Source organism: Artemia sp. Qi Xiang Cuo, chromosome 2 (assembly GCF_049724085.1).
Source record: "Artemia sp. Qi Xiang Cuo chromosome 2, ASM4972408v1, whole genome shotgun sequence".
In the NCBI taxonomy this organism is placed as follows: domain Eukaryota; kingdom Metazoa; phylum Arthropoda; class Branchiopoda; order Anostraca; family Artemiidae; genus Artemia; species Artemia sp. Qi Xiang Cuo.
The window spans coordinates 71,111,559-71,255,737 of NC_142795.1; the positions used below are offsets into that span (position 1 = coordinate 71,111,559).

The following is a 144,179-nucleotide window of genomic DNA, read 5'->3' on the forward strand; positions in this document are numbered from 1 at the left end:
ATAGAACTACGTTTTATTAAGAAAATGTTTAAGATATAGTACAAATGGTTTGCAAAAAACATGAAAATAGAAATACTACTAGCAACTTGCTAAAACATAAAGCCACCTGAGGTCAAAACAGATACGTTTTATCGTGAAAATATCTGTAAATGTTGAAGGTATAGTAAGAAAAACTTCATTTTTAAGGTTAATTTAGACTATTTTACGTGCGCGCACGTAGCCTAGTCTAAACTAATTTTAAAAAATGGAATAAAGCAAGCTAACTTTTTTTATTTTTTTACAGAACACTCAAAAGAGAACTTGAACATTTTTGCACTTCTTTGAGTATACTCAGAATTAAAGTGGAAATATTTACAGCCAAAGTATGACTTTCTTCTATCTTCAACAAGAACATTTAGATTAGAACTTTAATTTTTTTCACCTCTGAGAAAAATCTAACCTGAAGTGGAAGCTTTTTTTTATTTTCTTTTGATTAAATTAGAATTAATCAACAGCTTTTTTCTTTTCGTTGAGAAAATTCTTGAATATAAATTGCATATTTTTCCATTTTTTGAGAAAACTCGGAATTAAAGTGGAACTCTTTATTTTAATGGCGAATATTCTCAATGAAAATATAAATTTTTTCTATCTTTTACGAGAAATTTAGAACAGAACTTTAAATGTTTTCACCTCTTTGAGAAAAAAACACAACTGAAGGGGAACCTTTTTACTTTCTCTAGAAAAAATTAGAATTGATCTGTAGGTTATTTCTTTCTTTGTGAAAATTCAAGAGATAACTTGAACTTTTCTTCACTTTATTGAGAAAACTCAGAATTAAAGTGGAACTTTTTATCTTCAGGAGAGAACTTGAACTTTTCTTCACTTCTTTGAGAATACTCAGAATTAAAGTGGAACTCGTTATCTTCATGTCGAATATTCGTAATCATAGTATAACTTTTTTATTATTTTCTTTGTTAAAATTCAAAAGAGAACTTGAAATTTTCTGCACTGTATTGAGAAAACTCATAATTGGCGTGGAAATTTTTTATCTTCAAAAGAGTAGTTGAAATTTTCTTTGCATCTTTGAGAAAACTCAGCATTAAATTTGAATTTTTTATATTCATTTCGAATATTCGCAATGAAAGTATAAATTTTTCAATCTTTTACGAGAAATTTAGAACAGAACTTTAAATTATTTTCTTTCATCTCTTTGAGAAAATTCAGAACTGAATTGGAATCTTTTTATTTTCTCTTATTTTATCTTTATTTTCTCTTGAAAAAAAAATAGAAAAAAAATATCATGAGGTATTTTCATGATAAAACACATCTGTTTTGACCTCAGGTGGCTTTATGTTGCAGCAAGTTGCTAGTAGTAGTTCTAGCTTCATGTTGTTTGCAAATCATTTGCACTATATCTTAAACATTTTCAGATATTTTCTTAATAAAACGTAGTTGTATTGGCTTCTTGTGTCCTTATGTTGCAGTGAGTTGCTAGTAGTAGCCATCAGGATAAGGGTTGTAATTGATGCCCTGGGGCCATATAAGGTGTTTATAGAAAGTGTTGTCGTGGAAACTCAAAAAGGGCTCATTCGATTGGAAATCGAATGCCCTAGTGCCTTTTTTAATAGTCGAAAGTGATTGGAAGGCTTGACATTTTTATAGTAAAGATTGATGTGGGTGTAATTCCACATGTTATTGTTTAGACCAGGGCACTTCATATCGAAGGAGTTGTCGTAGGAACTTCGAAAAGGACTCATTCGATTGGAAATAGAAAGGGCTGATGCCCTTTTTAATAGTCAAAGTGATTGGATGGAAACTGATCCCCCTCCCACGCCCACCCTCCCATTTGCCTTCATGTTTAAAAACTAAATGTTGCCTTAAGATTAAATCAAAATGCACTTTATTAATGCTAATTCCCAATAAAACATCTCAGCAGTATCCCAAGAACGACTGAGGGCATTATGTTCAATCTTTTGGGGTTACTTCTGCTCTTAAAATTTAACCAAAGTAAAATAGCGTAAGTGTATCCAAGTTATCAAAGAAAGTAAACAGATTTTTTTTCGAATGGTATCAAGTTTTCCATTTCAGGTCAACTAGAGGATTATGAAACTAAATTAAACGCTACTATTTGTGTCCAGATTTTTAAGTTGGTCTATGTTGTTAAAAATTGCTGAAATTTTTTTTCCAGCATACAAATAGCAGGCCAAACTATAAATTCTTAAAAAAATGAAAAGATTTCAAGCATTATTTTCTTTTTCCCTGAAAAAACTATGTCAATATAAAACGAACAGAAATTAATTTAAAAAACTTTGCCCACAAAATAATTTTTTCAAAGAAAAGTAAAGAACTCTATTAAATAAAAAATGAGCAAAAATAAAATTAAATAATCGACCAAGCGTGAAACTGCCACAAATCAGCATCGATTAATAAATGAAACCCAAAACGAACAGAAATTACAATAAATAGCCGAGTGAAGCTCAAAACGAGCAGAAATTAACATAAGTTGGGCTCAAAACCACTATGCCTTCCAAAGGCCAAAACATAATTTGCACTTTACTGACAAAAAATGCAAATGAATGAGCATTGTCAGTTTAATATACATATACTGATATTTAGTAATCAAAATGTTAATATTATCTGATTTATTAAAGGTATAAAAGTAAAAACATTTATATTTTTTCAGGAAAGTGCAAATTATGTTCTGGCCTTGGGAAGGCATAGGGGTTCTGAGCCCAAGTCAGATACTTATACAAGTGTCTGACTTGTATACAGTGTTTTTTTTATGTTGTTATTTGTTTTTTTCACTTCCTTTTCGTATGTATTTGATGAACAGGAGATGTTTGAACTTCAAACTTTGAAGGTTATACACACATTAGCCCAAATCATTAACAAGAAGAAAATGACTAAACACCGGATTTTCTAAGAACAATGCGATATTAAACATATACACCACATAGGTTTCCGTGGGTCTAGTGGCTAAGAATGAGAAGTTTACTTGGTCTGATAGACGGTGAACATTAACACTTTCTGCACGGCCCAACAAATTCTTGTTTTGTCATATTATTCTTGTATGTTTTCAGCCAACCATTTTTAGTAAAATCCTTACTAAAATCAAGTTGAGGTTGAACGTGCTTGGTGAAGTGGAATTTTTATCATTACTTTTAATCAGAAAAATCGGCGTACCGTGACGTGCTGCTGGTCAGAAACCGCTGGAACGCCACCACCGATACTAAATCACACATTTGCCGCCGTCTTGTCGGCGTGGCGCGGCTTCGGGTACTAGTCTGGAATTCCGGTTTTAGGTATAAATTCTCTTCCTTCTTGAGCAGTTGACGGCCTTTGAAAAACATAATGTCTTAGCTCAGGATGCCCAACCTGTCTTTTTGGTGTAAAACTTATCATTATTGACCACAAATTTCTGGTGATTTTTTTGGTGATATTTGTGAAATACTGCTTATTTCTGGTGATTTTCTTGGTGAAAATCTGGTGATTTTCTTGGTGAAAAACTAGTGATTTTTATTTGATTGTTGCGGCAACCCTGCTCAGAAGCAAAAATAGAAAGACATTTAACTTAACCTAAATCATTCTTCAATTTGTTAATTTACAAGTCAAGCCTAAATAGTGAAAAAATGGGGTAAGGCCAACTCTTAAAAACACCTTGTTTAGGCTAATTGACCTTTTTACAATCTTAGGAAAGGATAGCCTAGGCCTAATTTCAGAAGTAGGCTAAATCTAGCCTAGACTACTGCTCAAATGAGGCATAAGAAAAGTATTGAGCCTCATGCCTTATATCAATCCTGATTTATAAGGTTTTTAAATTTATTTTTTTATTTTAAACAAAAAAATGGATTAAGCCATAGGCTTGTTCTGTTACAAAATGACAATAAACAAAAAGACAACAAACAACAATTGGACCCCTGGGTAATGATTGATAACACAATAACAAATAAGCTTGATAGGATCAAGAGATTAAAAAAATAAGCAAACACACCAGAATACACAAAGAGATAAATTTAAGGGTAAAATTTCAGTTTAGCTAAGCTACTTTTTGCTAACTTGGAATTTGGTTATGTTATGAAAATGAGACTTTCAGAGATGGGTCTACAGACCAAAGTTGGTAAAATTATACTTTAGCTACTTTTGGCTATCTTGAAATGGGGTTAGGTTAGGAAAATGAAACTTTCAGGGATGGGTCTACAGGCTAAAGTAGGCCTATGTCCCGGGAAGATATTTTGAAGTACCTACCTCTACTCCTCCCTCTAGAGGGTCCTGAAATGGTAAAAATTTAGAATTGTGGCCCCTGATAAGGAGACATGTTAAGAAAAAAATTCTTACTTTAAAATATGTATAATGATCCTATCTTATTTATTATCCAAGGGGAGAACCTTTATCATCAAGTCTTTTCTCATTTTCCCTTCCTTTTCCAGCTTCATTATAATGCGTAAATCTTTTGAAATTGCTGCTATAAAAATTGTTTATTATAGATAGCTTTTTTTCCTGGTCATTGTTAATTCTGTTTTTTTAATGATAGATAAAGCAGTGGCAAAAAAATAATAATATTGCTATAAACACACATATACATACAGAGTATATACCCCCACCCCCCTATTGTGCAAATAAACAACCAAAATTGCATTCTGATTCTAAATATAACCTTCATTGACATCACAAATAAATTGTTGATGCCCCCTTGATTTGCTCACATTAAGATTAGCCAGTTTTTGTGCTGTCACTGAGGTTTTATTATTTGAACCAGTTGGGGAAATATTAAGTGTGAGTAGTAAAATTTACAAAATCTTGCCCTCTACATAACTTTTTCACCTATTCAGAAAAACTGATTTTTGTTTATTAAACTATGTAATTTTTAAGCTTATTCAGACTATATGGTGAGATCAGTTTTCTAATGTTTTTTATAAGCTTCACATGGGCACCAGAAAGGGGGTGGGGTGGCCCCTTGGAAATTTGGGACTACATAGTAATTATAAGGAAACCAAAGGACAAAAAGCAGAATAGGGAAAAATCATGGAAAAATGTTTGTTGCCCCATTGTTGGCTGCCTGCCAATAGATTTTGACCCTTAATAAGGAAAATATAAGTTCTAATTTGTGACTGAGTGACCCCTAACAAGTTTTCCACATAAAATTTTTCTATATGATTTGGTTAGAGCAAAAAAATGAAAAAAAAAATTCTTCATATTAATGAATGACAAGTAAATAACAATCCTTGTCAATAACAAAAGTATAAGAGCCTACCTATTGATATCATTCAGTCAAAGAATCAGCTTTTTATGGTGATCCATAAAAGCTTTTTATGGTGATCCATAATATGTATTTGTTTATTAGTAATTAGTGCAGTTATTAGAACACAAGAAAGTTCATATAATAATAGAAAACACAAGGAAAATAACTTAATAAGGGGCAATTTTGGTAAGAATATGCTGTCAACTTTTATTTGCACTTCAAGAGTACCCATGAGCTGATATATGAAGCCACTGTAATCAGAAATGTTTCCCTTGGACAGAATGCTGGGAGTTTCTGTATTTTCCCCCTGAATGGATTTGTTTTATGTGTTTTATTATTAATTTTTTTTTGTTTCTTAGAGTGATTGTTTTTATCTATTTTTCACTTTGAAAAAGATTTATTTTTTTACAGTTATGAAGTATAAAGGTGTCAAATATACTGGCTTTTGGCATTCAAAATTAAATTAAAAATATTTATTTTCTTAATCTTAGTTTTGATGTTTTACTTTGAGCAAACTACTTTGATAATGTGTTACTTTTTATAAACACTGAGTCTAAAGGCATTAAGTATTTTGGTGTTTGATAACCAAGTTCATAACTGTCAATATTGTTAAAAAATATCCATCCAACACTTCAGCATTGCTCAACAGAACTTAATGTTGGGAGTTTGTATCTTAGTTTTTGTAAGTAGCCTATTGCTTTCTGTATTTTTTGTAACTAATTATTTTTTTCATTTTTAAATCCTTTTACTTTAATTGACATATTTCTTCCATTGCCTTTAAAAAGTTGTTTGTCTCTAATCTTCATTAAATAAAGAAAATTAAACAAGTTTTTTAAACTGAAACTGCATATGAGGGGGCCAACCCCCCACATATGCATAATAATTTCTGTTTGTTTTAAGTTTTAATGTTGATCCTTACTTCCAGTTGAAAAAACTTGTTTTTTTTTATTTCTGATTGTTGTTTAAATAACACCAGGATACCTGGCTCCACCTCTAAAGAAAAATCCCCCTCCTCATAGAAATATCCTCTGTACAATTGAATCCTGGCAAAGATTTACCCTGGACAATTACCCTTAAAATCTCCATGTGTAAAATTAAATCAGCAAAGAAAAAGCAAGACATATAAAGAAATTTTGTTTATGAATTCTTGCAAATTCATCCAGTGTAAAATTTCTTATTAAAATTTCACCCCTCCCCCCTGGAAACTATTGAAAATTCTCACAGGAGAAAATTTGTCCTCCCCTCCCCAACAAAAAAATGTATGCATGCTTCCCAATGACAAATAAACAAAGGACAATTTTTATAATTTAAAAGCCTTTCCCCAGGGGCTGTAGGGGGTCATTTTATCTCTAAAGACATAGTTATCAGGCCTTTCAAAACTATGCTGAAGAAAAAAGCTATCTCAAAATTTTGATTGTGCAATTTTGAGAAAAAAGTGATGTGGGAGGGTGCATAGTTGCCCTCCAATTTTTTTGGTCACTTAAAAAGAACCCAAGAACTTTTCATTTCCATGAAAATGAGCCCTATCCCAATGTTTTAGGCCTACTGTGTAGATACTATCACCCTTGGAAAAAAAACAACAAATAAACACAGATCCATGATTTATCTTCTGGTAAAAATTCTACATTTTTGCAGATATGAGCTTGAAAGATCTACAGTAGGGCTCTTTGATATGCTCAATCTGATGGTATTATTTTCATTAAAATTATATGACTTTGGGGGTCTTTCCCCCTTTTTCTGAAAATCCAACAAATTTTCTCAGGCTTTTAGATTTTTATGGGTAAGACTAAACTTAATGAAACTAATATATTTGGAATCAGCATTATAACCCAATTCTTTTGATATTTCTATTGGTATCAAAATTCTATTTTTTAGAGTTTTGCTTAATATTGAGCCATGTCACACAGTTTCATGAAATGTAATTAAACAAATAGAAAAGGTTTTTCAACTAAAGTAAGGAGCAAGTTTGAAACTTAAAACAAATATAAATCACTCTGTATGTAAGGGAGACTGCCCCCTTTTCAACACCTTGCTTTTTAGTGCTTTGAAATTTTTTTTTCCAATTGCAAATTTTCTTAAAAAATTTGGAAAAAAGCCAAACTTCACAGTAAAGAGTAAGGAGCTAAGGAGGAGACAGTCCCCTTCATACAAAGAATAATCTGTTCAAATAAGTTTCAAATCTGTTCCTTGCTTTTTGTTGAAAAGCTCATTTTTTATTTAATTTCTGATTCTTTTCCTATTCATAGGCTACCCAGGTCTAACCAAGATATAATTTGAGGTACTGGTCCCTTAAATCCCTGGTGAATTGCTTTTAAAATTTGTAAATCAATAATTGTACATTGATTTGTACCATTTTACATTTAAGTTTGCAATTTCAATTTTGGATAAAATCTGAATATACTTAAAGTACCAAGGACGCCTGAAATGAAAACTAATTCATTAAATTGGTCAAGTGCAAACTTACACAGCCATATACGTCTTAAAATAGTGTGAAAAACCGGTAATTCATTTTTTAAGGAGAAAGATCGCCAGTTTACATAATGTATTCCAATAGGAAAGTTCGTGGCCAATTTCAAAAATAAAGAACGTGTGCTGTTATACAGCAGAAAATGACCAAAAAATAAATAAATCAGCATATAGCCTTAGAAAGTGTTGTTTTCATGTATGTTCTGGTACAACAGAAATCGGAACCTAGTTCAGCAAAGCTCTTTTCTTTGAAAAATACTTTTAAGGAATGCTTCTTGAAAAGAGCTTGGCTAGACTAGGCCTAGTCTTGACGTTACTAGGATTTTTGGCATTCCAGGATCTTTTAACCATGAAGCAGTTTAAAGGTAAACATTAATGATTCTAAAAGAAAGTATCAATATTTAGGCTACCCTATTGGTAGTTTTGCAGACTTAATGACTTCCACTGATAGCCTACCTTATGTAGGCTAAGGTAAGACACCTAGTAGGCTGTGTGATTTGCTTGAATATTTTGATATAAATCTACATCATAGTTATTATATAATAATAGTATATACCTTTTATGCTTTTTTTATATTAGAAATACAAATTGCTTGGGTGAGCACTGTTTGACTATTAAAGTCATTGGTTCTCTAAGCAACTCTAAGCATTGTTGCTCTAAGCAACAAATATTGTCATTTACTCTTATATAGAAAGCACAATAAAGTCAACCAATAGACAATATTGTGTTTCCTCTAAACATGGAGAATGATATAAAGTCTTCTGTATGACTTTTTAAGCATCAAATTATTATAGAGATACATGAATAAAGTTATACAGAATACTTTTTGGTTTTCTTATTTAATATATGATCCATTAAAATGTCATACTAAAGAAATTACATTAATACACTGATACATAGAGAAAACATCAAAGTCATACAGATGACTTTTAATAGTTCCAATTGTAGTCCTGGCAGCTTGGTGGTCACATGTCAATCCTAAAACTTAGTCAATCTACCTGAGACTTTATGTGGCCAGGAAAATTAGGCTTAGGATGCTTCTTCATCAGCAAGTTCAGTAGAGATTGTCTGTTATGAGTCAACCCAAAAATCTTAGTCATCTCTATTGTAATTCAAGTAGACTTTCCAAGTAGGCCTGTCCGCCCAGAGTCTAAGTCAGTTTGACCAAGTTTTAGGATTAACATGACCACTAAGTCACATGGACTTGCAGTCCTCAGTCAGACAACCCAATTTGTAAGCCAAGACAGTTACACTAAAACAGAATTAATTGAAAATTGGTTGACTGAAAAGTTGCCTGGCCTTGTGTGCAAACAAGTGGCATAGGGTCCTCCCACCTAAAGTCTTAGACAGGCAACCCAGTTTATAAGCTCAGACAGTTACACTAACACAAAATTCATTCAAAATTGATTGACCCAACAAGTTGCCTGGATTTGCAGGTGAACAAGTGACATAGGTCTAACTGCCTAGTCTCAGGCAAGGGCAGCTGAGTTTCAGGATTAACATATGAACATCAAATTGCTTGGACTCACAGGCAAACCAGCAACCATAATAATAATAGATTGAATTTTCAGAATATATATCCTATAGGCCTTCTAAAAATTATGGGTATTTACTAGTGAAAAGGATGTCACACTGTTATACTAAAGCAATGCAAGAAAAAAAGGTACTGTTCTAATATCTGGGGAACATAAGAGAAGTGAAGTTTGGTTAATGCTAGTTAAATAAAACAAAATAGGATAAAAATATAATAGTTTAGAAACAAATTTTGGCTGTATATTTGCACATTAGGTGGGTGGGGGTAAAGCTTAGCATACAATAAATACATAATCTAAACTAACCTGGGTGCCTTCTTCCCTCCTAAACTCCAAAAAACTATAGCTTGAATATAGTTTGCGGGGTAATAGACCCCCTGTTTATACAGCGTAAAATATGAAACTACTAGGCAATATTATCTGATTTTTGCTTTTCCCGAATTGCATTCTTGCAAGTTGCTCAAATATTAGAACAGTAAAAAAAAATTAATGGAACAAAAACTTGAATTACATTAAGAACAAAATCTGAGAGTTGTGGCTTCTCTGAATGACAAATGTTGATAAAACAAAGCAATACTATTAGATCATTATCTCTCATTGTTTATTATGTAACATATATCATTGTATTATGAATCGTATAGAATATATTATTCTATTGTTTGTACTTGGCAATGTAAGCTGTTTATTCTAATTCAGCATTAGGCCATATAATTTTTGGGTGCCAATTAGGTGAGGGGGGAGCAGTTGCTTCAATTAGACTTTGAAAAATACCTTCTTCTTTATATTTTGCAACTTTTTATTTTATCATGACTAACTGGTTATTTTTTCGCCATTACATTTTGAGAATTGGAATCACTAACATAATTACTAGATACAAATCATCAGCACAACTAGGTTATATTTTGTTTAGCGAGGAGCCTGAATTAAAGACTCATACTTAGTTACTTCATAATATATAAATTATTATAGTTAATAGACTTTGAAGTTGATACCACGAGCCTATACTTTACTCCCCCCCTAATATGGAAGCATATAGCCTAAGTCAGCTTGAATGATTAGTCAGCTACAAATGACCTATTTTTCTCCCAAGCAAGTTATTTAAAGACGCAAATTTTTGAGCATAGGGTTACTAGGTTTCTATGGGCTGTTCTGAGCCTTCTAGCCCCTTCAGGGCTCAAAATTAATACTCCCTGTCAAGTGATTATTTAATTATAAAAGAGCATGAAAAATACTCATTATTTTGAGTTGTGCTGAAATGCTAAATTTTGTTGAAAACTGCAGTCTAGGCTATGTACCAAAAATATGGTGTTGATTTATAATTCAGGGTATATTTTTCACCATTATGGAGGGGGGGTCTTAATAAATTTAGTTATATATGGATTCACAATGGAATTCTGATTATACGTGTGTCTATTTTTTACGCCAGACCACCTTAATATTAAATTAGGCTAATCAGAAAATTTATCTCTTTTGAAGTGGCCTAGTCTAAAGAATTTTAGAGCGTTTCTTTATAAAGGGTGATAGAACAAAACTAATACAAAGGTGTTCGAAAACTATATGCTTTCCTTTGTAAGCTAATGAGCCTAATTGTGAAATAGGCCTTGGTTAACTACATTTCTTTAGGCTAGGCATAGGCTAATATACATGAAATGAAGCATTTTTTATTCTATTGCTTACCATGATGATGAATCTTCAAATGAACTTCTCGGCTCCTTGGGAATTGTGCTATGATCTTGGACAACAAGAGAAGCTACATTGGGTGTCACAAGAGGCTGGAACTAGACCCCAGCACCGGGCCGATGAAGGAAGACTGGTGGCGGCGGGGTCAAAAACAGCAGAACGCGCCGCCGGCGCGATCATTGTTGACCACAAGCATTAATGTTTTCATCAGTCTTTCTCAAATCACAGCTTAAATTTACAACAGATTCGAGCCTATTCATGAGTTCAAAAATTCGCAAGTTGCTGGCTGGAAACTGGTCGTTATTCATCAAGAAAAATAGAAATCTGGTAGAAACGAAATGCCTGTGGCGTTTCAGAACCCTTGCATAATACTAGTAGTTGAAGTATCTATTAGCTATGTATTCTTAACATAAATAGTTACCAAAATTAGTAGTTTTTTTCATTGAGTATTACTGCACACAAAACTTCAAATACTGTATCACAAAATTCGTCAGTTATCTGGGTAAAAACTTTGAATATAGCTTTGAACTTAGGAGCCTAATTTTGTCATAATGCCCTTTGCCTATTACCTTTGAAACAGTTGAAATGGGTGACTTTGATTGTTTTTTTTTTGCTCTTTTGGATTCTTGAAAAGACATCTTGTAGCCCATTAAAAACTGGTTTTTAATAACAATTTTTAAAAAAAAATGCATTTTAAAGTTTTGTTTTGGCTTCTTTATAGAATATATGTCATGTAGGCTAAGGCTGAACTGCTGCTTTTTTATTGCTTTTGGCTGCTCTTTTGGATATGATTCGTTTTTTCTTTTGGGGATTCATTCCAAATTATAAATTTATAAATATCTAATATCAGTCAAATTACAAACTGCATCTAAAAGGAGTAAATTTATCAAATTGAAAAATACATAATGAACACTTCACATGAGAACACTTCAATTACAATGAAACAAAAAACACTTAATAGTTTATTTGGTATGAAGAAAAATTAAGTGCCAGCTATTTTCTGGTAAAAAAAATGAAAAGTTCATTGGTTTTAAATGTAACTAAATGAAATAATATGCAGACTGAAGTAGCTCCAGGAAGATGTTGAGATTTTCATCCTAGTCTGTCACTTTTAATCCAAGCAAAATGATAGGATACTTAGTATTAGTTATTGAGTTAAGCTTTGATTTCCAAATGCTCACAAAAATTACCAAATTTAAGAAAGTCGCAACAATAAGTCACCTGTGGTCATAATACTCAAAGACTCCTCTTTGATTCCCACCCTGGCTCAAAGTTTCTGCTATGGTCATTTCCACAGAAATCTCCAAAGAGTTTCTTTTTAAAATAGCTTTCAAGCGTAGTTAGGGGTATTTATAGCCTCTTTTGCTTTTCTTTAAAGCTTTGAAAAAAGTGTTATAATATTCCAAATGTTATATTTGTTGTATTTGTGCATATTTTTGGTAATCATTTGTGGGGTGATCGAATTTTTTAAACCACTGTAGATACGTAAGAACGTTGCAACATTTAGTACCCTGAGGTCATAAGACTGTCAAAGACTCCTCCTTGAACCTCCCTAATTGAAAGCTTTTATTTAAACCTGGCCTTTTAATGTAACTTCGGTACTGGAACAAGGGTGCCATTGTCACTCGAGCGCAACGTTAGATGGGGATGTTGATATTGCTTTCGTCACACCAATTCGTTTTAGTGTGAATCTGCCTGGTACTTATGAATGAATGTTTTCAAATTAAACCCGTTTCATCAATAAGAAAAAAACGAGTAGGACGCATATGTCCCTTTCCCTTTGGGCGATAAAACCATGCAAGGGCTGTATCAAGTATAACTCACGAAAATCTTGTTAATTTTTGTCAACTTTTCAACTTTTTGGCATCCCTGCTTTCAATAAAAAAAAAAATCAAGGTACTATTACTTAAATATAATAGCTCCCTATGTCCCCCCCCCTCTGGATACTATCTTTATAGGATACCGTATGTGCTTTAAATAAAAACAATATTTAACTTATTGGCACCCCTGCTTTAAAAAAAATCAGGGTATTATGATTTAAATATTATAGCTCACTACCCCCCCCCCCCCACCCTCTGGATACCACTTTGATAAAATGCCGTCTCTGCTTTAAATAAACAAAAAATATATTTTTGGGATCCCTGCTTTCAATAAAAAAAAATTCGAGATATTATTATTTAAATGTAATACTTCCCCCCCCCCCCTCTGGATGCCGCACTGACATGATACCGTCTCGTCTTCCATCAGCACAACAAGTTAGTTAATATTTAACTAAATCACAATATAGTTCAAACAAATACGCAAAATAGCGGTAAAAAGCTTTGTGTTCATTGAAAAAAATTGTGTGTATGAGTAAGCGAGTACAAAGACAACAACAAAAATGTCGAAAAGATGTCGAAAGTAACAAAAGAGACGAAAATTAATGAACAAAAGAGTAGTGAAGAATTATGGTATGCCAAGTAATATTTGGCAGGGAAAGTCACTGGTGATAAATCGCTAGGGGTGGCACCGTGATTGCGTGGATTTTCGGGGAAATACCCGAAAATTCGGGGATAGTGCAAGCCCTGCTTGATTTCTAATCAGGAAAATCGAAATACAAAACCACACGAGAAGGAAAAGCTCCGAATTTGCGGTTGACGCAATAAAGAATTGCCGCAAAATTAATTTAAAGTCGACCGAACGCCGCCACCTCTGTCGGCGGCGGCGTACCTGCGGCGCGCCGGCGGCGTTACGACACTTCAATGGAATTCAACCGGGCCTCTTGTTGGCGGTGTTTGGTCGGTCCTTCGGGGCGGCGTCGGGGTCTAGCTGGAACAAGTATCCTGAAATGGTATCTTGCATACCTTCTAGTGCTTGGTCATCATCAAAAATATTTTCTGACACATAAGAATAGTCACTTTCTGAACTTGAGGTCATATTTTTTCACGAAATATATTTTCACTAATATGTATAACAATCAACAGATTTTTTAAATTTGAATTTTCACAAATGAAAAACTGTTTCGGATTCACAGGAAATAGTTTCCGCTAATATTTTTCAGCTCTGCAGTTTATGATTGTTTTATTATTGATAGCACTGTTTTGCGAATTTAATCAATCTTACAATGCTTATAAGAGTTAAACAAAAACTCGTAGGCAACCCGGATTTTCAGGTATGAGTAGACCTAAAATAGATTAAGAGGGCTAAATATGTTTTCATTTCGGTGTCCTTGGTACTTTAAAAAATTGGCGATGAATAGTAATTTTGGTGAAAAGTCCTTGTTAATATTATTACTAAAGAATTTTGGTTGGATGAAAAGGAGGATTATTGTTTGGATGGATGAAAATTCTGTGAGAATTTTGATCTTGTACATAACTGATTCACAACCTCTACAATAGGATTTTCATATTGATAAATACATTACATATATATATTTTTTTTAAATACATTTAAATACTTCATATAAATGAAAAAGAAACATATTACCATTGAAAATTGCTGAAAACTAAGTTCCTAGCAGAATTTGCCAACCCACAGAAATTTCATGGTGGGGCCGAGGATGACCAGCATTGCCTTTTTCACCTCTGTGCTGGTAGATATGGGAATGTAAAACATTAGCTGTATAGAGAAACATTTTAATTAATTCCTACTCCCCCTTCCTCTCTCAATATTTACCTGGAGCCTCATGAAGAGTAAGCAGTTCGTCCATTAAAATGTACTTTTGGAGGAATCTACCCTACCCCCACCTAAACAATGACTCACACCCCCTCATTATAGCTGATATGCAATTACAGATCACCCATCATAGCATAATTTCATTACAAACAAAGTGAATCAACTTGGTTAAATCCACTACTGCCACCTTGTGGCATTACTTCTTTTGCAACTGGAAAGCCGAAAATACAGTTATTGATACTTTTAAATCAATTAGCTTCTCAGGATTTTAAATTGATTGCAAATTCGTCCTCTTCGGGGTAAATTCGTATTTTGGTGCCGTAAACCATCTAAACTGTCACTCAACCACCACTGCTGTTTTGGCATCTGCCCCCCCCCTGGAAAATTTTCTGCTGGTGCCCTTGAAGCTTCATAGCAAATTTTGTTAGTTATGGCATATGAAAATGCTGAATATGGCTATTTTATGATTTTACCTGTTTGTTCCCATATCCAGGGGCAAATCCCCAGCATTTGTTTTGGGGGGGGGGGGGCAAGAGAGGTCCATATCCAGATAGTTAAGGGGCATGGGATATATAGTAATTTTTTCTCTGCATTATTGGAGGGGTGCAACTCCTCCCTCCCACTTATGTGGAGAAAAATTGAGGCAACTGCCTCAACTTTGCAGCATTTGATCAGACTCAATATCAGTCAAACAACAGAGGTGACAGGTGAAATAAGTTTAATGACATTTGTAGAAGGGAAAAGAGCAACACATAGCCTTTTGTCCAGCATGCATTTGTTGAATGACTACCAGTTTCCTGCTTAATACACTATTTGGAGATCTGTTTTTGATAATTTACACTCACTTTTAAAATGTACTTTTATGATGAGTTTTAGAAGTCAATGTTTCTTTAAGTAGTAATTTTTTACAAAAGCTTAGAGTTGTCCCAAGAATTGTCAACTCAACCCAGAGAGAAGAGGGGCAAATGATCTAATTTTCAGGACCCATACCTCAATTTTCTACAGTTGATTGAACCATTGTTCAATTTGTCAATTTACAAGTCCAGCCTAAATAGTGAACAAATAGGGTAAGGCCAACTCTTAGAAATACCTTATTTAGGCTAATTGACCTTTTAGAATCTTACTAAATGATAGCCTAGGCCTACCTCCAGAAGTAAATCTAGCCTAGGCTACTGCTGAAATGAGGCACAAGAAAAGTATTGTGTGCTTCATGCCTTATATCAATCCTGCTTTATAAGGTTTGTAAATTTATTTATTTTATTTAAAAAAAAATTGGAATAAGTTGTAGGCTTGTCCTGGTACAAAATGACAATAAACAAAAAGACAACAAACAAAATTGGACCCCTGGGTATTGATTGGTACCACTATAACAAATAAACTCCATAGGATGAACAAATTTCAAAAATAAGCAAATACACCAGAATACACAAAGAGATAAATTTGAGGGTAAAATTCTAGTTTAGCTAGGTAACTTTTTGCTATCTTGGAAAGGGGTTAGGCTAGGAACAGATGCAACTTTCAGAGATGGGTCTACAAACTAAAGCTTGCCCTGGGAAGGTATTTTTAAGTACCTATCCCCACTCCTTCTCCCTCTAAAGAGCAGTGACATTTGATTACCTTTAGAAATCTTTGTGCTATAAAAGCGAAACCTTGCAAAATAGATCTTCTGCTTAAATAAAGGGTGTAAATTTAGGACCACTCCCCATCATAAGGACACATGTTGAAAAAAACAATTCTTACTTCATAATATCCAAAATTATCCTAGTTAACATATTTTGTGGGGGAGCACATTTATCCTCACTATTTTCCTTGTTTTTCCAGTTATTCAATATTTTGTCTTTTCTCCAAGTCCTGAAAATCATTTTTAAAACAAACACCCAAGAGCCATCTAGCTAATCTAACATATCCAAACATAACCTAAATTTTTTAATATTAGCCTATTTGTATCTTTTTGGTAGATGGCAGTGATGCTGTTTAATTTTCATATATAGAATATTTTTAAACAGATAAAGCAGTCAAATATCTTTATTTTTCACAATTTTGTTAAGAAAAATTGTACAACAGTGAAAATAGTGAGTTTACAGATGCTCCCCCTGGAAAATATGTTAATTAGGATTATTACACATATTATGAAGTAAGAACTGTTTTCTTATCATGTCTCATTATGACCAGGACTGGTCCTAAATTTATACCAAATAAAGTACAACAAAACTATTTCCAGCTTCATAACTTTGTTCAATCCTAATTTATGAGGTTTCAATTATCTACAAATACATATCCTAAATTTAGAAAAAGAACCATTGATATATGGCCAAAAATTCTACTCAAATAACAGGAATTGCAGTTTCAGAACTAAAACCATAGACAAAGAAAGTGATAACTGAAAATCAAGGTAAATTGTTGTTTTGTCAAAATTTGGTATTTACCTGTCAAGTAGGCAAATTTCTAAGGCTTAAAAATCAGAAGAGGGTTTACATAGAAGCTTGGCAATACCTTTCCAGAGTATTTTGCCCTGGATTCATTACTGAAAGTTTCATTTTCCTAACCTAACTCCTTTCCAAGATAGCAAAAAAGTAGCTAGACTAGAATTTTACCAAAAAAAAACTTTATATGGCTCAAAATTTTACTGAAATAATTGCATTGTTAAAGGTAAAATTCTACACGACAAGGTTTTGTCTACCCTGGAATGTGGACTAATTAAGTTAAGAAAATAAAACTGTCAGGAATGGATCTAAAGCCTCAATGGTCATCCCAGAATATATTTTAAAGTACCTACCATCACCTCATTCCACCCCAAAGAGTGCTGACCATTGCCATCCTTTTACAGTTATCATGTTAAAAGTGGAACATCAAAAGATGGATTTACTATTCAAATAAGGAGCAAGAAAAGTGTTTTGAGCGTCATACCTGAGCTTAATCCTGATTTATAAGGTTTTTATGCCCTTAGTACACAAGGTCCCAAAAAATCATTTTTTTTAAAATTGAAGATAACCAATATTTAGATTATTTGTAAATTGGCAGTTTTCAACATAATTTATCTACGGTAAAAATAAATACATCACTGGATGTCTTTTCATATGCTTGTTCATAGTTCAATAATTGTTTCTGGGGGAAATTCCATTTTGAGCCATTAAAGGGGAACCAAAAGGTACAGTCCATAGAAACCAAAAGTTTACAAATTTGTAAAAAAAAATCTCTCCAGTCAGAAAAAACTACCATTTGCAGCAGCTGATTTAGGAATGGTGATTAGCCTATTATTTTTCTTAGACTTAATAGTAAAACATATTGAAAACAAATTTGTCAGAAATTTTTAAAATGAGCCTAAAAACCCTTGAAAATGACTTAACAGCAAATTGACATCATTTATGAGAGGCTTCTTGCCCTTTTTAAAAATTTAGATTTTTTTTTTTTCAAAATAGCATTCTAAGGGAAATAATAATCACTATTTGTGAATCCGCTACAAGAGGCTATTTTTTCTCATTATTCGGTTTTTTTTTTAGGAACATATTTTAAAACTTTTGGTTATCACAGGCTGTTTTGATCTCTTTAGCCCTTTCAAGGGCTTACAATGTAATTTACCACAAAAGCAATTATTGAATTGTGAAAGAGCATGAAAAAGGCATCAAATGACAAATTCACTTTTATCCTTGCTAAATTGTGTTGTAACTGCAAATTTACCAGGTTGTTTAGCAAGGGATTTGCTCTGATATTTTACTGTATACTTAATTGAAGTGCATAGTAACTGCCCCAAAGGATCATCCACCTCCCACCACCAGGTACTTCATCTTGGAATGGCATGTGTGTTGCACAGTTCTGGCATGCACCACCTGGTGTACATGATTTTTAAGGAGAGGAAACCCCTCAAACTGCCTGTAGAGTTTTTCCATCTTTTGTAAGTAGGAGGGTTCAAAACAGAATGCAAAACTTGCAATAGATTTTGACATTTTTCACAATCATTTCAGTAAGAAAGGAAATATGCTTAACTGTAATTGGTTAGTATTTATTGTAACCTTGGTTCAGAAATCTATTTTTATATGAAAAAATATGAAGCAACAAACTGCACACAGCCCAATATTGCATTTGGAACAAAAAAAACATGTCTCCTTTCTAGTTGTTTTCCTGCTGTCATTCCTCTTTGTACAGCACACTGCACAATGCATATTTTTAAAAATACAAATGCAAAAAGGAAGGAACTCCGCTTTTAGTTATTCACAAAAAAGATAATTACAAACAATCATTCAAAACGGGAGTGTTTAAGCAACAACTTGTCAAAATCACAAAGCAGGAAGTTGGGCATATTAGTTGTTGTAACATCATCTTTTGAACACCCAAGTCAGACTTGGGCTTGCACAAAGTAGCCAGTTTTTGGAGCCCTAGTGTGACTTGGGCTTGTGTGTTAAGGGGTTAAAGATCTGTAAATCTATTTTTTAAATTCATCAAAATAGCCTTGATACCTTATGCCTTAAAGTCCTGCTGAAATAATTAGGATTACATTATCATAAACTTGAGTCAATGAAAAAGAGAATAATAACCCAAAATTAAGTTTGAATATTTTTTTTTTTTCAAATCTTAGATTGGTTTTACCAAATCTTAGATTTAGAGAATAATTGAAATCTCAGATCTTAAGGATCGTCTAGAGAGACCATGTCATGAACACCAAGATTCATACCCAGACATTGCCTCTGTTGTGAGACAGCAAAGATAATAATACTCTATATATATCCTCTGCATGCCTGATAATAGAGTTCCAGAAATGTTCATCCACCAGCAACCAGAAGACTCCTGTCACCAAGAAAGACCAAAAGAAGCACCAACATACAAATATAACTGAAGAACCTTTGGTAAAGCTCTAGCTAAACGGCTATTGAGAAGTAAGTATGTTAAGAAACAATTCTTACTTCATGAAATGCAGAATAATTGTACCTAACACATTTTGACTGCAGCTCCATTATACTTTACCCCCCTATGTGGTCAAATATATAGCCCAAATTACATATTTCGAAGGCATTCTGACACCCATCACTCTTGTTTTTCTGGTTCTTGTTTCATTGCTGTTGATTCAGTTTATTGGGTACACAGGTTGAAATAAGAGAGATGCACTTACAGAATGCATGGGAAATATATAATTTGGGCTATTTATTTGAACATTAGGGGAGGTTGGGGGTGAAGTATAATGGAGCTGCCATTAAACTGTGTTAGCTACAATTAATATGCATTTAATAAAGTAAGAATAGTTTCCTTAACAAGTTTTCTTCTCAATAGCCCCTAATTTAGACCTTCGCCAAACCTTTTAGACAAGTCTTGTCTCAGAGTGGGAGGAAATCTGTGCAGCAGTGCACTTGAGGCAGTATTGGAGGCTACTCACTCATTCCCTTTGTGGTCGTGGAAGCACTAGGAGAGTTATAGTCTAAGGCCTTAAATAGGTAAATGCCTTTATCTATACAGCTCTAGAAGTAAGGAAAGTGTAGAGATAGCAGCTTTATAATGCCTTCCCAGGGTGTAGTTTAGGCCCTAGATTCATTTATTGAAAGTTTAATTTCTTTAACTCAACTAATTCAAAGATAGTAAAAAGCCCCTCAACTAGAACTTTATTGTAAGCATTTATGATTGTTTTAAAGTAGTTTCCAGAATTTTTAGTAACCATTTGATACTGACAAATAATAAGGAACAAGGTGTTGCTTTAAGGGCTCAAAATATAGGCTAATTTGTAATGAAAGCAATTCACATATTAAAAAACAAAACAAAAAAAGATGCTTTGAGTAAAGTTTTCACATTCTGTCTAGCTTAGTAATAAAAAAAAACCCAAAGTTTGCCATTATAATTTATCAATGTCAAGCCTTGAGTTCCTATGTTTGGCCTCACAATATAAATTAGTCATAGATACCTTTCATTTCATTGTCTAACACTTACGAATACACTTGCTTCTAAGGGTGAAAACATGCATCTTTAACATATTCCTAGCCATTCTTGTATTATGGGTCACCATAATGCACATACAATTGCTGCAAATTTTCTAAATATTTTCAATGGCTAAGTAGGAAGCCCATCCCCCTAAGTGATGTCTCAATGAAGAGTTAAAAGCACAAGACAGTGGCTCTTCAGGAGGAAACTACATTATAAAAAAGATTAATATTATTAGATTCCCCATATTGACAATATTTAAAAATAAAAAAATCTACTCTGACAATGCACCCTACCCTCCTTAATGATCTTAGGTATAATAGAGGTGGAATTAATTTCACCATCCATTTATTGTTTCCTGGTAGTTCATCTTGAATTTTTAGAACAATATTCCAAAAGCTTCCTCCAGGTTTCTTGTTGCTCACCCGTTTTCTAGTGTTTTTCATTACAATTAAACCCGGAAGTCTCTCCAGCAACATGACTTAAATGAATCTTTTTGCTTCATTAAATTCAACAGCACTGTCAGCAAAAGGTATTTCTGTCTTGGTAGTCCTTTTGTGTATAACCTTTTTAAATAAATCTTTAACAGTGTCTTGGGTTTTGATCATACTATTAAGTAAAGGAATATTCTCCAGAGTTTGTTAGCGTTCAACTCTTAATCCTGATAGCTTAACTAAGGAAAGTTCTGAAGCTAGTTCAACATTCTCACTTGACAAAAGGTTGACATGACTTCTCAATTCCTTGGCTTCTTCTTAAACATCTCCTTCTTGAAGTTTATGTTCTCTGCAGCTATGCTTTTTCCCAGTTATCATAGCAAGGTTAGGTGAAATTTAGTTGATTGAAAATTTTACCAACAGTGAAATTTCACAATGTCAAACACATAGTGCAAGTGGGACTGATTTTGCCATTCATATATTGATTCCTGGCTGGTTAGATTGAATTTTAAAATCATAATTCTAAAGCTTCTTCCTGGTTTCTTGTGCAGTACGTGGTTTATAACTATTTTCATAGTGTTTTTCTGTATAGATAAACTTGGCAGTCTCTCTGATATTTCAACTTTAATGAAGCGACAAGCCTATGGCTTCCTCCTTTATTGAATAAAATAAATAATAAATAAATAAAATAATGATTATTTACCTACTTGAAGGAAGAAAGTTTGCATATAATGTTAATATAGCTACAACTGATAGCTATTATCCAAAACAACAATACTCCTTAATAAACTATGGGTATCTCAGGCCATGACACAAAATATGGGTAGCAGACACAAAAGTCATGCTACCCATACTAAAATGTGATTTTCCTTGTTTTTCAGGATGGTAAGCTGTAAACTTCTAATTAAAAGTTGTATATTGTTACACATTGATCAGATATCTGAGAATTTGTATTCTTTACCATCTTTACCCTGTTTGGGCCAAAACTTTTGTTTTAGCACAAAACTTGGCTTTTATGCAATCTATTTTATTCCTAAGAAGGGCACTATATATTCTCATTTTTGGTTAAATGAGCCTTTTCCTGATCTACTAGAACCACTGGTTTAACATGATCACATAATCATTTCAGTTTGGTGTCATTTTTGAGGAATCTCAGGCTCTTTCTTAAGTTTTCTAAACTTGTGTCTTGTTACTAAAAATACTGTTCAGCTTAATCTTAATAATAATTACTTCTTGAATAATAATATTACATGGTAAATACTTGTCACAAGACAGCTATATTTTAAAACCTATTTTTTAATTTTAGCTACTAATGGCAACAGTTTGCTCATTACTAGGTTGTAGCTACTGCTGCAACCATGAACAAGAGGAAAAAAGGTAATTTAACACCTTAAAAATGCCAAATGAAGCTATGAAGCTGTAATCTTATTAATTTCTAAGATTGAAATTTTTTTCCCATATAAATTTAGACAATTTGTGACTTTGGCAGTAAATTTACATGGTTTCAGTTGATGAAAAGATAGATATATATATATATATATATATATATATATATATATATATATATATATATATATATATATATATATATATATATATATATATATATATATATATATATATATATATATATAATGATGATGATGTCATTCCTAGGGTTGGAAATAAATCTGGGATTTCATTCAACTCTCATTTGTTAGATATCTTGAAAAGTATTTCATTAAACTCTAGAAAATTTATATTTATAATGAATGTGTTATCACTGTTCAGTCAAGAAGTAAATTATGCCTTGTCTGTTATACTTCATATAAATGCAAAGAGTAGGGAGGAGTGGATAAGAGAGAGATTTTTTGTTATAAGATAGACTTTTAATGAAATTAGAAAATTTTAAGTCTAAATCACACTTCTTGCTGGTGTTGAGGCTTGCCCTGAAAATTCTTTCGAAATTGCCATAAATATTCTTTCTTAAAAAATGGTCTTTGGATCTACGTCAACAGTAAATTTAATAGCAATATTGAAAATGACCAATAAATAATATATTCTACTTCCTTTTTTTCTTTCAGATCCAAGGTGACATTCAAGATTACCCTTACGTCTGACCCAAAACTACCTTTTAAAGTGTGAGTTGTGATTTTTGTTTACTATTAGTTCAGTATGAGTGAATTCTATCAGTTACTATTTGCTGCTGGACAATTTCCAAGTATTTTAGAGTCAGCCAAACATAAAGAATCATGGAATAGAGATTCCATTTCAAACGCATTCAAATATGCCCATGCCTCTTCAATTCTGCTTGTAAGTTTTGAGAAAGCAGGAAGGCTACATGACCTTGATGTTTGTATAAAACAAGCTAATATTAGCATATCAGCCTTGGAAAATTCTTACGAAATGCTGCTTGAAAGTTTTTTAACTAATTATTGGTTGACTGACAAAATCTTAAAACTGGTTTTACAAATTGCAAAGGATTATATCTTGGAAGATGATTTGTCAAAAATGGTCACAAAAATAAAACTTCGAATTAGTATGTTGGAATCTAATGCTTTGTATGCAAATGAAATGAAGTTGATGAGCTATATTATTTTGCAAAAACTCTTACAAAACCCAGAAACAACCATAGCAATTTTAGAAGAGTCAAAGGCGAATATAGAAATTAGACTGTATTTATTATTTAATAAGGATTATACATGCGAAAATATGCAAATAGTTCAAGCTAAATTACTTGAGTGGTTTCTAGACATCTGTTTGCCAAAGAAAGCAAAAGAACTCTTCACTGAAGTGGTTAAGCAGGAACCAGAAAACACTGTTTATTTTTGCAAGAATAGTTTGTACTTTTTTGAGGAGTTTATATCTTTTCTGAAAAATCTTCCAAATAGGAAATTTGACATTAAACAAATTATTTCTCATCTGGAGGCTATATTAGAACTTGGCAACCATGTCTATGCAGAAGCAGTTATGGAGCTGATTAGTGACTGTTCTAAAAAAAATGTATTGTGGAATTCTGTTGCATGTCATTTTAATACTTTTGATTAATTCACTTATCAAATCTTTAGAGGGATCAAAAGGTATCCTAAAGAAGTAGGGGTGCTGTGAGGTTCTAACTTGGGAAGGGTCCAGTTCATTTTGGACCTGGTAACTGGGGAGGGGTCAAACTATGAACAAAATTGTTTTAACAGCAATTATATAATAATAAGGAAATAATTTTGGAAAAACAATGTACATTTATATCTTTGGGAGATGGGGCCTAGCCTTGTGTAATAAGCCTTGTACAATGAGCCTAGCCTACGTAGTAAAAAGTGTAGTTTTGAAAAAAAGGAAAATGTACATTTCTATCTTTGGGAAACCTCTAATGTTATCAATAAAATTTCCCCTAAGATGTTTTCTTTGCATGTCTTTTCATTTAATTGGCTAAAGATGGCATGTTTCTTGCTTTTTTCCTTATATCTTAAAAGACTATTTGAAATATGAATTTCCAATGCAAATTTTGGCTGACATAATTTTCTTTGTCTGTAGTCTTTATAGTCCTTTATTTCTTAGCTTATTTTGTTTGCTTCAAAGTATTGGTTTTCTTTTTCTTTTGAAATTTTATGACTTTCTTTTTATTTTAAGAATTTAATCTGGCCTGTTTCTCTATTGTATTCAAATTAAGAAATCAAGATTTTAATATTTAGCCTCTTTTTTGGATTATAGCTTTTTTCCTTTTTTTTATTGTTTCTGAGGTTTTTTGCCTTTTGAATTTTCTTTTTTACAACTTGCTGTTTGATTTAGAAATTTAGGCTTATATGCATCTTTATCGGTTTGATATTTAATATAATTAAGATTTTAAATTATACTTTGTCACCTTTTATTATTTTTTTCTGCTGTTTGTTGAACACTAAAGTTTCTGGCTGGATGTTGTAGCATAAATAAACTCATAGTTTTAGTTAACCAACGATTTCCAACAATCTGTACACTTTTAGTTTGAGTGTTCCTGAGGCAACACCTTTCACTGCCGTCTTAAAATTTGCAGCAGAAGAGTTCAGGGTGCCTGCAGCAACATCTGCAATTATAACTGATGATGGCGCTGGAATCAATCCACAGCAAACGGCAGGTTAGCTTGCAAAATTTGTATTACTTATAATACAAATTTAAGTATAAGAGTGCCAATTTTTTTTAATTCATGTTTAACGTGATTGGCAGGATTAAAATAGATTAAGAAGCCAATGCACGAGGGTTATGCCCCCTCCCCTCACCCACATGGTTATGTCATGAATATTACGCTCTCCCCTGAAACCTTGAAATTTTAACAGCTTCTCCTATAATTTCTTGTATTGTCCTTTTAACCCCCTCTCCTAATTGGCCTGTCTTACACTCTTCCCAATCACCAGAATGTTTTTAGTTGTAGCTGTCTCTTGGCTACTCTTTTACTTTTGAAAACTTAGAAAGTTGGTTGATACGGTGATTCAGCTATTAATTTGTGATATATTTTAGATACAATGGGGAAAGCAGCTGAAATATGATAAAGTGTTTTGATACAGAAAGTGCACTCTGCAATCAACCCCCTCCCCTTCTGAGTACCAAGCAATACTGTATTGGTCAGAAAATGCTTGTATTATTATACTTTTATTGAGAAGGGTGAGATCTCTGTATCTCCCACATGATTACTTAGAAACTCATTATTCTGCTGGAATTTTGCTAAGATTCAAGAATGCTTTTCTTTTAAGTAATTAAAAAAAATTTTTCCACAAAATAAGTTTTTCAAAAAAAAGTAAAGAACTCCATTAAACAAAAAATGAGCAAAAATAAAATCAAATAATCTACCAAGCGTGAAACTACCACAAATCAGCATCGACAAATAAATGAAACCCAAAACGAACAGAAATTACAGTAAATAACCGATTCAAACTAAAAACGAGCAGAAATTAACATAAGTTGGGCTCAAAACCCCTGTGCCTTCCCAAGGTCAGAACATAATTTGCACTTTACTGAAAAAAATATAAATGTTAATACTTTTATGACTTTAGTAAATCAAATAATATTAACATTTTGATTACTAAACATCAGTATGTGTATGTTAAACTGACAATGCACATTTATTTGTGTTTTTTTTTCAGTAAAGTGCAAATTATGTTCTGGCCTTGGGAAGGCATAGGGGTTTATGCCCCCTATGAACATGAATATGCCATATGCCCAAATTATGCCCCGGGGTATAATTTAAAACCCTTGCCCTGAGGGTTGTGGGGGAGTGACCTCCTCAAAAACATATTCTCTATCTGGAAATCAACTACACTGAACAAAATGGCTATCGCAAAATTTTGATTGTGTTTGGGGGAATGATGGACATGGGGGGGGAGCTAGTTGCCCTCCAATAACTTTTGACTATTAAAAAGGGGACTAGCCACTCCAATTTCCAATCGAATGAGCCCGTTTCGAAGTTTCTACGACAACTCCTTCGATACGAAGTGCCCTGGTCTAAAAGCAAGAAAAAAAATAAAGTAAAAAAATAATACTTTGTGCCAACATCGTTCTTTACTTACGCAGCGCTATTGTGCTGCCTATGATAAACGTAGATTGTTGAGGGTTACTGGCTAAATAATAAGTATATATTTACAATTTTTCTTCTAAACATCTTATTAGTTAGATAATGGCCATTTCGTGTTTATAATATCCCGTTACGGGAATTCTCCTTTTAGCTGGCCTTTTCGAGGAGAAAGCAATAACTTTAGATTGTTTGACCATTACAATGAAACTTAGCAAAAGTAAGCTAAATATCTCTTTTTTTGTAACCATTGGACTCTTTAAAGTAATTTTTGAACAATTTAGCTTTCTCTTTAAAATAATTTCCCATCTTTTTGTGCTATATTTTTAAATAAACTCATAATTTTCACTTTTTCTTGAAGGTTATTGCCAATTTCAAATAAAAATTTGTGGGAAGCTCTATTTGCTTGGTGACTTTCCACTAGTCGAATTTTTTTCCTTATGTAAAATTTTAGTGTTACAGTTTTACTTTTGTTTTCGAAGGAATCAGAATCAAATACTAATCAAATTAGGGTAACTTTACTATTATTCTCCATGACCACTATATAATGCTGAATTTACAGGTGCTAAATTTATCATTTTATTCTTCTAATAGCAAATGAAATGTTGCTGATTCTGAAGTTGGTCTGTCATCCCCATATATACGACGTTACTATTATTCTCCATGACCACACTGCCTTTTCTATGACGAAATCAATAAGAATTCCAAATAGGGATAGGTCCTTTTATTAGACAGTGAAACGAAAATATAAAACAATAGGTCCTGGAAGAATATTCAACGCAGTATTACAAAACTTAAGAGCAGTTAGTGAACTTTCTAAGTCAATGGACCGGTAACCTGCTTTGACCTGCAATTTCGAAGATACTTGCACCACCTTTACTCAACGCAGTATTAAAAAATTCAAGAACAGTTAGTGAACTTTTGAAGTCAATGGACCGGTAACTTGCTTCGACCCGGAAGTGATTATTTTGTTTAGAATCAGCAACATTTCATTTGCTATTAGAAGAATAAAATGATAAATTTAGCACCTGTAAATTCAGCATTATTTCATTTTTAATTAGGAGAATATTCAACGCAGTATTACAAGATTCAATAACAGTTAGTGAACTTTCTAAGTCAATGGACCGGTAACCTGCTTTGACCTGCAATTTCGAAGAAACTTGTACCACCTTTACTCAACGCAGTATTAAAAAAATTCAAGAACAGTTAGTGAACTTTTTAAGTAAATGGACCAGTAACTTGCTTTGACCCAGAAGTGATTATTTTGTTTAGTATAAAAGCAGTTTGTTTTAATTTTGATAAGTTAGTAACTCTACTGATGATGATGACCGACTATGTCATCGAAATATTTAGAGTCTTTGTTTTATATTTTCGTTTCACTGTCTAATAAAAGGACATATCCCTATTTGGAATTTTTATTGATTAGGGTAACTTGTATGATATACCCCCACCGCTCAAGTTGTTCATGTATTGGCGCATTGTAAACCGGTTTCTTTCACTAGTTTCTTTCACCTTAGCGTGAGAAAATCCAAAGAGAAGTGACAGAATAGATGGGAAATATATAGTTTGGGCTATATATTTGCAAATTAGGGGGGGGGGTAAAGTATTTGGATATTGTGAAATCAGAAACAATTCTTACTTCATAATACGCAGAATAATTGTAGCTAACACATTTTGCATGCAGACCCGCTGTACTTCACCCCCCCCCCCCTAATATGCAAATATATAGCCTAAATTTGTTTCTAAAGTATTATATTTTTTTATCATTTAGCAAGTGCCTAAATTAGTTTATTGTTCTTTCTCTTCTTTTTTTTATTTTGCAACTTAGAAGTTAAAAAAAAAAGAAAGAAATGCACCATGCAAAACCACCATTAGCATAGAAAGCTGCTTCTCTGTATTTTCTTTTTTTTAGTTTATAGACTCTTTTTGTTTTTCAATTTTTCAACTTTAACATTCTCTTTGGTTTTATAGGAAATCAATTTAAAATACGTACTATTTGTTTCTCCCGTGAAATGTTGTCTATTTTAATAATGGTTTTTAAAATAGTCCTTATTTTTTAGGTAATGTCTTTCTGAAGCATGGATCAGAGCTAAGGCTCATTCCTCGTGATCGCGTTGGTTTTACAACTACCCACCATTCCTCCTTAAATGTCTGTTTGTTTTGATTGTTTCCTTTTTTAATAATTTGGAGTAAATGTTTTATGGATGCGGTTTACTTGCAAGGACTTTTTTTTGCTTTGTATGACAGCAGTGACTTTTTCTTCTTCTATTTAGCAAGGTAAGGATCACTGAAGGTTGTCGAAATTTAAGTTTAATAAAAAAAAAAAGAAACTAGAAATAGACTAGGCAAAAAGAGATAGAGAATATAAGTTTCTAACGTATCAATGGGCAGCTGTTTTATCTGTTAGTAGATCTTTCCCTCGTCTTCTACTTAAAGAAAAACAACACTTGAGATGTTTTAAAGGGCTCCTTTCAGGTTCAGGTTTTTCAATTTTTCTTCCTTCCTTTTGGTTTCTTTTTTCGACCACTAATGGGTTTAAATGTGGCATGCATAATTCTCTCTATACGGAGGAATTCTTTCTGTTCTGTTCTGTTCAATATGGGTTTTAATTCAAAAAAAAAAAGAAAAAAAATAATATAAAAATACACTTAACTCAATTCCTTGTGCATTGATGCACGTTTGGGTCCGTAATAATTGCACAATCTAAATACAGCGTGGTCTCCTGTCCTCTCCAATTTCCACCCCAAAACGCCATCAAATAACAATAAATTTAACACAACTTCTCCTCTGCTCACACTCCTTGAAGTATCAAACTAAAATATAATAAATAATAATAATATCAAAAAATTCTAAACATAATAATAATAAAATAAATCTAGTAAATAAATTTTTTATCTTTTAGATATTTTTTTGCATTCTTTTTAAAGGAGCCGAGAGACCTATATGACTTCAGCTCTTGCGGAAGTGCATTTCACTCTAGCACACGCAATTCTAGGAGAAAATTCCGACCTAGCTGTCGGTATCGGGGGTCTATAAATGTCTGATGAAGATCGTGTATTCAAACTATGGATTTGTGATGCTAGTGTAAATAAGCCTTTAAATGGTGATGAGAGTGTTCCTGAAAAATATATAAAACAAAAAATGGTGCAAGATAGTCTGTAAAGTGATGCCATTGATAGTCTGTTCGGTGCTGGGCCTAAAATTTGAAGTGCTTTGTTGTGAAGTGAGTTTAGTCTCTGTAAATGTGTCTTGAAATTAGATTCTGGTCTCTTGATAAGTCCACGAGAGGTTTCAATACCAATCACATCAGGAGCCAGCGAATCTATACGTGAAAAAATAAACACTCGATTTGTCAATGTTGATGACTAGACGATTTGCGTCCATCCACAGGTACGTTTCTTCAAGAATGTCTTGTAGCTTTGTTTTGGGAGACTTGATGTTCCATTCTTAGCTTGCCAAAAGTAAATCATCCGCAAATGCCGTTAGTTCGTCCTCGGCTTCTACTATAGACCCCGGCGTCGTTTGTGGGTGACATAGTTTGCAGCAATAAGGGCTACGACTTGCAGGAGTCAGTACTTAATGAAGATCATTTACGTGAACAAGAAACAATACCGGTCCCAATTTAGAGCCCTGTGGCACCCCGCAGCTAACTACGACATCATTTGTATGGTCATTTCCTGTGTAAATTCGATGATTTTCCAGGTAAGACTTAAACCAATCTAGGACTTGGCCACGAACTCCAGTATGATCCAGCTTTCCTAGCAGTATTTCGTGGTGCATGCTATCAAACGCTTTCTTAATATCTAGAAGGACTGCTGCAGGTAAAGCACCCGAATCTAAGATTCTGTTTACGAATAAACTTAGTGAAGTAAGGTCGTCTTCGGTTGAATGGCCAGCCCTAAACCCGAATTGGCGGCTATTAAAAAAGCCTTTGGCCTCTAAATATTGGTAAAGCTGGTTTTTCATTGTCGTTTCAAAGACTTTCGAGAAAACTGATAAGATTGAGATTGGTCTATAATTTTCTGTGTTTGTATGACTTCCACCTTTGTGAAGAGGTATTATCTTTGCCTTTTTTAACATTTCAGGAAAGACCCCTTTATCTAAGGAAAGATTTACAAGGTAAGTTAGAGGCTCAGCAATGGTCGTCACTACTGCTTTCAGTGCCTTTGTGTGGACCAGGTCGAAACCTGAAGCAGAAGAGCCCTTCAAATTTTTTACGAGTAATTCGAGCTCGCCTGGTCTTACAGGACTCACTGCCATTGATTTCATGCACTTCGGGCCAAGGTATTCTTTGCACGATTTAGCTGGAGTACTTACGGCATTTGCTGTGGTATGGCCAATATTTGCGAAAAATGTACTCAGCGATGCGGTAACCTGTGCAGGTTTGGTAATTTTTTCGTCATTCATGACTAATTTCGCTGGCAAAGTGGAAGACTTTATGATTGACCGTAGTACCGAGATGATAATTCGCCAGACTTTTCAACCATCCTTCCTGCTTTCCGTCAGCTTTTGGTGCAGGTAGCCACGCTTTGCTCTTCGTACCACAGTCCGAAGGACTTTCCTGTATTGCTCATACTCCTCTAGCCGCGCTAAGCTCGGAAAGCGTCTATACTCTCTTCAAAGGTGGTTTTTCTTATTCACACAGGCCAGAAGACCATCCGTCATCCAGGGGCTAATTGGCTGGTTTTTTGTCGTTTATTAGTTCTCAAGTTTCTCACGCAACATCTACTGTATACATCCAAGAAATTCGAGTGAAATGACCCAAATGCTTCGTTTACATCTTGAATCTCCATTACGGTGCCCCAGTTTAATTGTTCTAGCACCTTCTATCAATTTTTGAAGTTTTTATCTGTTAAGGGTGTGATGAGTAACAGAGGGTTGATTTATGACCTTATGTTAGCTAGTTCTGAAAGGGCGAGTGTTGCAGGAATGGGAAAGTGGTCTGATGTGTCACTAAAGAGGACTGCCACCGACTCTGGGAGCAAGGAGCTGAATATGTTGTCGAAAAGTGAATGCGTACTCTCAGTAACCCGTGTCGGAATCGTGACAGCAGGGTATAGGCCTGAACCTGCCATATTATTTAGCAAATCTGCTGCTTCGGTCGTTAGCGGAATACTGAGGTTAATATTAAAATCTTTCATGAGAATAAGCTATTTTTTTTACACTCTGCTAGCTCCAGAACTTGAGTCATATGATCAATAAACTGAGACATTGACCTTGACGGATATATATAGATTTTACCCAAAAAAGCTTTTTTATTTGAGAACAACCATGCTTCTAGGAACAGCGCCTCGAAAATTCCTTCAATATTTCGTGTAAGGTCATGCCTAGTTGGAACCGTGTGTGTGTTGCGGATATATTTTGCTATGCCACCCATTTTCATCTGTTTTCTGTAGAGAAAATGGCTAGTGTAACCTGGAATATCCAAAAGGCTTTCGGTTTGTTGTGTAATAAATGTTTCACATATGCCTATACAATCTGGTCTAAGCTCCCGACATGTCGACTCTAGATCAGAAAATGAGGAATACAGTCCTTGGCAATTCAAATGAATACCGAAAGCCAAGAATCAGAAGACCTCCCAGTAATTAAACTAGAAATTACATATTTACTTCTAGGAAAGTTTTTATCATCATACAAATGGAAATCATTTTCTTGACCAATTTCTTGATCAAAAATAAGCTTGAGATTTAAATAAGACTCTTCTAAATTCTTTAATCTATCTATATCAAAATCTCTGATACCTCTCGGGGATGAATAAATTCTTTGTTGCCTACCTGCAATTTATTCCGACGAAATAGGTGGTAGATAACTCAAGTGGCAGGTGAGCGACGGATAACACCGTCCCAGACCCAGAGAGCAAATTCAAAATTATTCCTTCTTTTCTGATTTCTTGTTCTTTCTTTTTCTTTTGTTCCCTTTCAAAACCATTACTTCGGCGCACATGTAATTTCTCCAACTTATCAATTGCCTTTCTATAAAATATTTTTTTTAATAGAGATCGACAAAGGTGCATCTGCAATCAGACTGATATCCGACGGGTTCAGTTTGTACATCTTGGATGTTTTTACTGTATCGTCGAAGAGAACGTGTTGTAAGCTTTCGTCAATCAGGTTAAAGAGCCTACAATTTGTATTGCTGTGTTGTTTCCATCTGTATTTTCTTCGTCTCAATGTTACTGCTATGCTTTTTGTTTTTAAAGGCCCCCAATTATATTTGAGCTCTTTGAATACTGGCACCAGATCTACGGGTGGCTTTTTAACCTGACCGACGGTTTCTTAATTGCATCTTGAATGTTTAGGGCAAGTGTTGCATCTGAAGCAAAAGTGTAGTTATATCCAAGACATCGAAACTTGAAAAAATTCTGACTCGAAAAAAAAAAATATAGAAATGCTGAGATATCCGTATATTGATTCAATTTGTCAAATCTAGATTATTCAACATGGTGATAAACAATTAAATCGAATATATGAAAAAGATTTAGGTGGATGAATTAGCCTACATAATAGAGAAAAATACAGGAATTATGAATTAAGAGATTATTCCACAACTAGTGGATAAACTAGCTTCCTTCATTAACTGATATTCAAATTTGAATACAAACTGGAGATAACTGGGGTGTCTCAATTGTACAGTTCTTTTCTTATAGATTTTTTCTATTACTTAGCAATTTATTTTAATTCTTGTATGTTTTGTTTTTTCAGTTAACTTCTGTTTCCTTTTCTTCTTGCAATTAGTACAGCTCGCAACTTTTGATGGGTAACATTAAACTTGCTGAATTTTATATATTGGGAATCAGCTCAAAACGCCAATTCTTTTGATGTATCTATTGTTATCAAATTCTATTTTTTACTGTTTCGGTTACTATTGGTGTGTCGCTCTTTACTTACAATTCGTTACCACGAACTGTTTGATAATTTCCCATAACGGATCGATGTATGGATTTTTTTTAACGGGAACAAAAATATCGCTTCACGGAGCATAATGAACTTGCATGATTATTAGTTTTTATGGCAAAAACATTGTTTGTTTTCAGGTAATCAAAAAGTACAAAAGAACCATTTGAAAACACACTAGTGGCTGAAATCTTGCCGGAGCAGAAAGACTACAGATACTGTTTGAATTCTATCATTTAATTTTTTTTTGAACTGAGAGCCAGTATTAAGTCAGTACGCGGTTGATGTCAAATTCATACCACCAACCGAAAATTTTGGTGTTCTGGTGTCGTGGCCAATTTTTTCATGAATTTTTTTTTAATCGTTTACAAAGATTCGCACGACACTTCAAAAAAGGCTACTAAAGAAATTAGTTGCGGATATAAGCTAAGTCCAAATATATGTTATATAGGCCAAAATTATGTAATGAATAATCAGAATTTTGACCGTTTCTTTCCAAGACTAGAAATGCTAGGCTTTTGAGTCAGCATTGACAATATGAGTTAGTACACTCCGTGGTTAGAGAATGTACCCTAATTCTGACTTGCAAATGCAGTATTGTTCTAGATAGATATCCATTGCTTAACGATTTGATATTAAGAAATAAAAACCAGATTTTGACACCTACGGTTTAGAATTTGGCGCTATTTCTTTAAAAGTTAAACCCATGTGAGTGTAACTTAAGAACTTACGGTCTAAGTAGCTCTGGGTTACATTGTAGTATAGATTAATGAATATACAGATACGGCACTTTCTATTTGTTTTTGTAGGAATCTGCATGCAATGCCAAAAAACTGATAGAATTAAATAAGCTTCGATTGACCTGATAACTGTTGACAGTATTGAAATTCAGTGACAAAATTTGCCGAAGCATGTGTTCGCTTAGATTAACCCAAAGAGTTGGTAACAGGTGTTGTCATGGGTGACGATTTTCAATGTGATCCAATGTTCCTGGTAAATAAACATATATTCTAACTGCCTTTCTACCATACAGTGTTTCAATACGCAGTAAAACGCAACAGTTTATGCATATACGCAATTACTGATCTACCAGTCACATCGACCATGTTTAGTCCAACAAAAAACTTAGGCACATTTTTCGTTGATTCGAACCATACAGCGAGTCGCTACTTTGGCCTAAACTGGGTGGGCCCAAAGGCCTTCACAAGTGTCAATATTAGATACACCCAAGGCTGTATCCAAGATTGTTTTCTCCGCGGTTACCAAAATACTTACTGTTCGCGGGGAGGGGGGGGGGAGGGGAGGGAGGCGACAGATTTTTTTTCGGAAAGGAGTTTACAAAAAAAAGAGCAATAAGTAGAGGTTAACCTCTCTTGGACTTTGTCAAACGGTCTCCAATGATTTTTTTGTTTCCTGCATTACGAACAATTTACGAGTCAACAAAATATTTCGGGGGTGAGGTTGGAGGAATGTTCAAAACGAGTACTCCTCCCCTTGAATACATCTTATGGTTTTGGCAAGACTACAAAGGAAAACATGGCTCAATAACCTGAAGTGCTTGATAATAAAATAGTAAAAGTTCATAGCACACATAAATTTATTACAAATGATTTAATACGAATAATAGTTGGACCCAAAAATGAAAGCTCATTCTGGAAAAATATTCCTGGAATAGAAAAAAAGAGATACACAGTTACAAGCACACACAAATGCAATATAATATGTTCTAAAAAATAAGTAAAACTCTGAAGCAATAAAATTGTGCGCAAAACAGAAAGCAGGAATAACTTTTCTGGAGCTTTAAACGCCATCACCGAATGTTACGAATAGTGGGGTATATTTATAATTAATGCAAACTAAATAAAACAATTATGAATAATTCGAATAAAAACGACAATGAAAAGTTTAGGCTTTAACTTCAAAATACAAAGGAGTTTAGCAGAGATTTTTCCCTATAGTCTATAAATTGAAAAAAAAGGAACGCCATAAGCTTAAAAAACAGTACTACGAGTATCCTGAAAGAAGAAAAATCGTTTATATAAATTGAGCCACTATCCTATAAGAGTAAATTCCACAAATATACTGTCAAACTTTGGGGTTTTCGTGATTAAAAAAAAAGAAAAAGAATGAGATGATATAGAGAGAGGGGAGAGAAATAATTAAATCTGCATGAAAAGTAAAAAAAACGAAAATGTAGGCTCTACTATAAACTTATATGAAATGTTCATATCAACTTGATCTAGAACACACAGCATTAAAACTATGACTTTGTTAGATCAAAATTATTAAATAATGAAATTTACACTGAGCTCTTTAGATATTGACACGAATAAAAGTGGCAAAGGATTCTTAAAAATGTCTCATTGTCATGCAGAAATCCTTGACGAGTCTAATTTTTTAAACAACATAGAGCATTTCAGAAGTGTTTTGCAATGACAAAGAGAAACTAATAATAATAATAATAATCTATTGCGTTTTGGATTTTTTTTTCTCTTCCATAGGTCTCATGAACTTATATTCTCTAGGCAAATATAATGTTGGTAATAGAATTATGCTTCGTAAAAAAACTTATTTATAAAAGAAGTCCGCCGAAAATGAAAAGGCGAGCAAAAACTTCTAGCAAGGTACGGTCAAGTTAAATAAGCAACAGACTAGGATGCTAAAATACTGACACAATAAAATTAGGAGATCAGAGCAATCACGTGCAACCGACAAACATGGATAATGACGGAACAGCCAAGAGTACATTGACTTTCCCGCCACTAAAAGTCGAATTTAAATATTTACAAACACTTAAGCATAAAAAAATGTGGTTGATTAAACCGTAATCCGAAAATAATTTTTATTTCGAAGTGGATATTGATTAGGTATGCCTCTGAAGAGATTAAAATACCAGCGATACAAGAAGTACAGCAGCCAAAATAAAATTAAAAACGTAAATACTGTGTCTGAGAGACAACCCACTTGAAAGTCAGTCAATGGCCTTCAAGAATTTATTTTGAGAGATCGGTGGTCTTCTGTCCTTCAGGCTTCCGTAAAAACTGGCTTAGCTGATGGTAAAAAATTACAATAGAGTGTAATAGAGATAAAGTGTCGTGGGTTGGTCTCAGGCCCTTCACCGCTAAGAGATTTCATCGTAAGAGTTTTTAGCCAATCAAATGAGAAAAACAGCATTGTGGGAAAAGGTCCCTTCAGTAGTAAAAGAACTTATTTAAGGGACGATAAATTTTTGTTTCGTCATAACCTTGCTACAAATGAATTTATATCACAAGGCATATTTACACTAAAGGAAAAAAGAAAGTATAAGTAGTTTCTGGCCAAATATGATAGATTCAACTTCAAGCATTTTGATTAAACGAGTGCAAAAGCTGTCAATTCCACAGAATAAACTTTGACAATTTTAACTTATCGATTAAGCTTTAAATTAACCAAATATATCGTGAATTTCCAAGTTTGTTCTTCGTAAATTATCCTGTGAGATGGGTGTCTTCGTATGCATTTTTGGGAAGGTAGAGGGTGATCGATATTTCCGTCCTCCCTATTGGTAATTGCAATAAAAAGAACAAATGCTAACAAGTTTTAGAAAAGTGAAGAAAAAAGTGGGATATAACCATAGATTTTTATTTTGCAATTTTATTCAGAACCTGTTATTTTTTTTGAAAATATCTGGGTTCAGGACAAAAAAGCGAAAAGTACCAGATCAAGTTTTCCTCGGGTTAGATGGTCCTAAACCATTCCTTGCCTGAAATCATCGAGAGCAATGAGTGCAAATCAGACAGAAAACCGGTGTATATACACATTCAAAACGTATCCTCTTCTTGGTAGACCCCACCCCCTCACAGAGTGTAGAAATTTTCAGTAAAAATAGCCTACTCGATTAAATGTGTGAAAAAAGGAAGTGTTTTTTTAAAGCCTAGAAAATATCACACTTTAAGAAGTTGCTAACTATAACGTCAAGTCATAAGTAACTTCCGATGCAGCCTGAGCCTCGACTATGTTTGATGAAAACATGAATCATAGTAATAATAACTTGCGATGCAGTTGGGTAGAATCTATTGTTCGTATTTACCACTTTAAGTCACCAAAACAAGCGAGTTTCCATTTTCACTGAATACAGATAAGAATTTATTTAAGTCTTCCGTCAACTGCTATATGTGGTGCACATTACATTCAACTGTTTTTTGCTTTATATTTAATATCTCGGAATTGGACAGTCGAAAAGTGCATATTCGACACGCAATGCTCTGGGGATTTAAACAAACCAATAGCGCCAAACATCCGCATCATTCCTCTTCAGAAGGTAACCACCCACCCATCAGCAACATCCACCTTTACTTTCTTGACCTTCCCCCACAGACTACCACCTGTTCCGTTCACTATAAAACTTTTCGAATGGAAAAACCTTCCGTTCTGAAAAGCAAGTCAGTCTAAAACTTCTTCCGGTCCCAATCAATCATATTTTGAAAGGATGGAACTGATGCAACGGCCATGATGATGGGAGAAGGCCATACATAACAGGGCGAATACATAACAAATTATTATGGTTTTGTTATTCAACGAAAGTAAATTCTATGTTAGATGAAAAGACAGAAGTCACTTATGAGTCGACCTTATAAGTAGAAATGAATACATAATGAGAATTAATGGATACAGAATATTGTTACAAAATTCGATTATACTTCTAACAAGATACATTCCGAAAATCCCATGCAAAACCCCTTTTTTCTGGAATCCCTCTGTTACTATTACTCTAACATCGATGACGAATAATCTCAACACAAATTATGCCGGACACAGATAAGACCGAAATGCATTTTATGCTAAACTTGCAATAATAAGCTAAAGTAAGCTATAGAACCACATAAAATAGAAATTTATACAGCATAAGGCAAAACTAAAAACACTAAAGTACATATACCTCTCGATCCTTTATAACAACAAAGGCCGCAGTTATCTGTACAATGATAAGTTCAGACACACTGGTTAAACAGTTTTGGCCTTTAATAACGGCTATGGATCCGCCCTATATTGACGGGGTATGTCAGGTGTTTTTACATAACAGGTTTGACTTCTAGCACCCTTAAAAAACAGCCCATTGTGTTTTAGGAGCTTTCTTTTTGTTCTTGATGTTTTTTTTTTTTAGAAATAAACGACTGTTGACTGAACTGAACATTTTCATGGAATTTATCGATATATTGAGACTATAAATAGTGTCTATCGTCGAAAATTCTTTAGGAATATCTCCTATAAAATTCATGAAATATCTCGGTAGATCTTCCCTTTTATTATTTTTTGCAGCTTGTATTTTAATGAAGTGTCATTGACTGATAAATGCATGTTACACAACATTTATGAATTCTAAAGTAGTGGCATAGTTTCGTCAAAATCCTGTGGGGGGGGGGAGGAGGGGTGAGAGCCAAATTTCCTAAATCAAGTGAAAATCACAGTGAAAAATGAGCCATATAGTCAAGGCCGTACCCAGGATTTTTTTTTTTCGTAGGGGGTTTTACACAAATATTTTGTTTTTCGGGGGGGGGGGGGGTTACGCGAAAAAAACTAAAAAACGCATACAAAATTTGTTTATATCCCTTTTTATTGCGTTTTTACGATTCATACCAATATTTTTTTCGGGGGGGGGGGGGTTCAAACCCCCGTGACTCCTCTCCCTCCCTCTGGGTACGGCCTTGCATATAGTACCATAAAGGTAAAGATATACAAAAGAAAACTGACCCGTTTCTGTGGATGCTTGAAGTATGCAAGCTTAGTTTTAGTAAGATTTTTGAAGAAACTAAATTTCAGCTGGGGGAAGGGGGGTCTGGGGGGGGGGGACCTTGGTCTGCGAGGGACAGCTGCACCCCGGCCCCGTAGCAAATTACGTCCCTGTTCTAGAGAAAATGGGCAACCGCGCATTTCTGGGACTTCTGTTTTGTTCTGTGGTGTTCTTATTTGTAATAATTAAAAAAAAAAAAAAAAACTTTTGTATAAATGCAAAAACAATGTTGAGTTGACACGTTCGATATTATAATACTTCAATTCTAAAAAGACAAAGAGTAAATTCTTTTCCAGGTTGAACAATCGTTTTTAATGGGCTGAAAGACTGGTTTCCAGTGTATCTGATTTCAATTTTGAGAAATTTAAAATTTAGATTTCCATTTAGCAAGCAAAATAAAAGCACGAAAACAGGCTATACGGTAAAAATGGACCTACTCATTGCAAAAGAAATGTTTTAAGAATCATACAGAAATTCCGATGCACACATTAAGACTCTTTTCCTTTTTGAAGCCAAACATGTAAAATAATAATAAAAAAAACACAAAGGGAATATAAAATGGGAAGCCTTTTCTAATAAAAAAAAACTTTGAAATAAAATTTTCATTCACAAAAATAATTTTTACTCCTCTGCCCACTCCGATTCCTCAACACCTTCCCTATTATCTTGCTCCAGTCGTAGATCAACAGCTAACCGATCACTTATCACACGTTGTATATCCTCTTCAGTTTTTTTGGGTTGTTCCTTCTGCCATCTATTCTCAATTTTTGGAGATGACATTAAGGCCTTGACTCCATTTTCAGGCAGTTTAGGCATGACTTCTTTCAATCCGTACACTGGAAAAAATTGTTTCAGGCAAATAATTTTAGAGAAAATTTAGTGTTAGTACAAAAGAATTGGCAAACTCTGCCATATATCATTAAGATTAACTTAAGCTTATCGAGCTTTTATAATTCAAATAGTAAGAGGGGATTTGAGACCGCCAAACTTGGCTACAACAATCTTTCCGATCAGGAGAGCTTAGCCGATTCCAAGTTAAGCAAAATTTCACCCTAGTCCAAAGTCACATTTTCCTTTAAAGAAGAATGATTTTCGATTTATATATATACTCATAGTATATTATATATATATATATATATATATATATATATATATATATATATATATATATATATATAGTTTAAATCAAAATACAGACAAAAGGATCAAGGTCTTTTATTGTAACTTAAAAGGTACAAACTCAAGGACTTTTGGCCCTTATAATCTCAAAATTTGTAGATAATCTTCAATAGTTTTACGTAATTCCCCAGGAATTTTCTTTTTTGAAAATGTGCTTCCCTCCCCTCGGAAAAACTTCACATATACATGGCTGAAACCCTCCGACTTTGAGATGTGTTACAGTTTACTGTATCGTATTTAATTACGGACAATTCTTGACTAACAGAATAATTCAAATCTGGATGTTTAGGTCACATTGCTTGTTACCTAAGAAGAAATGTAACACCTGGCTCAAAATAAGACTTTGACACCTTGAAATTATATAAAAAATGGATGCTATTATCGACAAAGCCATAAAAACCACAAGGTTTTCGAGATACATCAGAAATAAACAGAAATATACAATTCTAGTGTTGCAACACAAGAAAAAATTACACATCTAAATATTGAATAATTTGTTGGTAAAAGCCCCCTCAAACAAAACCCAAAAGTGTTATTTAGACTATTATATGTGCGTTGAGAGTTAGCAGTACGAATAGGTAGGCTCGATGTTTTAAACTAGGTTAATTTGATTTTTTAATCGATAGACCAAAATGAATCTAACCAAACAAAGCTCATCGACCGATGCCGTTTTCGCTTGGTCAAGTAATACATTTACAGCTTTAGAAGACAAGATACAACCATATCTCTAACCTATTTAATAATTTAATAAAATCCATCCCATGCAAACCCAAATAGCACTATTTCGACAAAAATAGATGATTTAAGAGCTAGCAGTCAACACAGGTTGACTTACTTGTTTCATGAGGACCTGAGGATTATTGAAATCCCCATAGTGGTTTTGTCTCAACTACTTGGGATCCATCTGGGATGGGCCGAACCTAACCAAATGAAGTTCATCTGACGATGCGTTTTTTGCTTGGTCGAGTAATTACAAATTTATATTACGAGGAAAAACGAACATCATTAAGAACGGCATTGAACTAAAATATCTGTTTTGCTAGCTCTTAAAGCATAGTATAATAGTTTGAAAAACACTATTGGAATGTATAACAGAGGGCTCATACTGACAAATTATTCGATAGATTTGAGATGTGGTTTTTCCTGGTAATATAAATCCTGGTAATATAATTTGAGATGGTAATAACATCTCGAATCTATCGAATAATTTGTCAGTATGAGCCCTCTGATATACATTCTAATAGTGTTTTTCAAACTATTATACTATGCTTTAAGAGCTAGCAAAACAAATATTTTAGTTCAATGCCGTTCTTAATGATGTTCGTGATGTTGATAATGTTTGAAAACTTGTGGTGCATCAATTAGTCTATTAAGATGAATAGAAGCATAAGGCTCACAGTCACGCTGGGGCAAAAAAATTAAGCAAATAGAAAGTTGAGAAATTTTTTAAAGAAATTTAAAAAAGCTAAGAAATTTAAGGTTGAAAGTTGAGGAGTAGCTGAAACTGAGGTTTATTGATTCGGAGTGTTTATTTTCACCACTTCCCACCCCTTGGTATACTCTTTATACTCGCGACAGCAAAGCTTAAATCTCAAACAATTTAAACTTCTCAGAAGAGTATTATTACCGAGCTACTCCACAGGACTATTTATTATTGTTGTGGTAAAACCCCAACTTTTACCGACGCATTTTTCCTCCTTATAAATAGGCTTAAGAGACAAAATCTTTAAAAGGAAGAGAAAACAAGAGAAGTTAAAAGGGTTGAGTCAAAGCCTTGTTATGGCAAACCGAGGGACGCATCTTTTTGTTTTTTCTTGTTCACTGAATTCTTTTTGATACTTGTATATAAATTTTTTTTTCCAGGTTCTCAACATTTGTATTTTATCTCTTTTGTGGAGAAGCCGAGATTTACTTACAGTGATACTCTGGAGTAGATAGGAGCACCAATCATGGAGAAGGGGGGGGTACAGGAGGGGTCATTAACCCTCCTATACCTCCTGATTAAAAAAAAACCTTTCTTGGTATTTCTATTTAACCACGAATTGACCCTCAACCTTGATTTTGAAAAAAATCCTCTTTATATCTTCATAAAAAAATGAATAAAATCAAAGCCCCCCTCTCAATCCCAGCACCATGGGGAGTAGGAGATCATTTCTTATATGATGATTAATTCTACCTATCTTTTACTCCTCAACTAAAACAAAAATTAAATCAAATTTTATTGTGATTAGTACATGCTGTCCCCACTAGTCATTATCTTTAAACCATGTTTTCTAGTTGTTATACATTTACTTTGTCTTACCACTATCTGACACTTTTACTCTAGCCGTAATAAGCTGCAGGTTCTTATATAGTCTTTAAATTCTTGATTTGTAACAAAATAACTTGTATGGCAAAGAGAGACAAAAAAAAAATAATTTAAATAAAAATAAAAAGTTAAGACAGGAACAAGCCAATACTGGATAAATGTGAGTTAAATTAAGAAAATTTTAGTTTTATGTAGTCTAAAGCTCTTCCTAATTCTTCAAATTTCAGGGGATTCCCCCTCTTCCATTCAAGGAGGTATAGGGGTAGTTCGAAATTTGAAACAGCGTCTCCTGAAAAAATATAAGAAAGTCGCAGTCTCAAGGAAAAAACGATTTTTTTTAAAGTTAGGGAGCCCCGCTGTTTTTTTGCCAAAATAAACTGCTCTTGTTTAGACCCTTAAACGCTTATACTTGTAATTCTAAGCATAAACTTTGTTTTTCTTTACCGATTCCAAACGCATTACATAAAGTGGGGGGCAATTTGGATATTCAAAGTTGCCAGCCTGATCCCCCTCCCGTCCACTCCAAAGGAGCCCCTCTTACCTACTGGAGAGTAAAAAATAGCTTCTTTGAGAACATACAAATAGCTTCTAATGAGTTTCGAACTTAATGAATATTTTGAGTTTAATAAACTTGCCACAGTTTGGCTGGGACACCACTAATCTCAGTTAAAACAGACGTTACTTTACTGTTATTTACTAAATGAAAACTTGGAATTACGTAATATATATATTCAAATCAAACACACATCAAGTTTATATAGACATGTAGATTTGGCTTAACAGCAAAAAAAAAAAAAAAAAAAAAAAAAAAAAAAAAAAAGTTACTCCTTATTCTTACCGTTGTAAAAATAAACTAGCTCTAGTTTCCTTGGCCCTAGATTTTACCTACCTTTTGCATTAACAATATTTTTTTCGCGTTTACCTGAAAATATTTTACACCTCAGATCCTCGTGTACCTCGAGAGGCACCAAGGGCATGGACAACGACTCTCAAGTCTTTGCGGTATCCAATAGCAATCAGCACATTTTCCCTCTCAACTTACAGGAGCATGCTTGGAGAGCGAAGATCTGACTGGTATATGCGGCACAGGATGTGCTTAGGAAGACCTCTTCTTCTTGATCCTGTCGGTTACCTTGGGAGTTAAAAGTTCCCTCATTCTTAAGCCGTGGCTTAAACATTGCCATCGGCATTCCCGAATAATATTTGTAATAAGAGGCTGGTTGATGATTTTTCGAACCTCAACATTTCAGGACTGGATCTATCCACTTTATCCTCAGGATTCTTCGGAGGTATTCTTTCAGGATTCTTCAGTTTTCAAAGACCAGGACCCGAAGCTTTTTCTTTGCATTAACATGCCGTCATTCAGCAGCGTACATCAGAATAAACAGAACATTAGTATAAAAACCTAAGCTAATTTAACAATAAAGTACATCATATTCTAATTCGACTTTGCTCCCAAATTAATTAATACATACAGTTAGGCATTCCCTCTGGCTGTAAGCTGACTCTTGGTGGCTCCTTATTTTTAGACGCAAACCATTCATCGGACGACATGGTTGGGCACCAAAGTTTTCTTGTTGGCGGGAAGAGGTCATCTTGGAAGTAGCCCATCTGAGAAAAAATATACAAAATTATTTTCTTGAGTAGCCGAGTAACCTTGATTTAATGTTTCTATAAATAAAAGCAATAGTGAATAAATAAAACAATAAAACGATAGTCAAATAGTCAATAAAACAATAAATAAACAATATAACAATAACAACAATAGTCAATTCTTATGAAATAATACCGAAAGTTGTGTGTTTAATCATGAATGTGAAGAAAAGGAGCACTACTAGCCGTCTTCCCAAGAGTTAGGGTAAATTTCCCACCTCTTCCTTAGTAAACACCCATCTTCTCCCACTTCTTCCCGTGGTGGATCCTCAGAAATACAGATTAAAAGTCAAGAGAACTTCGATATTTCTAACCAAGAGGGTTTTCATAAAGATTCTAACGAAGAGGTTTTCTTGAAAAGTTTTGTCTGGTATCTTTTGTTAGGATCTGATCTGGTACTATCTTTTCATCAAAATTAAATTATTTAGTTTTGAACAGCCTGTTTCATTCAGCAAGAAACACTGTTGTTGCCACAAGTTTTCTTGGAAAATATTTATAATATAAAAACAAATATATGAGATTATCAAGTGTGTTTCTAAATTGTTTTAATTTCTGTTTATAATGAGAAATAATCATTACAAATGGTAATATTTCGCTTTCCAGCTGCTTCATGAACTTAGTATAATTCGTTTAGTTAGAAAAGAGGCATATATAATGCACATATCCTCTGAATATTGGCTTAAAATGAGGTTCACAAGCCCGTTTGACTAAACTTCTAGGCATATACACAAAGAGCCCCATCAGGAAATTTACAAAGAAACTTTGTTTAAAAAAAGATTTAGGTGGTAACTTTTCTCAGTCTTCTAGTTTTATACGGTGTCCAGCTGATTCCAAAATATAGGTAGAATATATTGTTGTAAAATATAATATAGTATTTATTTTTGTATTTCTTCCCTTTAATTCCCTTTATCGTGTTGAAGGTTGGGGGTTGAGTCGTCATAGCAGGGTGAGATAAAGGTTAAAGACAATAATTTGCTTGCTTATTTGAAATAAGGAGTTCTGTCAATTTTAAATCTGCTTGGTTCATATTTGGAGTTTAACCCCTATGTTATTCAAATTAAATAATAATAATAAACACCCTTAAAAGTACTTCAGACGGTAAAACCTTCTGATGTACGCCAAGTGGCCTGTTCTCGATCGCAAGGGGTGGACTGGTATCATGTGCTGTAGATGTCGGTACCAGACCAAGTCCACGGGATGTAATTATTCGTACTTCTTAGTCCCAGTCTACATCTCCGTGCACTTTCATCATAGGCAACCCTTCCACAGTAACCAACTTATTTCATATTTCCAATTTATTTCCTTTAACTTTTATCTTACTCTGCTATGATAACTCGATCTCCCAAAACACGAAAAAAAGAATTAAAAGAAAAAGTATGAAAATAAATAATATAAGATATTGTGCGCTATATATTCCACCTATATTTTGGAATATAGATAGAATATTCTAAAATCCCTTCTCTTCTTCATTCTTATTCTGTGTCTTACTGTACCTTTGACTGTTCAATTTTACACGTTGAAGGAATTTCCCGAGGGGTAATTGTCTAGGAGGGGGATTTTCTGGAGGTAATCAGCCAAGAACCATTTTATACGTTCTTTTAAAAGAGAATCATCTAAACATGCTTGACAAATAAGAACTTTTTTTCACATTTTTGCATGTTTTGAAACCTTTTCACCGTGTTTTCTGATCTCAGTAAAAACGAAAGGAAATTTCAAAAATATAATTTGGTAGACGAATTTTAAAAAAGGTATAATATGCCAATTTTTCTCCTGGCCAATGGGAATACGCTTAGATATAAGTAGCAAACTGCCAGGAAAGTAGGAGCATATATGATTTAGATTTCGTCCAACAAATTCCCTCGCATCTCCTTGTCCTATTTATGTAAGGCAGTTTAAATTTTTTTTTTTTTTTTTTTTTAATCTAAATTAACGAAATCTGTTGTTTAAGAACACACGTCTTTTACGTCAAGGACGGGGCAAAATAGAACACCGTTTTTCGCCCAACAGACAGTCTCGTAAAACACTGAAAGGACCCACATTGATTTTAACTAAAAACGATGGAACAAGTCTGAACGAAACTATCAGTGAACATAAGGACAGAAAAAAGGCTTACCTTCAAACGTGGAACCCTGAATGAAAGCGGTTCTAATGTAGTGTTGATCAAGCGATAAGCTCGAGCAAATTCAACTTGTTTCACATCGCATGCCCTTTTCGGTAAGAAACAGATTGACCGATGTATATCGGTTGAACGATGTGGCTCCAATGGATGAATGTAGGGAGACTGGAGTGACAGAGCATAGCAGTAAATCGTTGAGTCCCCCTATAAAAACAGAAATGAATATTACAAACAGATATTACTAAATAAAAAGGAAACTATGAGATATAAAAAAAAACAGTGGTGAGGGTTAAAAACTTATTGAGTGGGAGTTAGATATAAATAGACATACAACTTTTGAATGTAAGGCAATGATATAATATTTAAGGAAACACGGCTCTTCAAAATCAAGACGTCAATCCCATTTCCAACTGTAATTTTACGCACTAGGAAATGCTCTTTCTGGAAAAAGAATGATGATTTTTGAAATTTTTTTTTTAGATAATATTAACGATAAATAAAAGTTCAAATAGGGATAAAATCCTTTTAATCGACAGTGTTTCACAAACAGTGATAGAAATTTACAAAAATACCAGATATTTCGGTCACATATGCAGTGACCGTCATCAGTAGTAAAACAGTTGCTGATGAATACTACTTTTCAGAATATTATACTGTTTCCTTTGGACTTAACTAGAACCATGAACAGAGGCATTACAGTGGTGAAAAAGAAGAAAATCATGGATACTCTTTTGTCGCATGCTCAAATTGAAAAGACATCTCTGGGATTCCATACCGGTTATTAGTGGCGTCCAGGACTTCTTGGCAGACGAAGAGAGTTACGAATAGCAGACGAAGGGAGTTACGACCTGCGCACAAAAATGTACCAGGGAAAACTTGATTTGCCAGTGGATTTTTGTATTTTTTCAATCATGTTACTCGAAGCAGATTCTGCATTATAATCTCCATTTTACACATCAATAGGTTTTGAAATTCCATTCTAAAATAATACAAATTCATGGTTTTGCCATGGCTTCCCAAGACAAAACCGGGAATGTTAGGTTTACTCCGCTACATTCACGGTGTTGCTCCACCATTCTTCAGAATTCCTCGGTAAGACCGTGAACGTGATTTCATGTTTTCTCAATTGCTAAATGTAGGAGTAAATTTTCACCATGGGACTAGAATTGAAAAATCGGGATGAAAAACACCAGCCAGATGATATAGCTTTTTCCCTTTAAATCCAATCAGGAAAAAAGATTTCGATTTGAAAAAGATTTTTTGATGTTTTGAGCTATTTTAATTCGTTTATGCTGACGCCATTTTAATGCTGTTCCAGCATTAAGCTTAATTGCAATCATACTCACCATTCCTACACGAGCTGCAAATGGTGATACTTCTTCACGTGACAAAATACAATTTCTAGATTCTGTTTTTTTTTTTATCTAAAGCGATACTATTGGCCACTTTTCATCAAAAATATGAACTATCTAAGAGTTTCTTCATGACACTTAAGTATAGCTGTGGGACACAAGTCGTCACAGCTACTTTTTCCTCAGAAAACTAGTATCTCACCCAGGAAAAACCGTCTTTCATTTATTGCCCATATTTCTTCACCAAATTCAACTTTGACACCAAATATCTCAAGACATCAACAGGCTGATGTCTGTAGAAAAATAAAGACGATATGCACTACAAACGAAGAAGTCCAGAATGATATGCGTTGACTGCATAACCTTCACGTCTACATTACTACTTTCCAGCTTTTCACAATATTTTTTTTTTACTTCCTTCGTTCATTTTTCAGATCTTTTGCATTATATAACTGATCTTTTCGTTATTGTCAAAATAGTTGGCTACGAAAAGCTTTCTGCACAAGCATTTGTATATCTCCCAAAGCGTTGTTTCTCGTGTCATAAAACTGGGCATCTGGCCTCGCAGTGCTCCAATCGGGCCCTCTGCTCTTGCTGCGGATCATGCGATCACAACTCTAACAGTGCCTCTCTGTGTTCGGAAAAAATGTTCTGTCTAGAATGTAAAGTTGCCGGCCATACTTGTTACAGTGTAAAGTGTCCCAATAACAACAGTCAACTAGCAAAGCCCATGGTTTGATATGGATCTGTCTACTACTACGCAAGCTGTACTTTCGTGGAATATTAATGATGGAGTTTTAGTCAAACTTCCTGTGATAAAAGGTTTGCTTTCGAACTGTGACGTATTGTGCTTGCAAGAACATTTTTTGACGAGTTATACGACATTTTTTGACGAGTCATAGTTTAGCCCTTCTGAAAATTGACAATAATTTTGCTAACTACTCAGTTCCCGCTAAACGATCCGCTTCCAGTCGCCGCTCCTTGTGTGGTATTGCGATGCTTGTTAGGACCTCGTGCCGGTTGAGTAATTTTGATTCATATGATTTTTTTTTCTTGCTGTCCGTGTAGAAGATTATGTTATTGTAAACGTCTCCCAACAGATCACCGCAATGACCGATCGGAATTTGTATTTACTTCTGCTTGTGAGAAACTAGGGTCTTGCCTAGATTCGCCAGTTAGAGAAGTGTTGTATTATTATGGGAGATTTTAACTGTAATTTAACTGACACCTTTTTATTGAGTAATTCTATTTTGTCTGGTATTTTTGACGATCAGCTTAGGATCTTGCCGAAGGATCTCGATTACACTTACACACACCATTCAAGTCATGTGTTGAACCTTGACCATACAGTTTCTTCTGCAAATCTCCAAGTGTCACCTGTTTACGCAGTTACTGACTTCCAACTATCAGACCACCTTCCAATATCTGACTTTACTTCTTGTCCTTCTGCTTAGTCTACTCCCACTCCACAACCACATCAGGCTCACAGGGATTACAGGGATTGGATTGGTTTACAGGGATTAGAAAAACATCCAAGGTGATCTTTTCGCAACAGTTCCTAATTTTCTCCTACACAAAATTTATGTTCCTCTTTAGCTGCGAAATTCACACGCTAATGCAAATGTAATACAGGTGTTGCTGGATATCTTGCACAAGTTTGTCACACCTTACGATACACAGAAAAAGCCGCTGTGCCTCTTAAATGTATACGTTGGGTTTTCACGAAGCACTGGTCCGGTAATCCGAGCCTAGTTGAAGCTTAGAGAAAATCCAAATTTTGGTACCATTTGTGGCTCCAGTGTGACCGTCCTCACTCTGGCTGGGTTTCTGAAATTCGACTTTCTACCAAAAGAAAGTTTGCAAAAGAAATATCTATCCAAATGAACCAGATAGTTGAAGAGACGTCCCAGCAAGCTTCTCTGTCCCAACCTTCCTTCTGGAGACATGTATCAAGAGATCTTCCTAGTGCCTGCCTATCTGCTCAAGCTATTCCGCTCAAGCTCCTGACTCCGAGTGGAATTCATACTTCTCTGCTGAATTCTCCCCGCCAGATGCCGCCCTACAGTCCGAATATGAAGATAAATTTCATAAATTTCTGTCTGGTTGTCTAACCGACAATTTTGTTGTTTCGGTCGATTCTGTACTGCAAGCAATTCAACGCCTTAAACGTGAGAAATCTTCTGGCATCGATAAAGTGAGCGCTCTTCACATTCTGCATGGAAGCAAGCTGCTGGTAAACCATATTGCTCTTTTGATGCAGATGATTGTTACCCAAGCTGTTGTACCTTCTTCTTTCTCGATTGGAGATCTGACTCCAAAAAAAGGCAAACTCGCCACCCAGTGCTCGTCTTTCCGACCTATAACGGTGGCTACTACCTTCTGTAAGCTTTTCGAACTTCTGTACATTGACCATCTGAACGCAAAATGCTATGTTCCACTTTACCAATTGGGATTTCAGCCACGTCTCGGTCGTGCCCGCGCTTTGTCGGTTGTTGCGAACGTATTGATCAATACTGATGCATCAGGTGAAACTTTCGTGTTAGCCAGGCACGATGTTTGTAAAGCGTTCAATTCTCTCATTCACGCCGCTATGCTACTCCATGCAGCAAAATATAGATTGACTTCATATATTAGAGCCTTCGAGATATGTATTCTCGTCTTAAAGTTTACCCAATACTTCACCCATTATCTAAAGCTGACAGCTCTCAAGTCTACGCACCAACCCCAGATATGTTTGTCAACGTCGAAAAAGGTACCCGTCAAGGAGCTTTTTTTCCCCTTCACTCTTCAATAATGGAGTTCTTAATGCAGAGTCAGCTGTTCCCACATCTCTTATCTTTGCCGGTCTTGATTTATCTCGCGTATCCTATGCAGACGACATTCTGAATTTAAGCCACACTATCCAGCGCATAAGCGAGATTCTCGCAACGCTTCAATCTGAGTATGCAAAACTAGATCTTCAATTCAATGCTGAAAAGTCCGAAGTTGCATCCTTCAACTGGAAGCAAGCGTCGCCTGGGGATATTCCTCTCGGAAGTAGTAGGATTAAGCCAGTAGATCACATCACCTACCCCAGTCTTCCCATTGGTTCGTCAATAATGCACAGGCGACAACTATTAATTGCTCCTATTGAACGCAGAGTTGGGTTATCATACGCTTCTTTTGTAACGATTAAGTTACGCTTCAACCACCGTCTTATTTCGAAAACTTTTCAACTCTGTCACTGTATCACATTATCTGTACATATCGACGTTTTGGAAAATGCTCACAAAATCTGACAAGTCAAAAATTCTTTAGTCTTCTTCCGGTTCGCAAAATATCTTTTACGTTTTCCCCCTTGGACCCACAACTCTTATGTAGTTAGAAAATTCAGCATTACCGACCCCATTATAGCTGTGGAAAAGCAAATTCATGCTTATAATTTCCGTTTGACAAAGTTGAACCATCCTTGGTCATTGGCATTGGCCCAGTAGTTAAGATGTACTTGTTGTGTTTTTTAAGTGTTTGTTTTCGCGCTTATTGTAATTGTTGCAATTTTAAACTATTGAGGATTTAGTCTCTTTTCGTATGAGTCCAAAATAAGTGACGCTGGTTATTCTCAATCTTGGTGTCAATTTTTCTCTGATAATTTATTGTGTATATTACTAATAATTTAACTGTTTATAAATTATGCATTCTCTTAAGCAAATTGTTTTAGGTGAAGAAGTAAAAATTCCGTGATTGAATAATTTCCTTGTTTCTGATATTTTTTGTATATCGGAGTAAATAATCATGTGCTGAGTGATCTGAATTCAAGACCAGCGGACGAAAGTGTCATTTAATTGTTTTACCACTTCTTGTCATATTTAGACTTTGATATGATTATCTTGACTGTATATTTTTGATTCACTGATGATTATTTGGGTTAATTTTTTTATTAGTTGCGGCTTGATGCAACGATTCTCATATTGTATATGTTCGTTCAATATTTAGGAGTTAGAAAAAAAAAAAATGTCGTTTACCTGCAGTGCGATCTATAATTGAGTTTTTCTTTCTCGTCTTTGTAATTTGTTCGAAGAGCTGATTTAGATCTTAGCTCCAGCCTTCGTCACTAAGTTTATTATCACTGCTAAGTCTATGTGTATTTCTTCTGTTTTCTCTTTTTTTTTCGTTTATTGCTCCGTCTTTCCCTTTTTGTACGACGGGTTTTCCAATCAATAAATAAATGAATAAATACTCAGGAACAGATAATGGAAAAAAAAATGTGAAAAAAAATCCAATGAGATTGAATGAAAACGAGCACTTTACAACGCCTAAATCTAGGTGCTGCATATATATGAGATATCCGTTCGTAATGAGATTTTGCTCATGTCAAGATTGGCACGGGAATTAGTTGAAAACTAATCAGTTCGCACTATATATTTAACTAGCGCCCAGAACTGGATCGAGTTAGAACCATAGTTCAACTGATTTGAACTTAGTTGAGGCCGAACCAATCTTCTTCTTATTTGGATTGTTATAGAGACGCTCTTCTATAAGAATTTTTCATAGAACATTCTGATCGGCTAATTCCCGAAACTTATCCGAATGGAGAAAAACTCAAAGCAATATATAAACAATGAGCTACTGGAGCTCGCCAGACCTCCAGAACCCTTGCAGGACAACAGAAACAAGGACTATGAGATAAGAATTTGATACATAGGATAATTCCCGCATTAGTTGATTTCAATGTGGCTCTAGCCGGTAATAGTAACACTTGCAGGACAACAGAAACAAGGACTATGAGATAAGGATTGATACATCGGATAATTCCCACAGAAGTTGATTTCAATGTAGCTCTAGTCGGTAGTAGTAACACTTGCAGGACAACAGAAACAAGGACTATGAGATAATGATTGATACATGGGATAATTCCCGCATTAGTTGATTTCAATGTGGTTCTAGCCGGTAATAGTAACACTTGCAGGACAACAGAAACAAGGACTATGAGATAAGGATTGATACATGGGATAATTCCCGGATTAGTTGATTTCAATGTGGCTCTAGCCGGTAATAGTAACACTTGCAGGACAACAGAAACAATGACTATGAGATAAGGATTGATACATTGGATAAGTCCCTCATAAGTTGATTTCAATGTGGCTCTAGTCGGTAATAGTAACACTTGCAGGACAACAGAAACAAGGACTATGAGATAAGAATTGATACATGGGATAATTCCCGCATAAGTTGATTTCAATGTGGCTCTAGTCGGTAATAGTAACACTTGCAGGACAACAGAAACAAGAACTATGAGATAATGATTGATACATAGGATAATTCCCGCATTAGTTGATTTCAATGTGGTTCTAGCCGGTAATAGTAACACTTGCAGGACAACAGAAACAAGGACTATGAGATAAGGATTGATACATGGGATAATTCCCGGATTAGTTGATTTCAATGTGGCTCTAGCCGGTAATAGTAACACTTGCAGGACATAAGAAACAAGGACTATGAGATAAGGATTGATACATGGGATAATTCCCGCATTAGTTGATTTCAATGTGGCTCTAGCCGGTAATAGTAACACTTGCAGGACAACAGAAACAAGGACTATGAGATAAGGATTGATACATAGGATAATTCCCACATTAGTTGATTTCAATGTGGCTCTAGCCGGTAATAGTAACACTTGCAGGACAACAGAAACAAGGACTATGAGATAAGGATTGATACATGGGATAATTCTGCATTAGTTGATTTCAATGTGGCTCTAGCCGGTAATAGTAACACTTGCAGGACAACAGAAACAAGGACTATGAGATAAGGATTGATACATGGGATAATTCCCGCATAAGTTGATTTCAATGTGGCTCTAGTCGGTAATAGTAACACTTGCAGGACAACAGAAACAAGGACTATGAGATAAGGATTGATACATAGGATAATTCCTGCATTAGTTGATTTCAATGTGGTTCTAGCCGGTAATAGTAACACTTGCAGGACAACAGAAACAAGGACTCTGAGATAAGGATTGATACATGGGATAATTCCCGCATTAGTTGATTTCAATGTGGCTCTAGCCGGTAATAGTAACACTTGCAGGACAACAGAAACAAGGACTTTGAGATAAGGATTGATACATAGGATAATTCCCGGATTAGTTGATTTCAATGTGGCTCTAGTCGGTAATAGTAACACTTGCAGGACAACAGAAACAAGGACTATGAGATAAGGATTGATACATGGGATAATTCCCGCATAAGTTGATTTCAATGTGGCTCTAGACGGTAATAGTAACACTTGAAGGACAACAGAAACAAGGACTATGAGATAAGGATTGATACATAGGATAATTCCTGCATTAGTTGATTTCAATGTGGTTCTAGCCGGTAATAGTAACACTTGCAGGACATACAGAAACAAGGACTATGAGATAAGGATTGATACATGGGATAATTCCCGCATAAGTTGATTTCAATGTGGCTTTAGCCGGTAATAGTAACACTTGCAGGACAACAGAAACAAGGACTATGAGATAAGGATTGATACATAGGATAATTCCCACATTAGTTGATTTCAATGTGGCTCTAGCCGGTAATAGTAACACTTGCAGGACAACAGAAACAAGGACTATGAGATAAGGATTGATACATGGGATAATTCCCACATTAGTTGATTTCAATGTGGCTCTAGCCGGTAATAGTAACACTTGCAGGACAACAGAAACAAGGACTATGAGATAAGGATTGATACATGGGATAATTCCCGCATAAGTTGATTTCAATGTGGCTCTAGTCGGTAGTAGTAACACTTGCAAGACAACAGAAACAAGGACTATGAGATAAGGATTGATACATGGGATAATTCCCGCATAAGTTCATTTCAATGTGGCTCTAGTCGGTAATAGTAACACTTGCAGGACAACAGAAACAAGGACTATGAGATAAGGATTGATACATAGGATAATTCCCACATTAGTTGATTTCAATGTGGCTCTAGCCGGTAATAGTAACACTTGCAGGACAACAGAAACAAGGACTATGAGATAAGGATTGATACATGGGATAATTCCCACATTAGTTGATTTCAATGTGGCTCTAGCCGGTAATAGTAACACTTGCAGGACAACAGAAACAAGGACTATGAGATAAGGATTGATACATGGGATAATTCCCACATTAGTTGATTTCAATGTGGCTCTAGCCGGTAATAGTAACACTTGCAGGACAACAGAACCAAGGACTATGAGATAAGTATTGATACATGGGATAATTCCCGCATAAGTTGATTTCAATGTAGCTCTAGGCGGTAATAGTAACACTTGCAGGACAACAGAAACAAGGACTATGAGATAAGAATTGATACATGGGATAATTCCCTCATAAGTTGATTTCAATGTGGTTCTAGCCGGTAATAGTAACACTTGCAGGACAACAGAAACAAGGACTATGAGATAAGGATTGATACATAGGATAATTCCCACATTCGTTGATTTCAATGTGGCTCTAGCCGGTAATAGTAACACTTGCAGGACAACAGAAACAAGGACTATGAGATAAGGATTGATACATGGGATAATTCCCACATAAGTTGATTTCAATGTGGCTCTAGTCGGTAATAGTAACACTTGCAGGACAACAGAAACAAGGACTATGAGATAAGGATTGATACATGGGATATTTCCCGCATAAGTTGATTTCAATGTGGCTCTAGTCGGTAATAGTAACACTTGCAGGACAACAGAAACAAGGACTATGAGATAAGGATTGATACATGAGATAATTCCCGCATAAGTTGATTTCAATGTGGCTCTAGTCGGTAATAGTAACACTTGCAGGACAAAAGAAACAAGGACTATGAGATAAGGATTGATACATAGGATAATTCCCACATTAGTTGATTTCAATGTGGCTCTAGCCGGTAATAGTAACACTTGCAGGACAACAGAAACAAGGACTATGAGATAAGGATTGATACATGGGATAATTCCCACATTAGTTGATTTCAATGTGGCTCTAGCCGGTAATAGTAACACTTGCAGGACAACAGAAACAAGGACTATGAGATAAGGATTGATACATGAGATAATTCCCGCATAAGTTGATTTCAATGTGGCTCTAGTCGGTAATAGTAACACTTGCAGGACAACAGAAACAAGGATTATGAGATAAGGATTGATACATAGGATAATTCCCGCATTAGTTGATTTCAATGTGGTTCTAGCCGGTAATAGTAACACTTGCAGGACAACAGAAACAAGGACTGTGAGATAAGGATTGATACATAGGATAATTCCCACATTAGTTGATTTCAATGTGGCTCTAGCCGGTAATAGTAACACTTGCAGGACAACAGAAACAAGGACTATGAGATAAGGATTGATACATGGGATAATTCCCTCATTAGTTGATTTCAATGTGGCTCTAGCCGGTAATAGTAACACTTACAGGACAACAGAAACAAGGACTATGAGATAAGGATTGATACATGGGATAATTCCCGCATTAGTTGATTTCAATGTGGCTCTAGTCGGTAATAGTAACACTTGCAGGACAACAGAAACAAGGACTATGAGATAAGGATTGATACATGGGATAATTCCCGCATAAGTTGATTTCAATGTGGCTCTAGTCGGTAATAGTAACACTTGCAGGACAACAGAAACAAGGACTATGAGATAAGAATTGATACATGGGATAATTCCCGCATAAGTTGATTTCAATGTGGCTCTAGTCGGTAATAGTAACACTTGCAGGACAACAGAAACAAGGACTATGAGATAAGGATTGATACATAGGATAATTCCTACATTAGTTGATTTCAATGTGGCTCTAGCCGGTAATAGTAACACTTGCAGGACAACAGAAACAAGGACTATGAGATAAGGATTGATACATGGGATAATTCCCACATTAGTTGATTTCAATGTGGCTCTAGCCGGTAATAGTAACACTTGCAGGACAACAGAAACAAGGACTATGAGATAAGGATTGATACATGGGATGATTCCCACATTAGTTGATTTCAATGTGGCTCTAGCCGGTAATAGTAACACTTACAGGACAACAGAAACAAGGACTATGAGATAAGGATTGATACATGGGATAATTCCCGCATAAGTTGATTTCAATGTGGCTCTAGTCGGTAATAGTAACACTTGCAGGACAACAGAACAAGGACTATGAGATAAGGATTGATACATAGGATAATTCCCGCATTAGTTGATTTCAATGTGGCTCTAGCCGGTAATAGTAACACTTGCAGGACAACAGAAACAAGGACTATGAGATAAGGATTGATACATGGGATAATTCCCGCATTAGTTGATTTCAATGTGGCTCTAGTCGGTAATAGTAACACTTGCAGGACAACAGAAACAAGGACTATGAGATAAGGATTGATACATGGGATAATTCCCGCATTAGTTGATTTCAATGTGGTTCTAGCCGGTAATAGTAACACTTGCAGGACAACAGAAACAAGGACTGTGAGATAAGGATTGATACATAGGATAATTCCCACATTAGTTGATTTCAATGTGGCTCTAGCCGGTAATAGTAACACTTGCAGGACAACAGAAACAAGGACTATGAGATAAGGATTGATACATGGGATAATTCCCACATTAGTTGATTTCAATGTGGCTCTAGCCGGTAATAGTAACACTTGCAGGACAACAGAAACAAGTACTATGAGATAAGGATTGATACATGGGATAATTCCCGCATAAGTTGATTTCGATGTGGCTCTAGTCGGTAATAGTAACACTTGCAGGACAACAGAAACAAGGACTATGAGATAAGGATTGATACATGGGATAATTCCCGCATAAGTTGATTTCAATGTGGCTCTGATCGGTAATAGTAACACTTGCAGGACAACAGAAACAAGGACTATGAGATAAGGATTGATACATGGGATAATTTCCGCATAAGTTGATTTCAATGTGGCTCTAGTCGGTAATAGTAACACTTGCAGGACAACAGAAACAAGGACTATGAGATAAGGATTGATACATAGGATAATTCCTACATTAGTTGATTTCAATGTGGCTCTAGCCGGTAATAGTAACACTTGCAGGACAACAGAAACAAGGACTATGAGATAAGGATTGATACATTGGATAATTCCCACATTAGTTGATTTCAATGTGGCTCTAGTCGGTAATAGTAACACTTACAGGACAACAGAAACAAGGACTATGAGATAAGGATTGATACATGGGATAATTCCCGCATAAGTTGATTTCAATGTGGCTCTGGTCGGTAATAGTAACACTTGCAGGACAACAGAAACAAGGACTATGAGATAAGGATTGATACATAGGATAATTCCCGCATTAGTTGATTTCAATGTGGATCTAGCCGGTAATAGTAACACTTGCAGGACAACAGAAACAAGGACTCTGAGATAAGGATTGATACATAGGATAATTCCCTCATTAGTTGATTTCAATGTGGCTCTAGCCGGTAATAGTAACACTTGCAGGACAACAGAAACAAGGACTATGAGATAAGGATTGATACATTGGATAATTCCCACATTAGTTGATTTCAATGTGGCTCTAGCCGGTAATAGTAACACTTGCAGGACAACAGAAACAAGGACTATGAGATAAGGATTGATACATGGGATAATTCCCACATTAGTTGATTTCAATGTGGCTCTAGCCGGTAATAGTAACACTTGCAGGACAACAGAAACAAGGACTATGAGATAAGGATTGATACATGGGATAATTCCCTCATTAGTTGATTTCAATGTGGCTCTAGTCGGTAATAGTAACACTTGCAGGACAACAGAAACAAGGACTATGAGATAAGGATTGATACATGGGATAATTTCCGCATAAGTTGATTTCAATGTGGCTCTAGTCGGTAATAGTAACACTTGCAGGACAACAGAAACAAGGACTATGAGATAAGGATTGATACATAGGATAATTCCCTCATTAGTTGATTTCAATGTGGCTCTAGACGGTAATAGTAACACTTGCAGGACAACAGAAACAAGGACTATGAGATAAGGATTGATACATGGGATAATTCCCACATTAGTTGATTTCAATGTGGCTCTAGCCGGTAATAGTAACACTTGCAGGACAACAGAAACAAGGACTATGAGATAAGGATTGATACATGGGATAATTCCCACATTAGTTGATTTCAATGTGGCTCTAGCCGGTAATAGTAACACTTTCAGGACAACAGAAACAAGGACTATGAGATAAGGATTGATACATGGGATAATTCACGCATAAGTTGATTTCAATGTAGCTCTAGTCGGTAATAGTAACACTTGCAGGACAACAGAAACAAGGACTATGAGATAAGGATTGATACATAGGATAATTCCCGCATTAGTTGATTTCAATGTGGTTCTAGCCGGTAATAGTAACACTTGCAGGACAACAGAAACAAGGACTATGAGATAAGGATTGATACATGGGATAATTGATACATGATACATGGGATACACAAAATCTCATTGTGAATGGGCATTGAGGAATTCTAGGACAAACATGCTTGGACAAACAGAAGTCTCCTAATTGAAAAATAATATACAATAACACATATGAGATTAGGGATAAGGAGAAATGCATGGGATAATTGCCGTATTAGTTGATTTCAGTGCTTAAATTATCCACTGCAAATGGTAAAATCTGAACACTACCATCAGTTAATACCAAGTTTTGGAACGGGCTGAAATTTGATACAGCAAAATCTCATTGTGAATGGGCATTGAGGAATTCTAGTATTATCCAAATTAGTCTGTTATCCTCCAACTCTAAATTTTTGGTTCACATTAGTCCAAATGATTGATACAGTGGATATTATAAGTTTACTGTGTCCCCAAGGCGAACAAGATAGTGGGAGCTGGATGCAGAATTCCTTTGTTTTCGGTACTTTTCTTGTGGTCTTTTTTTATTTTGTTACAGTTATTCCACCTTCCTATAAAAAAAGAAATAAAGATAAGAGAATTCACATTCGCATCAGAATATTTGTCTTACCTTTCCTGTAATGAATACTGTGGAGCTGTCTTCATCGTAGTATGGAATAAGCAGGACTGGGGATGTGTCAAAGGTTGTTGTTTGAAAAGGTGTGTTGAGATCATCACTTTTGTACACTGTTAAATGGCGTTCAGAAGACCTGAAGACAAAAATTAAGCTCCTTTCAATAGTGGCTACATAAAAAGGACACCTTTCTTTATTCTACAATTTCAAAGCGAAACTTTTTCAGAAAAAATCTAGCCTGTTACCACTTGCTAGTTTAGACTAATTACACTTGTTATTTTATACTTAGCTATGTTCCTTTTGTGAATGTCGTATGCATCATAAGACACAAAAACGATACGTTCAATCTTAAAGGGGGGGGGAAGATATAATTTATTCTTTTGAAATGTACTCATAAATATGACGTCAATCAAATAATTTTTCTTGTCAATCATTTGTTTCTTGTGTAATTTTGCCTGCATCATAGACACTGAAAACGATACAGGCACTACTGAGGCAAATAAAACGTATGTATGATTTCGAATGTATTCTTAAATGTGACGTCACTGATATGAATCTTTTTTCAAAAATTAAAACTCTTAACGAATTTTCTGAAAGCTCTGACCTATGTAGATCATTTTTTTAGGCCAGAAAATCCCAGTGTGTCATTTTTCCTGAACAAATATGGAGTCGTTTTTGAGACAAAAATATATACATAAATACGTACACAATTATTGCTCACTTATAAAGATAGAATTTATATATATATATATATATATATATATATATATATATATATATATATATATATATATTATATGTATATATATATATATATATATATATATATATATATATATATATGTATATATAGTATATATATATATATATATATATATATATATATATATATATATATATATATATATATATATATATATATATATATATATATATATATATATATATATATATATATATATATATATATATATATATATATATATATATATATATATATATATATATATATATATATATATATATATATATATATATATATATATATATATATATATATATATATATATATATATATATATAATATGATGAAAGAATGTTCTTTACTTTCATCCAAAACCATTTTTTGCTTTAAATTTATGGTTATCTCGAGAAAAATGGATCATTAAGGCGTATTTGCTTTTCAATACAAGCCGGAATTTCCCTAAATAAGAGGTAGCCTCTCGCCGTCTACTGCTCTTTACATTTAATTTCAACTTTTGATGAGAATACGTTGATGTTTAAAAACTACCATTTTCGATTGAAAGTACCATTTCGACAATAATACAGATGCTGTCATTCCTTTAGCACCTATATTACAGGCTTACTACAAATCTCTTTGTTCCAAGAAAACAGTTCCAAGAAAACAGGCTAGTGATTGATATCTCTAACGATGAAAGTTTAAAAAATTGGGCATGAGAATGCACTTTCATGGCTTTACCTTACCCCCCCCCCCACACACACACACACAACGAGGTCGTTATAAAAAGAAAACAAAAAAGGTAAGCACGCATTCATGGTCAGCGTCTTTATTTAAGGTTCGTTACAAAAAACTGTCCCTCTCAAATACAACTATAATTGATTGCTAGGACCATTTTCCATCAACAGAACTGAAAACATGATATATAATCATATAATTGTTCTACAACAGAGATACGATCAAAAAAGGGACAATCTGATACAGCCACATGTTCACCCTTTTTATGGCAGGTACTTCCCATGTTTCATAAAACATCGTTTTTGACTCTTGTCAATTCAAAACACATATACAAAAAACTTAATTTTATTTCGTTTTCGTGTTGAGTCCAGGAAGGGTAGCTTCATCGATAATGATTTTCTTTGTAAGTAAAAAAAATAGGTGGCTCCGAAAATGGAGGCTCAATTTTCCAGGGTTCACTAAAAACAGACAATTAGAATAGCCGTGGTTTATCTACTTTGGACACAACACCCTCAGCTATACGTTGGCTGTGCAGCTTGGGACGTTTTTCTTTTTCATTTGTTTCATAATTTTAACGATTTTGTCAGCTCTTTTGTCACAAGCATAAAAACAGGAAGAGTTTAAAACCCAGACTAATTCAGTTTTAACTTATCACAAAAAAAAGGTTGAAAATTTTTTCATACGTAGCTCATTAGAAACTGGAAAATGTGACTTGTTTGATAAATTATAACCTTATTCATTGCAGGTTTATCACTAAACAAAGATGAAATTAGCAATTTAATCATTAAAAAATCATTATCACATAAAAAAAGTACGAACCTAAAAAAAATGAAAATATTGCAGACCAAAGCGGCTGACCACTTTACAGTCTCTAAGAGCAACGTGAGGCTTAAAATCAAAGGACATTAAAATCGAAATCTTTATTTGGAAGTGGATTTAAAGTTTAAGATTTTATATTAACGTTAAAAGGTCTCAAAAATATAAAAAAAAGTATAAAAAGATATAACCAAGTAACAGGGATATAAACAGGTATATTTCTTTCGTTGAATCATGTTCTTAAAGTATGAGAAATTGGTCAATAGATAGTTGGATTGCATTTAGCGTCGTCTGATCCATTTTAACTAACAAATCAAAGACCGTCAGTCTATGGTTTTGGCTTCATTAAATATAACAAAATTTCATTGGATTAAACATAATTTAGCCAAACTAAATCTTTCTTAAAAAAATCCTTCATTTTAAGGCAGTCAAATTCACTTAGAACTCGAAGTTGGTTAAATCCTGTTTTTTTTTTTTTTCTCTTGTGCAAGTTCAATATCTTCAATATGCCAGAAATCACATTTAAAGTTTCAGACTTTATCCTCATAGATGAAAAAATGTAATAATAATAATAATAATAAAAAAACAAGTATCAAGAATATGACTATGCATATTTATATATTTATAAATATGCATATTTATATATTTACAAATGTGCATATTTATAACAGAAATTCAATAATGATCATGGAATCCCAATAAGGTTTTTAATATTTGGTTCGCCGATTTTCAGGTGTTGAAATTCCAAATTTGATGTTGATAAACATTACACACAAATTTTGTTGAATCTTAAACATTTTTTTTTTTACAGTGCAGTTTAAGACACATTCTGATATTTATTCCTTATAGTCTTAATACTCCTTTATTTAGTAAAGTCAAAAAAGTGAAAATGTTTAAGATGTTTAATGATTAAGAATAATAATAATTAGTATAACATACATATGTACCGTTGTTTTAAACTTGTATTACTGAAGTATGAGAAATGGACAAAAAAAAGAATTGGATTGGGACTTAATATATCTCTCAGTCCATTTTGAGCTATAAATGAAAGAAGACAGTCCAAAATTTAAGAAAATTAAATCCAAGACCTTTATTTTACAGAAGTTGCATTCTCATTCAACTCGATGATGGTCAGAACTATTATTTATGTCTAAAAAACTTTTCTCAGAACTTCAATGAGAATTAAGAAATTTATTATAAAAAGCCATTTTTGTCTTTACTTTGTCCTCACTATTTTGGAAAACGATACAAACAAAATGCAGATACAGAGGGGGGGGGGGGGGTAACGTCCCCTAATTATACAACAGGATGAGAAGATCCTAGATGACTAGTTTAGACTTACTAGAGTTAGATTATATTTTTTTCTTTTCGACCTATAATGCAATAGACTAGTATTTTAATTCCTTATATTTTTTCGACATACTAATAAAAAAATTCTTGCCTCACAAAACTAATACAGGTAGCCTACTGAAATGGGCGATATTCAATAGAAAAAACAACACATTTTAGCAAAACTTTCCATATTCAGGGGGTAGGGTGGGGAAAGAGAGATTTGGATGGTCTTAGCACCCAAATCTCAGCCCTAGCTATATCGATGCATTTTGATTTGAATTCTAAAGTATAGACGCTCTATTATTTTGAATTTAAAATAAATATGGCCAAACCAATAAAAATGTAAAAGCCAAGTATCTCCTTCCACAGAGCTATATGAATAAATCATAATTAATAAAACGTCAATAAAAGAGCTACTTATTTCCAATAGGTAAAACTAAAAAAATAAAAACTAAGAAATATGGATTAAAAGCCAACATACTTATCAAAGCCGGTTACACATACAAGTTCACCATCCAATGCCCAAAAGATACGGGCACCCTTTTTCCCAGTGGGACCAGGACCTTCTCTGATTGGTTTAGAACTGCAGATCCGAGGTTCAAAAATCCGCAAGAAACTATCCTTTGATACAGATGCAAGAAATTTTCCACACGGGGACCAGGCGATACTAAATATCTGTAAAGCAATAATGAAGAAGTTTGTACTGCAAGCAGGTTAACAGCAAATATGAGTCAACTGTTTATCTAAGTTACTAGTTATAAGCAGGTACACAAATGGTAAGGAGATTTAAGTTTTTAGAGCCCTTTCACTTAGCGCTAATAAGATTCTTTGATGAGCCCAAATTTTGGCTTTTCAAACAATTTTGGCTTTCCTGGAACCCCCCCCCCCTAAAAAAATTATTTTTTTCTGCAAAAAATGCCTCATGTTTGCTCTTTGCTGAATTTGTCACTCCCCCCCCCCCGAGAAAAAAAAACAAAAAAACCTGTGTATGTGCGTTGGAAAAGGAAAGGTTTTCTTCTGATTCCACATACTTTCCTCCGTTTCATACCATTACGTAAAGCTAAATTACGCTCGACAATTTTTTTTTTTTAGAGAATACTGGTTATCCAGAATCAAAATAACGTTATTCATATTTTCCATGGATTTGAGCCAGGTTTGTCATATATTTCTGCCAGCCTTCTGTGTCGACCGGCGAAGTATTAGAAGCCCATAGATACTCTTTTTTGATTCGTCTAAGTTTCAAAGCTCAAAAATGTGCATATTTTCCTGCATACCCAATAAATTTCGAAATACGACTAAATGTATCCAAAACTTGATTTTTTATATGTTACGATTTTTGACATTCAGCATAATATGGCCTGAAATTCTTGCATTTTTGTGGTGTAAGAAATGTCCTTCTAATTTTACAATTAATATCAGTTGCTATGAATTCGGCTTAAGCCAATGCCCTTTTCAGGGCATTGAACCCACTAAAGTTATCTTCCTAAACTTTCCCTGTCGCAAGAGGAACCTGTTCCTTAGAATATCTTAATTTTAAAATAGTAACCCGTTTTTAGAATTTCTAGAATTAGTTACGCTGTTTGAGAAAAAAGGGAAGATATCTTTTATATAGCGGGGGACTGACTATAGAAGTCAGTGGGTGTTTTGGCTTTGCTCAAGCTTGTTATGCATGTAAGTCTAATATGTTCCTTGCTCTTTCTTAATTTTTTTATGTTAAAATCTTAGTAAATGGATGTATATATATATATCCCATTCTTCAATATTATTATTAAATTCCTTTAAGCAGGAACATATTAGTCTTAATATACTAGTTATTATGCGTGCTTTCCTTAAATAATAATAAACTTACTTCAAGCAATTATAGAACAAGAATTGATCTTCGATTATGAATCATAATTATTGAAAATTGAATTATTATGAAATAACTATTAATTAAAAATTTCTCTTCTTCAATAATAAAATCATAGTTTTTCTTATACCTGTGTTGTCTTTTATATTTATTTTCTATGGTGAGAATTTTATCAAGATATCTCTCTCACTTGGTACATTTTTTCTATTGAGGCTTAATTAGGGGTACTCGGGTCTCATGGCTGAGTTGGGCATGGAGTCATCACCATGACAAGACCCTCCCCCTTTTACAGTGGACAATAGACTTTTCTTCCAGATGGACACTATTTAGGGGAGGGCTCACAAGGCCTGCCTCCTCCCTCCCCAAAGATTGAAAAATACGTAAAAGATGTATTAAACTGAAATTGGAGGGAAAAATACAGGCTCTTCAATAAGGAGTAAACCAAAGTACTCGGGCTATACCTATGTGCATATTTTATTGGTTTCTCACAATTCCATACTTAAGTAAAATAACTAAGCATCTGAATCACTCAAGCAAGAATTTTGAAAAAAAAGAATTCCAAAACTGCACCCAGGGGCTTTGATGAACCGAAATGCAGCTTCATCCATTTTTTGGCGAAATGTTCTACGTATTTGGAACATTTATCCGAGTTATACAAGTATCTCCTTGTGAAAACATGTAGCGTAAGTCGTAACGGAATGCAGAAGATTCAGCAATTTAAAATTTAAGTTTTGTCGGGCACATACTTAGTAAATAAAACTCAACATATGGAACAGATGGTTACAGAAAATTGAACTACTCACACCTTCCATCCCAAGACAGTCTCTTCTGTTAGCTCTCCTGATAAGAACTTAGAGACTCCCCTATCCTTCAGGGGCCCAATAGGGGGATTGGCATACCTTTTTTGGGTATTTTCGCTGAGAAAAAATCGAACAAGATTCCCCCCCCCCTAGAATTAGCAAAATACAGTATTTGTATATTCATTAAAAAAATCCTTGCTCCTCACCCTACATTTTAGTGAACTGGCACCCCTACCATCCTTCCATATCACTCTAGGCACTAACTCGTCCTTCCCACCAAGTTTAGTCAAAATTTGACAATCTTTCTGGTAGATGTCCTGATGACACGACTTTGGGGGTTTGATCACACATACTAATGTCTACTGCCATTTACAGTGAAAATGTTGATCAAGATCAATTGGTTGCATTAGCCACTTCGTTAGGTGGTTCTTGGTAGGCTGCTAATACCTTTGGTTGTGTTTTATTCTAGCGTCAATAGGCACAGCTGAGTCTGATTCCATTCAAGAGTAGAGTGTAGGTGATAAATTTTATCTGATAGCTACGATTGTTTGGCGCTGAAAGGTAGATAGTGATCTTTAATTGACTTTCGATTACAAGTAGCTTGTAAAATCCTTTAATTTCTCCAGTCATGAGGGGATCCTAGCCATCCGATCGGAGGCCGCCTTAGGTTTAGTATACAGGAGAAAGAGAAATGAGGCACTACCCCACCCCCTATAGCAAAAACATAGAGAGGGGGTTTTATATTATATGTAAGGAACACTATTTTATGACTTAAAATTGGTGCTTGGAATGTTACGACTCTGAAAAATAGCGTCAGACTGACTGGACGGGTTTTTGTTATTTAGATATTCCTCAATTTTTGGAGAGATATTTAACAGTAGTAGACTAGAAATGTCTGGGAGGTGTATATTTAGTTCTTTATATAGACAAGACAGTTTTTATAGACAAGCTGTAGACATTATGATAAGTTGGAGAACTAGATGCATTCTAAATATAGAAGAAGATACTCAACAGGTAAATGGTGGCAGAACTTCAAATAACTTATGATCCCAATGAGCCAATCAATGCAGATAAGAAAGGGGTTGGGGATTAATATGTACGAGTTTCAAGAAGCAGTGTTAAAAGTTTCTAATAGAAATATACTTTCTGGGCTAGGTTACAACCCGGGTAGGAACAAATTGGAGTAGGCTGTACTTTTCTTTAGAACCTTTTGAGGAAAGGTAAAGAAAACTTAAGTCTTACCATTAGTCAAGTGATTACCAATACGGTTTTCACATATAGGCTGTTACACAAATTAACGTGAATTTCTCATAATGGAAATCTTACAGATTATATATTAGTTAATCAGGGATCGACTTTTTAACGAGACAAAAATGTTTGTGATGTTTAAAACTTTACTTTGCATAATGCCCCACTGCCATCAATCTTTTCTGAAGAATTTAAATGTTATAATGTTGACGCCTCATGTCCAAACAGGTATCATAAAGTGGAGAAATAATCGGGGGGGGGGTCAACATGGGGGGTGGAATACCAGATACTCACGTAACAGCGCGGATATCTTTAAGTTTTTGGTCAGGGGTCTTTTTACGGAGCTGAACTGGAAGGTTCTGAGCCCAGGACAACTTTTCATCATCTTGAAGTTAATTCAATTAGAAGAGATATTGCATCCAACTTCTTTAGATATTCTCTCCTCCACTGACTATAGCTAACTCCAGCAACTATAGCTAAGTCAGTGTTTAACTACTAGCTCGGCAACATAATCCTGATCAATGATAAGGGGAAAAATTTTTTTTTGCGGCTACGTTCAAAATCTCAGTGAGTACATTTTGAAAAAGAGCTGCACAAAAGAGCCTAAGAACCTTTATCTTACGAGTCTTCTGTATATTAAATATATTTAATTTCAATTATTATCCAAAGTTCAAGGACAATGAAGAACGAAGTTACTATCCTGGTTAGATTTACTTTTAAATCGTAGAGTTAGTTTCGGTAATTTTAGGGTAATTTTGTTTTTCAGTAAGCAAGTACCTAGACTTAGCTTTGCTTCAAAAGCGTAAAGGTAATTTTGGTCGTTCTAGGGCAATTTTGATTGTAAGTAAGCTAACACCTAGACTTAGATTTACGCTAAAAGTAAAGGGTTTGTATACCTGATCACCGTGACTATTAATCACTATTTTGGGTTCTGTGGGTAATTTAAAATCCCAAATCCGAATTCGATGGTCGGAAGTAACTGCAGCGACAACATCTTTGGCTAATGGATGAAATTTGACTAGAGAGATTTTTCCGGCACTAGAATGGCTTTCTATAATTAAATCTGGCATGTTTGAAGAATCAGTTAAACCCATTTCTGGAATGCTCCAAATTCTTAGTCGACTATCTTCACACGCTGAAAGAAAAAGAGGTGAAAAGGCAAACAAAGAAAGCAAGAAATAAAAAACTGCTTCGACTCAGGTTATATATAAAGCACTTAGTGCTCGCGTGCACGTGTTATGTGTGCCAGTAACTTGAATACGCATGCCCAGTTTGGGGACCACAAGTGCATAATGTAGACTACCTAAACGATGAAATTAAAAACAGTACAAAAAACTACTACTAATAACTCACTGCAGCAACAATCTACCTGAGGCAAAAAAGGGCTTTAAAAATCATCCTAGGAACCAAGTATGTCACTTACGAATCTGCCATAGCAGTTTTACGAATTCCAACACTTAAAGAACTCAGGAGCCATCTAATGTGTGAGTTTGGACACTCCGTGCTCTTGAGTGATAAACACCATTCCCTACAACCACCCACCTCTACAGTCAACAGAAATGCACGCCACAGTAACAAGCTTGAATCAGTGTACTGCAGTACAAATCGGTTCAATAGCTCATTCGTTCCTTCTTTTTTTAAAAGTTTGATAAATCGTACTTAGTTTTTATTACGTTGTTAAAGGTAGCGTAAAATAATTGCAACACTAGCCATAACTGCAATAGCTATTTTTATTAAATGAATCTTGATTCTTAAAATTTATATACGATGCCTCTGTTTTAAATATGCTGTTTTCATAATTTAAAAGCCCTATCTCGAGGGCTGCAAATATAATATCACCCCTAGAAACAAATCGTTTGGATCTTTCGACCAATCCAATCGAAACAGTCGTCTAAAAGTTTGATACAATGCCATGTGGGGCTGTGGGGGCCTATAGGGCGTGGAAGGGGTCGTAGTCGGTCCAGTGATCAATTTCGACCCTGACTTAAAAAGGACACTAAAACTTTAAATTTCTGGTCAAATGAGCCTTCCCGAAATTTCTACGATCAACCGATTTCTACGATGAAACCAGAAAAACAAAAGAATACACGTGATACATTACTCTTTAATAAGTCAACGCCATTACCTTGAATAAAGCTATTACAATAACTAAAACAAACTAAAAATGACCACATTACTCAGCTGCAGAATGAAGCTACTCTTGGAGCTTCCAGATATTATTTTGCTTACCTGTGAGATAATGAAAATGTCAGTTTTAAGGAACAACAATTTGTTTGTTTTTGTAGATTCTCAAAAAGTGGAGGAATATCCTGACAGTTAACTAGAACCTCATCCAGGAGCTGACGCATAAACCCGAGTATAGATACGAACTGAGTACAAAGAGTCGTCCATATTCCTGTGATACTACATCTCCATCTGGACATACTAGGAGCACATCTTCTCACCTCCGACGTAGGCTACTCAATCACATTTCCTTTTCTTCTCTTATAAATTTTCTAAATGGTAAGTAGCCCTAACGGTTTTGAAACTTTTCATGATTCTCCAAAAGGAAAGATCTTTCTCCGTAGGGACGGATCATTTCAGTTTTTAACGTGAGCCTCTTCCCAAACTGGCAAACAAACCTCTCTGTTCGCATGAACTGATACATAGTTAACATTATTACTGTGACATTGTATCTCCACCTTGACGCACATGGGCATATTTTATTTTTTACTCCAAACGTACTTGATAACATATTTGTTGTTCCCTTGTAAATTTTTCTAGATGGCAGATATGTCCAACATTTTGGGTCTAATTATATGTTGGCATACTTAATGTAATTATTTTATAATTTTCAATAGTTTATTCTAAAAAATTTCAAATCTAAAATAACCAAGTATTATAATGAATATTAAACACAGTTTACACAACATAAATATGTTTTTTTAACGATATTGTTATTTTTTTAGACAGAGGGAATATTTATTTAAAACGAATAGAAAAAAATGGCTTGACCTTCTCCAAACTACAGAACAACCCATATATTAATTCAGAACATAGTTAAAAAAAATTTTAGTCAGTTTAATATTAAGTTTTCGCTTTACGTCTAGTTATTGTCTCATTAGACTGTAAGAATCAAATATAATCCTTACCGACAGCAATCCGAGAATCATCAAACGGATCCCAAGCTAAGTCCATAACTTTGTAACCTGAAACTAAGGCCGGAACAACACCACTGCCAATTTTGCCAGTGTTTTCAAGATCAAATATAGCTACTCTACCACCTGGCCCCGAAAGTGGAATGGCAATTCTTCGGGCGTTCACTTGAATACCATCACATTCAGCAGGCAAAGATTCGTCAATTCCTTTGATGTTTTTAATATGCTTTTCGCGTAGAACTTCACCTTTCAAATGCTTGTGCTTCGACGAAAGAGATAAAAATAACAAAATATTTCAGCATCTGTTGTTTACTTAAAAAATAGAACTTTTTCTATTTTAATGATATATAGTGTTAAATTAAACACTGCACAATTAAAAAATTAACGACTTCAAAAAGACAAATAAATTCAATTAATTGTTATCTATTCAAAAAGGTGCAAATGGTCTAAAGTAGAAAAAGAAAATGGAAGATGGAAGTAAAAGTGAAAAGGGGGGGGGGGGTTCTGATCCTTGAACAGAAGTACATTACGTCCTTCTGTTCTTCTTCTTCTTCTTCCAACATTTTGAAAAAGTACATTACAATTAATTTTTTCAAAATGAGACGTTGTTTTCAATTGAATTTTGATGGGAGGGGTGGGAGAGGGAACCGATCTTAAAAATAAAAAAAAGCTTTAAATTAAAACCAGTGCCAAAGCTAAGAAGTACTCTTTGCTTGTGCCACTGTAACAGCCGCGATGTAGAAAACCCTTGCTGGTTGCCCGTGAACGGCAAGCAAAATAGAGACAATATTGAAAACTTGACAGGAAGAAAAGAAGCATAAAAATCGCTTTAAATAAAGTAATTTAGTTTCTAGTAATACGAAATTTATTGTTTATCTTTTTTCAATTTTGTTGAGTAAATTTGTCAGGTAAAGAGCATAACTTTATGACCAAGATTCTTGTAAAGATCTCGGCTATAGATATTAAACGTGGACTTTACAAGGAGCTTTCTATATAATTCTCCTGCGTTTAATCTTTTTTAAAAGTTACTCAGATGCTAAGAATATAATAACATCAGCATAAATTCCGTAAGAGGAGAGAAATGCCCCCAAAAAGGGGATCAATCTTGATGAAAATTAAACCATTAATCAAATTTCAATAAACCAATTCAACCTGTTCGAAAATACTATAGTGGTGGTTTCAAGCCCTTATTTAGATGAATACGTAATTTTTTATTGAAGAAATATTATATGGACAGGTTCCTTCTTATTGCAAAAATCATTGATTAGAAATAAAACACTGCATTCATATGGTAACCCGACTTCCTCCCCTTTCTATATGAAAATAAATCAAAATTATAACCTGAAAAGTCATTTGGGGCATTTCTGTCCTAACCTCCTAATTTTGTTAAGAGTTGCAGATTTGTAGGGATGGCTTTCATTTCCGAAGCATTGTTATGCAAAAGATACACTTCTAAATAAAGGGTAGGAGGTTGAGAGGCGGCAGTCTTCCTCGCTTAGGATAACCCTGAATGATGTTAAACGGACATAAATTAAATTAAAACGAGGTTCTTGCTCAAAAAAGCAAACGTTAAAATTTGAAACATACAGACTTAATCTCTATGTATAAGAAGCTACCATCTCTTCATTCTCTCTCCTATTTACGTTAAGAATTAGTATTAAGAGCGGATAGGGGGGGGGGGAGTGGGACATGTACAGGATGATCCTGTTTTATGTTTTTTTTGTTGTTGTTGATGTAGTGTTTGTTGATGTTACTAACTACAACTCTATTAAGTAATGAGTACAGGAAGATAAGTCTGCGAACCAAGATTAGAATATTGTAAGCTAAAGTGATGACAGTGGCAAAGTGTGGTCCTCAAAGGTTAGCGCTTCAAAAGACGGAGGAGGATTTATTAGATGTTTTCCAGAGGAATTGTCTGTGGATTGTTTTGGGTATTCGTCTGACTGACCGTATTTCAAACAGTAGGTTGTATGAAAAATGTCGTTCTATCCTGCTTTCTAGGGCAATACTGAGAGAAAGGTTGAGATACACAGGACACGTTCTGTGGATAAAAATGACATATTGCCAAAGTTCGTCATTTTCAGCCGACCATCTAGGGCTAAACCAAAATCAGGTCGTCCGGAAGGTGTAAAGAGAGATGCTTTAAACAGAATAGGATGGAGCTGGAGCGTGCGTAGCTGTGATGGCCTCTTTGCGCAGGCGGTTTGGTGCTGCAGCGATCTGTTAGTAGCACTATTTGCATGTACTTACAAACACACACAAACCGTTGATTTTTGAATTAAAATCAAATTGGTGGAAGTGATGAAAGACTTGAGAGCCATGGCTAATTGGAGTATAGCCAAAATAGATAGTCTCAGTGAGAGGCAAGTCTGGCATAACACGTTCTCAGAATTGAATAAAAATGATGTCATTTTACCTGTTGATAGATAGTCTATCATCCATCCTAGGGCAGAACTAAGGTAGATAGGCATGGAATAAGGCTAATTCCAATGAGCTTTGCCTTACTGGAATTGCAATTGAGATGACTGAGATTTTTTGGGTTGACTCATGACAGACAATATATATATATATATATATATATATATATATATATATATATATATATATATATATATATATATATATATATATATATATATATATAATAAAAAATATGTATAAAAACTTACCAAACTTCCTTTGATCTTTCGAGTAAGTGTCATTGTTCGAAGACAAGCTATCTGATCGTTTTCGAAGACTATCAGACCTTCGTAACATGGGTACCGCATCTTTTTTATATTCAAAGGGGCCACTTGCTCGAAGTGAAAACGTTCTCTTGATAGATGGCACTCGTGGCTGGGGTACCGGAGCGGCATCAAGGGATGATCGTGGAGCTGACCAAATCTAGAAATGAAACGAATCAAATACTTTCATCTTCTCGCGCCATTTCTACATGTAGAAGCAAACACACTGAATACGCTCAACCAGATACAAACAACCATATATATAGAAGGTGTCTCACGTAGTTTTCGGTCATTCATTAACAATTTAAAGAATGATCTTGACAGTGTTAAACTCAATTTAAACATACCCAATAGCAGTTTCATGCTATTCTCCTTTAAAAAAAATATAAACCCTATAAATAATGACCTTTAAATACCAAATTTAAACACAGTTAAACTGTTTGGTGTGCAATTGGACAATGACCTTAAATGGAACTCCCACATTTCCCACTTATTTAAATCTGGTAGTTTTCTCCTTAAATCTTTCTCCATTCTCAAACGGTTCTCCATATCAATCCAGAACCTTAAAATAATTTATTGTTCTCATATAAGACCCTGTCTTGAATATGCTTGCCCTATCTGGTACCCTGGAATGATCAAAGATCAATGTTCTAAAATTGAAAGTATTCAAAAAAGAGCAATAAAAATTATACTGGGGACGTCCTATACTACATACGATGAAAGTTTAGCTTGACTTGAACTTACTAAATTGGAATCACGACATCACATCCTTACTCTGAACTTTGGTCACAAGTGCCTTAGTTCTGACTATCATCGACGCTTCGTACCTTTTTGTAACCTATTTTGTTTCCCATTTTAATAATTGATTTAACTTTTGTTTTATCTATATCCCCTAACACCTGTTTATCATTGTAATTGTTCTGACATGCTTATGCTAGCTTTTGTGCTATTTTAGCCAATAAATCGTTCAAAAATTAAAAATTTCAAAAAAGAACCATCTCTAAATGAGATATGTGGAATTCCAAAGGTTTCACTGGTGTCAAACGGAATTTTTTCGGAAAATTACTATCGAAAGTCCTTTGAACCCTGCTAAATATATATATATATATAAAAAAAAACAAAAAACATCGAACACGCACCTTACAAGCAAAAAGGTCCAAAAAGATATGCATTAATTAAAAAAACCGGTCAGTGAAAAAAAAGAAACTTAGTCAAAGCTCTTAAGGATTTTTCGACAACAGTGCCCACCCATCCCACCTTCAGAGAGAAACGAGGGGTGATTCAAAATGAAACCCTCTATAAAGTATTACTCTTTAAACATCTCACGACGAAAAGAAGCGAGCTAGTTAATTAGCTATCTATTTCCCCTAATTTGAAGTTTCCTGAAGCTGATATTGGTAATTTTGAAGAAAACACAACTACTCCCTCAAGAGTAAACATGGTCCGTAGATATATAAGATAAGCATTAGGATTTATCTAAAGAAAAAAAAAAAAAAAAAACTTGCAAGGGCGGAAGTTAAAATCACGACTTCCAACCAACAAGGCAGACACACCGCATATATTTTTCAAAATATTAATATATATTTTTTTGCAATTTTTGCTTTCTCGGTAAATCTTTGCTATATATTAAGTTTATTTCCATCTGTTAGAGATAAAATAATAGGAGGATTGGAGAGGCTTGAAAATGTTGGCTAAACAAATATGCGTCATTCGTTTGCGATCCTCCCCATTCCAGGAAAAACCCTGCAATACCCTCCCCTGGAATTGACCCAGTGTGCAACTATGAAGAGTGGACTCCATCCATTAATACCCTTTAATGAGCGCTTTGAATACATTCTTCCTAATAAAATTTACTTCTTCTTTTTTTTACAAAGGAACATTTTAACACTATTTATTAAAAAAGATCGAAATTGGGCAACCAGAAAACTTCAAGAACCATCAGGATAAACGCCTTAGAAACACAAGGACGGGAAACAAAAGCGCATTCATGATTTTTTCGCAGGGGGGGGGGGGGTTAACAAATAAAACTGAAAAATATCAAAAATTTGTTTAAATACATTTTTGTTACATTTTTACGAGTCGAGAAAATATATCGGGGAGGGGAGGGAGGGCGTTAAACTCCTTATTCCCTCCCCCCGGATGCGGCCTTGACGGGACGAATAACGAAACAACTTCTGGCTATTTTTTAAATTAGTGTTCAGATTTTTACTGCAGTGCATTTTGGAGTACTGGTAAGAGTGTTGTCTCGAAGGACTTTAAAATCAGACATTTAAACTTCTTATACTTACTTCTTCATATGCAAGGATTAGTTTTTCTTCGTTTCAATTTTTTCTCATTTTTTCTTTCGCCATTTCTTTGGGTTGACAAACTATTTATTTACCAGACCTTTTCATCTTTAGAATCAAGCATAGGTCAAACGGTACTAGACCTTTTCAAATACAAAGTAGTCCAGCAGAGGAATTTAAACGTTCCATAGTTTTGAACATTAGCTTTAGGATGTCAACTAAATAAAAAAAAATCAACTGAAAGCAAGGAGCAACATTTCAATCTTAAAACGAAAGAAAAATATAGCGTATATGAGGGGCTTGTCCCCTACTCAATTTCTCGCTCTTCAAGCTAAAGTTTTTAGATACTTTAAAAAAAAAGCTTCTTATCGTTCTAATACCTTTGTGTTTTAGGAGTCGTTCTTGAAAAATTGGGACAAAAGATCAAACTTTAGCGTATAGAGGGAGGTATTGATGAGGAGGCAACCCCCCTCATATACGTTATAATTTCTGTTCGTTTTAATGTTGCTCCTTACTCGGGTCCAAAAACTTGTTTTTTATATTTAGTTCTGATCGTTTTTTTTTAAATAACACCGGGAAATCCAGCTCCCCCTCCACGGAAAAATCCTCTAGACAATTCAATCCCGGTGAAAATTTACCTCGAACAATTATCATTAACATCTCAACATGTTAAATTGAGTTGACAAAGAGAAAGTAAGACAAATACAAAGAATTTCGTATAGGAAATCTGAGAAATTCCCCCAGTGTCCCATTCCCCCTGAAAAGTTCACCTCCCGGAAACTTCCATCCCCCTGTGAAACTATCCCCGCAGACAATTCACCCTGCTCCCTACCCGAAAAATGTATGCATACTTTCCAATAACAAATACTATGCGTAAACAAAAGGCAAATTTTATAGCTTAAAGACCTTTTCCCAGGGGCTGTGGGGGGTCATATTATTTCCAAAGGGACCATTCAACTATGTTGAACAATATGGCTATCTTAAAATTTTGACTGAACGACTTTGACGAAAAAAGGGGAGTGGAAGGGGGACTAGCTACCTTCCAATCTTTTCGGTTACTTGAAAAGAACACTAGAACTTTTAATTTCAATTTAAATGAGCCCTCTCCTGATATTTTAGGACCAATGGTTCGATAAGATCAACTTTGGAAAAAAAATAATAAATACGCATCCGTAATCTTCTTTTGGCAAAAAATTTAAAATTCCACATTTTTGAAGATGCGATCTTGAAAAATAGCGCTCTCTGATACACTGAATCTGATGGTCTGATTTTCATTAAGACTCCTTGACTTTTAGTTGATGTTTCCCCCTTTGTTCAAAAACCAGACAAACTTTTCTCAAGCATGTAGCCTTTGATCGATAAAACTATACTTAATGAGCCTTATATATTTGGAATCAGCGTAGTAAGCCAATTCTTTTGACGCATCTATTGATATCAAAATTTAGTTTGTTAGAGTTTCGGTTACTATTGAGCCGCGTCACTCCTTACTTACAGGTCGTTACCACGACCTGTTTAATTGAATAGTTGTTTGATAAGTTGTAGCTTCTCTATATTTTCCCTTAGTATCTGTATATTTGGTCTAAAATAGAAAGTGTTAAATTTCCACAATATGTTCAGATTAGGATTTTCCCATAGGGGCCAAAAGTTTCAGAATAAAAAACAAAATATTTGAACTTTCGTATTTATTAGTAGTCCAAAGAATTTCTTTTTGGATGTATACAATAAATAAATAGGTTTTATTAATTGTACCATAACCACTTAAAGAAAGATTCGCCACGGTGAACCCATGTATATTTTCTGGACATTTCCAAGAATTTTTTATACCACAAACTGTTTTCGAAGTCAATAACGGTTACAAATTCAGAATGAAAAAAAAAATCTCTTCCAATTATTAGAAAAAAAAAACTACATTAATTTAGCAAAAAATCGTGATTTTGCAGTCAATTGAAGAAACATTCCAATTAAACCTACATATTTCTAAATTCATTGATTTTTTTTCTTTCAAACGTAAATAAATACCTAAAAAAATTATTATAAAATTGGGGTTAGAAACCCAGTTTTTTAATATCTTCCAACACTAAAAAAAGAAGAGCTTTCATTGCACAACCCTAAATGTTTTAATACCCTAGAATCCATTCTGATAATCAACTGATTCTACATAATGATTAGGTTTCTTGTATATTTTCTGCCATTTAGCCGATTAAACAATTGAAACATCTTTGAAGGTTCTTTTCACAATTTTTATAAGTGTTTTTCTATATTGTTCAACTGAGTGCAGTAAGTAATCTTTCTGCGTCCAAAGGCCTTTTCGTATTTCGCTTTTGGCCAAATTTGGGAAGGATCCTGACAAAAAAGAAGAAAAAAGAGGAGGGGCAACTTGGACTCAGACAGATGACCAGAATAAACTATTGTACAAAGCAAAGCAATGTACAACAAACTGACATCAAATTGTAAATGCTGCAAATACTCATGAAATGACTTGTAAGTCGCTAGATATGCTAAACACAGCTAAACATAACATGATTGTGACAAAAGATTGCCGTATAATAAAATATTATAGGTACAATATTCGAGTATAATAAAAATTTGGGTGTTGCCTTTAGACGAAACTTTGGGTCTCAGCTCTCTGAGATGCTTTATGCTTTAACATGCTTTAACATGTCCCGGGAAGATTTTTTTAACAAAAAAAAGCCTCTCGGTTATTTTTCTGTTCTTTTGTGTTCCAAGCAAAAGGTTTGCCTGGTTAGATTTCCCTTGGGGGGAGGGGGAGAGTTTCATTTCCCCCACATAGATTTTGAAAATACCTTTTTGAAAAATGCCTTTTGTCTGTTATTTCCAATTGGAAAAGAACGACGAATCTCCTCACCTAAATTTTCTTGAATTGATGCCGTTGAGGTGTAGAAGAAAGTTTCTCTGCATCGATTCTGACATTATGAATTTTCATTAAAGAAAAAAATCTTTTCTCGAATTTTTAAAATCTTTTTTAAACTTGCCTAAAGAAAGAAAAATTCTTTCTGATTTTAAAAATACTTATATTAACATCAGTGCTACCATAATATAACAATTGGCGCTAGATAATATCTTTTTAAAAGAAAAAGTTTCCCGATAAATGACGTTTGTGTCCACTGGCTGATATTACCCAGGGTTTCTCGGTTATATTTTTTTTAATTATATATATTTTTCGTTCATTTTGTCAAACGTCATACATAGCCAGTTTGGTCTTAGAATGTATTTACTGAAACAGTGAGAACTGACTTGACTCCCTTTTTCATTTTTGATCTTTTTTTGTTTGAGTACAATTTTACTCCTGCTCTATAGCAGGTATCTACGTCGGAAGTCAATCGCTCCTCATGAATTAAAAATAGAATTGTTGGCTAAAAGCTACAAAATTCTGTTGCAGGTTAAACCGAATATAGATATAGGACAGTACTGGGACAGATATGTGACAGTACTGGGACAGATATGGATACTATCTACAAAACAGTGAGGTATAGACATGTCCACCACAAGCAGTGCTTACAATAACTAGCTTATAATTACTGTTCCGATTTTCAAAAAGTAAATGTCTTGTGAAAGAGAAATGAACTGTGGAAGGAGTGTAAATATTGCCATTTAATTTGCTTTTTCTATATGCTTCTTCAAACTTTGAGACGGACGCACCAGGGTTCAGAATAGGGGAGAAGCTTGTTGCGTTTCCTAATAAACGAGGGCTGATTTGCATTTCGGTAAGCTCTTGGTGCATTGCATCATGGTGTATTTGGTGTGAAAAAGAAGCACGGCCTTGTTCTTTACTATACACACCAAAAAATTCTTGATATATACTCTTAAGAAAAAAAGAAGTAAAACTCACTCTTGGCTTGGGTTTGGGCATCAAATTCTCATTCTTTTGTTGAGATGATTTTACAGGTACTGACTCTTTACCATCAGTCATACTGGTTCCAGACGATACGACCCCGTTCTTCACTTCAAGTGGATCTCCTCTTCTTTGCATAAGGGAACCTCGAACCATCTACAATCAACACAGAAACAAAGCTTATAAGAGTGATCGTAAAAATCCATCAGGAAAAGCAAAATGTATCTAGTAGAAAATGACAGTGCGATAAAACAGAAAAGAAAATAATCTAATAAAGTTTATCACTGGAAAATAAGTCCAAAAAAGGGAAATAACTACTTCTTATTTTGAAACCTAATGTATATATATATATATGAATATAAATTCTGTGTTTTTTAGAAAGTTAAAACTAAAATAAACCAAATTGTTAGCAAACATCGGATAACATATCTATCGCCTTATTTTCCAAAAGAACACATTGTGCTGCTTTGCAAGAACATTTTGTTTGCACTAAATTAAAATTTAAAGGATATTTTCCAAAAAATTTTGATTCGAATATAGAAGAAGAAAAATCAATGGGTAGCTAAATATTACCAAATAGGAGATATGTCAGAAAAAAATTAACTGTCCATTTAAAATAAAAAATAAAACAAGAAACACAGAGACCAGATTAAAACTTCAATCACAAAATACTCAGTAATCTCATCGGTAATTGCTAATTAAGCGGAACACACTCAAGGATTACGCTTAGGTTAGATCTCAGAAAACCGGTTTAATAGTAACAAAGACAATGGTCAGTTTATCGCATGCAGGTTCATGTTATAAGGGGCCCCGTAGGGGGGGGGGGGGCGACTTTAAGTTAGGTTATATTAATTTAGATTATGTTAGGGGCGCTGTCCAAATACCTCGCCTCCACCCCTAATGGGCAAATATATAGCCCAAATTATATTATTACATAAAGTAAAGGTTATATGAAGGTTATGTTTCAATAAGATTAACGAAACTTCACTTCTTGGGTGTTTCGTTTAATTAAAAAGCACCATCCCATCCAATTGGTCTTCAATCACAATCTTCATAGAAATTATCACAAATAGCTCACTAATGGGACACCGCTACAGCCCAAATAACCTTCATTCCAAAGGCGTGGAAAATGTGTAAAAGACATTAAAGATTAAATTATAAAAATTACACTGAATTTAGGAGGTGACTACCCCCTGCATTCTTCCAAATTAAGTTATGGACAAAAATTTCACGTAAATATGTTTTCTTGTCAACAATCAGGTCCCACAAGTAAGAAATAAACCAAAAAAAAAACACACACACACAAACAGACAAAGAAGAGTTTAAAATTGCAGTTTTGTCTGGGTAAATCCATTTATAACTTATAGCGGCTAATAAAGGTTTGAGTATCGTTGGCCAAAAGCAGAGGAACTCACAACACCAATCCAGTGCCATAAATTCACAGCAATCAAGGGGATGGGGGGGGGGGGCAATTATATGTTTTTTTTAAATTTTCCATAGATAACACTAAAATAGGCGTTTTTCAACGGAAATTCACCGAAAGGTTTTTTTCCCAAATTTAGGAGAGGGGGTAACAACAATCTAGGGGGAAATACCCTTCCCCCATCAATTGACACCCCCGATCAAAACTACAGATTAAAGGGTTCTATACGGGATCAATACAACATAAACGCTTTTAGGACCCACATTTGTATTCAGTATACACGAAATGATTACCTCTCGGGGTCGTTCTTTCCACCCATTTGGGTCTAGTGATATCTTTGAGACACTACGGTTCATGCCATCTGCCCATTGTTGTGCTGTAAGAGGAGGGTCATATCCGTTCGTTTCAGGAAAGAGATCAGCATGATAATCTCGATATGACTGTAACAGAAAGGTATCTTACTATACCCTTACGCCCCAATCAGAGATAAATCTAAAACAAGCTAGTAACCCATTCAAAATAAGATTTGACTAATAACGAAATCTAGCTAGCGCTAATTTGAGACAATCGGAATTTTTAGTTCAATTTTACAGCCCATCAGAAAATTCTACGAAAAATTTAGTTCGCTCAAATTAGCGCTAGCTAAATTTTATAGTAAATGGGCTTTATGCTAACTTAAGCTCAAACTAAGACAGCGGCCTAAGGTCACCCTGAAATATCATGGTGTTTTACGATACTGAACTAAAAATAAAAATGAGGCCTAACAAAAATTTTTCTTAGGGGTATTATTTAGCGATCATCAAGTTCATCTTCCAAAGAATCAAACATTAAACATGAAAACAAGAGATCACACTGTGTATACAGCTTGCAAATTATAAAGTAAACAGAAAAAAGAAAAAATAAGAATTAGAAAAAGTTCAATGCCTTTATAAAAATAATTCTCTTTATGATAGCAATAGGCAACTATTTGCAAAGAGGAAAAAACTAAATTTTTTGTTCGGTACATCTTAGCAATGATATCACTTATCAGGTCCTTTAGCCTTTTCCTCTTGCCAAAATGAATTGAACAATCCAAAAATACTGAAAATAAATCTTGTGCGGAATCACAACTTCTTTGGTAAGAAAGAAGAAAAGATACAAGTCAGCATCTCAAATACATTTTAGTAGATGACGTTGTACGTTTTAGTACGAATAACTTACCAACCATACACAAATGAAAGAATAGAATATCATGCGTCAAAAAATTTAGAAGAATAAGAATTGAATTTTAGCATACGAATGAAATAAGAGGCTGACCTGAATGCCTCTTCCGTAAGTGACGGAATTAGAAATAAACTTCAGTTGTCTTAGTGCAATAAAATAATAAGAAATTCTTCATTGACAACATAAACTTAGACTTCATTGACAATTTGAATTGTTATATTTTCTCCACTGCTTGTTCTCATAGACTAGGTGAAAAGGGCCTCTTAAACGGTTCATATAAAAAAGCTCATAAACCCTGTCATTCATGGAAAAAGCACACGGCTGAAGTATGCATATGATATTTACTTGGCTTTCTAAAGGAAACATAGATCACAATAGCGGTAATAATAAAAAATATAGCTTAAATATTCCCACTTTTAGGTTTTCTATTAATTCAGCTTCCAGAGTCAGCAAATACTTAGTTCCATAATAAAAATTGCTAGAACAGGTGTAAACTAACTTAACCATCAAACAATCATCCATTAGAATTAAGAAAATCAATGGGGATTTCTCTATTCGCACAGATGTAGATTTGTTCCAGAACCTATTCAGCGAAAAAGAATAATGTCTCCCAATTTTTTAACTAAATTAAAGATAATGATCCCGACCTGAAATACTGATTGAGTTGTAACTACAATATATAGTGTCACATAAGACTTAATTTAGGGTCATACAAAAGCCACAAAATATTTTTCTTTCTGATAAAAAAAAAATTGTTCAAGTCTTTTTAAAGATCTTTTTGTTAACGAAGGTACAGGGAATTATAGTCCTAAAGTAATATATCCTTCAATGATTTTGTCAGTAGGCCTCTACCCAAAATTCGACATTTTCCAACATGTTTTAACATATAGCTTAAAAATTACAATACGTGTCTTTGAATTAGTGACAGTTACACAAAGTTTCAGAGGTCATTAAGTTTTTGGGATAAAACTTTACCTCCAGCAAGATTTCAAAAGCGGTCACATTGACCGAAACAACACGGTAGTATCAAAGGAGCAAAAAATACGCACATTTTCAATATATAAACAGTTTTAGGTGATAAAATGTAATATCCAAAACTTAGTAAACATGCTTAAATTATTATTCTAAGTTCTCAATATACTCTCCAATAATTCACACCGATAATCGTTATGTAGCGGGAATTTCTACAGGAATCATTGAGCAATAACTCTAACTATCTGTCGGAAAGGAAGTTTCCTCGTTTCCTACTATATTTGAATGGCACGCTCAGGGGAAAGTTGGATACAAAAATAATGAATATCTAATATTAGCTTATACATAGACTGTCTAGTTTCAGCGTAAGGCTTTACTTCTGTTTTCAGTTTTGCTCTTTATTTTTTCTGTCGCCACTGCCAATGCCTCTCAAATTAAATCAAAGAGATTCCAAGCAACAATCTGGTAGATAAACTATTTACTAATATTCCCATTGGATATCGAGTTGCACAATAGTTTATTCGAATTAAAATGAAAAAAAAACTAGTGCTTTAGGTGTCAGGTTTATCACTTACGGAAAATATAACCCATCTTGTTCAATTTTCACTCCGGTCCTTAATACGATATATTTTCTAAGTACGTTCATGGGAAATGAGACTAGTCGAAGAAGCATACAAAAAAGCGTATCCTACAAATAACAGGATTAGATCAAATTTAACATATCAAGGATTCCATTGTACTTGTTGCATAGTATAATCCTTACCAAATTTATGACTCGAAAGTTTAAATCTTATAAACTACCAGCAGCTAACATGTTTTTTTCCACTGACAAACTAGATTCTCGGAACAAGATTCAGACTTATCAGTCGAACAAAGAAGTTTGTAAGCCGGTTTATACGACTGGATTGTCAAATTATGAACCGTGAAAGAGCAACATTTATGAGTCCAACCCACGACCCAGTAAAATCGGCAGTTCTCTTTTCAAACTAAATTGTCGAATTCACACTTTAGGTTACGAGCTTCCCAATCCTGAACTTTACAATCCCGATCGTCAGTGGAACACCATATTCCTGACCTAGATTGTCAGCGGAATGGCATATCTCCAATCCAGATTCTAAAATTAGAACTCGGTTTGTCAGTGAAAGAAGGGTCCTGTAGGGGCACAGTGGGTTTCATCTTTACTTGCTAATACGAGACCTAGAGCTCGAAATCACCTGTGGAAACACACTAAAAAAGGCTTAAGATCTTGCATTTCATGACTTCTATTTTAAAACAAAAATACAAACCTTTCTAGGGACAATATAAGAAACCGGAACAACCCCTCCAGCAACAAGTTGCAGTATTCGGTTGACTTCACCTTCCATTACGTTCAATGCCCTCTTTGGAACAAGGCAAGCGCCTTTCATCTGCTGGCCTGTATGTTTAAGACCTTCAGAGAAGAATGGTTCTTTGTCGCCTATTTCGTAATAGAAGATAGAAGTGTCCGTTTTCCCACAAAAAAATGTCATACCGGTGTCCACGTCATGGAGAGGCAGTAAAATGCTAAAAAAAACATATAAATATATGAAATAGCGAGATAAACTTGTAAGAGAAAAACTCTAGCAATATATATTCATTCAGAGTTCATTCAGAGTTCATGGTGAAAAGACCTGTTTTGGATTCAAACCTATTGCAAAGGATTATATCAATGCAGACGAAAAAAAATAGCTTTCTCCTGGATTATAAACAAACCTGTGTGGCAAGTTTATCTTTAATGAACTTAATTTACTGTTATTCAGCGCTCGTCGTCTGACCATCACGCGTACTTTGCGTGTGTTGGGTTTAAATTATTGTTTTGAAGTGAATTTATAATGAGATGAGCGTTTCCAAGCTTTTGTATTCACCGCTATTGAACTTTTTTCAAGAAACTTTAAGTGGTGTTGATGAAGCCTTTATTCTACGGAAAGGAGTGGACTTTTTGAAATATTTGGAAACTGTTAAGTCAGGGAAAGCAAAGCAATAGATCTTTACGGACGAAGATGATCCTCCTATCAGAATGGGCGGGAAAACAACTCACAGCCACCTGCAAGATATTATGGGCATAATGAAGAAATGTGATACTGATGGAAAACAGCTCCCATGTTTTGTCATCAAAAGGCCAACGGAAGTCCCTGTTATCTCTGCAACAGCGTTTACACACGTTACAGCCAAGCTTATCAGCCTTGAGCAAGCGATTTCGCTTGTTTCTGCCAAGATTGATTGGTACAACCTGAACTTTCCTCAAATACATGTGATTAGCCAGCTTGCTGCGTGTGATATGCAAGCTACACTTTTGATCTCCGATCTCCCGCTTGAGCATGGCGACCCGCTAAAGTGAAAATAAGTAATAGACTTAATTCTGGTCATCAGCTAGTGACCAGATTGCGAGCAAATGAAAAACGGCGGACGGTGAATATTAAGAAATCTGCTACTGAGGATTTTTATAAATCAGCAAAGGAAGCTCTACCTGGTTCTAGTGTGAAAGTTTTATCTAAAAAAAAACACTGGTGTTATTCGAGATGTCCCGTCTGATTTTGACCTTGGAATGCTACTGAACTAGCTACGGAAATATAATCGGGTCTAGTCAATTTGGAACAAGCAAATCGGTTAAGCTTGAATTTGCAGACGCGATTACTAAAGGATTATTTCTGCGAAACGGTGTGAAGATTGGATATGAAAACTTCCGTGTTTGTGAGTTCAAGCAATTGCCAAAGCGTTGCTTCAAGTGTCATTCTCCTGGGCACTTGGAAAGTGCATGTACTAGTAGCATTCCTAAGTGCGCTCGTTGTGCTGGACCGCATTTATCTACGAATAGCGATCGTTGTACGGAATCTCCGAAATGTGCCAATTGTGGAGGATCTCATCCTTCTTACAGCCTACGATGCCCTGTGATTAAGAAGATCACTGATAAGGTCTATTCTCAGAAATGAATGCGGACATAAGTATAGTCTCATTTAATATTACGAGAGGCAAGGACTTTTTTATTGATGATCTGAATGTTAATTACGACGTTGTATGTCTCTAAGAAAATTTACTGACCGCCTTTAGCGAAAATTTTTTGAGGCGAAGCAGTGATCACGTCGTTTTTTTACGTCCAGCTAAAATTAATTGTGGCTGTCCTCCTGTCAGCTTAGCTTGCGTTCTTAGGAAAAATATTTCTATTGCGAATCCAGTTCTGTTCCAATCGGATGGCAGTTTTTTTCCTTTGAGCATTGGTACTATCTTATTAGATAATGTGTATCTGCCATATAACGATCGTTCCATTCGTTCACTTCAGAATTTCTCTTGTGCTTGTAGTAGTCTTAAAACTTTAATTCAAAAGATATCGGATAACGGGTTGCATTTTGTTATTGCTGGTGATTTTAATACCGATCTGGTTTCTGATAATGTAAGGAACGGTCAGCTTTTTGATTCTCTCCCGGCTTGTAAGATTGTTCGGAAGTCCCATGATTATACGTATATTCACTAATCAGGTACTAAATCAGACGTTCAGCACATTATTTGTTCTACAGCTGTTTTCTACTCACCACTTACAGCTCAATTTGACGTGCAAGATCTTGATCACCTTCCGCGGTCTTTTTGCTTATCAAAGTCTGTTGTTTGTTCTGGGAGAATATCTACGAGTCGTGGTGTACGTTCTAAATGGTTTTATAGACCTGATTGGAATGATATAAATTTTTCTGTTTATCTTACAACATTGACCGCACTGCTAAGCACGATTTATGATCTGTATCAGGTTCTACAGTGTTGTCAGAGTTTTATATATGTTAAACATGGAATAGACCGATATTATTATTATATCCTTTTCACCATGAAAGAAGTTGAAAAAATTTCTGCCCCAGTAATGCGAATTTGAAAGAATAGTTAAAAGCTTATTTGTTCACTTGACCCTAGACTGAAGTCCTGCAAACATAGAGCTAAATTTTGGCTATAATTTTGAACAGAATGTGTTTAACCGAGGTCTTTTAATGTTTTTCTTATTAAACCAAAAACTAGATTAAAGTTCAAGAAGTATCTAAAAAGTGTCCGATACCGAGGGCTTGATTTTTCATCTTCGCCTAAAGGTTGGAGGAAAGTAATTAATTCAAGTAAAATAGACGATTCTGATGTAAGTAATAATGCTATTCCACCAAGTTCTTGGCATGCATATTATTCGAAGATTTTCTCCGTTTTGAATTATTCTGTTCATAGAAAGTTTGGTGAAGCGTTTGTTAAAATGGTCACTAGATTTCTAAGTCAGCGCTTTGTTCTGCCTATATCGCGTTGTGAAGTTTTGAATGCATTGAATCATCTTAAGTCGAAATCTATTGATGCTGATGGTATCTCTAAAAAGCATCTAACTCCCCAATGTGCTGAACTTGTGTCACATCTTGCGCTTTTGTTTCAAATGCTTGGCATCTTCTGTCGTCCCGGAAAGCTTTTTGAGTGGCAGCGTGACTTCAATTTTAAAAAGAGGTAAACCGCCAACAGATTGCTCTTCTTACCGTCCAGTTTCTGTTTCTTGCAATATTAGCAAGGTCTTCGAGTATATTCTTTTATCTAGTCTAACTCGAAATATTTCTTTCTTTGGCGAAGATCAACTTGGTTTCAGATCAGGAGTGGGGGTGCCAACATGCTCATCATGTCCTTACTTCTATTATACTTTCTAATTCTTCTAAGAGTTAAGGTGTATGTCTCTGTATACTTGATCTTTGAAAGGCTTTTGACTCTGTTGTTCATAACCAGCTTTTCTTTTCTTTGGCTTTTTCTGGTTTTAATTTTTTGGTTATTTACCTTCTACGGTTTTGATATTCTAATTCTTATCTCCGCCTGAAATCTTCTCCAGAAACTGGTATAAATGTATTCTATGGCCTTAGATGTGGAGAGGTTTTTATCACCGCTTCTTGTAAAAGTACTTATTTCTTCTGTTCTCTAAAACATTTCAGGTATTTATTTTTCTAGCTTTGATGGTTTTTTTTATAGTGATTATATCGAGGGCGTCCTCTCGACCAGTTATACTAAATAGGCTCTTTATGCGATGGTTTCTTTAGTGTCTCAGTCTTTCCTAAATATTGTCTATTCCCTGAATCTTGACAAGTGTTAATTCTTATCTTATAATCTGTCTTCGTCTACTTTTCTGGTATGTAATGAATTTTCTGTACTTTCTGTCTCTTCCTTTCGGTGGCTTGGTATTACTGATTCTAATTCTCTAGCTCTCTTTCGTAAACAATCGTTGCTGATTCAGTAAGAAAAATTCAGTTCAGTTATTCAAAAATTGTAGCAAACCGTGGAAAATATAACAGAAGAGCTCTTGGGCGCTTATTCTCGACTTTTTCTTATCATTCTGTGCTTTATTTTTCGGGCGTTCATTCTGTTCTTAAGCTAAAGGATTCAAATAAGAATAAAGTTATATATTTCATAATTTCAAAATTCTTCTTTCTCTGCCACCATGGACTAGAAGTCGGGATCTAGTTAAAAATTTCAATGTTACGGATGTAACTGAAAAGCTCGGTGACCTACACAAAAAGCTTTCTGCAGATGTATTTTGTAATATTGGCCCTGACCACGGTCTTTTACAGTTCTTTTTTTAGTTTAATTTAATTGCTAGTGTTTGTTGATGTTCTTTTTTGTTTTTCTTTTTTATTATTATGTTTATGCTCCACTTGTACGACTTGTTGTCTTGTAGTTGTGGGTAATAATTGATTGATTGATTGATATAGCAGAAATCTAGCCTCCTTAAGCAGAAAAAGCCAAACTAAAAAGCAAGACGCCATCTGGAGTGGACCAAATTGCAATGCCTCCCTCCAGGTTGTAAATTTCAAGAAACGCGTGCGAGGACTGCATAAAGAAACAGCACATGGGATCATGAATTAAACAGAATTCCAAGAGATCAATACTTTTTTAGGACTGATTGTTATAATTTACATACAATTCACATATTTTGAGTTTTTTAAAGTCGGAATTTCAAAGCTAAACTTGCCCTTCAAATATTTGCAGACAGAGAGTGGTGCATGAATAAAAGAAAAGAGATAAATCTGCTTATATAAATCTGCCTATATGAATTCTGTATGGTAAGCTTCTGTAGGTAGTAAATTACAAAGTAATAGGATACTTTTTAGACTGAGAGATGCCGTAGACAAAGTTTTGAGAGAAGAACAGTGCGGTTTTAGACAACGTAGAGCATGTGTCGACCAAATTTTCACTCTTAGGCTAATCATTGAGAAGTGCCTGAGTTTTCAAACACCTTTGGTCCTTAGTTTTATAGATTATGAGCAAACGTTCGATTCTGTTGATAGAAGAGCTTTAGTAAAGGTTTTATCCTTGTATGGTATACCATACAAATACATTAAAATGATTAGTGCTATGTACGAGAATAACACTGCTGCGGTTAAGGTAGGAAGTGAGGTTAGCAGCTGGTTTTGTATTAAATCAGGAGTTAAGCAGGGTTGTGTCGTATCCCCTTTATATAGATTATTTTGATGGACTTTGTCTTCAAAGTCCATCACAGGAAAGGCAATGGGAGACCACGGAATCAAATGGGAAAAAAAAAGTCTCCTGGACTTAGATTATGCTGATGATTTAAGCATCCTTGATGAAAGTGTCAGCAAAATGAATGCAGTTTTAGAGGTTTTGCCAGTTCAGGGAGCTAGAATAGGTTTGAAAATTAATGTTAAGAAGACTAAGTCAATAAGGCTAGGAATAAGTGAAGATGAAAAGCTGACGTTGGGTAATGAAAAGATTGATCAGGTGGGCAGCTTCAATTACCTTGGTAGTATTATTAATAAAGATAGTGGGAGCAGTGAAGATGTTAAAAGTAGGCTCAGGGTGTTTTTTCACAGTTAAAAAAAGTTTGGAAGAATAGGAAGATAAGACTGCAAATCAAGATTCGAATATTAGAAGCTACAATGATAACAGTGGTCAAATATGGCTCTGAAGCATGGGCGCTCAGAAAAGCGGATGAAGATTTGCTAGTTGTTTTCCAGAGAAATTGCTTAAGGATTGTTCTGGGTACCCGGCTGACTGACCATATTTCAAACAATAGGCTATATGAAAAATGTGGTTCAATACCGCTCTAGGCTATAATAAAAGAACGGTTGAGATGGCTAGTGCACGTTGTCCGGATGAAGGATGACAGATTGTTAAAGATTGTTCTTTTTGACCAACCGTCTAGGGCTAAACGGAAAGCAGGTCGTCTTCGTCTGGGGTGGGATGACGTCATAAAGAAAGATTTAATGGAAATGGGAACTTCGTCGCAGGGTGTATACAGGGAGGCTTTGAATAGATTGGGATGGAAGAGGAGCGTGCGTAGCTGTGTTGGGTTTTGGTGCTGCGGTGAATTGTTAGTAGTAGTAGTAGTATGGTAAGTCTGATTGAAAGTGAAATTATCTTAAATCTTCCTAAAAAACTCATTGACAAAAAAGATGCTCCTTTGAAATTCAATAAAAAAAACATTAACGGTACATTTTACCGGTATTGGGCATTCACTACTAATTCCTTCTAATAGGGAAATTGTATTTATTTTTGACAAAACATAGCCGGCCGGAGAAAAAAAAAGAATCTATCTGATCTCAACCATAAGCGAACATGATATTCACCTTCATGAAGTCATTATTTTCTTGCTGGCCCTGGCCATCCAAAGATGGTCGTAATTTTTAGGGATCCCATCACACGGCTAAACAGTGCCTGGAGCATCTTGTCCAAGCACCAAATGTACCTTCTTTTTTAGTCTGATTCCCCCCTCCCGATAAGAACAATGCTTTCCGTAATAATTCTCATAAGTAATGTGTTCTTTCATAAGCCGTTTTGACAAATACAATCCCTCGTTCCTTAAAGAAAATTCCTGTGCCTACCGATTAGTTCACTGGGATCAGATTAGACATATAGATGTATAAATATGTCACTACTCTATACACTAGGGTGCATTTCACTTCACTCAGTCAATATTAATTATCAACATGGAAATGCATTCAATGGTATCTTATAGTTAGTAGAAATATAGATAATAAAAGGGGAGGGTAATTTATGGATTAAGTATGCACACTTACCCCGTTGAACTATCAAACGTCAGTGTATTCTGCACTTTTTGAAAATTTCTGAGATCGCGGAGGCACACTTGGCGTTGACGACTCTGAAAACGTGTTCCAATACAGTAAAAATAAGAAAGAAGAAAAAGAAGAGCTGTTAAAAGATCATTTGATATGAGCATAAGGAGGGACGTCAGAGGCAGTCTTAGGGGAGGGAGAGAGGGGGAACTTGCCCCGGGCGCAGAAATTTTAGGGATATGAAATTTTAAATAAATAATCTAACAATTTTAATCATTTTGTAATTTTCAAAATTTTATTTTTATTAAATTAGAGGGCGCAGTCAATAAATGGAAATCGTAATTAAATAATAATAATCAAAATAATTAAATTAAATAATGAATAATTAAACAATAAATTATTAATGAATTAAAAAACTAAATTAAATATAATTTCGGTAATAAATGAAAATTTTGTAAAAATTCGCCATGAAAATTTCGTGGGACAGGGGCGGAGGCGCTAAAAAAGATTTTGCCTCGGGCACAAGAGAGGCCAGAACCACCACTAAAGAGGGTAAGGAAATTACACACCAGATTCAAAATGTTAAGACTATTCCTATTAAGCGGGAATTAGAAGATACTTTCCCAAGCACAGAGATTCAATAATCTTTTCTCGCTTCTTTCTAACCTAAAAAGCATCACTTGTAGAGAAGTAGATCCCATACCAAACTTTAAAGAGAAAAATCTCTTGAACCGAAAAAACAACACTGGTCAAAAGATCCTGTGATGGAAACTGTAGTCACAGTATAAAAACCTTTTTCGGTATGAATTAGGAGTTTTTTCTATTACATAGCAAACTAGAAGGTGAACACACCCTTGGATGTAACTTTTTTTACTTCTTCTCAAATAAATTAATCGCTTTATTTGTAGATTTTATTTTGAGCCCTTAAAGGGGCCCTTAAAGTGACACTTTATTCCTTATTAGAAAGAAATCACCAGAAATTCTGATATTGCGAGAAAAAAAAATTGTGAATAGAAATAACTCGAAACGATACAAAATTACCAGTCAAATATGGCACACTTAAGTGCCTGGAATTTTTCCTATTTCTTAGAATGCACTTTTTTAGGCTTAGAGTGCAGTCGCGCAGTTATCCAGCATTAACAAGTTAAACTCAGAGTAGAAAGAATTGAACAAGAAAAATCATATGAAATATCAGGATAGGCAGAAACACAAGTTTCAATACAACTGGAAGAAGTTTCCTATTTCTAAAACTGATGCAACCTTCATTTTTAGCAGTTCTTAAATGAACATTATTTAATAAAGATTCATACCCCACTTAGCAATGATTGACAAAATGACTAACAAAACACGTTTAAATTAGATTCGATAAACGCTTATATTGAAAAACTTTTACACTTTACTCTATAATTACACATCGTATAGATTACAAGCAGTTCAAGTATCTCCCCTATTTGACAAATCTCTCCCCCCCCTCCCCATACACAAGTGTTTATTTATGTTCCTGCACACCCAGCAATGTCTTCTCATATAGGACAAAATAGAAGGGTAAAATTAGATTTTATTAGTTTTCGAGTTAGTTGAGCTTAAAGGGAGGTCAAATTGTGTGACGAAAGGGATCAAGTTCCGTGAGCTTACGTCATGTGTAAAGAAAACTGTATGGGTTCGATTTGCATGGGTTCGACAATTTTGATACTTATTACGTAGGATTACTTTTTTCGTTACTAACTAAAGCAATGAAATAAAAAAGCATTTTTATTCGCTTTCTTTTTTTTATTTTATTATTATTTTTTTAATTATATTTTTGTTTTAATCTTTGCTTAAAGCTCTCAAAATCCAATTTGTTCAGTTTTCACTAAATAATCAGTGCACTAAATTGGCCAAAGGTTTTCAAGTTCAAGTTGTTTATATTGTGAAGCCAATGAACCTATTTCTAAGGCATATATTTCAGCCTCGATCTCTGTGTACTTAAAACCCCGGGAATTCAGTGACTTTTTGTTTGGCACTGTTTAGACAGAATTTGTTTTCGATGAAACTCATTTATTAATAGTTATAACTCCTTGTGTTATATGTTATATGACTATATATATAGAATCTAATGTATCACAAAACTCACAGAATCAAATCCTGAAGAAACAATTTTATTTGAATCCTTGAGAAAAGTGACTAGGGATTCCCGTTGACTAGAATGACTCTCAGATTCGTGAGTTATTTTTTTGGCACGAGGATCAGCAATCCTAATTTCCCTGTTCTTGCAGCTCATTGCGATTGCAGTGCCATCTATATTCCAACCACAAGAATATATGGTGTCCTGGAGTTCAGGCATGTCTGGAAACAAAAGTTTAAATTAACTACTTTTGAAGGTCAATTTCAGCAGCGCTAAGCTGAACCAAGGCTGCTTTTCGGAAAAAAATAATTAATATCAACGGATGAAAAGTATGGAGACAGATCGGTGTCTTTTACAACTTCCTACACGCAGAGAATATTTATATATTGAAAAAAAAAACCCAGCCTCGACATTTGGCTCAGGGAAGGGTGAGTGTCAAGGGAAGGAGGAGTTGAGTAAGGAAAATTTAGCCCTTTTATAACAAATGATGGCACATTTCTAAGTAATTTTCACCTTTAAAGCGGATAGGATTGCTGAAACCCAGTAGCCCATTTGGACATGTCCATGGAAAGAGACAGTAGCTGAATTAATTTTTAGCATTTTCATAGCTGTGATCCGTCCTGCAGAATCTTTCACCTTCTTTATCTGACCCAGATAAGGTACAAAATGGCATCGAAAAACGAAAAAAAGCTTTTCCAACATCTAAAAGTGTCAAAATCAACGAAACTACTTTGTAAACACCAGGATAGAGCACCTCTTAGCGTTTCTACAGGTATTCGCAGAAGATTTGATGACTAAAAATTTCTTAAATAATCTACCAATACATATCTTGAAACGCAGAACATAAAAATACCTCAAACGTCCAGCTCTTTATAGCGTAATTCATTTAGACATTCAAATGTCCCCAATTTCAATTCACCGAAAATCTTTTGTTAATATATCTTCTAAATTTTGCTAGTACATTTTGCTTATATATACATATATGTATGTTTTCTGGAAAACGGCTACATATTTTTCGGAAAAATTGGCATCCTCAGATATTCTGGCCTAAAAAAAACGATCTAGATGGGTCAGAAGTTTAAGAAAATTCCTTAAGTCTTAATTTAGAAAAAAAAAATTATGTGAGTGACGTCATTTTTATATAAATCTGTATTGCAATGAATTTGTCACACTTGTCACACTTATGTGAAAAAATTAAAGATTTTCATGTATGGAGAAGTTTATATTAAATTGCTTAAAAGGCAAAAAACTGGTAATTGCAAAAATATTTGCATATGTTATGACAAGGGATTACAACAATTCAATAACCTTAAAAAAGAAAAGAAAAAGTTTGAATCTTAGTAGAAATTGTTGTTAGAAAAACATTATTACCGAATTTCTTTTCTTATAAGTATAAGCAATGTCTTTTTAAGACATGAAATAAAGTTGAGAAAAAAGGAGAGAAAAAAGGAGAGAAGAGAAAAGTATTTTAAACATTCAGATGAAGGGAAGCGGAGATACTCCGTACTTGAAATAAAGCTACATGTCTTATATATTTTTTCCTGACAGTTTCATAAATTTAACCCCATCTCCTAATTTTGTATCAAATAATTGAATGAAAAATACCTATAAGCTCTTTCTGATGGCGTACATCCCATAGCTGCAAAGTAGCACCAGAGGCAACAGCCAGAAGAAAATCTGCACTAGGGTGGAATTGCAAGTCCTCAATTCGCTTAGGAGTACCGGGAAGGGAAAGAGTTACTTCTGCGTTTGAAATGTTTTCCTTAATACCATCAGCAGGAAGTGACCATAATTTTACCTAAAAAGAAGATAAATCATAGCAAAACTTATTTTTTACTTCGAAAAAGAAAAAAGAAAGAAGAAAAAGAACAATCACAAATTACTATTACTATAGAATTAATGCAAATTTAATTACTAAACCTCAACAACAATAAGTCCCCATGTCCAGGTAACCTTAGTCGTAACTTCTGGGAGAAGGGGGCATCTAAGATCTCAATACCCCTGGCACGCCTATATGAACATTCTATAGACACCGGTGAAGAAACTATACACTGGAAAGAAGCAAACATTAATCTCAAACATAGAAAAAGAATCAGAATTGACGCAAAGAACTAATGATCAGTTAGTCTCACACCAATGGTTTCGAAAGTTCTGAAAAGAATACTCGAAGCTTTGGTTCTTAAGCACTTCTCAGCCAATAGTGTGCTGTCGACTAACCAGCTCTTCACCTAGATAGATGGTTGGGACAAATCTCTTGGATTCATGCGTAGTCATTACTGAGTTAATTGACCAGGGCCATCCACTAGATCCTAACCTACCCGATGCTGCCAAAGTGCCATATCGACGTCAAGGCAAGCTTACAGCAGTCTGCAAGAAAATCATAATTGGTGAATTGGCTTATAAACTACCTAGGTCAAAAGAGCAAAAGGTTAGAGTCTTCACTAATGGTAGTGGATTTATCTTATCTAGTTCACATAATGTCCTAATTGGCAGGGCCGGATAAAGGGCGATTGGACCCAATCGGGCCCCGTGTTTGAAAGGGCCCCGTGCTACAATTAAAAAGAGCCAACTGTTTTTCGAAATTGTGAAATATTCTTATCAATTCCAGTAATGGTTGCTTCTGGAGAGAGATCATTTTCCAGGCTAAAACCAATAAAAAACAATCTGATATCAACAATGAACCAGGATAGATTAAATAATTTAGCAATTATGTTGATTGAAAATGAAGACACAAGTAAAATTAGATTTTCAAACAGTTCTAGAAGAATTTACAGAGCCAAAACTTAGAAATTCGGTGATGTAAATTTTAAACGACATTTTCAGCAGTTTCATAATATCTAGATGACAAAAACGTAAATTAACGTCAGCTCAAAATGAGGACAAAAACGTAAGCTCAAAATGAGCAAACTGGACCATCAAATGAGACAAGATAAAGAGGACAACCTGAGAGATGTAAATGCACGGGTGAAAATGAAGACCATCAAAATGAGACAAGACCAATCCGAACAGATAAGGCAGCAGGCACTGAAAAATTTTATGAAGAAATGATAAATGGCAATAAAGAACAAAGAGATAGGTATGTACAAATGATGCGAAAACGACAATTACAACGAGTCAAAAACGAAATTGAAGAACAGAAAAGTGTGTAGTTACAAGAGACACAAAAATGAGGATCAGAACGAATCAAAACGAATACAAAGAACAAAGAAATATGTGGTTAGAAGATATACGACAGTGAGAACAAAGAAATATGCAGTTAGAAGATAAACGGCAGCGAGAATTAAAAGCAGCAGCGGGAATCAGAGCGTTCAAAAGTGAAAGTGTAGAACAAAGAATTGTGATGTACAATTGTGTTGGAAAGTTATGTACATTTTTTACACCTGATTCAGAAAAAAAAAAATCAAAACTAGCAATGAATGTTATTTTGAATTCTTTCCTAGTTTTATTATCTTTTTTAATTTTCTACTTGGTTAAATTAACCTCTGAACAGCACGTCTAAACCATCATCGCCCCAGCTATTTTTGCACATATTTTGGACATCCTCAAATGCTTATCCTCAAAATACAAGCCCTTTAACATCGGAAAAGCAATGAACTCGATCCCGTTCGACATTTTAAGGGTGCCAATCTTCGAGTCATTAAGAACCCACCCTCTTGCTGTGCCAAGTATTTATACAACTTAATGGGACTTACGGTTTTGATTAAAAACAAACCAATAGTAGAAAACAAATAACTTCTTTAGCAAACAAGACATAATGGACCTTAAAGTCATTAACGAAAAAATCTTTATACGCATTAGGGAATACGTGAAGTAAATACAGATGTCTATCTAGAAGAAAATAATTCGTTTCTGTTTGTAATAATAATTGCATTTGAAATTATGTCAGTCATATATAAAAGGTTTAGTCGAAAATTGCTATAAATTATTCCGTTATATTATGTTGACAATTTTTCGGGTTTGGCATTATTCCTTAAAACCAAACCATAAAGTATTTATTATACAAAACCGGAACTACGTACCTTCATTTAAGTAATGTGCACACAATTGACATAGTAAACAAAAGGTTAACTCGTCATCTTTCCTGCTCTTAGCAAGAGTTCCTTTCTCAGAGCTATCAAATTCAAAATTGTTCCTAGGTTACCTGCATACTTTGAGAAAAAATCGTCATTTAATTTTGAAACTTAAGTTGGAAGCCAGCGCTTCCCCTCAGACAATTCCCCCATAGAAAAGTCCCCAACACACAAGAAAACAAGCAGCCACAGAGAAAATACAAAATGGAGGGGAGGGGGATTCCCGGGGAGAATTTCCCTGAATTCATTTAAATAATTAATTTTATTTGTCTTTCTTCCTCTTTGGATGCACAATTTTACATATGTAGAGAATCTTACAGAGGAAAGGTCCTGTAAAATTTTTCAGCGGAGATCAAATGGTCTGGCAAGATTTTTCAGAGGAAAAATATGGATAATGTCAACAAGGGTGCCGCAGGGTGACATCTCCCTTATTGCAAAAAAATTCTTAGTGCACAAAAATGTTTCTGGTGTTTATATTAATGCTTTTAAACTTAATACCCTCAGTTGTTCTCGAGATACTCTCAGTTGTTCTCAGTTGAATTTCAATGATCTAAAGAACATGAAAATTGGAACTTGGAATGTTACGACGTTAAAAAATGACTATCGTATCGACATTTTGACTGACGAATTCAGACGATTCGAACTGGATTTGTTAGGAGTTTCAGAAACTCATATCCCAGGGGTAGGAAGTATTGAATTAGGTGATATAGAATTTGTTTACTCAGAAAGGAAGGATGGGGTACATAGACACGGAGTAGGGCTCATGATGAATAAGGAAGCTGCTAATTCTTGTTTAGGCTGGGAAGGTATTAATAATAGAATACTAATTACTCATTTTATGACTAACAAGGTCAGGGTATCAGTTATAGTAGTATACACCCCTGTAGAACCGACTGACGGAGATACTAGTGACTCAGATGAATTTTACTTACAGTTACAGGAGCAAAAAGACAGGGTCCCAGGTAGAAATATGATGTTATTACTGGGAGATTTTAACATCCAAATCGGTAGAAATAGGGATATATGGTATCCTAGCCTAGGTAAATTTGGTGTAGAAAAAGAAAACAATAATGGATACAGACTTATGCAATTTTGTAGGCATAACAATTTAGTTATAACCAATACGGTGTTTGGTCATAAAATGGCTCATAAGTTAATTTGGTATTCACGTGAGGGTAAGACAGCAAACCTTATTGATTATGTTATAGTAAACCGAAGACTGGCAGGATCAATAAAAGATACTAGGGTATATAGGAGTGCCGTTACTGATGTTAAAAGTAAAAATCCCCATCTAGTAGTGTCAAGGATTAATTTAAAGCTGAAATACCGGAAGGGTAACTACTTCCCGGGAAGTTATGATGTTGGTAGACTCCAGCATGAGATTTGAGAGAAAATTTCCAGGAACAGTTGAATACTAAACTTGAGATTTTAAAATTTGATAATGTGGAAGATGGTTGGAATAATTTTAGAAAAATAATTTGTGAAGTTGCTGAAGGTGTATTAGGAAAGAAAGCTAGAACAGCAGCTAAGAACATTTGTGAAAAAGCTTTATGTGTAATAGGGAGAAGAAAGGACTTGTGTAGTGACTGTCTGAGTGAAAGACCATATAAAAATAAAAGGAAATTAAAGAAAGTGGAGAAATCATTATAATATAAATTAAGGGGTTGTGATGTGGAGGTAAAGGATAAAATTGCCGAGGATCTGGAATATGCAGCTAAACGGCATAATAGTAAAATATTGTACTGGCATGTTAACAAATTAAGAGGGACTAGTCAATACGGACTTAGCCCAGTTAAAGATAGGAATGGGACCGCAATTTGCGATAACGAAAAAGCTAAAGAGAGATTGGCCGGACATTTTGAGAATTTGCTTAACTGAGATAGAGTTGCAGGAAAAGATATAGAAGAAAATGAAAAAGTTTATGATACCTTGGATTTGAAGGAAGATTTGTTTTGTAATGAAGAATTAGCATCAGTATTAAAAGGATTAAAAATAATAAGGCTCCAGGTGAAGATAGGGTGGTAAATGAGTTTATTAAATATGGTGGCTCTGAGGTAAGAAATAAGTTTCTGAAGATTATGAATATGATTTTTGAAAAAGGAGAAGTACCTAACGATTTTAGGAAAACCTTAATTAAGCCACTTTATAAGAAAGGTGATAAAAACGATTGTGGTAATTATCGAGGCATTAGACTGATCTCTGTAGGTAGTAAATTACCTAGTAATATGATACATTTTAGACTGAGAGATGCCGCAGACAAAGTTTTAAGAGAAGAATAGTGCGGTTTTAGAAAAAGTAGAGGATGTGTCGACCAAATTTTCACTCTTAGGCTAATAATTGAGAAGTGCCTGAGTTGTCAAACACCTTTGTTCCTCAGTTTTATAGATTATGAGCAAGCGTTCGATTCTGTTGATAAAAGAGCTTTAATAAAGGTTTTATCCTTGTATGGTATACCAGACAAATACACTAAAGTGATTAGTACTATGTACGAGAATAACATTTGCTGCGGTTAAGGCAGGAAATGAGGTTAGCAGCTGGTTTTGTATTAAATCAGGAGTTAAGCAGGGTTGTGTTCTATCGCCCTTTATATGGATTATTTTGATGGAATTGGTTTGAAGGAGCACAGGAAAGGCAATGGGAGACCACGGAATCAAATGGGGAGGAAAAGGTCTCCTGGACTTGAATTATGCTGATGATTTAAGCATCCTTGATGAAAGTGTCAGAAAAATGAATGAAGTTTTAGAGGTTTTCTGAGTTCAGGGTGCTAGAATTGGTTTGAAAATTAACGTTACGAAGACTAAGTCACTAAGGCTAGGAACAAGTGAAGATGAAAAGGTGACGTTGGGTAATGAAAAGATTGATCAGGTGGGCAGATTCAATTACCTTTGTAGTATTATTAGTAAAGATGGCGGAAGCAGCGAAGATTTTAAAAGTAGAATAGCCAAGGCTCAGGTTTTCTTTTTCACGGTAAAAAAAAATTTGGAAGAATAGAAAGATATGTATGCATACCAACATTAGAATATTGTAAGCTACAGTGATGACAGAGGCCAAATATGGCTCTGAAGCATGGACGCTCCAAAAAGCGGATGAAGATTTGCTAGATGTTTTCCAGAGAAATTGCTTAAGGATTGTTCTGGATACCCGGCTGACTGACCGTATTTCAAACAATGGGCTATACGAAAAATGTGGTTCAATACCGCTCTCTATGGCTATAATGAAAGAAAGGTTGAGGTGGCTAGGGCACGTTGTGCGGATGAAGGATGACAGATTGCCGAAGATTGTTATTTTTGGCCAACCGTCTAGGAGTAAACGAAAAGCAGCTTCGTGGGCGGGTGTAAAAAGTGAGGCTTTGAAAAGATTGGGGTGGAGGAGGAGCGTGCGTAGCTGTGTTGGCCTCAGGCGGCTTGGTGCTGTCGGTGAATTATTAGTAGTAGTAGTCCTCGAGACATTGCAGATACACCTTTTTGAAAAAACTGGATGCACAATATTTTTTGATTTAGTTACAAATACCCTCAACATTCCTGGAAATTTCACCTTAATAACATAACCTTTTCGAACATACTCAGAATTAAGCATTTCCCCTTTTCCTAATGATAAGTCTTGTAGTTAAAAGGGCATAAATTGTATAATTAACAATCCTTGCCCTAGGGGCTTTGGGGGCATTGCATCCCCCGGGGCATAGTTACTAGACCTTTTGCTTGTTTTGAACATAATTGCTGTTAAAAATTTTGATCAGTGTTGAGGGTAGGGGGCATCTATAAAGGGCAAGAGAGCCTTGTAGCCCTCTAATCACTTTTCAACGTCTCCTTCAACAAACCCTGTAGGTTTCAACTTAATAATTCCAGCTGTTCCTTAGATATTGCTGATTCGCCCTTTTTATCCGCCCTTTTTACTTCAAATATTGATCGAATGATTTTGGAGAGAAGGGAGCTAAAGAGGGTCCTCGGAGGAGAACTGACAGCATTCCAATCACTTTGAAACATCCCCCTTAAAAGGTCCTGAAGCTTTAAACTTAATATCCTCAGCCGTTCTTAAGATATTTCTGGTCCACTTTTTAGATAAACTGGATGCACATAGTACCCTTTGATTTAGTTTGAGATACCCCTCCAAATTATCCTAAATTTTACCTTAACACTCTTGGCCTTTCCAGATGCACCACAATTACAACTTTCCCCTTTTCCCTAATGGCAGATCCTGCATGTAAAGAATGAATAAATTCCATAATTTAAAATCCTTGCCCCGGGGCTTTTAGGGGCATTGTATCCCTGGAGGAATAGCTATTATACCTTTTGACTAGTTTGAACAAAATTCTGGCCGTTGTTAAGGAGGGGAGCACATAAAAAAGGTAAGGAGGGGGAGGTAGTTCTCCTCCCGCCTCCCTTCAACTCCCCCCTCAACATACTTTGGAAGCTTCAGCCTAATAGCCTACCATCATCCGTTGATTAGATATTGCTAATATTCCCTTTTCACAACCGGCAAGGACAAAGTGCGTTTTGATTGTGTTTGGCATCCCTCTCAACATTTCCTTGAAATTCACCTTAATACTCTATGCTTTTTTGGACATCCAGGATCAAACATACCCTCCTTTCTTAATAAAAAAAAAACTTTATTTGTTAACAATAAGCAGCTTGCATAGCCTACAGCCCTTGTAGCGGGAGCTGCGCGGGGGGGGGTCAATCCTTGAGGCATAGTTACCTGACCTTTGGACTATTTTGAATAAATGGGTATCTCAAAATTTTGATCAGATACATCTGGAAGGAAAAAGGGCGTGGGATAAAGGTTGCCCTCCGATCATTTTTGAATCTTAAAAGGGGACTGGAATTTTCAATTTCTAACTGAATGAGCCTCTTCCAAAGTTTATACGACCCCCTTCCCCATAAAAACCTTATATTTTAAAATGGATAACTTGTATAACATTTAGCTCTTGCTCCGGGGACTGAAGGGGGTTGTCAACCCCAGAGGTATGGTTATTTGACCTTTACACTATTTTGAACAAAATGGCTATCTCAAAATTTTGATCGGATGCGTTTGGGGGAAAATGGCATAGGGAGGGGCTGGTTGTCCTTCAATCACTTTTGACTCTTAAAATGCATACTAGAATTTTTAATTTGTAATTGAATGACCCCCACCGAAGTTTATACGACCACCCCTTCCATATGAACTACCTCTGGAAAAAAATATTGAACATTGAAGCCTTATGGCTGTTTTTTATAAGCAACACTATAGCATTGCCTCTCACTTAAACAGGTAAGTAAAAATTTCAATTTTCCTTCTAATAGACATCTGAAATTATCCGGGGATGTGGGGGAGGGGGAATTATCCGGGGGATGTGGGGAGGGGGAATTATCCGGGGGATGTGGGGGAGGGGGAATTATCCGGGGGTGAATTTTCCATGGAAGGGAGGGTTTTTCGCGGAGGGAGTTGTCCTCGGGGGATTTTCTGGGGGGGGGGACAACACCTAGCACCTCGGCCAAGTTACAACCAAGGTAGAAGACCAAGTTACATGAACAGAAACGTTTGTTTTGTTACGTCTCCGAAGCTAAGAAACCTCCACGGCATTGCCTATAGCAATCGTTTGGTCAGTGTATGTGCCCCACTATCCTTCCCTATTATGGAATGATCACGATGTGTCTTAAACGATGTATATTTTTGATCTTCCGCCCATTTTTAGCACTTCGTTCTAGAAATGTGTGTAAAAGTTAGTTTTTTACTGTATCTCTTCAGAAAAGGGTAAATGCTAAATTTCAGTCCGAATGGACGACAATTTACACCCAGGAATCTCCTGTGGCGGGGGAGGGTATGAAGGGAGGTCAAATTTTGCATACAGGGTTTGTCCGGCAAGTAATAGGACTGAGTGGATTTAAAAAAAAATTTGAGCCAATCGTTACAATTCTTTAAAAACTTTCAAAATAGGCTCGTTCTGCGTCAATGCAGCGCTGCCAGCACGATTTCCAAGCACTGAAGGCGTCACGGTATGCATTCTCCGGGATAGCCTATGAGAGCTGCGGTGCATGCTGCTTGGATCCCCTCTGTCACCTCAAAATACTTGCCTTTCATCGGCCTTTTCAGGCATTGAGACAAAAAAAGTCCGAGGGGCCAAATCTGGGCTGTAGGGTGGCTGCGGAAGCGTTGGGATGCCAGCCTTGGTCAGGTAGCTGTTCACGAGAAAAGCGGTGTGAGCCGGGGCGTTGTCTCGTTTCAACTTCCAGTCGGCTGCGTTATCTTGTTGGACCCGATTGACCAGTCGTTTGAGTCTCTTGAGCACTTTCACATAAAACTTGGCGTTGACGTTTGTCCAAGAGGAACAAATTCATAGTGGACGATACCTTTGATGTCAAAAAAGACAATGAGCATCGTTATCACTTTGGATTGGCTCATTCTTGCCTTTTTTGGGCGAGGAGACGCCGACGTGTGCCACTCGGAAGATTGCCTGTTTGTCTCGGGTTCATACTCAAAGATCCAGCATTCGTCACCTGTGATTACGTTATGCATAAAATTGGGGGTCACTTTCACACATGTTAAAATTTTCTTGGCACACTTCCACTCGCCGCAATTTCTGTTCGTCAGTGAGCACTTTTCGGACCATCTTGGCGCCCACCTTGCGCATCTTCAAATCCACCGTCACAATGTCATGAACGTCGGATTTCGGTAAATTTAACATTTGGGCATTTAAACGAACACTTAGTTAACGGTCTGGGTTCATGACTTTGCGCACACAAGTCACATTGTCGGTTTTTGTCGAATTCAAAGGTCTTTCAGCCCGGTCGTCATCGGCGACCTCTTCCTGGCCCTCCAAAAAGGACTGGTGCCACTGAAACACCAATTCTTGCTAAAGCAACATCTGGGTAAGCCTGATTGATCATATCAAACGTATCTGTCGCAGACTTGCCGAGTTTCGCACATAATTTAATCGCGTACCTCTGTTCTAACGAACGCTGTATTTTCGGCTTGCACCACTCACAGAAAACAGGTCATGCAAAAATGTCTGTCATGACTCTCCAGGTGCTCGGAGACAACTGACCAGCAGCTCGTTTGTTAGCTAGGAAAGCCCTCTACCAAATCCAGTTGGAGCGTGCACGCTCCGAAGCACAGTCGTGGCGAAAGAAAATTAGTCCTATTACCTTCCGGACAAACCCTGTACAATGCAACAAACCAACGCAAAACTGCGCCTGAACTTGACTAACACTCTGTTCTTAAGGGATAATCGGGGTTTAACTTGGACTAATAAATAGCTTTTCAGTCACAGTTTAGTAAAGGGGCAATTTCTACCATTTTATGTTTGGAAGCAACAATTTTAGTCCAAAGAAAATTCTGAGAAAGTCCATCGAATTAGAAAAAAACTATCTATGTAGCCCCCCAGCTTCAAAGTCCATAATGCTGCGCTGTGTCATATTCGTTCCTAAAGATATATGCAGTCCATACGAAATCGACGACTATTATTGACAGTTATCTTTAAGCATCATTTATTTGAGTTGGTTCATTTGTGTCTTCATTAATTTGTGAACAATAATATATAGTTGCACAGCAACTATTAAGGAGAAAGAGAGAGGTCGAAGTATCTTTCTGACGAATGGAAGGGGAGGAGCTGAGAAGCTTTGATTTTTTTGTTTTTCAAAAGGACAGCTCCTGCTGAAAAACATGACAATTGTGATCCCAAAATTATATTTCAACAGTTTGCCTTGAATTTTTCCCATCTGAAAGATTTGACATAATTTTTTCAACTGTTTGATTGCCAATGAATATTGCTTCTCCAGAGGTACTCCCACTCCCATTGGAATGAGTTGTATCTGTCGCGCCCATCCATCATGTCGTGCAGCCTGACCCTCCCCTGAGGAAGCCTTGCAGTCGCTGGGAAATGGGTTTATGTTTTCACTTCTAGAGGTAAGATCAGGCAAAATCCTTTTAAGGTTTGAAAGGATTACTCTAATGTTTTCCAGAACGGGCGAATGGATTTTTAAATTGAATTTGCTCAATTATAATACTCGGAGGTAAACATTATGGCAAGGTAGGACCTCCCCTCCTAAGCCTTACTTGTCATCGTTAGGTTACCGTACATAGACAAAGTCTTGTATTTGGTTAAAGGACAATGCATCTTTATCAACAGACAAACAACCACTATTTAGGACGGTTGGAATTATAAACATTAAACAGGTAAAGTTTTTAATAGGAAAGCAATCTTTTAATAAAAGTGAAAGTGCAATATGGAAAGGAGGAATGATTAAATAGATAAAGGCATTGGAGCTATGGGACGTAAAATAATCTCCTTGTGTCTAAATAAATTTTCCTTCAACGTTTTAGCAAAATCCTATGCGCCTGATCCTACCTTAAATTGACACAGTCAAACGCTTAGGGTGAAGCTGCTTACATTATTTTATCGGGTGGGAGATGGCGGTAAATTGCACTAGTCAAAAAAGACAAATTAAAAAAAAAATAGCTAGCAGCAGAGGCGTCACAAGCCAAAATATTTGGGAGGTCATTTTTACCAACTGATTTGGGCGATATTGCAGTTCACATTGTTTTGTTTTTTTTTGTTTTTTTTTTTACCGACTGACACTCATCTTCTTTCATTGATCATATATTTCCATCAGCCCATTTACCCTAAGAAAAAGAAATTCAGCCAGGAAAATAATGGAGTTTCACACTACTATTTTGACGTCTGGCTGAAAACATTCGGGGCGTCCCGCCCCCATACGTGAGGCACCTGGATAGCGGTAAGACAAACATAAACCATAAACGATGATCGATATATCAACCACAGACATGATGGTACTGAAAAAAAAATGAAATGAAATTGCCTACACGAGGACCAGAAAATGCCAAAAGCATCTGTAAAACTTGCAAAATGAACTAGTACATCTTGATGAAAATTTGAAATCATGTGCTAAATTACGTGCCGTATTTGTCAGATGTAACCAAGAGGTATTTAACAGTGGCGATGAGCAGGAGCACCATCGAAAGTGCAGATGTCAACAGTGCTCTATGGATAGCTATTGATGCTATGTTGAAAGATTCACCTGAATATGTATTGAATGAATCCCATTTTCGCACCCGTCAGTTCCTTTAATAGACACATCATGCATCTGGTTCATCCTACTTAGCAGCCTGGACATCAGAAAGATCAAGGGAGTGCTAACATTTCAATGTCACAGCCCCTCCTGACTATGCATGAGCGCTAATCCTGGAGTTGTCTACTTCCATTCAGGCTTGGATTTACCAATAGGCCCACTAGGCGCGGGCTTAGGGGCGCAATAAATTATCACTGAGTGATTTTTTTCTTAACAAAACTAGACCAATGTGATTTATCGTCAAAATGCCGTGTGCACTTTGACAATGCAAAGTATAACAAAGTAATCTGCAATTTATAAAAAAAAGGCAAAAACAAATTCGTTGCTGAAAGCATCTATAGAGGAAACGTATGAACTTACTAAAGAATCGTGACTGCCAGTAGCAAGGAGCCCATCATCAAAAGGTGAAAACCCCATTGCCGTCACAACATCAGCATGAGCAAAAATGTGAGGGTGAAGTTTTGGAACTCGACCTTTATAGTCTAAAGGCAAAACAGATATTGTCCCACCTGTAAAAATTTAAGGAATTAACTGAATAAAAACAATAATTATGAGAACAGCAATATTTGATACAGTTTAGGCCTTGTTAAAGAAGGGCTACTGAAACTATTCAAAAATTTACCATCTTCAGTTTATAGTAAATAAGATTACGCGAGATTTGTCCACTATTTTTTGTTTGCTCCTTTTTGGCCTTGAAATACTATCATAGAATAAATTAGCTCCATAGAAACAACCACAACACAAAATTAAGAATCAATCAGATGTTTTTTGGCAATTGAATTGAAAAAATTAAAGAAACATAATTAACCAATTTGGCTTTTAAAAGCTCAACTTTCGGTCATTTGGAATTTTCTGAATTCCCAATTTATTCCTTCCACAAAAAAAGGACTATGACCTATGAAAGTTTAGGACACTTTTGGATCTTATTTTGACAACAAGAGTATAACCCATCTTTAAGAGGGGTCACTTCAACTTAGTCTGTTTGACAAAAAGCCCCTTATTGTATAAAAACAAAGGACCCGTGCATTAGCTATAGGAGCCTTCCACATAAATGCTGTAATTCTAGAAAATAAGTTTCCATACCTAAATCAGTAGAGAAGACAACAGACATACTTTTGCTGACAATTATCAGGTAGCCTACTGAAATAAAATCAAGGATCATACCAAAAACTGAAAGTCGGTAAAGGTGTGGCAGGAAAAGATGGTGCATGTATGAAAAAAATATATACAAAAATGGAGTAAATTTTGAATTTACCAAAGAAAGTTTCAGACGCCAAAGTTGCAACTGCTAAATATATGGCAGAAATACTAAAATTGTACATGACAAAAATTAAATTTAGCCTATACTCTTAAAATCAAGGACTTAAAGGACTTAAAGGACATGCCTAACATATTATTTTTCCAGATCTATCAAAACGTTGGACAAATTGGCCAAGCATATTATGTCAACTTCTAGCTTTTATGCTAGCCCTGTTATGATTTTTTTTTAAATTAAAATTTAAAACTGCTGACAAGGGCGTATCCAGAATTTTTTTTTTGGGGGGGGAGGGGTGTTTTACAAATTTTTTTTTTGCAAAACACATAAAAAATTTGTTTATATGCCTTGTTGCTTTTTACAAGTTGGACAATTTTTTTAGGAGAGGGCGGGGGGGAGGTTCAAACCAGTAACCCTCCCTCCTCTCTGGGTATGGCCTTGACTGCAAATATAGTAAAGCTATGCTACTAATATTTATTTTTTAAGCCTATAGAACTAATTTACAAAACAAAACTGAAATAATAACATACCTGCATCAACATTAAATGCCATAAACTTGGCTGAACATGTAATAGGACTTCCATTGATCTGATATGTTTCTACTGATACATCTTTGATCCATTCTTCTGATTTTGCAGCTTTTGGTGCTGCATTTTTGTATTTCGATGGCTTGAATCTCCAGGCCATGACTCTCAGTAGTAGGATACTTCCTAAAAGTATCCATTTGTCTTTTTTAATTTGAAGAGATTATGCAATACTGAGATAGCCAACAGTAAAACGATTAAGACCCTCCCTAGATTAATTTTTTAAGTTACCCTACATATTATTTGCCCACTTAAAAAAAGGAAACATGACAAGTTTTACCAAAAAGTACCCTAGCCCAAATGTGTCATTACCATTTTTATGTTAGTCAAACCTCTCCTTGATGCAAGTCTAGAGGCAAAAATATAAAAAACTACAAATAACTTAAGAGAACATAAGGCAAAAACATTGTCAATTTAAAAATAGAATCCCTCCAATATGCAAGCATAATCATAGGCAGCTCGCTAGCATTGCCTAAGTAAAAAACGATGTTGGCACAATGTGTTTTTTTTTTCTCTATACCCGGGGACTTCGTATTGAAGGAGTTGTCGTAAAAACTTCGAAAAGGGTTCATTCAATTGGAAATTGGAGTGGCTAGTGCCCTTTTTAAAAATCGAAAGTGATTGGAGGGCAACTAGCCCCCCCCCCCTCCACGGGGCCTATCATTTCATTTCTCCAAACACATCCAATCAAAATTTTGAGATAGCCATTTTGTTCAGCATAGTTGATTTCCAGGTAGAAAATATGTTTTTGAGGAGGGCACTACCCCACAACCCTCAACCCTGGGGGCATATTAGGTTTTTATAAAAGGCGTTGTCGTAGAAACTTCAAAAAAGGCTCATTCGATTGGAAATTCAAAGGGCTAGTGCCCTTCTTAATTTTCAAAAGTGATTCGAGGGAAACTACCCCCCCACGCCCACCTTTCCCCCAAACACATCCAATCAAAATTTTGAGATAGTCATTTTGTTCAGCGTAGTTGATTTCCAGATACAAAATATCTTTTTGAGGAGGATACTTCCCCACAATCCTTTGGGTAAGGGTCTTAAGCTTTGCCCTGGGGGAATATAAGGTTTTTATAGAAGGCGTTGTCATAAAAACTTCAAAAAAGGCTCATTCGATTGGAAATTAAAAGGGCTAGTGCCCTTTTTAATAGTCGAAAGTGATTGGAGGGCAACTAGCCCCCCCACGCCCATCATTCCCCCAAACACATCCTATCACAATTTTGAGATAGCCATTTTGTTCAGCATAGTTGATTTCCGGATAGAAAATATGTTTTTGAGGAGGACACTCCCCTACAACCCTCAGGGCAAGGGTCTTAAGTTATGCCCTGGTGGCATATATGGTTTTAATAGAAGGCGTTGTCGCAGAAACTTCAAAAAAGGCTAATTCGATCGGACATTCAAAGGTCTAGGGCCCTTTTTAATAATCGAAAGTGATTGGAGGGCAACTAGCCCCCCTCCCCCATGCCCATCATTCCCTCAAAAACATCCGATCAAAATTTTGAGATATCCATTTTGTTCAGCATAGTTGATTTGCAGATAGAAAATAGGTTTTGAGGAGGACACACCCGCACAACCCTCGGGGCAAGGGTTGTAAGTTATGCCCTGGGGGCATATAAGGTTTTTATAGAAGGCGTTACCGTAGAAACTTCAAAAAAGACTCATTTGATTGAAAATTTAAAGGGCTAGTGCCCTTTTTAATAGTTGAAAGTGATTGGACGATAACTAACCCCCCTCTCGTGCCCACCATTCCCCCAAACACATCCAATAAAAATTTTAAGATAGCCTTTTTGTTCAACGTAGTAAAAAGTTCTGGAAACTGGGTCTGTGAGGATGACAACCCCCCCCCCCCTAGCCTTCAGGGCGAGGATTGTAAGTTATCTCATGGGGGCATATAAGGTTTTTATTGAAAGCGTTGTCATAGAAACTTCCAAAGGGCTCATTTGATTGGAAATTGAAAGGGCTAGTGCCTTTTTTAATAGTTGAAAGTGATTGGAGAAAGACTAACAACCCTCTCACGCCCACCATTTTCCCAGACACATCCAATCAAAATTTTTAGATAGTCATTTTGTGTAACGTATTTGAAAGTTCTAGAAATTAGGTCTTAGAGGATGACAACCACCCTCACAGCCCTTAGGGTAAGAGTTGTAATTTATGCCCTGGGGCCATATAAAGTGTGTATACGAAGTGTTGTCATAGAAGCTCAAAAAGGGCTCATTCTATTGGAAATCACAAGGCCTAGTGCCCTTTTTGATAGCTGAAAGTGATTGGAAGGCTTAACCTTTTTATAGTAAAGATCGATGTGGGTGTAATTTATTATTTTTTTGTTGTTGTTGTTGTTTAGACAAGGGCACTTTTTATCGAAGGATTTGTCGTAGGAACCTCGAAATGGTCTCATTTGATCTAAAATAGAAAGGGCTGATGCCCTTTTTAATAGTCGAAAGTGATTGGAGGGAAACTAATCCCCCTCCCACGCCCACCCTCCCATTTGACTTTATGTTTAAAACTAAATGTTGCCATGAGATTAAATCAAAATGCACTGTGTTAATGCTAATTCCCAATAAGGCATCTCAGCAGTATCCCAAGAACGACTGAGGGTATTATGTAGTTTTGGAGCTGCTTCTGCTCTTAAGATTTAACCAAATCAAAATAGCGTAAGTGTATCCAAGCTATCAAAGAAAGTAAACAGATTTTTTGCGAATGGTATCAAGTTTTCCATTTCAGGTCAACTAGAGGAGGTATGAAACTAAATTAAACACTACTATTTGTGTCCAGATTTTTAAGAGGGTGTATGTTGTTAAAAATTGCTGAAAATTTTTCTCCAGCATACAAATAGCAGGCCAAACTATAAATTCTTAAAAAAGCAAAAAGATTTAAAGTATTATTTTCTTTTTCTCTGAAAAGACTATGTCAATATAAAACGAACAGAGATTAATTAAAAAAAAAAACTTTTCCCACAAAATAAGTTTTTCAAAGAAAAGTAAAGAACTCCATTAAATAAAAACTGAGCAAAAATAAAATCAAATAATCTACTAAGCATGAAACTAACACAAATCAGGATCGATAAATAAATGAAGCCAAAAAGCAACAGAAAGTGCATTAAGTAACCAAGTAAAACTCGAAGTAAACAAAAATTAAGACGAGTTGGAAGAAAAACCCCTATGCCTTCCCAGGGCCAGAACATAATTTGCACTTTACTAAAAAAAATACAAATGAATGTGAATTGTCAGTTTAATATACATATACTGATATTTAATAATCAAAATCTTAATATTATTTGATTTATAAAAGTTGTAAAAGTAAAAACATTTATAATTTTTTTAGTAAAGTGCAAATTATGTTCTGGCCTTGGGAAGGCATAGGGGTTTTGAGCCCAAGTTATGTTAATTTCTACTGGTTTTGAGTTTGACTTGGTTATTTATTGTAATTTCTGTTTGTTTTGGGTTTCATATATTTATCGATGCTGATTGGTGGTAGTTTCATGCTTGGTAGATTATCTGATTTTATTTTTGCTCATTTTTTGTTTAATGGAGTTCGTTACTTTTTTTGAAAAACCTATTTTCTGGAAATTTTTTTTTAATTAATCACAAAGTAATACTAATTCACTTTCATGACTGATAAGAGAAAAAAAGAGTTTCCGAGCATACAAGAATATTTTCAGGCACAGGTTGGCTTGTTTAAGTGTTATAGTTTCTAGGGAGGTATTATCATAATGTCAAGTTTTAGTCCAATCGATTACTCTTCTTCAAATTAAAGAAGAAAAAAACGAGGATATTTACAGCCAGTGAAAATGAAGGTGCAATGCAGAAATCTCAGTCAAGACCTATGCTCAACCAGCCTCAGTGAAAAAATAAAAGAGGGCCTTAATAAAACAATCAACATTTTTGCAGATCGGCTGAAATATTTGTATTACATTTTCACTGGCTGTAAATATCCTGGATTGTTCATCTTTTTGAGTTTTTTTCTCATCTTGTCATGCTTAGCCAGTGTGGTCTCATAAATTATTTTCCTTGTATTTCTTTTTTTTTAACAGAGAGCAAGGTATTCAGCAAGAAAATGTTAATATGTAACTTAGCTGATTTAGTTTTTGGTTTTCTTTAGAAAAAACAACCTAACTTCCCCGTTTCTGTGAAGTTGATTACAGTGTTTGGCATCTGAATGTTTGTTTCTTTTCTTTTTCACCAGTTTGAAATTCTAATCCATGTTTAACTTTTTAACAAAATAAAGGTCCCAATCAGTATCATTTAAGTCATGGCAGATTGATGGAGAATCTCAATGCACATTTATTTCCCCCTCATATGTTCCAGGGCTTGTTTAAAAATGTTCAATTCGAAAAGCATTGAGGGGAAATTACACCACCCAAGTTTTTTTTTTTCTTTCAACCATTTAGATAGCATATCCCTCTAGTTTTCAAGACTCAATTGAATGATCAAAAAGAACAAAAATAGAAAAAAACAAAACAAGTGATTAAACTTGTAGCATAAATTTCCATAGTAAACAGATCTTGAGGCTAAACACTTAAGGAGGACGTGCAAGGCACCTAAGCCCTTTGAACCTTAGGCCATTTGGATGTTACACAATTCCTCTTAGCTGCAAATCAGTAATAGGCAACTTGTAAGACAATGTTGTTTATGATTCTTGTAATTTTTTTGCTGTGAGTTTAGGGGCTCTATCTCTAAATTAAAAAAATAAAACAAGTATTATATCTTAAACCACTCTTGCAAAAAAAAAAATGTATCTGTAAGTTTCAATTGCAAGTCCATGAAGAATCACCATGATTATGGCTATCAAAGTACTGGCCAATCTGTTTCCCCCTAAGTGTGCCAACTTTGAATCAGACAAAAATTTGCAGTTAAATATTCCTGATTATTAGGATTTGAAAAATGAAGGCTAACTTTTATTAACAGTACCTTAATAAAAGTCACATATTTTGAGTTGGCAAAACGTGGAAACTTTATTATAGTTTACATGCTAAGCCTCCACATTCTAACAGTTATATAAGATAACTTTTAGAGTAAGCAACTACTAAAGAAATGTAAAAACTGTTTTTATATTGTATTCTGAGGCTTTGATTTTTGTCGTTTTTTTTGCATTTTTATACAATCTAAATTCAGCTTAATTAAAAACCTCAACCTCTAAACCCTGATTCCCCATATGGGATTCAGGCCTAGTCAGGTGGGCTTGACAATATTTTGGTTGGTTGGTGTGTATTATTTTTCTACTTATTTCTTGTTAACAGATGCCTTCAAATGCTAAATAGCTTATAGCAACAACAATCAGCAAAATTTTACACCTAGACTAAGATACATGCAAAACTTTGAATAACAAAATTTAAACATCATGAGGGGGGGCATCAGGATTTTAGAGATTCCTAGGTGGGGCATGGCTCAAAATCAGTTGGGAACCACTGATCTAGGTTCTGAAAACACAATTATGGATTTTGGTAGTTTTTTTTTTTAAGTCACATTTTTACATTTACTTTAAAACCTTGTAAATCAGGATTTAGCAACAATATATGATTCATAAAACTTCCATGGGCCTCATTTGTTCTGTAGATCTGTTTCTGAGGGTTTCAATTCTAGAACAAAAGTTTTCTTCAAGTTGACCAAATGCCAGTGCTTTGGATGGGGGTGGGTGAATATAGATACTTTGATATTCTTATTTGGCATGATTTAGGCTCCAGATCCATTTCCAAAAGTTTCATTACCTTAGTACTTTCTGAGGTAGCAAAAAGCTTTTAAATTACAGTAAAGATTGGAGTCTAAGCCTACCTGTGATAAATTTAAACAAAAAAAAAGTTTATCTCAAGAGCTTTCCTTTCTTAGACTGTAGGCATTGGAAAAGTGGTTGGTAAAATTTGAGTCAGGCTCTCAGCCAAATTTCAATATTTGTTCAAATTTAGGGCTATTTTTCCAAGAATCATCCAAGCCTACAAGAAAAGAAAGTTATGGTATGTATGTCTCAGAGCAAAAATTCAATAAACTCTAATCTTGCATGCTATGCTTGCCCCATTTTTTTATGACAAGAGATATCTCTTTAAATTAGAAGCTCAAGTCTGCTTGTCCATAAAGGGATGCATAACCTTACATTAGCCCTATGCAGCCAAGCTATCTGTTGTAAGAGTAGACTGTCCAACTGCAAGTTTTGGCTTACTTAGAAAATTTTTTCAAGCCCATAACTACATTCAAGAAGGATCCATAAAAAAAAAAATATTAGCATTGTTTTTCTTTTTAATCTAGTAAGTCTATAGAGAAGTCTGGTTAAGTAATTTGAGATGTTATTATGTCTGACTTGGTAAAGGTAATGAACAAGTGTTTAGAGGTGGTTCCCAGCTGATTTTGGGCCATGCCCCACCTAGGCATTTCTAAAATCCTGATGCCGTCTTGATATTTACCTTTTGCTATTACAAATTGTATGTGTATTCACCTGAAGGAAGCTTAAAAGGCCACTATCTCTGTATCTTTTTATGGGTTGTCCTCTTGGCATTGTTTATACTTATGAGAAGTATTGTCTGAATACAATACATTTTATACAATGTATGACAACATTGCAATACTATGCTACATCTTTTTTTACTCTTTAAATTCATTTATAATAAAACAAACTCAAAATTAAGACTAAAGTAAACACCCTGCCCATGACCTTCTGGGAGCATAATTTAGGCACTTTATACATTTTCCTAACTGAACTACTGATCAAGAGATCAAAAATGCTCATCATCTAGAATTTTACTCTGGTAATCTTGAAGTGCTTAGAACATTTAGAAATAAAATTCAACTATGCATCAAGTGGTATGTTTGCCTTCTTTCCAGGGAAGTATTAGAAAACAAGTGTAAATTTACCCCTAGAGATATATCTGGTGTCATTAAGGTGATCAGCCAAAGGGCTGATCATCTTAACTTAAACTTGAGCCATCCTAGCCAAGTGATTAGTACTCCAGACTTGAAATCCTGAGGTCAGGGTTCAAGTCCTGATGTTGCTGGTTATTTGGTTTGGAACAGGGGTCAATGGTGTGACTCTGTAAGCATGGGAGTATGGAAGGGGGCAGCTGCCCCCCCTAGAACTTCAAATTTACACTAGATATGGTTGAAAAGGCATTTGATAAAAGGTAGATGGTTGAAAAAGCTGGAAATAAACTGCTGGAATGACAGAATAAAAGTCAAACAAGAAACAATTATCCATAATGTTTTGGAAGGATTTAGTTCTAATCTAAGAAGATTGATTAATGCTGAATCTTATTGATGATTTTTTGGTGATTACTTATTAATAAAGATTTCATAGGTATGATAGACCTTGCTGGCAATTAAAGGTTTTGTGAACTGCCAATATAACCTCAGCCCTCCACCCTTCATCAAAGAATCAGCCCCCCCCCCCCTAGAACTTCAAATTTACACTAGATATGGTTGAAAAGGCAGTTGATAAAAAGTAGATGGTTGAAAAAGCTGGAAATAAACTGCTGGAATGACAGAATAAAATTCAAACAAGAAGCAATTATCCATAATGTCTTGGAAAGATTTAGTTCTAATCCAAGAAGATTGATTAATGCTGAATCTTATTGATGATTTTTGGTGATTACTTATTAATAAAGTTTTCACAGGTATGATAGAACTTGCTGGCAATTAAAGTTTTTGTGAACTGCCAATATAACTTCAGCCCCCCACTCTTCATCAAAGAATCAGCTGCCCCCCCCCCTAGAGAAAAAGCTACATATACCCATGCCTGTAAGCTCAGCCAGAGTTGACCCAGCTCTAAATGGGTACCTGGAGAAATCTGGGGGGAAAACATGGGAAGCATTGGATGATATGCCCCCAAACATGCACTGCACTCCTAGCCAAAGGCATTGAATCAGGAGGTCAGTACCTGCACAACACAGACCTTTGATCAGCATGCACAAAAAGTATTGTGGTGATGGGGGTAGCTGGGATGCAGATAATTGTTACAATCACAATAGTAAGGCCTAGGCTTGTATTTGAAACAGCATTGATTAGAGAATCAAAATTTTATTTCTGATAAATGAGAGGTAAGTTTAAACTTTATCCCCACCCCCTCCTAATGTGCAAATATATACCCTGAATTGGCATAAATAGGGGTGGGGGTAAAATTCATTTCTGACAAAAATGATTATTATATTTGGAAAGAGCATAAAAAGGGCATTGAGTGGTATGTTTAATTTATTTATAAGTCAATAATATGAACTGCAAAAAATTTACCTACTTGATACCTTTTTTATGTTCTTTCTAAGTATAAAGATTATTTCACTTGTAAATATATCCACCTCCCCTGAGCATAAAAAAGACACCAAGTAGTAGGCTAACCTATGTTCATATTGTCCCTAGGCCTACATAAGTAATGGGATCATGCATAGGCTATATTTACCCTCTCTTGTTATTAGTATTTAGTTCATTATTGTATTTCCTTTTTCAGTAGTATAATCCATTAACAAATTTAGTCTAACTGAACATCTTATCTCTGTTTTGACATTTTGAAAAAAAAATAATTTTAGGCTAGCCTACCACTAAAGAATAGTAGGCTGAGGCAGAATTGTGGTAAAATTCTACTTTAGCTACTTTTGACTATCTTGGAAAGGGGTTATGTTAGGAAAATGTTACTTTCAGGGATGAGTCTACAGGCTAAAGCATGTCCCAGGAAGGTATTTTGAAGTACCTACCTCTACTCCTTCTCCCTCTAGGCTAGAGGGTCCTGACCTTTGACAGCCTTTAAAAATTTTGTGTGATATAAAAGTGAAACCTTGCAAAATAGATCTTCTGCTTAAATGAAGTACAACAAAATTGTTTTCAGCTTTACAACCTTGCTCAGTCCCAATTTATAAGGTTTTAAAGATTGCAAATATATTTCCTAAATTTTGAAAAAAAAACATTAATATGGCTTAAAATTCTACTCAAATAACTGGAATTGAATTTTCAGAACTAAAACCAGAGAAAAAGAAAAACAGATAACTGAAAATTAAAGTAAAATGTTTTGTCAAAATTTCAATAGGTAGGCCTATAGACCTGTCAAGTAGGCAAATTTCAGGACCCACTAGAGGGAGAAAAAGTGGAGGTAGGTACTTCAAAATACCTTCCCAGGACATACTTTAGCCTGTAGACCCATCCCTGAAGGTTTCATTTTCCTAACCTAACTCCTTTCCAAGATAGCCAAAAGTAGCTAAAGTAGAATTTTACCGAGTTTCCAATAAAGTGAATACACCATTTGATGCCTTTTTTTATGCTGATTACGAATATAATAATCATTTCTATCGGAAATGAATTCCAGCCCCCCCCCCCTATATAGGCTATACCTAACCCAACCTAACCTAACCCTGAATTGGCATATATAGAGGGTGGGCTGAAATTCATTTCTGATACATATGCTTATTATATTCATAATCGGCACAAAAAAAGGCATCGAATGGTGTATTCACTTTATTCCCAACTCAATGACATGATTTGGTATATATTTACCCAGAATTGTTACTAGATGAACAATAGGCAATATATTACCTATTAATCAAGAAATTCAAGCTAACTTTTAACCTCACATGACCTGTTTACTCTAGCCTAGCCCAAAATCTTCTCTGACAAAGTGCTAGGCCTAGTCAGTTAGCCTCAAAAACAAGGAAAATTAAAAATAGGGGGTTTACTTAATATATTGAAATTCTGGTAAGGCCTGCTCAGCCAAAGATGAAGCAATAGGAAATCTTTAACTAGGCTATTCTAAAGTTCTTTCTATTCCAAATTTCCAATGTTTTTATTTTGACTAGAGACGAAGATGACGCTGGTTAAGATTTATGAAATGCTGTCTATTTGTGCAAAATTTGCTTGGCAGGTAGCATTAAAGAGTCGCGGCTATTTGAAAGAGGGCCGCTTAGAATTTCTTCTTTTACTCTTATTCTAAGGTTTGAAAATGTTTCAACAATATAAAAAAAAAATCCACAAAATTGAACTACACCAAAGCCCCGTGTCGTCCCAAGAGGGTGTGTATGGGGGTAGGGTGCAGTGGTGGTTCAACGCTTGGGCAGGGCCCCCAGTTTTTCTGACATTAAATTCTCTGTATTTTATAGTTTTAAGCTCTTATTAAGGTACTTAACTGACTAAAAAATGTTATAGTATCCCTCCCCTCCCAGTTTATGGGGCCTCAAACTGTTACTGGAAGGGTGAATCTGCAACCCTATATCAATATTCTAATATGACTCAAGGAGTCTACCAGTTTTTGAAGTTTGCTGGAAAATTTAAGACTTGCGATTTACTTTATGACCTAAGACGTGTAGCTTCCATTATTCATGCTGACAGACAATATAGCACATCCGAACCTGTATTGGATAATTACTGCAATCTCCAACTTAATGTAACTATCGGTGTGCGTGCAACTGAATCACCGTGTAACTGAACTCCAAGCAACTGACCCCTGTAACTGAACCACCGTGTAACTGAACCCCCGTGTAACTGAACTACCGGGCAACTGAACCCCATTTAACTAAACCCTCGTGTAACTAAACCCCCGTGCAACTCAACCCCATTTAACTGAACCCCCATGTACCTAAACCCCCATGTAACTAAACCCCCGTGTAACTGAACCCCCGTGCAACTGAACCACCGTACAACTGAACCACCGTGCAACTGAACCACTGTGCAACTGAACCACCGTGTAACTAAACCCTCGTGCAACTCAACCACCGTACTTACATTGGGTAAAACGCAATAGGGTTATGAACCATAGTTATTTAACTATGGTATAGTTATTTAATTTTTGAACTATTTTAAATAAAATGGCCATCCCAAAATTTAGATTGGATGTATCTGGGGGGAAAATAGGGTCGGGTGGAAGCCCTCTGATCAATTTTAACTCTGAAAAAGTGCACTGGAAATTTCGATTTCCAATCGAATGAGCCCCCCCCCCTAAAGTTCATAAAAAAAAATTTCTACAAAAACCTTATGTGTTAGCAATGAGCAACTAGCTTAAGTTACAACCCTTGCCCTAGATGCTGCTGGTGGGGTTGTTAACCCCAAAGGCATAGTTATTTGATCTTCAGACTATTTTGAACAAAATATTTATTTTTCTTTTGATTGGATGTAATTGGGGGGGGGGGAGGATGTCGGTTAAGAGGGAAAGGCTGATTGTCCTGTGATTACCTGTGATCCTTCGAAATTGAACTCGAACTTTCAATTTCCAATCGAATGAGCCTCTTTCAAAGTTTTTACGACTTTATCTTCTATAAAAACCTTAAATTTTAACAATTGGTAACTTGCAATAGCATACAGATTGCTGATACAGGTGTATCAGCAATTTTTTTTTGGAACAGCTTAGCGTATCAAGATGAAACTTCTGGGGCATCCACCTGCTATTAATACTGCTGCTACTACTGTTGCTACTACTACTACTAATTCAGAACTATTATTGCTACTACTGCCCCTACTACGACCTCTGCTACTATTAAACTAGCACTATTAAGGCTACGCTAATCAAGTTGAAAATTTGGCAGAACGGGGTATTTGAGGTGGAACTTTAACTAAGTCAAAAGACGCTATGTGCATGCAGATTTTCAAAATGGCGTATCTCAAAAAGAGATTTGTGAATTAAGTTGAAGCTTTCAGAGAGTGCTAAATCTTGCAAAAACGGAACGGCAAAAACGCTTGGTTCTTAAGCGTCAAAGCTTTAAATCCGGCCCTGTGCACGCTACTGCTAATGCTATTACTATTTTAATTACATTGACTACTACTACTACTAAGACAACTACTACTATTACTACTAGTTTGACTGCTACTTCTATTACAACCACTTGTAAGCTAAAAGTATCAAGATAAAAATTAAGCAACTACATGAACATATAGGTTATCAAAAGGATATATCGGCAATGGAATAGCAACAGCTAATTGTATTAAGTTGAAACTTCTAGAACTTGATGAGATGAATCTTCAGCTGACCAAAAGGCAAAATGATAATACTACTGCTGCTACTAGCACTAGTGCTATTACTATTAATACTACTACTAATACTATTACTGGGACTACCATTACAGCTGTACCTAACGGTAATGAACGGTGTAAAGGTAGAATTTTCAGGGAATATTGAGGGCGGAAGGTGAACTGAATCCCATCACGCCATCCGTATACATGCTGCCAAAGGACGCATCAGCAATATCCTAGGGACAGTTTGGTGTGTTGAAGAAAATAAAAGGTGCTATGTGCATACTGCTGCTAATTCTACTACTGCTAATGCGCAAGCTAAGGGCATTAAGGTGAAGCTGTCAAGGAATATTTCGGCGGATAATGAACTGAATCAAATTGACTATGATTATGCACATTCTCAAAAGAATTGCACAGAAATATCTCAACGCTAAGACCTCAACGCTAACGCTAAGAGTATTAAAGTGAAACTTTTAAGGAATGTTTAGAGGATGTTTTAATTAAACAAAAATATTATTTGCACGCAGGTTTTCGAAAGGGCATATAAGCGATGTCAGTACTTGTCAATTAGCCCGAACCCACGCGACATATTGTATACGGAAGATGCTTAAGAAACTAGTCAAACGGGTATCTTTCAATAGAGAATTAAATTCCAGACCCGTAGTTTGCCATTGCGTTTACAATATCTAAACTATTGTTTTTTGGGGTTTAGGGGGGAAAAAGGTACCTAGGTTAGGTTATGTATTTAATATATGCTATGCTTTACCCCCACCCCTAATGTTCAAATATATAGCCAAAATTTGTTTCTAAACTATTATATTTTCATCATAATTTGTTTTATTTCATTAGCATTAACCAAACTTCACTTCTTGCGTGGGTTCCAGCTCATTGGCCTGAACTGCGATATCCTATATATCAGAGGCAACGCTATAGCGTTGCCTATAGTAAAGGCCATACGCCTCCAATGTTTTATTATTTATTATTTATTAGTGTTTTTCCCCAGAGGTACTTCATATGGAAGGGGTCGTCGTAGAAACTTCAACCGGAGCTCATTCGATTAGAAATCGAGAGTTCTAGTGCCCTTTTTAAGGGTCAAAAGTTATTAAAACTCCGGCGTAGACAAAACCCCCAAGGGCCCAAGGACAGGCGTTGTAAGTTATACTCGGTGGATATATATGGTCCTTATAGAAGGGATACCCGTATAAACTTCAGAAAGAGCTCATTTGATTGAAAATAGAAAGTTCTAGTTCACCTTTAAAGAGTTAAAACAGACCAAAGGTTAATTAGAAACTCCCCACGCCCTTTTTCCCCAAACCCATCCGATAAAAGTTTTGAGATAGCCATTTTGTTAAAAATAGTTCAAACATCAGATAATAAAAACTCCGAGGTAGCCAAAAACCCATTTTTCACTTTGATATTGTTGCTTTTATACCAGTTTTGGTACTTTGATGAATATTTGAATTTTTTTAAAGTTTGATTTTGAAATAAGGATTTTTAAAAACTTGAAACTTTTCCATTGTATAATTCAATGGTAGATCGTTGCTGGGGCCGGGCAATTGCACGGGCTGATTCCTTAGAAAACCTCTCTTTTCAACTCCACGCTCGATATCTTCCAGCCGCGTAAATTTAGATTCCTTAGTGTTGGGTGGCGAATTCAACCCTGCTGACTGATCTCCGAGGGGTATAGGCAAGTCTACTAGCAGGTTGAGAAGATTCGTGTACCAAGCTTTGCGAGGCCATCGCGGAGCAATTAGCGTTATTTGGCAGTTCACAGACTTTCGAACCTTTTCCAGAACCTTTAGGATCAGGGCAAATGGAGGGAAGGCATAGCTGTGTTTGTTCGACCAATCATGGACAAGGGGATCTGTGCCGATCGCAAGAGAATCTGGAACTGGTGAGAAATATACGTCGATCTTCCGGTTCAATCGAGTCGCGAATAGATCAACTTCTTGCAAGCCGTACTCTTTTGACAGGGCTCTGAAGACGCTCTCGTTGAGACTCCATTCCGTGAGCAGACCTTTTCATTCTCGTGGCAGTTTGTCGGCTACTAGATTGGGTAACCCGGCGATGTGTCTTGCCCTCAAGTGAACGTTCAGGACCATCGTAATCTCGAAGAGCTTTATGGATTCCTCCTCTAGGGAGAAAGAACGGGTTCCGCGCTCATTGTTTATGTAATTGACTACAGTCGAGTTGTCCGTCACTACCATGACTACCTCGTTTCTTAGCTCCTCCGCAAAGGCTTTAATTGTGTTTGTTACGGCCCTCATCTCGAAGCAATTTATATGAAGAGATTCTGGAGACCAAGCCCCCGAAGTGTGTTAATGTGGGTCCTCTAGATAGCCATCCCGTCCGTAGGTTGATCTATTGGTGAATATCGTTCTGCAAACAATAGAGGACTTGAGATGAAGACCTTGATTCGGCCAATCTTTGGTCTTCTATAGTGAAAATACCTTTTCCAACACTGCCATAATTAGGATGTTAAAGTACCTGATGTCTCAAGACCTGTCCTACAATCTGAGCATTAGTAACTGACATTTCCTAAGATGTAGTCTGTTGAAAGGAATTGCTCTTTAGCCTGCATTGATGAGTCCAATCAGCTTCATCAGTTGCCTTATTGAGGTATGCGATTTTTCCAGAGCTGCCTTGATTGCGTGTATCAAGTTCTGAATCTTTTCCGGGGTTAGGTACACCCTCTTTACCTCCAGGTCTACCAGAAACCCGAGAAATATGATCCGTCACACAGGTTAAAATTCTGATTTCTCGCTCAGCATGAATCCAAGTCTGTGCCGGAGAATTATCATGGTCCTTACATTGCTCTGTACTACCGAATTTCGGCAGTCGTGCAGAAGCCAGTCGTCCATGTAAGCATGCAGTTGGATCGCTTGAGGGTGGCAATAGCTCACGATGACACCAATCACGTGGCACAAAACAGCTAGACTTGATGCTAGTCCGAAAGGGAGCACCTTGAACTGATAGATCTGGTTTCTGAAGGTCAACCTTAGATATTTCCAACGCCTCTTGTGAATGCCGATACGCCAGTAAGCTTCTTTTAGATCTACTGACGCTGCCCAATTTGATTCCTGCATCGCAGTTAATATTGTGGCCTGGTTCTCCATTTTGAAAGTTGTCACGTCCAAGAATTGGTTTAGGCCAGATAAGTCTATTACTGGGTGGCAACCCTTGTTTTCCTTTTTCGGAACCAGAAAAATCCGACTGTAAAAACCTGGAGACGACTGAGTTTGGACTTCCTCTATTACGCCTTTCTCGAGCATTACGGCAATCTCTGATTCGAAAAATTAGCAACTGATTGCTTGACATATTTGATTCGTTGATCGGGTTCCGTACTAGAGGAGGGTATTTTTTGAAGTCCAGACGGTAGCCCTCTTTAATGACGTTCAGAACGAACTTGTCGTCTGTTATGTTTTCCCAGTTCTCTACAAAGTGAGACAAACGATTTCCTACGGGAAAAGGATCTTGAGTTGGTGCCAGGATCAAGTCATTGAGTATTTGACTGTTTTCTTTCTCCAGTTTTTGGGGCTGAAGTGAAGGTGCGACCTTTTTTGTTGGTAAAGCCTTCCCTTCCTTGCTGGGAGCAAAATGGCTGTTTTTCTTCATATCTTGGCTCTTTTGGATTTGGCCACGAAGGTCTCGTCCGTCCCGTTGCAGTTCATATTCTCTCTTTACTAGCCGCTTAGACTGGGCTGTTGAAGGAGGGTTGGAAAACTGCCTACTTTCAATCCTGTATCGTCTTATTCTATGAGCCAGGTCCTTAAAGTCGGAGGAAAAAAGGAATTCACTTTTCAGAGATGATAACCTCAATTCATTTCTACTCTCTTGAGCCAAGTTAGGGATTCATTTCAAGATGTTATCCCCTCTCGTGATAATCAAATTTGACCATATTCTAGAAATAATATTTGTACGGTGTTACGGCCATCTATTGATAGATTCCAAGAGCTTCATTAGTCTTGAAATAATACCAGGAGAGACATTCTCTGCCTTTAACGTTTTTATGACAGTACCTAACATGAGGTCACTGTATGACATCATGCTCCTAGCCGCTCGGGTGGAAGACTCTGAGGCCAAGAATGACTTTCTGTCGACCGATACGAAATTTCTGTCCTCTGTTTGTCCAGTTGGTGATAACAAAATGAACTCTGGGTTGACGCGTGGCGCCTGTGAAGCCAAATGTGTGTCTTGACATTTGTAAGCTTTCGCTCGGCCCGGTATGTTGAGAGGATAAAAGAAAATACCACGTTCTGAGCCTTTGATACCAGTTTTGGTACTTTGATGAATATTTGATTTATTTTTTACAGTTTGATTTTGAAATAAGGATTTTTAAAAACTTGAAACTTTTTGCAATCAAAAACGAACAAAAATTAATCAAAAAAAAATTTCCGATAAATAAGTTTTTCAAAGAAAAGTAAAGGCAATTTTAAACTTAAGTTCAGCAGATACAAATATCTTTTAAAATTCAAACCCAAAACGACCAGAAATTACTATTAAAGAATAAATGAAACCCAAAATGAACAGAAAATTAATAAACAATCATAGCAAAACATACAACAAGTAATAATATAAATAAATATATAGACCTTAAAGCGAGTAATGCTTAGATTGAATATGAAAATCAAGCTTAAAACGAAAAAAAAAAATCCTATTGAAGAATAAATTAAACTTAAAACGAACATAAATTAAATAAAAAATCAAATCAAACAAAAATACAATATATATTAATGTAAATTAATAAATAAATCTTAAAACAAGTGAAACTTAAACTGAATATACAAATCAAGCTTGAAACGAACAAAAATCCCCACAAAAAATAATTTTGGTATGACCTCCTTCTCTCATTGTAAAAGTCTTAAACCTACTGCGTCACCAGCGCTTTACTGAAAACCATATGTGCCTTGAACATTCTTGGAAATTATAAACACAAAAAAATTGAATATTAGATATATAATGATATTAATTGCTGAAAGACCCATCAGTTCAAGAATTTATTTCACTGTAATTTTATTTTTATTTTCAATGCTGTAAGAACTGGAAAAGAAATTATTTGTAATATAATTCGACTTTCAGTTAAGCGCTAATGACGCAGTAGGCTTTTGGTTTTTATTTACAGTTAAGAAAGGAGGTATTATCCAAACACTTGTTTGTAGTGAAACTATATTCGTCTTGAACAACTTCAAAAAGAGCTAATAAGTTAAACTGAATATTTGATGTATAATGATATTAATTGCTGAAAGCTCATCAGTTCAAAATGCTACTATAATTTAAATGTTTATTTTCAATATTAAGTACAAAAGAAAATGTTTGTCATAAAATTGGTTTTCAGTAAAGTGCCAATGACGCACTAGGTTTTATACTTTTACAGTGAGAGAAGGAGGTGATACCCAAACTCTTGTTTGCAGTGATTTTTGTTCGTTTTAATCAATTTAAGTTTCACACGTTTTAAGATTTATTTATTAATTTAAATAAATATCTATTGTATATTTGTTTGCATTGGTTTTTTGTTTAATTTCTGTTCGTTTTAAGTTTCGTTTATACTTCAATAGGATTTTATTTTTTTTTCGTTTTAAGCTTGATTTTCATATTCAATCTAAGCATTACTCGCTTCAAGATCTATTTGTTCATTTATATTATTACTTGCTGTATGTTTTTGCTATGATTGTTTATTTAATTTCTGTTCGTTTTGGGTTTCATTCTTTAGTAGTAATTTCTGGTCGTTTTAAGTTTGAATTTTAAAAGGTATTTGTATCTGCTGAGCTTAAGTTTAAAATGGCCTTTACTTTCCTTTGAAAAACTTATTTTTTGATTTTTTTTTTAAATTAATTTAGATAACAACTACCCGCTTACGGGTCTCCATCACGGCATTCATTCGACTATATATAGCTGTTGTGTACCATTAAGCGAAACAGTACCGCAATTTCTTATCATTTTGGGTTTGAATTATTGTATTAATTTGTTTAAACTAGTCTTTGGTTTAATATGGCTCTTTATTTTTATTTGAAAAATTGTTTTTCGAAAGATCGTTTTTAATTAATTTAAAGAAAGCGCAAAAATTACCATCCAAGCATCAAAGATCACTATCAATAAATAAACGAAACTTAAAACGAATAAAAATTATAAAATATAACCAACTAAAACTCAAAACAAGCAAAATTTAGCATGAGTAGGCCTGACAACCTCCATAAGACCAGAACATAATTTTCACTTTAGTGAGAACAAAATGCAAATAACATATTTTTCTTTTTTTACTTAATATATAAAAATTCTTGAAAATTTACAGAACAAATATCAGTATATTAAACTAGCAATTCACGGTCATTTTTTTTTTTTGGAGGGAAGGGGTTCAAACTTAATCCCTAGTCTTCCTTAATTTAAGGAGCTATTTTTGGACTAAGCCTCTAACATCGGTGATACAGGGATATAATCCCCTCTCATTGCGGAAAAAAACTTCTGTTTAACAAAAGAGATTATAGGCTATTTATATGTTTAATGGCACAAATGGTGGAGATGGGGGAGGGTACCATGAGCGCTGTAAGGAAGTTTTCCAGGATGAGGATGGGGTAAGTGCTACCAGAAGCTTTGTTTTATTGAAATTTAAAGGGAATATTTTTCATTTTCCTAATTATATACATTTTTAATGCTTTCGAGTTCCCATAGAAGGTATTAACCCCTTAACGCACTGCTGGTGTCCATGGGATATATCCAGAGGCATTTTTAGGGGCACAGAAATTATACGGGCGCAAAATTTCAAATAAATAATCTAACCGTTATGTCCATTTTGTAATTCTTAAAATTTTATTTTTATTCAAATAAAGTAGAGGGTGCAGATTTTAGTATATATAAACAAATTGAATCCGAAATTTATCATTTTTCCCATATCTTCATCACTATTCCTTGAAAATAAAAGTAAGTAGACCGAGTTTAATTAAAATTAATGTTTTAGTCAATAAATAAAAAAATAAATTAATGATCAGCTCATTTATAGCTTTGTATAGCTCTTTACTTTTCTTTGAAAACCATGTTTTGTGGAGAAAGTTTTTTTAATTAATTTCTGTTCATTTTTGATTTCACAAAGTCTTTTTCACGGAAGGAAATATTATTTTATATCCATTTGTTTTTTTTTCTATAAGAATCCACAGTTGGGCTCGCTATTTCTATGTTGGAGAAACTTTTGAACAATTTTTAATCCTGAAACAAATACCGAACTTTCGAATGAAAGTTCAGTTTGGCTAGCCGATACTTACCTCATACGTTGGTACATCTATTAACAAAAGCTTCTCCGGTTTTGCAATACAAAGACGGGGTTAAGAAAACACAAATCCTTACAAAAAACAAAGGTTTCCACAACGATACAATTCTTCTCACATGGCCGAATCAGATCAGTTTCTGTTTTGAACTAAATCCCTTATAATTCCTTAACTCTCTATGAGCGGGGAGGAGGGAGGGACTCTATGTACCAACTTATGAGGTAAGTATCAGCTAGCCAAACTGAACTTTCATTCGAAAGTTCAATTTTGGCATCACCATTACCTCATACGTTGGTACATCTATTAACAAAAGCTTAGATTCCATCCGATTTGGTGGTGGGTTCCTAAATCAACTAATGCGAAATTTTATGTTCAAACTAAAATATTCAAATATGTAAACTATAAAACTGTCTGAACCGCAACGAAATGTAGAGCATCAGTTCTATCTTCTATTTCATAAATGTATTGTTGTCTGGGAGTAGACTCCGAAGAACAGCCAGCAGAACTCATTATATCAGCAATTGGCATTGATTTTGATATCGCCCATGACGCCGCCCTGGATCTTGTGTCGTGTGCTTTCCCTTTTCTACACTCTTCTTTTGCTGCATCATATGCCATAATTATGGCCTACTTTATCCAAGAAGGAATGATTCCAGCTGCCACCTCTCGTGGTGCTGTCTTAGAAAAAGGAATGAAGAGCCTTTTTCTCCCTTTTCTGACCGCCCCGTTAGCCGTTCGCTGTGCGTAGGCAGATATTATTCTCACTGGAAACAAAGCTAGATCTACATCTAGTGCGGGAAGAAGGATAGAAGAAGGTATCTCATAAGGCTTCACGGTTTTGGGTCTAAACGAAGGGAGAACCCTGAGAGTTTCTGAGTTATCCGAAAATTGTGCTGTACTGAAGGACAAGGCATGAATTTCACTCCTTCGACGACCAGATGCGATGGCAGTAATGAATACCGTCTTAAGAGTAAGATCTTTCATATCAATATTCCACAAGACAAGAAATCGCGAAGTTCTAAAATACCTTAGAACAAGGCCAAAATCCCAGGCAGGAATATCATGTTGTGTCCGCGGTGATTCGTGCCAAAATTTCTGTATCATTTTTGTCAAACAAGTATCTTTGCTGATATCTGTTCCTGTAGCTAGAGCTAGCGTTCTGCATATTGCTGCTTTATAACCTTCTATCGTTGATCGTGCGAGGTTTCGACCAGTCTTTAGATATATCATGGATTCTGCATGTGTCTGAGTACTGGTTTCGAGAGGATTAACCTTCCTTTCACTACACCAACCCACGAACACTTGCCATTTTCCATTGTAAAATTCAATGGTAGATCGTCGCTGGATCCGGGCAATTACACGGGCTGATTCCTTAGAAAACCTCTCTTTTCAACTCCAAGCTCGATATCTTCCAGCCGCGTAAATTTAGATTCCTTAGTGTTGGGTGGCGAATTCAACCCTGCTGACTGATCTCCGAGGGGTATAGGCAAGTCTACTAGCAGGTTGAGAAGATTCGTGTACCAAGCCTGGCGAGGTCATCGCAGAGCAATTAGCGTAATTTGGCAGTTCACAGACTTTCGAGCCTTCTCCAGAACCTCTGGGATCAGGGCAAATGGAGGGAAGGCATAGCTGTGTTTGGTCGACCAATCGTGGACAAGGGCATCTGTGCCGATCGCAAGAGAATCTGGAACTGGTGAGAAATATATGTCGATCTTCCGGTTCCCTCGAGTCGCGAATAGATCGACTTCTAGCAATCCGTACTCTTTTGACAGGGCTCTGAAGACGCTCTCGTTGAGACACCATTCTGTGGGCAGACCTTTTCCTTCTCGTGACAGTGTGTCAGCTACTAGATTGGGTAACCCGGCGGTGTGTCTTGCCCTCAAGTGAACGTTCAAGACCATCGTAATCTCGAAGAGATTTATGGATTCCTCCTCTATGGAAAAAGAACGGGTTCCGCCCTCTTTGTTTATGTAATTGACTACAGTCGAGTTTTCCATCACTACCATGACTACCTCGTTTTTTAGCTCCTCCGCAAGGGCTTTGATTGTGTTGGCTACGGCCCTCATCTCGAAGCAATTTATATGAAGGGATTTCTCTTCTGCAGACCCAGTCCCCGAAGTGTGTTAATGTGGGTTCTCCAGATAGCCACCTCAACCATAAGCTAAGCTGTCGGTGAATATTAATTTGGAAATAATAGGGGGCTTGAGATGGAGGTCTTGACTCAGCTAATCTTTGGTCATCCAGGGTGAAAATGTTTCTTTCCTCTCTGTCGTAATTAGGATATTTCAATCCATGTTGTTCCAAGATCTGTCCCAAAATCTGAGCATTAGTAACTGACATTTACTGAGATGTAGTCTGTTGAAAGGAATTGCTCTTAAACCCGCATTGATGAGTCCAATCATCTTCCTCAGTTGCCTTATTGAGGTATGCGATTTTTCCAGAGCTGCCTTGATTCCATGTATCAAGTTCTGAATCTTTTCCAGGGTTAGGTACACCCTCTTTACCTCTAGATCTACCAGAAACCCGAGAAATATGATCCGTCACACAGGTTGAAATTCTGATTTCTCGCTCAGCATGAATCCAAGTCTGTGCAGGAGAATCATACTGGTCCTTACATTGCTCTGTACCAGCGAATTTCGGCAGTCGTGCAGAAGCCAGTCGTCCATGTAAGTATGCAGTTGGATGGCTTGAAGGTGGCAATAGCTCACGATGACACTAATCACGCTGCAGAAAACAGCTGAACTTGGTGCTAGTCCGAAAAGGAACACCTTGAACTGATAGATCTGGTTTCTGAAGGTGAACCTTAGATATTTCTAATGGCTCTTGTGAATGCCGATATGCCAGTAGGCGTCTTTCAGATCTACTGACGCTGCCCATTTGATTCCTGCATCGCAGTTAAGATTGTGGCCTGGTTCTCAATTTTGAAAGTTGTCACGTCCAAGAATTGGTTTAGGCCAGATAAGTCTATTACTGGGTGGCAACCCTTGTTTTCCTTTTTCGGAACCAGAAAAATCCGACTGTAAAAACCTGGAGACGACTGAGTTTGGACTTCCTCTGTTACGCCTCTCTCGAGCATCACGGCAATCTCTGATTCGAAAAATTAGCAACTGATTGCTTGACATATTTGATTCGTTGATCGGGTTGCGTACTAGAGAAGGGTATTTTTTGAAGTCCAGACGATAGCCCTCTTTAATGACGATCAGAACGAACGTTTCGTCTGTTATGGTTTCCCAGTTCTCTACAAAGTGAGACAAACGATTTCCTACGGGAAGAGGATCTTGAGTTGGTGCCAGGATCAAGTCATTGAGTATTTGACTGTTGTCTTTCTCCCGTTTTAGGGGCTGAAGTGAAGGTACGACCATTTTGTTGGTAAAGCCTTCCCTTCCTTGCTGGGAACAAAATGGCTGTTTTTCTTCATATCTTGGCTCTTTTGGATTTGGCCACGAAGGTCTCGTCCGTCCCGTTGCAGTTCATATTCTCTCTTTACTGGCCGCTTAGACTGGGCTGTTGAAGGAGGGTTGGAAAACTACCAACTTTCAATCCTGTATCGACTCATTCTATGAACCAGGTCCTTAAAGTCGGCGGAAAAAAGGAACTCACTTTTCAGAGATGATGACCTCAATTCATCTTTAATCTCTTGAGCCAAGTCAGGGATTGATTTCAAGACGTTATCCCTTCTCATGAGCATCAAATTTGAGCATATTCTAGAAAGAATATTTGAAAGGTGTTACTGACATCTATTGATAGATTCCAAGAGCTTCATCAGTCTTGGAATAGTGTCAGGAGAGATATTCTCTGCCTTTAACATTTTTATGACAGTACCTAACATGAGGTTACTGTATGATATGATGCTCATAGCTGCTCGGGTGGAAGACTCTGAGGCCAAGAATGACTTTCTGTCGACCGATACGAAATTTCTGTCCTCTGTTTGTCCAGTTGGTGATAACAAAATGAACTCTGGGTTGACTCACCCATGTTAGTGTTGGAGGTGTGGTCACGCTCGGAAAAGGATCTTCCATCACCTTATAAACAAACAATCTGTGACTTTTTTTTAAACATATTTAAACAATTACAAAATTATAAATACATTATTTTATCCAATTATAAAATCTTTATAATTAGACGCTGGGACTAATCTGAGCTGCAATCTCCAGAACAACTTATCCCTTGCCAGAAGGCCTATACGCCGTAGGCGTTATAACCTTTTGTAATGGTGGTCTGTACACCCTAGGCGTTATGACCTTATGTAATGACGACCTATACGCCCTAGGCGTTATGACCTTATGTAATGACGGCCTATACGCCCTAGGCGTTATTACCTTATGTAATGACGACCTATACACCCTAGGCGTTATGACCTTATGTAATGATGGCCTATACGCCCTAGGCGTTATGACCTTATGTAATGACGGCCTATACGACCTAGGCGTTATGGCCTTATGTAATGAAGGCCTATACGCCCTAGTCGTTATGACCTTATGTAATGACGGCCTATAAGCCCTAGGCGTTATGACCTTATGTAATGACGGTTTGTACGCCCTAGGCGTTATGACCTTATGTAACGACGGCCGATACACCCTAGGCGTTATGACATTCTGTAATGACGGTCTATACGGCCAAGCTGTTATGATCTCATGTAATTTGTAAAATATAAACTTATGAAAGGTATTATCCATACCAAAACATCGGATTTACCGCAGCTAAATCATTAAAATACAAATAATTATCTGGCCTACTAAACACCAGGCTCATACATAAACAAAACTATAAACTCATTTTCTTTTCTACTAAATAAAAAATGTTTTTGTATGTTGATTAAAACCTAAGAAACTACCTTGGATAGTGTCTATGCGTTTAACCCCGTGTACCACAAAACAGAAACTGATCTGATTCGGCCATGTGAGAAGTGGAAACGTTTGTTTTTCGTGAGGATTCGTGGTGTCTTAACCCCGTTTTTTTATTGCAAAACCGGAGAAGCTTTTGTTAATAGATGTACCAACGTATGAGGTAATGGCGACGCCAAAAGTACTGTTTAATTTAAGCTTATACCTCATCAAATTGACCTGAAAAATAAAATTTAATATCATTATATTTATGGTTATATTTATATAATTATATTTATAAAAAATTATATTTATGGTTTTTGACAACCTGGATAAACTTACACTCTTTTGATTTACTTAAATTGTAAGAGCAGATGTAGCAATAGTAGTAGCCCCAAAAGCTTGATATTAACCCCCCCCCCCAGTCGTTCTCGATAAATCGTTTCTTATTGGTAACAATATGCACAGTGTCTTTTGATTTAGTTTTAAAACAACATTTAGTTTTAAAGCATAATGGGCCAATTGCATAATTGAGAGGGGGATTGACATACCTAATATCCCTGGAGACATAACTTCTGGACTGTTCTGCTATGCTGAACGGAATGGCTGTCTTAAAAGTTTGACTGGATGTGTTTGGAAAATGAATAGGCTTGAAAAAAGAGCTGCTCCCCCATCTCTCTTTACTCTTAAAAAGGGCACTAGAACTTTTAATCTTGGATTGAATTAGCACCTTTAAAAGTTTCAATAATTTTTCTAGCTATTATAGAGCGGCGCCAATTACGATATTGCTTATATACCCTTTAGAAAACCTACATGCATATAGTTTTTCGTGGAAAGGAAACTCCTCCCTCAACATTCCTTAAAAGTTTTACCTTAATATCCTAGCGTCATTAGTTATACTAACTGTAGTGGCAGTATTAATAGTGTATGTATTGCCTTTTGGGGATTAGAACATCTTTCTCATTAAGTCCTGGAAGTTTCAGATCAATTCAATCAGCCATTACTAGACACTGCTGATATATCCTTTCGATAACCTGTATCTATATACTTTTGTGATTTCGATACTAATGCTCTTAGCCTTACAAGTAGTTGCAATAAAGTTAGTAGTAGAAGTAGTAGTAGTAGTAGTAGTATTAGTTGTAGTAGTAGTAGTTGTAGTAGTAAATGTAGCAGAAGTAGTAGCATTAGTAGTAGCATGCACATATTGCCTTTTGATCAATTGATCTTTGCCTTTAAGCATTTTCTGAAGTTCCAACTTAATGCTCAAATCCATTCTTAAGATACGCTCTTTTGACAATGTGCACACAATGTCTTTTGATTTAGTTCAAATTTCCCCTCATATTTTAAATGTCGTACTTCGGTTGTAGCAGTAGTAGTGGAAGCAGTAGTAGTAGTGCTAGTTGCAGTAGCAGTAGTGGTGTACAAACATTACCTTTTTGGTCAATTGATTCTCATTTTCTGAAAGTTCAAAATTAATATACTCATTCATTCCTGAGTTACGTCCTTTTGACAGCCCGTATACACATAAGGTGTTTTAATTTGGGTCAACCCTTCCCTCAATCTTCTCTGAAAGGCTCACCTGAATGCCCTTTGTCTTTTTGGAAGGTAAAGGTCAAACATGCATCAATAACATATACTATGTGTAAACAGTGAACGAGTCGCCTTACTTACAACCCTTGTTCTGGGGACTGTGATAGGGTTGAGGTTAAGCATGGGCACTGTTCTGTTTTTCTGAAGAAACAGGGAAAAAATAAACAGGGATTGATTGAAACAGAACAGAAACAGAACAGGTGAACAAAAAAACAGAATACATGTTTTTGTTTCTGTTATGTTTTTTGGTAAAATCACAAAACATCTGTTTTTGTTCAAAAAACAGCTGTTTAAATATATGTTTTCTGAACACCTCAAACTGAAAGAAGAATAAATTTTTAAATGATACGTGTTGGTTTATTATCAGTACTATTGCAGCATTTTCCGCCAAAAAGAACAGTTTTTCAATAAAGGGGCAAACCATCCTTTTTTATGGTTATTTTCATCCATATTCCCGTTGCTTTTTTCCAAAAATGCGCTTTTATGTTTATACAGAATCTCCTCGAATTTCCCAGAAATGCATACTAATTATTTGAGATGTTTTGAAAATAAAATAATTTTCGTTGTCAAATTGTGCAGTCAGCTCAAAGTCATTAGTGTTTAAGCAGAGCCCGTAGTTGCTTTGGCAGGAGACAGTCTCCCCCTCCAGACCATGCTTTTCCCTTCCCCCATCCTGATGTTTGGAAGCCATCTGAAACAATGTATGAAAGAAGATAAATGAACGGGAAAATGACACTTCTTACCACCAAGTCAAAAATTTTCGTTGCCTCGCAGCTTAAAACAACTTTTTAAAATTAATTGTTTCCTAGCCAATTTGTGTGAGAGGCAAATCAAAAGGAAAATTCATAGTTTAAGTGTACTTTGTATATTTTTACGGCGCTTTGCGCTAGAAAATGATGTTCTAGGCCCTCCACCAAATTCATTCTTAAGTAATTATGTAAAATGAATTTTCTTAAATTCTGAATTTCAAAGAAACTTAGACCCTATGCTGCACAATACTTTCTTTAAGCATTCTCTTCTCTTAATAGGTTTTCAAAGGAATGCAATATAAAAACTATTGCACTTTTTGATAACTTATCTCGAAAATTTCTTTCGCTTTGCGGCAGAAAATACTTTCTCCTACCCATACACTCGCTTCATTATAGAAAGTGTTACTACATCAAACTTTTGTTTTAAAAATATGAGTGGGAATACTTTTGATTATTTAGGCACGTTTTCATTGTCCTTTCCCAATGAAAAATGGGTAGTGACAACCTTGACTATCAAAGTTTGAGCAAGTGTAACTTGTTTTCGAATAGCCTGTGTCGCAAACTCATTTTTTGACAGACTCCCAGCTCCCCACTCCTTTTCTCCCTTACTTTCACCGCCCTCTTCTTTAGACACTGCATCAGTTTATTCAGATTCTTCAGAAAGCGTATTTTTATTTCCGGAGTTTTCAGAACAAAGAACAGAAAGACCGTCTGAATCGTTTTCAACAGTTGGATCGACATCTTCGACTTCGTCAAAGGATTCCAAGCAATCTTCTTCAGGGATGTCATTGGCTAATCTTCGAGTGGACAAAAATCCAAGAACTCGTGCAACAGATGAATGAAGACAATGTTAAAAACATGAAGTTCAGGAAAGGGCTCACATCCTACAGGCTTCGGTGACATTGTTCCCAGAATCAGTCACAAGGCGGAACATCTTATCTGTCATTGAAAACTTCCTGATTGCAACTTGGATTGCTGAAAGGATGTTAGTAGTTGTATGAGAATGCTTATGCCTCTTAAAATGTGAAAGACAGTGGTGCAATCTCCGCTTATTTTTCATCTTCCTGGGGTAATAGGGTAATACATATAAAGCCAGATCCTTTTGCAGACCAGCAGTGAAAAGTCAAGCTAGTCTGGGTGGCAGATGGTAAAGCAGCCTTCTGAACTTCTTTTTTTCTTGCAGCAAAAATTATGTGACAATGGACGGTTCACCCAAATGGTGCTTTCAAGCCCCCTGTTTTTTTTTTTTTAAATAAGCTGTTTCATATCTGGCTTATCAAACGCAGAAAGTGGCAATTAGTCCTTAAACAGGGTTTTGCAGCAGAGCATCGGCAGACCAGCTTATTTTGATCGATTGGAAATAAAAATAACTGTTGTATCTCCGCTCTTCTTATTCCAGATTTCACTAATCCATTGCCCTATGTGTCACTTGCTTTACTATCTGGAACTCTCTCAAGGGAAGCAGCCTGACTTGATAGGTTTTTTTAGTTGGTTTGGGTTTGTTGTTTTCAGCTCCAGCCGCGTATACTTTAGCTTTGTGCATATCAATTGTTTGCTTCCTTTTAAGATAATATATAAATATCATAACAGAGACTCCCTTAGCCTTTAGAGACGCTCTTCAGAAGTTGCACCTAACACTTCCTTTGCTTCCGTTTTTCCATCGGGTACCCAGAAAGATGTCTTGGAAAATCCAAGTCGTCATCAGAAAATGAAATCATGCTTGTCTTAAAACAAAGGTTGATTTTAGGATTTTTCACAAAATTAGAAGCGCCTTCCAGTAGACTACCATTTTGAAAATTGCACCTCCAGCCAAATATCTGACCTCTTCCACCTCAGTGGCGCAATTAGGGAGAAAAGGGCCAATTTCCCCCTGAGCGGTTTCGCTTGCGCAATGAGCCAAGAAAACCTTTCAGCAAATAAAAGCAAAATGACAGCTCCTAGCTAAGGTTTCCTAAAAACTTAGACTTTCTGCAGCACAGTATTATAAGATTATTTTCATTTATTATTTTTGAAGTGTATTGTGCATCAACCATGGCCCAGTAGGGCTTTTAGTGTTAATTAATTAAAATAAACTTTTCCCACAAAATAAGTTTTTCAAAGAAAAGTAAAGAACTCCATTAAACAAAAAATGAGCAAAATTAAAATCAAATATTCTACCAAGTGTGAAACTACCACGAATCAGCATCGATAAATAAGTGAAACCCAAAACGAACAGGAATTAACATAAGTTGGGCTCAAAACCCCTGTGCCTTCCCAAGGCTAGAATAAAATTTGCACTTTACTGAAAAAAAATTAATGTTTTTACTTTTTTAACTTTAATAAATCAGATAATATTAACATTTTGATTACTAAATATCATTATATGTATATTGAACTGACAATGCCCATTCTTTTGTATTTTTAGACCTCTCAATTTCCAATTGAATGAGCCCCTTCTGAAGTTTTACGAAAACTCTATCTATAAAAACCGTATATAGGTTTTTTTTTTATATTATTCCGCAGGGAATAACTTACAACCTTTGCCCTGGGGGCTCTGCGGGGCTTGCCATCCTTAAATACATGATTTCCAGAACCTTCAACTACGTTGAGCAAAATGGCTATCTCTAAACTTTGATTGAATGTTTTTGGGGAAATGGTGGGCATGAGAAAGGGGGGGGGGGTGAATTACTCTCCACTCAATTTTGACTATTAAAAAGGGCCATTTCAATTTCCAATCAAATGAGCCCTTTTTGGAATTTCTACAACTTTCTATATAAACCTTATATGCCCCCAGGGCATAACTTACAGCCCTTGCACTGAGGGCTCTGAGGGAGTATCATCCGAAAAGACCTAATTTCCAGAAATTTCAACTACGTTGAACAAAATGGATATCTCAAAATTTTGATTGGATGTGTTTGGGAAAACGGTGGGTGTGAGAGGAGCGTTAGTCGCTATCCAATCAGTTTCAACTATTAAAAAAGGCACTAGCCCTTTCAATTTCCAATTGAATGAGCCCTTTTGAAGTTTCTACGACAACGCTTTCAATTAAAACCTTATATACCCCCAGGGCATAACTTACAACCCTTGCCCTGAGGGTTGTGGGGGGGGGGGGAGTTGTCATCCTTAAAGACCTAATTTCCAAAACTTTCAAATACGTTGAATAAATTTGCTGTCTAAAAATTTTGATTTGATATGCTTGGGGATAAGGTAGGCGTGAGAGGGGGGGTAGTTGCCTCAAATCACTTTCGACTATTAAAAAGGGCACTAGTCCTTTGAATTTCAAATCAAACAGGCCCTTTTTCAAGTTTCTACGACAAAGATTTCAATAAAAAACTTATATGCCCCCAGGGCATAACTTATAACCCTTGCCCTGAAGACTGTGGGGGGAATGTCCTGCTCAAAGGTATAATTTCCTGAACTTGGAGCTGCGGAGGACAAAATGGCTATCTCAAAATTTTTATTGGATGTGTTTGGGGAAATGGTGGGCGCGGAAGAGTTGCCTTCCAATCACTTTCGACTATTAAAAAGGGCACTAGCCATTTCAATTTCTAACCGAATGAGCCTTCTTTGAAGTTTCTACGACAACGCATTCTATAAACACTTTATATGCCTCCAAGGCATAAGTTACAAGCCTAGCCCTGAGGGCTGTGGGAGGGGGGGGGGTGGTCATCCTCAAATATCTAATTTAAAGAACTTAAATCTACGTTGAATAAAACGGCTATCTCAAAATTTTGATTGGATATGTTTGGGGAAAAGGTGGGCGTGAGAGGGGGGTCAGTTGCCCTTTAATCACTTTCGACTATTAAAAAGGGCACTAGCCCTTTGAATTTCTAGTCGAATGATCCTTTTTTAAAGTTTCTATGACAACGCCTTCTATAAAAACCTTATATGCCCCTAGGGCATAACTTACAACCCTTGCCCTGAGGGCTGTGGGGGAGTGTCTTCCTCAAAAACATAATTCTATCAGGAAATCAACTACGCTGAGGAAAATGGCTATCTCAAAATTTTGATTGGATGTGTTTCGGGAAATGGTGGGCGTGGAAGGGGTGTTAGTCGCCTTTTAATCACTTTCGACTATTAAAAAGGGCACAAGCCACTCCAATTTCCAATTGAATGAGCCCTTTCCGAAGTTTCTACGATAACTTCTTCGATACAAAAGTGCCCTGGTCTAGAGGAAAAAATAATAAATAATAAATTGTGCCGACATCGTTCTTATATGCCCCTAGGGCATAACTTAAAACCCTAGCCCTGAGGGCCGTGGGGGAGTGTCCTCCTCAAAAACATATTTTCTATCTGGAAATCAACTACGCTGAACAAAATGGCTATCTCAAAATTTTGATTGGATGTGTTTGGGGGAATGATGGGCGTGGGGGTGGAGCTAGTTACCCACCAATCACTTTCTACTATTAAAAAGGGCACTAACCACTCCAATTTCCGATTGAATGAGCCCTTTTCGAAGTTTCTACGAAAACTCCTTTGATACAAAGTGCCCTTGTATGGAAAAAAAAAATAATAATAATACATTGTTGCAACATCGTTCTTTACTTAGGCAGCGCGATTGCGCTGCCTATGATAAATCATATCATATCATATTAATTTTTACGGGAATTTAGTTGTCTATAATAGGTATTTAAGAGACAGATACAAGAAATAGTATACTGTTTAGTGGCATTTTTTTTAAATTTATTGTGCTGTATGGCAAAAATTACCGTGTTCATCGGAAGATAAGTTATTCTACAGAATGAGAAAAAAGTGTATCAGCATTTTATAAGACTTTGGCCTGCTAGGCCAGAAGCAGCTAGTTAGGCCACTGTTTCAACTCTAGGCTTTTCCCTGAAAGGGTTTCCATTGATTATATTTAGAGATGGTTGAAAAAGTATATTTGACATCTTTAAAAAGTATATGTTGTTATGTTGATACAATAAAACGTGCCAGCAACAACATATATTTCTACTGGACAAGACTTCAATACATTTACATTCCTCTCTGACTAAACATTTAAGAAGATTTGCAATTAATAATCGGTATTTATCATGTATAGGCTAGTGAGGTAATCATAGCAAATCACTGTTATCTAGCAGAATAAATTCCATAAAAACCGTTGAACTAAAGTTTTCCCGGTTAAAGGTGCATATTACTTCCCATGTAATGTAGGATACAGAGGCCGTACCAATAGAACCAGAATACACAGTAATAAGTGATTTGTTCGAATCCTGCTTCACCTAGACAGTATCTATTCAACTTTGCTACTCAAATGACTGAATAATATACATAAAAAATAAATTGTTTTAGTAGAACAAAACTGAACCTTTACCGTTCTCCCATTTACAGACCTACCTACTCTCATCTGACTCCCAAGCCCTAATTTTGCCTAGCTTAAACAATCTAGCAGCACATTTGATATGTTAGACACACTGAGTGCCATCATTTTACATGCTTCTACTTTTTATTAGCGCTCCAATTTCAAAAACTGTATGGGGCGTAACCACGCTTCTTCAAAATTTCAAATCACGATTTAAAACACTATTTGGCAAGTTCAAAATTTCTTTATATCTCACTCTCTAATCAATAAATTAAAATCAAGAACAGTATAAAAACAGTTGAAAAAAAAACAGAAACAGGACAAATAATTTATTACAAAAACAGAAACACGACAGGACAGGTAAATAAAAAACAGGTCATATGTTTTGGTTATGTTTTTGTTTTTTTTTTGTAAGAACGGAACAGAAACAGGTACTCTAAAAACAGAACAGAAACAAAAAACAGAAACAGTGCCCATGCTTAGTTTAGGTCCCAAATGGCATAGTTACAGGATCTTCCAATAATGCTGAAGAAAGCAGACGTCTCAAATTTTGATTAAATGTTTGTTATGGAAAGTGTTAGTCGCGGGAGGGGGAGGGGCTGGTCACCCTCGATTCACTTTTGACTCTTAAAAAGAGCACAGTGATTCCCTGTGGTTCAAACCTAATCACTTTGATCCACCCTCAGTTTATAATGTTTTTGAAGCGCTAACCCAATAACTTCCAATTTCCAATCAAATGAGCCCTATCCAAAGCTTATACGACCACCCATTTCATAAAAGCCTTAAACGCCTTCAGAGCATAACTTATAACACTTACTACCAGGTTCTGAGGGGATATTTCGACCCCAAAGGGCTTTTTACATGATCCTTAGACTATTTGAACAAAATGGTTATATCATAATTTCTATTGGATGCATCATGGGGAAAATACGAAGTGTGGAAGGTGAGAGGGTCAGGAGCTGGTTGCCCTCCAACCACTTTCGACTATCAAAAAAGGCACTGACCCTTTTTATTTACAATCAAATGAGCCCCTTTTGAAGTTTCTACGACAATTCCTTCTATACGAAGTGCCATGGTCTTAAAAAATAAATGAATAAGTAAATAGTACATTGTGTCCACATCGCTTTTTACTCAGGCAACGCTATTGCACCGCCTATGACCCAATGGAATAGTACATATGATGATCAAGCTTCGATTACTTGAACCTTAATATTCGTACTAAAATTTCTCATAATTGAGATTTTGTCCTACTGTTACCTATAAAAGACAAATTCATGTTTCAGGCAATTTGTCCCCAGTAACACCCCCATCTTTACATTCAGGTTTAATATTAGTATATTAGTACGTCAAGACTCGAAATCATTCCTTCAAAGAAACCTTAAAATATTTGTCCGAAGGAGGGTGAACACATTTAAATTTGTGAAAAGGAACTCATCTTTGAGGCAAATCCCCATCCAAAAATTAATGCGGTTCGAGATGATTTACCCAGATGGACGGTGCCATTTGTTGCTAAGGACGGCAAAGAAATATACGGAAGGAAAGGTGCCAGATCAGCCACGATTCTGCAATTGCCAAATTTTTTCGTCCTTGTGTCACCTTACCCATCAAATGGATTCACATCCCTTTTTTTATCCAACGGATGTGCACAAATAATGATCAGTCTTCAATTACTCGAGTCTAAATATCTGTGCTGAGAATTCTCATAATGAAGAAATTGCCCTACTGTTAACTAGAAAAGACAGATTCATATTCCAAGCAATTTGTCCCGAATAACACCAATCCTAGGAATGGCCCTGTTCAAGGCCTTTCCTACCAAAGAAATAATTTTTCTTGCAAGCATAAAGTAAGCAATCAAAAGTAAAAGGCTTGGAAATTTAAGGCATAAAAAAAAAGCAATTAGCACGTAAATTTGTAGAAAACAAAAATGAAAAATCCAAAGATTTTAGGAAGGGACATGGTCAAAAAAGCTCCCTGAACCTGCGTACCTACTAAGACCTTGCTTAATAGTTTCAATTTTTGCAGAAAACGTTTTACTAATAAATTCGAAGTTGAAAATGCGGTATACATTTTTCTAGAACAAAACAAAAAGAATTATGGGGTCTCGTCAGCCATTTTGAAATTTGTCTAGACAGGGAACAAATTTTGGGAGAGGTGGTCATAACAATACAAAACAGGCCAATTCTTCGAGAAATATAGGATATTTATTGATGCTTATAGGAATATTCTTGGAATATACAGGAATAATTGTGGGAGTCCTGATTGTTTAAAGCTAAGGGCTGCACCCTCCGTCTCTCCCCTATAAACGAGACTGTATGCAATCATGGATGGCAACATCTGGGAAATCACAGTGTTTGTTATCACTAAGAAAAAAAAATGAAAAAAGAAATGACTTCGAAAAACTAAAATTGTTGTTATACAAACTTATCATAGTGGAATTATCGTCTTACTTGTGAAATTTAATCTTTGCGTTTTTCTCGTATTTATTCTCGAATTCAAAAACAGGACCATACTAGGCCAAGTTTAATTGCCTGAAACTTTTGCTGAACTAAAAATTTATTTAAAAAAAAAATAATGATTGACTTAGTGACCTTTTTTGCAGAAGTGTCAACATTGACTGGAAACTAGTAGGCTACACGTACAGAAAACCTAAAGCTGTATATTTCCTCTCTACGACAAATAGAAACACTTCAAGTTACACAATGTTTAAAATTTAAGAATATAAAAAGAGGTCATTACAAAGGGACAATAATATAACTCTCTGCTGACAATAACACTCTGTTACCACTCCCACATTTTCCACTTGGAGGCATGAATAATTCAAAATAAATCTCTTGGTCAAAAACATACACAAGCCTTAAAAAGCAGGAAGTAAAAGGTGAAAAAGAAAATGAAAATACTAAAAAATAAAAGGAAAAAGATAATAAGTCAAAATGAATAGGATAAGATGAGCTTTGTTTCTGATAGCAGGTAATTACCAACTGAAGTTTAAGAAATTGATAAGTACTAAACGAAGATGTTAAAAAAGTAAGTTTACGTTTTCTTTAAATAGAATATTTCCTTCTGCAAAGAATTTGTGGTTACTCCTTTATTCTCAATTTATTGGCTATAAATATTTCATCCTGGCAATACTGTCAACTGAACAAGGAAATCTAATCGGCTCAAACTATTACAAACACGAGATTCTACTCATACGACCTTAGTTCTGATCTTGAGTACTTTTGGGGTAAAAGCCGAGTCGTGTAACGGAAAATTGCCTGCTAAAGGATCTTAGAGCATCAATTTCAATTCTAGCCTATTATTAAGCATTTCCAAGCGGAAGAAGACCCAATGCAATTTGAATGTAACACGGGAAAATCCATTAGGAAGTATTTTTCAAATGTACGTTTCCATTTGCAGAATTTCAAGAATAAAGTAATTCCTGGCTTGATTGGTATGTCAGATGGCAAGAAAAAGAAGTTCTTGTCCACACTGTATTACCTGTAATAGAAATAGCTATGAATGAAATATCTTGTGTCAAGTTCCTTTTAAATTCACTAGAAAAAGTAGCAAGTTTTTCTTATTTTTAGTGGTCAATTTTAGTGGTTTTTAATATATATTTAAAAAAAATGATTTCTAAGAAGTTTTCCAAAGAAAAGTAAAGAACCATATGGAAACTTAAGAAGAGCAGAAATAAATCAAGTTTCTTTTACTGTCAAGTTTCTTTTAAAGTCACTAGAAAAAGTAGCAGTTTTTCTTGTTTTTAGCGGTTAATGTTAGGGGTTTTTAATATTAAAAAAAAAATTATTTCTATGAAGTTTTCCGAAGAAAAGTAAAGAGCCATATTGAAACTTAAGAAGAGCAGAAATAAAGTAATATAATCTTTCATACTCAAAAATGACAGCAATTACAATCAATAAATAAATAAAACTCAAAACGAACAGAAATCAAAATGATCAGTCAAGTCAAACATAAAACAAACAGAAAATATCAAAAGGAAGAGTAGGCCAACTGCCCCCTAGACCTTCTAAAGATTAGAGCGTCATTTGTGCTCTAATAAAACGATTTGCATTTCAAGCAGTGTTTTTATCATAAAATCAGACAATACAGCAACAACAACAAAGAAAAATCACAAGGCCAATCAAGGTCTACAAATAAAACTGGTAAACCCCTGTTCTATTCAAACTCTCAAACTCTCTAGAAGGCTTGAATTTCATTTGCGTAATATTAAAATGACATTTATTTTCAACGGTGTCGTTTTATTTGTCAAAGCATCTGAATAGATTCACGATTATTATCAAGATCATAGGCAGCGCAATAGCGCTGCCTAAGTAAAGAACGATGTTGGCACAATGTATTATTTATTTATTTATTTTTTGTTGGTTTTAGACCAGGGCACTTCGTATCGAAGGAGTTGTCGTAGAAACATGGAAAAGGGCTCATTCGACTGGAAATTGGAAGGGCTTGTGCCTTTTTCAACAGTCGAAACTGATTGGAAGGCAACTAACACCCCTCTCACGCCCACCATTTCCCAAAATGCATACAATCAAAATTTTGCGATATCCATTTTGTTTAACGCAGTTGAAAGTTTTGGAAATTAGGTCTTTGAGGATGATAACCCTCTCAGAGTCCTCAGGGCAAGGGTTGTAAGTTATGTCCTGGGGGCACATAAGGTTCTTATAGAAAACGTTGTCGTAGAAACTTCAAAAAGAGCTTATTTCATT

At 35.5% G+C, this 144,179-nt stretch overlaps 2 protein-coding genes across 2 annotated transcripts; one reads left to right on the forward strand and one right to left on the reverse strand.

Annotated features, from left to right (window-relative positions):
* The first annotated feature begins 3,505 nt into the window (after positions 1-3,505).
* On the forward strand, positions 3,506-28,611 carry Ufm1 (Ubiquitin-fold modifier 1). The gene is made up of 4 exons (XM_089108252.1): positions 3,506-3,613; positions 22,949-23,005; positions 24,839-24,969; positions 28,458-28,611. Exons 1-4 carry the CDS (start codon positions 3,609-3,611, stop codon positions 28,559-28,561), a joined length of 297 nt encoding a protein of 98 aa, XP_088964378.1. The 5' UTR covers positions 3,506-3,608; the 3' UTR covers positions 28,562-28,611.
* A 10,283-nt stretch (positions 28,612-38,894) lies between these two features.
* On the reverse strand, positions 38,895-117,625 carry pod1 (coronin). The gene is made up of 18 exons (XM_089107647.1): positions 117,518-117,625; positions 107,827-108,006; positions 106,402-106,550; positions 94,512-94,704; positions 92,916-93,127; positions 90,806-90,888; positions 84,050-84,305; positions 80,882-81,028; positions 79,163-79,321; positions 72,974-73,187; positions 71,508-71,548; positions 70,299-70,566; positions 68,064-68,302; positions 63,752-63,945; positions 59,643-59,781; positions 46,314-46,520; positions 44,023-44,158; positions 38,895-39,896 (listed from the first exon to the last, which is right to left on the reverse strand). The coding sequence occupies exons 2-18, from the start codon at positions 107,981-107,983 to the stop codon at positions 39,682-39,684; spliced, it is 3,009 nt and encodes a 1,002-aa protein (XP_088963773.1). The 5' UTR covers positions 107,984-108,006; positions 117,518-117,625; the 3' UTR covers positions 38,895-39,681.
* Positions 117,626-144,179: the final 26,554 nt, after the last annotated feature.

Excerpts from the sequence above, each read along its gene's own strand:
- Ufm1 (XM_089108252.1), top strand. Across the intron at positions 23,006-24,838 it reads CCAAAACTACCTTTTAAAGT|TTTGAGTGTTCCTGAGGCAA; the intron begins GTGAGTTGTGAT and ends GTACACTTTTAG. Across the intron at positions 24,970-28,457 it reads CAATCCACAGCAAACGGCAG|GTAATGTCTTTCTGAAGCAT; the intron begins GTTAGCTTGCAA and ends CTTATTTTTTAG.
- pod1 (XM_089107647.1), bottom strand. The coding sequence starts at position 107,983 with ATGGCCTGGAGATTCAAGCCATCGAAATACAAAAATGCAGCACCAAAA. Across the intron at positions 90,889-92,915 it reads TTTCTTCAGGATTTGATTCT|AGTCGTCAACGCCAAGTGTG; the intron begins GTGAGTTTTGTG and ends ACACGTTTTCAG. Across the intron at positions 81,029-84,049 it reads CTTATATTGTCCCTAGAAAG|TCATATCGAGATTATCATGC; the intron begins GTTTGTATTTTT and ends TTTCTGTTACAG.